The sequence below is a fragment of the Salvelinus fontinalis genome, chromosome 16 (genome assembly GCF_029448725.1).
Source record: "Salvelinus fontinalis isolate EN_2023a chromosome 16, ASM2944872v1, whole genome shotgun sequence".
NCBI classification, from domain to species: domain Eukaryota; kingdom Metazoa; phylum Chordata; class Actinopteri; order Salmoniformes; family Salmonidae; genus Salvelinus; species Salvelinus fontinalis.
In genome coordinates, this window is record NC_074680.1 from 10074645 (window position 1) to 10200411 (window position 125767).

General features: G+C 43.9%; 4 protein-coding genes, 1 long non-coding RNA gene and 1 pseudogene across 11 annotated transcripts; 3 read left to right on the forward strand and 3 right to left on the reverse strand.

The window, feature by feature from the left end:
- Positions 1-11808: 11808 nt before the first annotated feature.
- Positions 11809-16497, forward strand: LOC129812621 (uncharacterized). Of its 3 annotated transcripts, none has more exons than XR_008753036.1 (4): positions 11809-11893; positions 12108-12177; positions 12390-15112; positions 15419-16497. It is a non-coding gene; the product is annotated as an uncharacterized LOC129812621 (long non-coding RNA). The 3 variants fall into 3 exon arrangements; XR_008753035.1 differs by having other exon boundaries at positions 11844-12177; positions 15419-15590; positions 15746-16497; XR_008753034.1 differs by having other exon boundaries at positions 11844-12177.
- A 4-nt stretch (positions 16498-16501) lies between these two features.
- LOC129812620 (akirin-2-like) lies at positions 16502-23067 on the reverse strand. 2 transcript variants are annotated; one of them, XM_055864340.1, is made up of 6 exons: positions 22823-23067; positions 22384-22577; positions 17657-17791; positions 17372-17521; positions 17204-17275; positions 16502-17074 (listed from the first exon to the last, which is right to left on the reverse strand). In XM_055864340.1, the coding sequence occupies exons 2-6, from the start codon at positions 22556-22558 to the stop codon at positions 17064-17066; spliced, it is 543 nt and encodes a 180-aa protein (XP_055720315.1). In that variant the 5' UTR covers positions 22559-22577; positions 22823-23067; the 3' UTR covers positions 16502-17063. The 2 variants fall into 2 exon arrangements, with proteins under 2 accessions (XP_055720315.1, XP_055720313.1); XM_055864338.1 differs by having other exon boundaries at positions 22384-23067.
- A 1840-nt stretch (positions 23068-24907) lies between these two features.
- On the reverse strand, positions 24908-28261 carry LOC129812619 (cannabinoid receptor type 1A-like). The gene is made up of 2 exons (XM_055864337.1): positions 28035-28261; positions 24908-27176 (listed from the first exon to the last, which is right to left on the reverse strand). The coding sequence occupies exon 2, from the start codon at positions 27130-27132 to the stop codon at positions 25717-25719; it is 1416 nt and encodes a 471-aa protein (XP_055720312.1). The 5' UTR covers positions 27133-27176; positions 28035-28261; the 3' UTR covers positions 24908-25716.
- Positions 28262-58189: 29928 nt separating this feature from the next.
- LOC129812484 (xaa-Arg dipeptidase-like) lies at positions 58190-62691 on the forward strand (annotated as a pseudogene).
- LOC129812622 (gamma-aminobutyric acid receptor subunit rho-1-like) lies at positions 62626-81572 on the reverse strand. 4 transcript variants are annotated; one of them, XM_055864342.1, is made up of 10 exons: positions 78540-81572; positions 71711-71764; positions 71376-71482; positions 67270-67337; positions 66646-66869; positions 65716-65798; positions 65459-65599; positions 65086-65284; positions 64791-64888; positions 62626-64357 (listed from the first exon to the last, which is right to left on the reverse strand). In XM_055864342.1, exons 1-10 carry the CDS (start codon positions 78653-78655, stop codon positions 63921-63923), a joined length of 1527 nt encoding a protein of 508 aa, XP_055720317.1. In that variant the 5' UTR covers positions 78656-81572; the 3' UTR covers positions 62626-63920. The 4 variants fall into 4 exon arrangements, with proteins under 4 accessions (XP_055720317.1, XP_055720316.1, XP_055720319.1 ...); XM_055864341.1 differs by having other exon boundaries at positions 64692-64888; XM_055864344.1 differs by having other exon boundaries at positions 63952-64357; positions 65132-65284.
- A 7287-nt stretch (positions 81573-88859) lies between these two features.
- Positions 88860-115970, forward strand: tonsl (tonsoku-like, DNA repair protein). Its single transcript, XM_055864345.1, has 28 exons — positions 88860-89258; positions 89553-89648; positions 90683-90825; positions 91131-91314; positions 93450-93579; positions 93998-94169; positions 94509-94623; positions 94811-94959; positions 95221-95373; positions 95549-95674; positions 95888-96086; positions 96300-96346; positions 96478-96567; positions 96657-96729; positions 100320-100483; positions 100617-100740; positions 101221-101462; positions 101652-102123; positions 102346-102533; positions 102977-103071; positions 103548-103704; positions 106356-106434; positions 106747-107054; positions 109410-109581; positions 109857-110032; positions 115075-115148; positions 115288-115421; positions 115501-115970. The coding sequence occupies exons 1-28, from the start codon at positions 89234-89236 to the stop codon at positions 115698-115700; spliced, it is 4287 nt and encodes a 1428-aa protein (XP_055720320.1). The 5' UTR covers positions 88860-89233; the 3' UTR covers positions 115701-115970.
- The last annotated feature ends 9797 nt before the right edge of the window (positions 115971-125767 follow it).

The following is a 125767-nucleotide window of genomic DNA, read 5'->3' on the forward strand; positions in this document are numbered from 1 at the left end:
ATATACACTGCTCAAAAAAATAAAGGGAACACTTAAACAACACAATGTAACTCCAAGTCAATCACACTTCTGTGAAATCAAACTGTCCACTTAGGAAGCAACACTGATTGACAATAAATTTCACATGCTGTTGTGCAAATGGAATAGACAAAAGGTGGAAATTATAGGCAATTAGCAAGACACCCCCCAAAACAGGAGTGATTCTGCAGGTGGTGACCACAGACCACTTCTCAGTTCCTATGCTTCCTGGCTGATGTTTTGGTCACTTTTGAATGCTGGCGGTGTTCTCACTCTAGTGGTAGCATGAGACGGAGTCTACAACCCACACAAGTGGCTCAGGTAGTGCAGTTCATCCAGGATGGCACATCAATGCGAACTGTGGCAAAAAGGTTTGCTGTGTCTGTCAGCGTAGTGTCCAGAGCAAGCAGGCGCTACCAGGAGACAGGCCAGTACATCAGGAGACGTGGAGGAGGCCGTAGGAGGGCAACAACCCAGCAGCAGGACCGCTACCTCCGCCTTTGTGCAGGGAGGTGCACTGTCAGCGCCCTGCAAAATGACCTCCAGCAGGCCACAAATGTGCATGTGTCAGCATATGGTCTCACAAGGGGTCTGAGGATCTCATCTCGGTACCTAATGGCAGTCAGGCTACCTCTGGCGAGCACATGGAGGGCTGTGCGGCCCCACAAAGAAATGCCACCCCACACCATGACTGACCCATCGCAAAACCGGTCATGCTGAAGGATATTGCAGGCAGCAGAACGTTCTCCACGGCGTCTCCAGACTCTGTCACGTCTGTCACGTGCTCATGTGCTCAGTGTGAACCTGCTTTTATCTGTGAAGAGCACAGGGCGCCAGTTGCGAATTTGCCAATCTTGGTGTTCTCTGGCAAATGCCAAACGTCCTGCACGGTGTTGGGCTGTAAGCACAACCCCCACCTGTGGACGTCGGGCCCTCATACCACCCTCATGGAGTCTGTTTCTGACCGTTTGAGCAGACACATGCACATTTGTGGCCTGCTGGAGGTCATTTTGCAGGGCGCTGGCAGTGCACCTCCTTGCACAAAGGCGGAGGTAGCGGTCCTGCTGCTGGGTTGTTGCCCTCCTACGGCCTCCTCCACGTCTCCTGATGTACTGGCCTGTCTCCTGGTAGCGCCTGCATGCTCTGGACACTACGCTGACAGACACAGCAAAACTTTTTGCCACAGTTCGCATTGATGTGCCATCCTGGATGAACTGCACTACCTGAGCCACTTGTGTGGGTTGTAGACTCCGTCTCATGCTACCACTAGAGTGAGAACACCGCCAGCATTCAAAAGTGACCAAAACATCAGCCAGGAAGCATAGGAACTGAGAAGTGGTCTGTGGTCACCACCTGCAGAATCACTCCTGTTTTGGGGGGTGTCTTGCTAATTGCCTATAATTTCCACCTTTTGTCTATTCCATTTGCACAACAGCATGTGAAATTTATTGTCAATCAGTGTTGCTTCCTAAGTGGACAGTTTGATTTCACAGAAGTGGGATTGACTTGGAGTTACATTGTGTTGTTTAAGTGTTCCCTTTATTTTTTTGAGCAGTGTATATAAGTCCCAAAATGGTGTGACAAACTGGGCCCCAACTATCCACTGCCCAAAAGCGGAAGAATTTGGAAAGAATTCAGACCCCTCGACTTTTCCCACTTTGTTACGTTACAGCCTTATTCTAAAATGTATTAAATACATTTTGTTCCTCAATCTACACACAATACCCCATAATAACAATGCGAAAAAATGTTTTTAATGTTGTGAGACTCGAAATTGAGCTCAGGTGCATCCTGTTTCCATTGATCATCTTTGAGATGTTTCTACAACTTGATTGGAGTCCACCTGTAGTAAATTCAATTGATTGGACATGATTTGGAAAAGCACACACCTGTGTATATAAGGTCCCACAGGAGGTGACCAAGAACCCGATGGTCATTCTGACAGAGCTCCTCTGTGGAGATAGGAGAAACTTCCAGAAGGACAACCATCACTGCAGCACTCCACCAATCAGGCCTTTATGGTAGAGTGGCCAGACGGAAACCACTCCTCAGTAAAATGACAGCCCGCTTGGAGTTTGCCAAAAGGCACCTAAAGGACTCTGACCATGATAAACAAGATTTCTCTGGTCTGATGAAACCAAGATTGAACTCTTTGGCCTGAATGCCAAGCGTCACATCTGGAGGAAACCTGGCACCATCCCTACGGTGAAGCATGGTGGTTGCAGCATCATGCTGTAGGGATGTTTTTCAGCGGCAGGGAATGGGAGACTCAAGGGAAAGATGAACGGAGCAAAGTACAGAGATCCTTGATGAAAACCTGCTCCTGAGCGCTCAGGACCTCAGACTGAGGTGAAGGTTCACCTTCCAACAGGAAAACGACCCTAAGCACACAGCCAAGACAACGCAGGAGTGGCTTCGGGACAAGTCTCTGAATGTCCTTGAGTGACCCAGCCAGAGCCCGGACTTGAACCCGATCGAACATCTCTGGAGAGACCTGAAAATAGCTGTGCAGCGACGTTCCCCATCCAACGTGACAGAGCTTGAGAGGTTCTGCAAAGAAGAATGGGAGAAACTCCCCAAATACAGGTGTGCCAAGCTTGTAGTGTCATAGCCAAGAAGACTTGAGGCTGTAATCTCTGCCAAAGATGCTTCAACAAAGTACTGAGAAAAGAGTCTGAATACTTACGGAAATGTGTTTATTCCATTTTTTGGGGGGGGGGAAACTGTCATTATGGGATATTGTGTGTAGATTGAGGGGGGAAAACTATTTAGAATAAGGCAATAACATAACAAAACATGGAAGAAGTGTAGGGGTCTGAATACTTTGTGAATGCAATGTATATCTGACTAGGCAGCGGCGCTGTCCTTTCAGCACCACAGAGTTGACCAGGGTTCCCCAAATGTCATTTCCATGTTATTTGGTTGAGTTTGCTTTGTTTGTCATGCATGCGTCTTTAACTTCCTTAAATAAGTAGGCTTTCTATATTTCATTTAAATTCATCATACACCTAGATTTATTCGTCGATTTTATCTGTCATTGATTGTATTTACTGGGAATCTGTTATGTGCACCGATAGCAGCCTTGCAGTAACATGACAGCCTTTAGTGGCTTGAAGATCAATTTTCTTTCGTGAAGCTCATTAGTTATTTATGGTTTTACTTATTTATGGTTCGATATACACTGCTCAAAAAAATAAAGGGTACACTTAAACAACACAATGTAACTCCAAGTCAATCACACTTCTGTGAAATCAAACTGTCCACTTAGGAAGCAACACTGATTGACAATAAATTTCACATGCTGTTGTGCAAATGGAATAGACAAAAGGTGGAAATTATAGGCAATTAGCAAGACACCCCCAATAAAGGAGTGATTCTGCAGGTGGTGACAACAGACCACTTCTCAGTTCCTATGCTTCCTGGCTGATGTTTTGGTCACTTTTGAATGCTGGCGGTGCTCTCACTCTAGTGGTAGCATGAGACGGAGTCTACAACCCACACAAGTGGCTCAGGTAGTGCAGCTCATCCAGGATGGCACATCAATGCGAGCTGTGGCAAGAAGGTTTGCTGTGTCTGTCAGCGTAGTGTCCAGAGCATGGAGGCGCTACCAGGAGACAGGCCAGTACATCAGGAGACGTGGAGGAGGCTGTAGGAGGGCAACAACCCAGCAGCAGGACCGCTACCTCCGCCTTTGAGCAGGAGGAGCACTGCCAGAGCCCTGCAAAATGACCTCCAGCAGGCCACAAATGTGCATGTGTCAGCATATGGTCTCAAGGGCTCTGAGGATCTCATCCCGTACCTAATGGCAGTCAGGCTACTTTGAACTGCATTTACTAGTCATGTTTGTTGATAGGCTATCATTTCATTACTACTTTTGGTTATAATAGCCTACGAATTAATTGTTTGTATAGTATTGTCATTTATTATTGAGAAACTCTTTACTGCCTTTTTACTCCCTTTTCAGAACTATGGCTGACTTTATAGTTAACCTGAGTCTACTCCAGACTCTGTGGATTTGTGTAGCTCTATGAACGGCGACCTTAAGTAGACTTAAGTGAAGTCATTTCAATAACCTGAAAAGTTAGGACCTTCGCTAGCTGTCATAACTGAATGATGCATGTTTACGATGCAAATTAAAGACACCATGCGCAAACTCGGATTCATGATGCATGTACAACATGAACAGCGCCATCTGCTGGATAATTGAGATTACAAAATGAAATAGCACTGACATGACAATGGTTCAGGTCACTGGAAAGTTTATTTTGCCTTCCCCTTACCGTACTGTCAACTATTATTCTATTGCTAATTTGTAAATACAGAGCTCAACCATGCACAGAACGGAACTTTTTCCTCCCGGAACTACGCTAAATGTGCTTGCTTAGTGACATCATAATTTGATCTTCCAGTAAAACATGGCATCAGGCAAACGCCTTGATGGGTTTGATTGTTTAATTGTCAGAGGCAGAAAGGAATCATTTCTAGGACTGGAGGCTTCGGTGTTAACAGGTGCAAATGTCAATGATGGTGCGCTCTCATCCCTGCGCTATAACTATTTTGTTATGAAACCCCTAAAAGTTAGCTATCACGTAGGCCTACCTTTTCATTGATGAAGGTCTGTACGAGATCCTCATCAAACCCTCGATCTCTCAAAAAGCGCAGCAATTCCTGGCTCTGCTCCATCTCTAGCTAGCCTATACTCCGGAGGATAGAGGGTTCAGACTGGTTAGATATATATCAAAAACTAGCTAGCTACGTATGCTAGCCTGGCTATCAGCTAGTATAACGTTACAGGTGAATGTATTGTCATAGCAACAAATCAAATAGCTATCAATTGCTTAAATTGCTACACCGTGAACGAGCAAGACAGCTAACTAGCACAGCTGAGTCCGCCAGCTACATTAGAAATCAATTAGGGGTGCATACACAATGAATGGAAAAACATGCAGATTATTAAAATTGAGGGAATTAAAAAATGTAATGAGGGAACGAATACAAAATCGGAGAGAACTGCTAAAAACAAAAACACGAATTCATTTGAAAAAAATCTGTGAAAGGATTTTTTTTAAATCGGGAGAATTTATACTTGTGTAATGACCTGACTAGATCATAAATGAACAATTGTTCAGACAGAGGCTTGAGTTTGCGAATTTACGGTTTATTAAACCAACTTTACACAGGCTACTGTTTGAGCCGTAGGACACGCCAAATAAATGACAGATAACCCACAAGCCAATCGTGACCTTCTCTTGTGAAGCCCAGACGTAAGAGAGAACAAAGGCGAAACCTGGTCTTAACTTCCAATGCTCCATCCCCCTGCCCAACCCCCCTCCACGCCACTCCGCCAACCACCAGGATGCCCGGCATCAGAACATTCCAGGCATTCCCGTGATTGGCAGATAGCAGGTTGATTGACATGTCGGACCCCGCGAACACTGGGTACTGGTCAGTACAACACAACCACCTACTAGCCTAACACATAACACACAGCTGTCTGTGCGGGTCGCTACACAGCCCCCCCACCACAAAGTCCCTCGTCCCCGAGGGAACAAACAAAGTCTCTGAAGCGACCCGGAGGTCTCCTTTGCCTGCGTGGCCGTGATGGTCGCAGAGTGCTCCTCTGGGAACCAGGGGATGAAGGCAGGGATATGGGGGACAAGGAAGCGGGAACGGGTAATACAGTCCGTGGCTCTGGGGAACCACGCGGTGACACAGGGAGGGAGGCAGGGGGAGTGGGCTGTCTGGAGCCTTGTCTGCGGCACCTGGGGGTGGGTGCCTGGAGAATGGCATTGCCAGAGAGGGGAATTGTGGGGGTTCCTGGGGTTTGGGGAGAAGAGGCCCCTCTGTATGGGGCTAACCTGTCCCGGTGCAGTGCCACCTTTCTCCCCCTGGAGGAAGCTGCACCCGGTAAACAACCTCCCTTACCCTCTCCAGGACACTGCAGGGTCCCACCCAGTGACTGTCCAACTTGGGGCATCTGCCTTTTTTCCTTAGCGGGCTGTAGACCCAGACCAGCTCCCCAGCCACAAAGTGCCTTCCCCGGGTGTGCACGTCATAGTTCCTCTTCTGCCTCACACCTGCATTCACCAGCTGCTCTCTGGCGAAGGTGTGGGCTCTCCAGGCGGTCCTGGAGTCTCCGGGCATACTCCGGCCCCGGGGGAACATAAGGGCTATCCAGGGGCCAACCAAACGCCATCTCCGCAGGGGTGCGGATCTCTCTCCCCAGCATGAGGAGGGCAGGCGTGCAGGAGGTGGAGTCTTGGACAGCGGAGCGGCATGCCATGAGGACCATAGGCAGGTGCTTGTCCCAGTCACGCTGGTGTTTGGAAGAGACGATGGCCAGCTGCTGTCCAAGCGTTTTGTTGAAGCGCTCCACAAGGCCATCACTTTGAGGATGGAGAGGAGTAGTGCGGGTCTTGTGCATACCCAGCCTCTCACACATGGTGGCGAACACACGGGACTCAAAGTTTCTGCCCTGGTCGCTGTGGATGGACTCTGCAGCTCCAAACCTGCTGAACATCCCCGCTGTCAGGGCGTCGACGATGGTCTCTGCCTCCTGGTCAGGCAGAGCATAGGCCTCGGGCCATTTTGTGAAATAGTCCATGGCCGTGAGCACCCAGCGGTTTCCACTGTCTGTGGTGGGGAACGGCCCAACTACATCCACTCCCACCCTCTCCATGGGAGCCCCCACTGGGAACTGTTGGAGCTGAGCATGAGAGCGGCCTGGGGGGCCCTTTCTCGCTGTGCAGTTGTCACAGCGGCGACAAAAGTCCTCCACATCCCTCTTGTGCTGCCCCCAGTAGAAGCCCTGACGGAGACGGCGCAGTGTTTTTGTGACCCCAAAGTGTCCAGTCCCCACCCCGCCATGAGTACTCTGGAGCACAGCCTCCCGCAATGCTTTTGGGACCACCACCTGCCACCTCTCCTCTCCCGTAGCTGACTCCTTCCATGCCCGCTGTAGCACGCCATCAGCCAGCCGCAGTCTCTCAAACTTTGACCACAACCCTTTGGTCGCGAGTGAGAGCGCTGTCACCTCTTCCCATGGTGGCCTCACCTGTGCCTCTGCCCACTGTAGCACTGGCTGTAGGTCTGTGTCCTGTCCCTGCTGCTGCTGCCATTCAGCCACGTCGACAGTCTGCAGCTCACAGCAGACAGGCCCGCTCGCCCGACACACTGTGGCACAGACCCCCTCTGCACACAGCTCTCTCTCCCGCCCCTCTCTCCGTTCACAGTGGCGGCAGCCGTCTGCAGTACAGGGCCGACGGGACATGGCGTCGGCGTTGGAGTGGCGTGCCCCTGCCCTGTGCTCCACCGTGAAGTCATACGGCTGAAGCTCCTCCAACCAGCGTGCCACCTGCCCCTCTGGCTCTCTGAAAGACATGAGCCACTGGAGAGCAGAGTGGTCAGTCCTTACAGTAAAGGGCAGACCACCCAGGTAGTACTTGAAGTGTTTGACGGAAGCCACAACAGCCAAGAGCTCCCGCCGGGTGACACAGTAGCGGCGCTCATGTTTGTCAAATGTTTTACTGAAGTACGCCACCACTCTCTCCCCCTCTGGCCCCACCTGGGCCAGCACCCCACCCATGCCCACATTGCTCGCGTCTGTGTCCAGGATAAAGGGCAAGGTGAGGTCAGGGGGGGCGAGCACGGGGGCCTCGATCAGTGCACGTTTGAGGGTGTTGAACACCTCCTCGCACTCCACTGTCCAAGTGAAAGCCTTGTCCTTCGGCAGCAGGCGGTTCAGTGGAGCAGCAACGCTTGAGAAGCCCCGTACAAACCTCCTGTAGTACGAGGCCAGGCCCAGGAAGCTCTTCAGCTGACGCTGGTCGGTGGGGGTGGGCCAGTCTCTGACAGCCCCTACCTTGTCCTCCATGGTGCTGATCCCCTCCTTCCCCACTCGGTGGCCCAAGAAGGACACCTCTCTCCTCATGAAGTGGCACTTCTCGGGGTGGAGCTTCAGACCTGCGGCAGCCACCCTCTCCAGCACATGCCGTAGCGCCCCCAGGGCTGACTGGAAGGAGCTGCCATGGGCCAGGATGTCATCGAGGTATACCAGACACTGCTGTCTGGGGATGCCATCCAGCACCCTGTCCATCAAACGCTCAAAAGTAGCTGGAGCGTTGCACAGGCCAAAGCACAGGACCTTGAACTGCCAGTGTCCTCTGTTAGTGGAGAATGCAGTTTTGGCTCTGGCCTCTGGGGAGAGGGGCACCTGCCAGTAGCCACTGCGGAGGTCTAGTGAGGAGAACCAGGAGGACCCCCCTAACCAGGTCCAGCGACTCATCGATACGTGGTATGGGGTATGAGTCCTTCCTGGTTACCTCATTCAGCCGCCTGTAGTCCGCACAGAACCTCAGCTTGCCCCCCTTCTTCGGAACCATGACGACTGGCGCCGCCCAGGGGCTGTCTGAGGGCTCAATGAAGTCTGCCCGCTGCAGCTCCAACACAGCCTTGTCTGCCGCCTCCTGGCGTGCCAGCGGGATACCGCGGGGACGCATCTTGATGGGTCGAGCATCACCTGTGTCGATCTCATGCTGCACCAGATGAGTCTGACCCACCTCTTCCTCACTCAGCGCAAAGCTGTCTCTGAATTCAAACAGCAACTGCCACAACCGTTCCTGCTGCTCGGGGTCAAGACCAACACAGTTCCTCCCCCATATCTCCCTCACCGCAGACAGTGTCCTCTCCTCTCCCATCTGGGGTAGCTGGGCTGGGGGGGCGTGGTCTGGGCTCACAGAGGGCTGTGTCATGGAGGTAGCTGGGGGAATGTAACACACCGCCGTAGGTGACAGGGGGGCTGGGGAAAAGTCACACACAGCTGTGGGGGAGGGGGGGCAGCCATGAGTCTCTGCTGCTTTAACTGTTGGAGTAAAGGGTTTGTTGGGTTGAGTGAATGTGACATTAGGGGGGGGCCATGGTGACTTCCGGCCCTCCCTGGAAGCTCAGTGTGCCTCTATTTAGGTCTAACTGGCAGCCTGTGCTCCTAAGAAAGTCCAACCCTAGGATACAAGGGTCCTGCACAGCTGCCACCCACACACGATGACGCACAGTCCTGCCCCCTACTGTCAGTCATTATTCCCTTCCCTTTCATGGGTGCCAGCTCACCTGTGACTGTGCGGAGCTGCACAGTTGTAGGCTCACACTGAGTCCAACCTGGCACAATATCTGGCCTCACCAGGGTTACTGTGGACCCAGTGTCCACCAGGGCGGAGCAGGGCACCCCCCCCCACAGTGACAGGGACATGACAAAAGTCCCCAACACAGGTCCAGCCCACCACAACAACAGGCTCCATCCGCTTGCTCTCGTCTGCTTCTGGGGGAAGTGGAGCCTTGCTTCCCCGTCTGTGCCGGTGGGCTCCTCCTGAAGATGATGGTGGTTGGGATAGAAAGCCAGGGGTCCGCAGGGGTCTATGCGGACCCCGAGCCGTTTCCCTGAGCTCTGGGGGACATGGGGCAATTTCGGCGCAGATGGCCTGGCTGGCCACAACCCCAGCAGACCCTGGGACCAGGGTGTGTGTTTCGTGCCGCCTATAGCGACACAGCACGAATGAGTTCTGTCATTTCAGCCACCCATGCAGGCTTTTCCGGCTCCGGGCTGCTCTGCCCCCCAGCTCGCACAGAGGGTGTGTCTCCCTGCACCCCCACCAAAGCCCCAGCTGAAGCCCCAGCCCACACCAGCTCCCTCTCCAAAGCCATCTCCAAGGCTATCTGCAATGACTCAGGATGAGCCAGCTGGGTCTGTATGCGCAGCTCCGTAGGAGAGAGTGCCAGTATGAACTGGTCCCGTGCTAGCTCGCTCTGCACGGAGGGGGGCATGTGAGCATATGCCCGCCGAGAGAGGCTCTCAATGTCATTAGCTAGCACCCGGGCTGCCTGCGTCTATTACTCAGTTCGGAGCGCAGCAGCCCGGGCTGTACACACTGTCCATAGCGCCTCCTCAGTGCTCCCACTAAAGCACCATAATCATGTATGTCCTCGGGGCTAATCAATATCAAACAGGCCAGAGCTTCATCCGTGAGGCATAAAGCCAACTGCAGTGCCCTTTCTTCATCCGACCACCCCCTAAAATGAGCTAACAGTTCAAACTGAGCATGAAAAGCTTCCCAATCCGCCTTACCAGAATACTTCGGGGTCTTAACAGATACGGACGCAGCCGGGAACTGGGCGCCGCCATGTTTGTTTACATCCTGAGCCCCAGATTCCTCGTCCCGCCGCGTCGACGTCACCACTTCGGCCCGCCCACCAGAATCCGCGCGAAACACAGTCAACGAGGCGCTCATGCCCGCTTCAGCCGCCATCACTCTAGCGTCCTCCCTCAAGCGGCCTCTGCGCTCCGACGCCCTGGCGATCTCCTCAGCCAGAACCTCCGACGTCCATGCACACGCACCTCCTTGGCCATAATCGTCCCCTACCTCCACCTTCACTTTCGGATTCCCTCGAAGCATTTTCAACCCCCGTTCTCACCTACGGTAGCTAGCCACATAAATCAGCTAGCTAGCTGGCTAACTTTTATCAACGTTTTTACTTCTGACACCAATGTAATGACCTGACTAGATCATAAATGAACAATTGTCCAGACAGAGGCTTGAGTTTGTGAATTGACGGTTTATTAAACCAACTTTACACAGGCTACTGTTTGGGCCGTAGCACACGCCAAATAAATGACAGATAACCCACAAGCCAATCGTGACCTTCTCTTGTGAAGCCCAGACGTAAGAGAGAGAACAAAGGCGAAACCTGGTCTTAACTTCCAATGCTCCATCCCCCTGCCCAACCCCCCTCCACGCCACTCCGCCAACCGCCAGGATGCCCGGCATCAGAACATTCCAGGCATTCCCGTGATTGGCAGATAGCAGGTTGATTGACATGTTGGACCCCGCGAACACTGGGTACTGGTCAGTACAACACAACCACATAACACACAGCTGTCTGTGCGGGTCGCTACACTAGATTAGTCTGGCCGTTTTTTGTTCCCCACCACCATGACTACTAAAGTGCTCCGTATAATCTGTCAAATAATAAAACATATTTTACAGACCATAGTCTGTCTGGGACAGTCACATTTCGACAACTTCATCGGTTTCAAAGGTAGGTTAATGAGTCAATTTGTTTTATTGAGATTCCCTGTTGGGAGTGGTAAATTAATACATAATCGTGGCAAAATAACGTTACATCTTTCCCGCGTATGTCAGCTGGTTTACTAACTTTAGCTTGACAAAACGACTTTACCTATAATTTTGTTATCTAGCCACAAAACGTGTTTATTAAATTATTGCTTGTTGTCAGCCAACTGAAGTCCCAATGATCGTGTCATCATGTATATATCCCCCGCGTGTCTAGGGTTGCTTTGTGTTCAAGCCCAGTGCCAAAAAGAGAAAGAAGAGGCCAACTGTGGATGAGTGATTTTATAGATTATATGGGCTTGATCGCGCGCGTGAATGTTTTCTCCAGAGGATTATTTCGCTCATGGCAATGCGGACACAGAGAATAGCAGACATTATTGGAGAAAATGAAGGCAGACACCGAGGTGAGAGCATACTCTGTTCATTATCCTCTCAACATTGGGCATTGGCATCATTGTGCTTATGCCAATCAGCTGTGCCGTGTTTAGGAGGAAGCGATGTTCCAATATAAATATATAATATTGAACATCTATAATTGTGTCGGCTCTATTTATTACATTTCTATCTGTAACGTTGTGCACGTTTCACCTAACTGAAAAGTTACAAGCTTTTATCGGGCATGAAAATGTACATTGTTTACTCTTTACAGTTTCTGCAGGATGAGCTGAACAGGATAATCTTAGACAGCCTATTGGAGTTTATCAGAAAGAGTGCCTCCACTTTCCAGCGGGCCACGGATGACTGGGCATCAGGTATGAGAGCCAATGAGATTCCCACAGCTGCCCTAGTGCGTGGTATGTTACTCAAAAGAGAGGGTGTTTTGCATGACATGGGCTCATGCGATATGCTTAAATTAGTGTATTTTGATATGGTGTCCATGGGATAGAAATGAACTAAGTAACTGTATGTCTCTTCTCTTCTTACTGTGTTGGAGTGAATGTGCCAAATCATCAAATTACCTTTCAGAGCTCCTCTGACCAGCTGCAGCAGTAGGTGACTCCTTTTGTTGTCTTCATACAAGCCAAAGAGTGTGCAGGTCAGTCCCATGTATGTGGTACTTGAGAAATAACTCTTATTTCTATTATTAGTCAACAAGGGAATTTGTACAACTGCTATTTGAGGTTGGTAATTGGGTAGATTTAATTTATTTATACTTTGATGTAATAAGTATCTGCATGCCATTTTTATTATGACACATGGATACTACCTAACTCAAATCTTCATATTTTCATTTGGTTCTGTTCTCAGCCCTGAAGCACCTGATGCAGAGGGTTCTAGAGAGACTGATGGGTGCTTGTGTGTCAGTGGATGTTGAAGAGGAGGAAGAGCCTAAGCAACACAGTACCAATGTTAACCAGAAGAGGGTGCACTGTTCCCTTGGCACGCTCTGTGACTGGTACATTACTTTTCTTTTTCACCTTTATTTAACCAGGTAGGCCAGTTGAGAACAAGTTCTCATTTACAACTGCGACCTGGTCAAGATAAAGCAAAGCAGTGCGACACAAACAACACAGAGTTACACATGGAATACAGAAACGTACAGTCAATAACACAATAGAAAAGTCTATATACAGTGTGTGCAAATGAGGTAAGATTACGGAGGTAAGGCAATAAATAGGCCGTAGTGGTGAAGTAATTACAATTTAGCAATTAAACACTGGAGTGATAGATGTGCAGAAGATGAATGTGCAAGTAGAGATACTGGGGTGCAAAGTAGCAAATATAAATAACAGTATGGGGATGAGGTAGTTTGATGGGCTATTTACAGATGGGCTATGTACAGGTGCAATGATCTGTAAGCTGCTCTGACAGCTGATGCTTAAAGTTAGTGAGGGAGATATGAGTCTCCAGCTTCAGTGATTTTTGCAGTTCGTTCCAGTCATTGGCAGCAGAGAACTGGAAGGGAAGGCGGGTAACGGAGGAATTGGCTTTTGGGGGTGACCAGTGAAATATACCTTCTGGAGCACATGCTACGGGTGGGTGTTGCTATGGTGACCAGTGAGCTGAGACAAGGCGGGGCTTTATCTAGCAAAGACTTACAGATGACCTGGAGCCAGTGGGTTTGGCGATGGATATGTAGCGAGGGACAGCCAATGACAGCATACAGGTCGCAGTGGTGGGTAGTATATGGGGCTTTGGTGACAAAACGTATGGCACTGTGATAGACTACATCCAATTTGCTGAGTAGAGTGTTGGAGGCTATTTTGCCGAAGTCAAGGATCGGTAGGATAGTCAGTTTTACGAGGGTATGTTCGGCAGCATGAGTGAAGGATGCTTTGTTGCGAAATAGGAAGCTGGTTCTAGATGTAATTTTGGATTGGAGATGCTTAATAATGTGAGTCTGGAAGGAGAGTTTACAGTCTAACCAGTGTTAAGAGAATTATGTTCTCAATGTTCATAAACTGAACTTCAATTAACTACTCAGTCTGCAACCCAGAATTTGTAAGATACTGGTTGAAATGAAAACAGACAGAGGCCCAGCCTACAATAGTCAAATGTTTATTCACGAGAATGTTCTGAAGTCCACAATACCAAGACATCCATTTTATAGCGGCGCACATACTTCCACACAAACAGTAGATATCATACGCACATACATACACACGAACAGTAGGTATCCTACACACATACTGTATCACTACCCCGCCGACAAAGATTAGGGAGACCGTGAGAATCACTCCCTGTCCTCCCCCAAGATTAGGGAAACCGTGAGAAGTACTCCCTGCCCTCTCCCAAATTTCTCAGTGGCCCCTAGCCAAGGTCGGCACTGAATTTTGCTCAGACAGTCTGTGTTTAAGATACTATAAAGACATATTGTACAGATATATTGTTTTCCCCTAATTCTGACTAAAACTACACACATCATTTATTATAATTTTACTGACTAAAACTACACACATCATTGATAATAATTTTATGATTCTAATCAATTTCATACAATTATATGGTTTCAGGGTGGAATATTCTAATCATTCATTTAAACATATAAATTATATTAACACCAAACACCTAGGTATTTGTAGTTGTCCACATATTCTAAGAACCATCCAGAGTAGTGATGCTAGACGGGCGGGCAGGTGCAGGCAGCGATCGGTTGAAGAGCATGCATTTAGTTTTACTTGCATTTAAGAGCAGTTGGAGGCCACGGAAGGAGAGTTGTATGGCATTGAGGCTCGTCTGGAGGTTAGTTAACACAGTGTCCAAAGAAGGGCCAGATGTATACATAATGGTGTCGTCTGCGTAAAGGTGGACCAGAGAATCACCAGCAGCAAGAGCGACATAATTGATGTATACAGAGAAACGAGTCGGCCCGAGAATTGAACCCTGTGGCACCCCCATAGAGACTGCCAGAGGTACCGACAACAGGCCCTCCGATTTGACACACTGAACTCTGTCTAAGTAGTTGGTGAACCAGGCGAGGCAGTCATTTGAGAAACCAAGGCTGTTGTCTGCCAATAAGAATGTGGTGATTGACAGAGTCGAAAGCCTTGGCCAGGTTGATGAATACGACTGCACAGTATTGTCTTTTATCGATTGCGGTTATGATATCGTTTAGGACCTTGAGCGTGGCTGAGGTGCACCCATGACCAGCTCGGAAGACAGATTGCGTAGCGGAGAAGGTACGGTGGGATTGGTCGGTGATCTGTTTTGTTAACTTGGCTTTCGAAGACCTTAGCATGATCCCTGACCTCTGTCTCTGTTAGATTGATTGAATGGAGAAAATACACTTGTACTTGTGAGGGTACATCTAACATATGTTAAAAATGCTAATGCATGACATGCTGTATAATCTCCCCGTTCTTTGCAACAGTCGGTACGTGGAGCAGTTTCCTCTGATGTTTGTCTTTGGCATCACCACGTCTCCCAGCACCATTCAGCACATGCTACCCCAGTCCATATCCTTTCTGCTGTGCATTGAGCTCTTCCAGTCCCTGTCCTGCACCCAACACCTGACCACTGTCATAGACAAGGTAGGTCTGTAGCTACCATGGATCCATCCATTCACTTTGATGTAGTTGTATTGGACACAGTGATCATGCTCCTCTGTGCCCCATTCCTAAAGGTGCAGTTGAATACCAACTAGAGATCAACGTACATAACGCAGATTTTCACTCTTGATCCCCATTGATGACATGATTATTTTTTTGTTTTGTTGAACACAATGTTGACTGCTCTGTATTGTCTTTCAAAGACTAACTTTGAGATGTGGGCTGGATGTATTATTTTGGATTATTCCTGTGAATAGTTAACTTATGTTTTGCATTGCTTGTTCTCAGGTTTTTGTGTGTGTGTGTTGACCATGGGGCCCCCTTACCAGTTGGCTCTGCTGGAGCACTTCCACAGCCAGCCTCTCAGAGTGCTGTGCTGTAAGGAGGTGGCGGCCCTGGGCCTCGCCACTGAACTCAGCCAAGGCATGTAGAGAATCCAACAGCTACCATCCTTCATGAGGTGACTCTCACACATACGCACATGCAGGCCCAGAAGTCTCCAACACACACACACTTCTACCCATATCATGGTTGAGTAACATTATTTAAATGTGTGGTTCGTCTGTTTAAAAGTTGTTGTGATGCTTGGTGTTTACCTCACACCCTTTCCCCCAGGTACGTAAAGAAGCAGGCTCCCCAGGAGCAAATGGAGCTGTTGACCAGTGATGACAAATATTGAGTGCTGTTGAAAGGTTCTGAACCTTATATTGACAAGACTGAATTATGAGCTTACCGTAATGTATTGATTCTGGTCTTGGGTGATTGTTTGTCCTACCACTCTTTTTAGGAAGTGTGTCAGAAACTACTTAAAGTTCTTCGCAAATACCATAAGAAAGAACTACTACCCCATTCTGAGGTGTCTCCACGTTCTAACGTCTTCTCTACCGAAATACCTTCTGAGGAAACCGGTTTGAACATATTGTTTATCAAGGTTGCCATTGAAATTATACCTCAAGTTAGGAATGTAATTGTAGAGCATGGCACCAACTGTCTCGCCTGTTCCACATATGTCTCCATTTTCAGATAAGGGAACTGCAGATATCCTGTGTGGGTTTTTGGGTTTTCCAATTAAGACCTAGACAACCAGGTGAGGGAAGTTCCTACTAATTAGTGACCTTAATTCACCGATCAAGTACAAGGGTGGAGGAGCAAAATCCTGTTGACACTCGGCCCTCCGTGGAATGAGATTGACAAGTGCCTTTGACTTGGTAACTCCATAGTGGAGGCAGGGAGCTGTGGTGGAACACAAGCGACTGGGTTGACAGAACCTGATATCATCGGTATATCTACTTGATTACATTATTAGCTATTTACAATTGAAATATTAGATAGTACTTCAGTTAATTAAAGCATTACCCTGTTGTGACGACATGAAACTTAACATTTTATTGTTTTTTTCCCCTTCTACTAAGTACATAGGTTTGAAAGCAAAACAGTCAACGAAATAAATAACATTTTGAAAGCGGAAAAAATCTAATGAATTGAAGTTAGCCTTTGTAAAGTCCCATACAAAAAGGCTCTGGGGTATTGCAAATTATCTTCTCCAAACCGTACCTTCCACTTGCTAATAGATTGACCAGCAAACCTTTGTCTACATTCCTTTATCATATATACATGTGTAACAAAGAAATAAAACGGTGAATAAAGTCTGGAATGCCAGATGTCTTTATAAAAGTGAGTGACAACTTATCAATACAGGTACAGCAGGAGAAATGTAGGCCACTGGTAGAGGGGGTCCATATAATTACATTAGGAAGCACATAGTTGCTTACGTGAGAGAGAGATTACCACTGACAACGGCTTAGATAAACCTTTGCCCAAAGGAGAAATATGGCACAGTAAGACGTTTCATTAAACCAATCACTTGCATGGATTTCCAAAGATTTAAACTCTAACTTCCAGCAAGAGATGGTCGCCTGGCAAAGTCGGTCTCTCAGGAAACATCTGGAAATGAATAGATAAAAGCAGAAAAGAGGACATATTAACATAACCTTTAGAGTTTCTCCATTCAGGTGTCACAGTTGCCTACATGCACTGAGAATTAAATAGAAAAATCGGCAAAACAATACTCACAGCTTGCAGGTTGCTCTCCAAATCTTCGCATCAACTGGTCATGTGTAAACTTCACAAAAGTGTCATATTGTTCTGTAATAGAAATGTGGGAGGAAAGGGAGGGGTTTAATTTGCCTGTAACTAAAAACCACATGGTGCACTTTCTGAATTGTGTTTGACTGTCCACACCTGCCAACTTGGAAGTCATGGTCTCCTCATATTCCTCCCGCACTTTGTCTTCACGCTCCTTCAGTAGACGTTCACAAATCATTCCAACTTGTCTAAGAGTAAATAAGGGCTGTTCTTTCTTTGATGGAGAAGAACCTCCAGCAGATGTGCCTGCAGAGGACACAAGTAAAGCAATTAGGTCATTTGCATGTTGGGGGGGAAAAAAGGAGTAGTTCCTTTATTATTGTGGATCTCCCCCACTCACCAGGGTTTAGGCTAATAGTACACTATAAGCTCATAACAAACCTGGCATACTGGATCCACTAAGATGGGGTGGAGACTCTGGCGAGTAGCAACCCTCTGTCTGTTGGTAAACTCCATCTATGTGCTTTCTCTTCTGAATGCGTTTGTACTCCTGCTTGATGTTGTTCAGAATTTGCTCTAGAATAAGATAGTACACAGAGTCTAAATTATTCAGATAGGACGTTGGTCAAACAACTTGTCAAATCTAATGGAGGCCTCGCACTACAGTGCAATCCTTATCACTCCTTATGGCCGACAACAACATGTTAACAAAGACAGTACAGTATGAAGATATGCAGAAACTGCTTCTCCAATAGAAATCCCTGATCACTCTTGTCAGCGATGTCAAGATGATGTTCACTAGCAAAGCTCATGCGCAGAAACACGTCATCGGGTCTAACAGTCTTGTTGCGCAGGCTGTCAAATGAAAGGCACTCCTTTGATAAAAAAGTTTGTTACTTTCACAAGGTTGTAGTAATGACAGTTGCAGCTACTTCAGACATGGGCTCGAATCTAGGTTTTGGCTTTAAAATGAAAGAAAATTAACTACTAAGGATAAATTTCACTTCTCCCATTGACTTGACAAACCCCGGTCTGATCTGTATGGAGCGAGATAGCTGCCAATAGGTTGAACGTACGTATCGTTAGGACTGTAATAAAATCCATATGTAAATTGTTAGGATCATAAGAAAAGCCATTAATGAAACCTGGAGCGTAAAATTAGATCTGTAAACGTATGTTACGACTATGAATGAACATTTACACGTTTAATTCTTAATTTACGTCTCACTTTACTGGGTTAAAGATCTTTTTTGTGTACAAACTTTTGTCAGCAATGCAAAGGAATGTAGCTAGTCAATCAAGCAACTCTAGCCCAGAAGTTAGTTGCTTTGCAGCGTCTGGTTTCAATTCCAAAATAAGTCTAGAGATTTTTTTAGATCTGCATTCAATAACAATGTTATACCAGTAGATGGTGTAGTATTGGCTTGGGCATTTGACTTGTGTGAGAATGATAAAGACACAGAAGTAAATATGATTTAGGCTAGGCCTATTCCGCTATCGAAATATGCCATGCTGTTGTGTTATTTAATGGCCATATAATTGCATAATTTATTTTATAGCCACGTGGGGCTACTGTGGTGATCATGTAACCTAATGAATCACACTTTTTTCCAGTATTTCAGAGTACGGACTATAGGCCTTTATTAGGCATGATCATGTAACCTAATGAATCACACTTTTTTCCAGTATTTCAGAGTACGGACTATAGGCCTTTATTAGGCATTTTGACTGTTGTTTTTAAGAATTCCACTCTTTATGTAGGCTTGTTTTAGACATTTGCGTTGCACAACCACATCACGCAGAGGCTATATCCATGTCAATAAATGATGAAACAAAATATTGCCTAAGTCTTGGCTATTACCCGTCCTGAGCGAAAAAGCCAAGGGGTCCCAAAGACTATCTATAGACTATTCTTATTGACAGATCTGTTTAAGCTATCAGCCACTGCACGTGCTTCAACTATTTTGTTTTGAAATTATTTAGATGCTCTATTTAGAGGCCTGGGAGCTAGGGTCTCTTTTTAAAGGGGAGCCCTATAATAAACAGATATAAAACACAAATAGTTCTAAAATTATTCCGCAAGACACCAGTACCCAAAATGATAGGCCTTCAACTTTTAGGCATTGCCATTTAGGATTTTTTATTTTGATATGCCTAAATTAAACATTTAAATGTTAAAATGATAGGCTAAAGAACCTTTTGATAATTTTGAATACTTATAGATTTCAATAAATAAATGGATAAGAATGCTCTATTCTCTTTGATTTAGTTCCTATTTCAACTCAGACAAATTACTGAATGGATGGCATACTGACGGACTGAACTGAATGAAGGATGAATGCAATGTTCAAATATGTTGGAATGACGAGTTGCACACATCATGCATGCTCATCACTTTATTTGTCTAGTAGGCAAATAGGCCTACATTAGGGTATAACTATGGCTGCATGCCTCGAAGTGCATCTTCTGAGGCTGAGGGGTGCTTTTCCAAAGTCGCATGGTGCTGCATGGGGATCACAAGCTCTTCAACTGGGCAGCAGTGTCACGATGGAGAGAATAGCCTATATGGAGACTACTTAAGACCATTGCAACAGAGTTACTGTAAAGTGTGGGAATAAGCTTATGCCGGACTTAGCCTACGTTTAACCCCTCCCTTATTCCTTTCACAGTCCATATGTTCATGACCCGGTTCATATAAATCATGTCAAATTATTTTACATTCATGTTAACCCCTCGTACAGAGTATGCTTTGGCAAGATTGAGTGACCTATTATTGTTCTATGTGTCATTATTCCTGGTAGATACTACTGGTTATGATTACAGACAGAGCCCAGAGAATGGGATGGTGCAATATTGAATTAGTCTTATTTTGATAAGGTGCATGGATGGGGATGTCCACGTCACCCAGAGATATGCCCATGCTTTAGAGATACAACAGTGAAGTTTCAGTCCGCTAGGTGTAGGCATAACACAGCTAGTGCTATCTAGACTTGCGCTGGTAAACAAATCCATTACATTAAGTACCTAATGTGAAGTAAACTTAACTAAAGAGTAATAGGGAATGGAGACTTAACTTGAAAACATGCTGGATACCTCTTTCCGGTTTCCTTGACTTTCGTTTTTTTTTTTTAAATGCTGTGTTGTGCTTGTTCACAGCACTCCTCACAGGCCATTTGGTGTGCGTTTTTTGTTTGTTTGTTGGTGATATGAAACTGACAGAAAGCTCAAAAGGTATTATTGTTCGTAAAGATTGCAACAACATTCGTTCAAGCCTAAAATGTTAGTCCGTAATCGTAACATGGTGTTTATGTTCACAGATGAAATTTAACGTTTACGTTTCATGTTTCACACATGGCTTTTCTTACGATCCTAACAATTTACATATCGATTTTCTTATGATCTAACGATACGTACGTTCAACCTTTTGGCAGGTCTCTCGCTCCATAAGTCTGCTTCGCAATGCGTTCCCGTAAGTATCACAATGTTGCGCCTCTGGGTTTGAAAACACGGATATTTTTTCAAGATACAGTGCATTTGGAAAGTATTCAGACACCTTGACTTTGCCCATATTTTGTTATGTTACAGCCTCATGTTACAGCCCCCCCCCCCCCCCCTCATCAACCTACACACTATCACATTTACATAAGTTTTCAGACCCTTTACTCAGTACTTGAGTACCTTTGGCAGCGATTACAGCCTCGAGTCTTCTTGGGTATGACGCTACAAGCTTGGCACAACTGTATTTGGGGAGTTTCTCCAAAGCTCTGTCAGGTTGGATGTGGAGCGTTGCTGCACAGCTATTTTCAGGTCTCTCCAGATATGTTCGATGGGGTCAAGTCCGGGCATTCAGAGACTTGTCCCGAAGCCACTCCAGCGTTGTCTTGGCTGTGTGCTTAGGGTCGTTGTCCTGTTGGAAGGTGAACCTTCTCCCTAGTCTGAGGTCCTGAGCAGGTTTTCATCAAGGATCTCTCTGTCCTTTGCTGCGCTCATCTTTGCCTCGATCCTGAAAAGTCTTCCTGCCGCTAAAAAACATCCCCACAGCATAATGCTGCCACCACCATGCCTCATCGTAGGGATGTTGCCAGGTTTCCTCCAGATGTGACGCTTGGCATTTAGGCCAGAGTTCAATCTTGGTTTCATCAGACCAAAGAATCTTGTTTTTTCAAGGTCAGAGTCCTTTAGCCTTTTGGTAAACTCCAAGCTGGCTGTCATGTGCCTTTTATTGAGGAGTGGCTTCCATCTAGTTACTCTCCCATAAAGGCCTGATTGGAGAAGTGCTGCAGAGATGGTTGTTCTTCTGGAAGGTTCTCCCATCTCCAGTCACCTCCCTGACCAAGGCCCTTCTCCCGCGATTGCTCAGTTTGGCTGGGCGGTCAGCTCTAGGAAGAGTCTTGGTGGTTCCAAACTTCTTCCATTTAAGAATGATGGAGGCCACTGTGTTCTTGGGGACCTTCAATGCTGCAGACATTTTTTGGTACCCTTCCCCAGATCTGTGCCTCGACACAATCCTGTCTCGGAGATCTACAGACAATTCCTTCGACTTCATGGCTTGGTTTTTGCTCTGACATGCACTGTCATCTGTTGGACCTTATATAGACAGGTGTGTGCCTTTCCAAATCATGTCCAATCAATTGAATTTACCACAGGTGGACTCTAATCAATTGTCAGTATGGTGTACTTTGTGTAGATTGATGAGAAAAAACATTTAATCAATTTTAGAATAAGACTAACGTAACAAAATGTAGAAAAAGTCAAGGGGTCTGAATACTTTCCGAATGCACTGAGGCTGCTGCAATAACACAAGTAGCTATTGGCTAACATGCTAACTTAAAAAGCCCAGTGCCATTAACGTGATTTTCCTGTGTTTTATATTTCCACACTATGAGGTTGAAATAATATTGTGAAAAATGCCCTTCTAGCGTAAGAGCTGTTTTAAAAGACCACCTGAAATTTCAGCCTGTTTTGGTGGAATTGAGTTTTGGCCTGCCAGCAATTTTTCTTTTTGACTATTGTTTTAAATTAAAATCACAGTAAGGTACTTAATTACCTATAAATTGTTTGATTAAAAACAACTGCTGCATTGGTCCTTTAACTTGCAGCAAGATTGCCCACTACCTGTCTTGCAAGATGTCTGGTATGAGTTTGGGTTCATCCGGTATAGTACTTACCAGCTGATAGTCTGGATGACACTTCTCCAAATGGTGACGGCTCCATGCGAAGGTATTTCCGTGGTGATGAGGAGGATGATGGGGACACCGGAATACATCTTCTCCTTTTAGGGGACGTCGGACTCATCAATGGATCAAAATCCATGGTCCTTTTCAGGGTCGCTCCACACGCCATGATTTGAACCTAGGAAGGTCTACAAAGACCGAACGAGGAACAGTGTAGCTAATGCGAAACACAAAAGAAAATGGCTTTCTAACGTTCGTTAGCTAGCTAAGAAAGAGCTTATCCTGATGGTTTTTCAGCTAGCTGGCCAGCTTTGCAACTTCGACAAGTCCAGGAAGGAGTCTTGCGACTGTTGTTGGCTACCGTTAGCTAACTTATCACGCTAACGTTAGCTAGCTAGCGTTAACCAACCAAATTAAAACAAATTCCCTTCACCTTTCCGGGGAAAAGTTGCCCTCCTCTTATCACTCCGACGGCCGTGTAACGTTGACTTTTGTTACACTCTTCCCTATCTTATAACGTTATCTGTTTGGATGTCCTTAGCTAGCTAAGTTATACATTCAAACGAAGATATAACTTGCTGCCTAACGTTACCATCTTGAAAGGCAGCTAACGTCAGCTTTTTCTTGTTTTTGACCACCAGAGCCGTCTGTTTCTCATATTGATGACGTCAAATATTCAATTATGCGCTCATGCCGGGTGGGTTGGGCATCAATCAATCAATCAATTTTATTTTATATAGCCCTTCGTACATCAGATAATATCTCGAAGTGCTGTACAGAAACCCAGCCTAAAACCCCAAACAGCTAGAATGCAGGTGTAGAAGCACGGTGGCTAGGAAAAACTCCCTAGAAAGGCCAAAACCTAGGAAGGCATGCGCTGATGAGACTGATGATGGTGGGATTTGGACTGCGCTCCCTGCAATCTGGGATCCATAGGACGTCCCAACTCTGACATTAGCTGATTGAAGTTGAAATGTAAAATGGTCAAAGAGTTAGATAAGGGTAGGGACGTCTCAAGGCTTCCGGATAGCACTAACCTTTGTAGTGCAGACAAAAGTTGGACGTTTGTGTGGTAATGGAATTACATAATAAATTACATCATTTTGCGCTGCTACCCATATACATTAGTATATATCCAGTAGCCATATTCATACACATTCTTGTTACTTTAATCTTGAAGATTGGTGTATTTCCATTAGTCTTTGCCTATCTCTTTTGCTCTGCAAATGCATGGGCCCGTAATGTGAAATTGCTTGTTTCACTTATAGGTTTTGTGCCTTTTCTGTTAGTTTTTCATTTTATATTCATTTTTTATCTTGGGTTTAACTAACTTTTCGAGGCAGTAAAGTACCTCACAAAACATGGCACATTATCCCATGTGCCACTGCCTACACCTCTTTCTCCTCCAGACTGACAAAAACATATACAACCAAAGCCCGATAAGACTACTTACTTCTGATAAGACTATATCATGCCTGCCTTATGAGTACTGTGCACACTTGACTTTATTCAGAGGCTTGGAAACTAAACCACATAAAGGTGTTTAATCATTTTGAAAATAAATTATGATTGTAAATGAAGTATGTGCACATTTTATCCTAGTAGAGACATCTTAAAAATTCACATTCCTTTAGTTCTTCACTGACTTAGAGGGCCTCTGTAGATTTTCTTTCATTTGTCATTGTTTTGTCCGTTTCTGGATGATGATGGATTGTAAAGCTTTTGGTGTAAGTACAGCTGCAATAAAATACACAACATCAAGGCGGTGGCTCGTTCCTGTAGGTTCATGCTCTACAACATCCGCAGAGTACGACCCTGCCTCACACAGGAAGCGGCGCAGGTCCTAATCCAGGCACTTGTCATCTCCCGTCTGGATTACTGCAACTCGCTGTTGGCTGGGCTCCCTGCCTGTGCCATTAAACCCCTACAACTCATCCAGAACGCCGCAGCCCGTCTGGTGTTCAACCTTCCCAAGTTCTCTCACGTCACCCCGCTCCTCCGCTCTCTCCACTGGCTTCCAGTTGAAGCTCGCATCCGCTACAAGACCATGGTGCTTGCCTACGGAGCTGTGAGGGGAACGGCACCTCAGTACCTTCAGGCTCTGATCAGGCCCTACACCCAAACAAGGGCACTGCGTTCATCCACCTCTGGCCTGCTCGCCTCCCTACCACTGAGGAAGTACAGTTCCCGCTCAGCCCAGTCAAAACTGTTCGCTGCTCTGGCACCCCAATGGTGGAACAAACTCCCTCACGACGCCAGGACAGCGGAGTCAATCACCACCTTCCGGAGACACCTGAAACCCCACCTCTTCAAGGAATACCTAGGATAGGATAAAGCAATCCTTCTGCCCCCCCCCCCCTTAAAAGATCTAGATGCACTATTGTAAAGTGGCTGTTCCACTGGATGTCATAAGGTGAATGCACCAATTTGTAAGTCGCTCTGGATAAGAGCGTCTGCTAAATGACTTAAATGTAAATGTTATTGTGTTTCAATTGCTGTGATCAGATGAAAACATTCATATACATTGCTTATTTCTAAATTAGCTGGTTTGGAATAAGTAACTGCACATAAAAACGTTATATTTTTGCTGTCTCTGTTTCGTGAGATAACAAGGTCTATTCTTCACAGTAGTATTGCAGTGCCGTCCTCAATCTCATGAGATGCAAAAAATGCATGGTTATTATACTGTATGTGGTTCACAAGCTGCTTTCCTGAATGTTTTTGATTTGAAACAGAAATTAAAATGTGTATTCATAGAAAAACACTTATTTAATGCATATGGAGAGGGGGAAAGAACATATTCAATGCTGCACAACATTACATGTCGTTGTGGTTCTTCTTTGGGGGAAATCTGTCTCTGCATAAGATTAAATAATGTGAATCATTGAAAAGATGTACATGATCTACTTTTGTATTTCAAAACATGGCCCTCAATTATGCATCACTCAAAAAATAAGAATCAAAACAGTTTCATACAGCATGCTTTATGACAAGAACTACAAACCATCACAATGTACTAATTTACAATATAAAGAGCAGCCAATTTCACCTACAAGCACTTTATAGAGACAAACCATATAGTCAAAGGGCAGATCAGCATGCCACTAAATACACAACTGTGCAGTTTAACAATGCTTATCGCCATTATTTTCCTATGAAAATAAATGAAGTTCTTCTGAAAGATTGAAATAAAAAGCCACATCTTATCCTACAGCTACATATACTTCAAAGAACTAAATTAGAAGTTGATGTTTAGCAAACTTTCAGTGCAGTGCTAGTTGGGGTATTGACTATTCTACATAATTCCTTCAGAGTCGATTCCTTCAGTCACATGATGGCAGACGCAGTTGTCTCAGGGGAGACCAACAGGGTAACTTTGGCCAATTTCACAGTGATGTTTGCACAGCTAGCCGTGGATTTGTAGGCTGTGGCTGTGCCTTTTACGCTCCTGCTGTGGCAATCGGACTCAGCGCTGTTGTCCAGTAGTTGAGAAGTTCCCCTGCATGTCTGGCAGATTTTAAGAAAGGCCCGGCGCAGGTCCTTACTCCTCAGGGCGTAGATGATGGGGTTGATGGTGGAGTTGAGCAGGCAGAGCATGCTGCAGAAGGCAAAAACCGTCTTGATAAAGTTGTTCATCTTCCAGAAGAGGTCGTAGACCATGATGGCCAGCACAGGGCCCCAGCAGATGACGAGGGCCACCAGAATCAGCACTAAGGTCTTGGCCAGGCGGATGTCCATGCGGGCCTGCTCGGGTCGCATTGTCTGCACCTTGGTGCCATGCGCTGTGTAGACGATGATGCTCTTCTGGGAGCGGCGGCTCATCATGCGCAAGGCGTGGTGGTGGGCCTTCCACAGGATGAACATGTAGGCATAGATGATAAACAGCAGCAGCACACTGGTCATCCCTATCCAGAACATCAGGTACTTCACGTCAATGAGTGGGAAAATGTCAGAGCACACTGAGTTCAGTTGCTTACAGTTCCAGCCCAGTAGGGGGAGCACCGCGATGACGATTGAGATAGTCCACATCATGCAGAAGGCGATGACAGCCTTTGTCTTGGTGACGATCCGCTTGTAAGCCATGGGCCTGTGGATGGAGATGTAGCGGTCTATGGCTGTGAGAAAGAGACTGCCCACAGAGGCACTGAAAGAGGCGATGACCCCACCAAGCTTAAAGAGAAACACATTGGGGCTGTCTTTCCGGTGTAGCACATGGAAGTCCAAGAAACTGTACACAAATATGACACTGCCCAGAAGGTCAGCCACAGCCAGGCTTCCTATGAAGTGGTAGGAGGGCCGACAGCGCAGGGTGCTGGAGTGGAGGATCACACACAGTACGATAAGGTTCTCCAGCACTGTGAAGGTTCCCAGGGTGAGTGCCATGATCGCTACTACCAACTGCTGGCTGGGGGTCAGAATCATGAAGCACTCCATGTCCACAAAGTTCTCCCCGCATTGGATAGAATCCCCGCCGTCCACAAAGGTCCCATTGCCAACCAGATCAGAGAAGTTGGTCTGGTAAATGGAGTTGCCATTAAAGATGAGCTCCTCGTCTCTAGCTACTCCAGGGAAGTAGTTTCTAAGTGGGGCAGAGTGAACCTTCTGTAAATGGAATCCAGTCTTGGCAAAGCCAGAATCAATGGACGGGTCGCTGTAGCTCACATCGTTGGAGCCAAGATATTGCAAACTGTTAGTTATTGTTCGGAAAGTGGTGCCAGGTATTCCATCCAGAGCAGACTTCATGGCTGTCCAGTTGGAAGGTCAATTATGTAACATAAGATGAGTATCTAGAGAAAAAAGTTCCAGACAATTTAGAAATTATCCTTACTTTTTATTGTTTAGTTTAATTGTGACGTGGGGGGTGGCAAACTTGTATGTATTTAACTGTGGGTGATGTGGGTATGTTGCTGGGTGACATTATTGACATCCCTGCTGTATCAGCCAGCTGACTCTCCAGCAGATGCGTCTCAGACACTAGTGAGAGAATTAACAGTCGATGACAAATTAATGAGACCCATATCTAACCTTCTGTGCTGCCCCCAGGATAAAAAAAATCATTGCATTAAGTAGCCAATGTAGGTCAATCTTTCCTTTCAATTAAGGGGTAATCAAGGATTACGTTTCAAAATAATGATTCAATTAATTATGCAGCAAGGTAGTTATATTCTCTCAAGACAAGATTGATTTGTTGAATCAATCTATAGAATTGTACATGACCTTGTTTTGCTCTCATAGATAAACAGTACATAACCCTTACATTTGATCATTAATATAGCTGTACATTTCGTTAAAAAATACAATAACCTTCATAGGCCTATTCGACAAGTCTGTTTTTCATTAATAAAAAAGTACAGGCTATTGAGAATAATTGTGATAACATTTTCATGCAGATGTTTATAGATCAGCAAACCATTTACTGGTTTTGATATAGGCTATACAACAGTGTGACGATGCCACTTGTCCCACTCATGAACGAATAAGAAAGACCAACAATACGTAAGGTTGCAGAGCGGCTGCAGGTAAGGAATTAGACTCGCATAAGAATATACACTGTCATAAGGTCATAGCGAAATCAATGAAGTAAAACATGTTTGACTATGCATTAACGCAACATTTGATTTTATTAAAACAAAATGTGTTTTTACCTTCACATTCTTTGCACAAATAATTTGCGTCGATCCATATGCTAGATTTAATTTATTACACGAAGACAAGAGAAAATGTATCCACATATCCAATCTCAGGAATCGTAGCCTATTGATGTCAACAGTTGCTTTATCAAAGTGTATCAAAAGTCGTTTTTAATTCGAATTTTCATCATGATGAGCCTCGCATCATTGTTTAGTAAAGCCAAGAGACAGCGATGTGTCTGTCTGAGGTATGGGATTATTATTTATGAGGAAGGGGTCGCTTTGTGCGCTTCTGTGTCACGTGCTCCGAGGTGCCACAACGCCTTGGACCAGTATAGTGCGCTCGCATCGCATCCCAACATCCACGCTCACTCAATAATGAGACACTCCATCATTTTGAACACCCACCCAACCATTATCGACCAGTGTGGTTGGGGAAAACGAAAGCATGAGTACCATTATTCTAATTCATGTTAAAACACTAACATTTACTTGGTAAACCACTTTTTATTACTATTGTGTTTAGATTCTCACTTCACCTATAAGAAATGATGACATCCACTAATGGCAGAGTATGCCATTTATTGTGACTGGCAGAAAGGCATGATGTATTCTATAGCCTGGAAGGAAGGGTGGGCAAAAAAAATATCCAGCCAAGTGTGATATATTAAACCACATGTAGCAGTGTGTAGAAAAATACATAATATCAGGAGCTGCAGAGGTGTTAAAATGAGGTTGTGTGTGTGTGTAGTGGGACAACTCCAGAGAACAGGCTGGTAAGTGGGCTATTAGAGCCAGCTGCCCATCATGTGAATCCAGTCTGAGGATTACTTCGCATTGAGGAAGTTAATTATTTATTATTTATTTATTCAGGGAAAAACCAATTGAGACCAAGGTCTCATTCACAAGGGTGCCCTGATCCCAGTAACATAACAATCAAATACAATATGAAAAAAAAAACTGCGATCAATACAATGTAAAATAAAAATACAGCACAACACAATATTTTTTTGAAATGGTTACATGTCCTCAATCAAAAACTTTAAATTACCTGAGTGGCACCAGAATATTTGGCTGCCTCTGATCTAGTCTAGAAAATCGGACCATAGGCAACAGTGACTAGGGTCTGGTTTCAATCGAAAGCAATAGTAGGCTAAGGGCATCTTTTTGTACGTTTTTCTTTATACGTTTTGTTTCCCTAACTCCAACGAAAATTATCCCTGTAATTCTCCTTTTTTGTTATGACGCAACAAGCAACCTGGTCTCAATATAAGAGGTATAATACTATACCCCCTCGAAGGCATATGATACGTTACATCATCCAATTCGTATGTTATTGTACGGCCGGGTAAGATGTATGATACTATACGTCCTATAATTTCTATGATATTATACTATTCCTTTCATAATGTAACGTAACATTGCATCATGGCGCCGGAGAAGATGGCTGACGTTTTGCGTGCTCCTAACCAAATATGTTTTTTTTTTGTGTTGTTTGTAACTTATTTTTGAACTTATTCTGTACATATTGTTGCTGCTACCATCTCTTATGACCGAAAATAACATCTGGACATCAGAACAGCGATTACTCACCACGAACTGGCAGAAGCTGCTTTTTCCTTTAACGAGTCCGACGAGCCCTACGTGAAGGACATACTGCCCGATCCCCGTCATTTGCATGACGAGAAGACGGAGAAAAAGAGGACTGAGGTCAAGCTGCCTTCTGAGAATTCGTAGGCGATCGAATAAACCCCCACTGCCTTCCGTTCTACTAGCTAACATGCAATCATTGGAAAATAAAATCAAAGACCTACGAGGAAGATTAAACTACCACCGGGACTTTAAAAACTGCAATATCTTATACTTCACGGAGTAGTGGCTGAACGACGACATTATCAGCATACAGCTGGCTGGTTATACACTGTATCGGCAGGATAGAACAGCGGCGTCTGGTAAGACGAGGGTGGGCGGACTATGTATATTTGTAAACAACAGCTGGTGTACGATATCTAAGGAAGTCTCAAGGTTTTGCTCGCCTGAGGTGGAGAATCTCATAAGCTATAGACCCTATTATCTACCAAGAGAGTTTTCATCTGTATTTTTCGTAGTTGTCTACATACCACCACAGACCGATGCTGGCACTAAGACCACACTCAATGAGCTGTGTTCCGCCATAAGCAAACAGGAAAACGCTCATCCAGAGGCGGCGCTCCTTGTGGCTGGGGACTTTAATGCAGGGAAACTTAAATCCGTTTTTACCAAATTTCTATCAGCATGTTAAATGTGCAACCAGAGGGAAAAAAACTCTAGACCATCTTTAATCCACACACAGACACAAAGCTCTCCCTCACTCTCCATTTGGCCGATCGGACCATAATTATATCCTCCGGATTCCTGCTTACAAGCAAAAATCTAAGCAGGAAGCACCAGTGACCCGGTCAATAAAAAAGTGGTCAGATGAAGCAGATGCTAAGGTACAGGACTGTTTTGCTAGCACAGACTGGAATATGTTCTGGGATTCTTCCGATGGCATTGAGGAGTACACCACATCAGTCATTGGCTTCTTTAATACGTGCATCGATGACGTCGTCCCCACAGTGACCGTACGTACATAACCAGAAGCCAACCAGAAGCCATGGATTACAGGCAGCACCCGCACTGAGCTAAAGGCTAGAGCTGACGCTCTCAAGGAGCGGGACTCTAACCCGGAAGCCTATAAGAAATCCTGCTATGCACTCCGACGAACCATCAAACAGGCAAAGTGTCAATACAGGACTAAGCTCGAATTGTACTACCATGACTCCGATGCTCGTCGGATGTGGCAGGGCTTGTGAAACATTACAGGCTACAAAGGGAAGCACAGCCGAGAGCTGCCCATTGACACGAGCCTACCAGATGAGCTAAACTACTTCCATGCTCACTTCGAGGCAAATAACACTGAAACATGCATGAGAGCACCAGCTGTTTCCGGACGACTGTGTGATCACGCTCTCCGCAGCTGATGTGAGTAAAACCTTTAAACAGGTCAACATTCACAAGGCCGCAGGGTCAGACTGATTACCAGGACGTGTAATGCGAGCATGCGCTGATCAACTGGCAAGTGTCTTCACTGACATTTTCAACCACTCCCTGTCCAAGTCCGTAATACCAACATGTTTCAAGCAGACCACCATAGTCCCTGTGCCCAAGAACACTAAAGTAACCTGCCTAAATGACTACTGACCCACAGCACTCACGTCTGTAGCCATGAAATGTTTTGAAAGGCTGGTCATGGCTCACATCAACAACATTATCCCAGAAACCCTAGACCCACTCCAATTTGCATATCGCCCAATCAGATCCACAGATGATGCAATCTCTATTGCACTCCACACTTCCCTTTCCCACCTGGACAAAAGGAACACCTATGTGAGAATGCTATTCATTGTCTACAGCTCAGCGTTCAACACCATAGTACCTTCAAAGCTCAACAATAAGCTAAGGATTCTGGGACTGAACAACTCCCTCTGCAACTGGATCCTGGACTTCTTGATGGGCCGCCCCCAGGTGGTAGGGGTAGGTAACAACACATCCGCCACCAACAGAATAATATAAATTGCCCTGAGACCACATTGTTGTTGTCTAGGGTTGGGTTTTGAGACAGACTTTGAACAGACAAGTCTATGGGGGTTTATGAGGGTGACAGGGTTTGTGAGGCTGGCTATTTTTGCTAGCATTATTTGTGTGGTGTGTGTGCCCGTTACCACTTTTTTGCCCATAAATATTATGAAATAATATGTAAAGATTGAAATAGTTCCTCTCTGTGTTGCACAGCTGTAAAATGACTTCCACCGTGAACCCTGACCCCAAACACCCCCTCCACCAAATGAAAAACAACTTTTCGGGATAATAACATACTATTTTTAGATGCAGCATTTTGGAAAAGGTTCAGACACTTATCATTGTGTATGTGACCTCTACAATATAGCAAAGATGGAATTCAGCACTTACTCTTGGACTGTCACAGAAACTGTGTCCAAAAGCAACACTGTATTTAAATGCCAATGATAATGTATTCATAACACTTTATCAGGCCCATTAGGTATAATCTGTTCCATGTCTCTGCATTTGTAAGACTGTAAAATGTCAGGTGTTATTAATGTAGGACTGCATTAATTTGTTTCTGCATGTCTTTTCTGCCTCACAAATGTAGCCTATGAGACATGGGACAAAACAGAGTAATATAGCATTGATGAAAATGCTGTCTCTCCCGTCATATGAAACAATATGAAAGAAAACATTTGTCTTTCCATCCAGCTCTATTACGGCCATACATTTGAAGTGTCATTACCAAGGAAAAGCACCATAATGCAAAGGGAAATCCAGGGACAGACTGGGACCAAAATTTTGCCCTGGCATTTCAGCAACACCAGCCCACATCACCACGCGCCAGGGGTGAAAGTAGGTTTAATTTCTTACAGGTACGGGGCACCCAAGCAGGCACGCAAACTTTTTTATAACCTAGGTGTAATCAAACAATTAAATATAGAACCCAAATAAATGTAATATGATCTCTGTTGGCCTAGTAGCCTATTACCTTTTAATGTGGCATAAACACAACCAGTCATCCTGTTTTCATCTGATTGTCAAACAATCACTTCCAAAGGCGCTCCTGTAGGCTACCCGCACATGTTAGTCCACTCAAAATAATTCTAGCATTCAAACAGTGCACCGTGCACCCACAATTTGATGAATGGAAAGAGGGATCCGTTAAAAAATAATTAACATGTATTGTAATGACATGCTACGGTTGTTGTCTGCCTGCGTCTCGGTCTCGACCACTCATCTCTGCTTGGAAAAATATAAGTGTTCTCTTTGAACCACAATGCAATTTGTAGCATATACCATTTTTCATTTGGCTGATATGAGGTAATGTTAAATAATAAATAGCCTACATTTTTCTTGGCATTTTGTGTTAATTATTGTGATAGGTTCACTATTTTGCCATACCGGACCATACCGGCGTACCTGTCGCGTTCACACAGCACAAACAGTAATGACACACCCCTTGACTTTTTCCACATTTTGTTGTGCTACAGCCGGAATTAAAAATTGATGAAATTTAGATTTTTTTTGTCACTGGCCTACAGACAATACCCCATAATGTCAAAGTGTAATTATGTTTTTCAACATTCTTACAAATTAATACAAATGTAAAGCTGAAATGTCTTGGGTCAGTACGTATTCAACCTCTTTGTTGTGGCAAGCCTAAATATGGAGTAAAAATGTGCTTAATAAGTTGAGTCCAATGGTGTCTTTTAAAACAGTTAGCGTTTAATGTATTTGTATCTGTATTTATTATGGATCCCCCATTGGCTGTGATAGGAGAAAACTGAGGATGGATCAACAACATTGTAGTTACTCCACAATACTAACCTAATTAACAGAGTAAAAAGAAGGAAGCTTGTGCAGAATAAAAATATTCCAAAACATGCATCCTGTTTGCAAAAAGGCACTAAAGTTTACTGCAAAGAATGTGGCAAAGCAATTCACTTTTTGTCCTGAATATAAAGTCTCATGTTTGGGAAAAATCCAATACAAAACATCACTGGTTACCACTCTCCATATTGTCAAGCATAGTGGTGGCTGAATCATGTTATGGTTATGCTTGGCAAGTACTAGGGAGTTTTTTTTAGGATAAAAAGAAATGGATTGGAGCTAAGCACAGGCAAAATCCTAGAGGAAAACCAGACACTGGGAGATGAATGCACCTTTCAGCAGGGCAGTAACCTAAAACACAAGGCCAAATCTACACTGGAGTTGCTCACCAAGAAGACAGTGAATGTTCCTGAGTGGCCGAGTTACAGTTTAGACTTAAATCTACTTGAAAATCTATGGCAAGACCTAAAAATGGTTGTCTGTCTACCAATGATCAACAACCAATTTCACAGACCTTGAATTTTGAAATGAATAATGGGCAAATTTTGCACAATCCAGGTGTAGAAAGCTCTTAGAGGCTTACCTAGAAAAACTCACAGCTGTAATCGCTGCCAAAGGTGCTTCTACAAAGGATTGACTCAGGGGTGTGAATACTTAAATAAATGAGATATTTCTGAATTTCATTTTCATTATGGTGTATTGTGTGTAGGCGGATGAGAAAAAAAATCTATTTTGATTTCAGGCTGTAACACAACAAAATGTGTAGTAAGTCAAGGGGTATGAATACTTTCTGAAGGCACTGCAATTGTCCTCATAGTCCAAATATGAATGCCTAAGGACTTTTTCAGTCATTTTTTTAGTCCTCAAGTTTGCCTTTGACTCCCATTCTGTGTATATCATAGCTATCATATTTGTGTCTGGCTCGTATTCTTTGTACGGCAATTGGAAACAGGCAGCGTAAACAAAGATGATTGATGATTATTGTCATGAAAACGGTTGTCTTCAGCTAGTAGGCTAATAGTTCCAGTTGCAGGCTGTTTGTGGGAGGCTAGGGGACAAAAGGAAGAAATGGGGCCTATCTCTACATATACTGCATGTTGTGGTGATAAGGTCACCAGGGGACTTTGGGCTTCTATGCGCAATATAAAAAGCCCACAGCAGAAAATGTATAATTCATTTTGTGGTCTCACATTACAATAAATCTCTCTGTGCACAACAAACCGACATGATCTCCATGGGCTAAGAGGTGACAGAGACAGGTACAGTTTGTGAATGGCGATGTGTGGTCCACATTGTGAGTTATGTTTCACCTGAGGATTTTCATCTTCCCAGTCATTTTGGCCAAATGTAAGCAAATGGGTAAACGTCACAAGTTGTTGAAATTAAGGGGTTATACTTGTCATTTGGAGAAAAAAACATACTAGCAGTGTGTCTTGAATAGCATCATTCTGTGTCATTCTGCCCTGTAAAAGAAGGTCTTGAAAACACTTTGGTCATGTGACAATATCACAATGAAATACATGTTTTCAAGACTTTTATTTCAAGACCTACTTTCTATTTTTAAAAGACCTACTTCCAAGACATTTTCTTCTTTCCTGGAAAGTGCCCTATGCCCTGCCAAGACATCTCCCATGACCACAGTCTGTATGACCAGACATGACATACAGACATACATCACTCATCAGTGGTCAACCTCACATAAGGTGAAAGGCTGTTCCATATGTATACATCCTGGGAAACGGAGGTATCAGCTCTCCTTGACCACAGACTGAACCGAATGACTCTGAAGTAAAGCATGATATGCTTGGAGTCATATCACTCATGGGATGAATCCATGCCTCCCAGAGGGTACAAACCCCCTGCGACATGGCACCAGATCTTTATCCTTATCCCTTTTTCCTATACCAGCAGAATAGTACTGTTGCTGTTTAAGATAAGTAGCTAAAGGATAATTGCTTTTCCTACATAGACCAGTAGTATATTTCTCTTCTCCCATTGTAATGGAAGATCCACGTGGAGACAGACTGGGATAGGGGTGTCATGACGTTGGCCTGTGAGTAAGGTTTAGGACCCCCCCCCCCCCCCCCCCCCCCCCCCCATAAATACCTTTCTCCCCTCTCTCTCTTGACTCTACTGAAGGACTCTTGAATAGCCTTTGTTAAACATAGAGAGTCTGGGAACATCAAACGGTGGGGGGAAAGGAACCATATTTCGGTAATAGAACCAGTTGAAAATATGCGTTGGTACTTAATGAATATGATGTCAGTTCGGTTGCCATTTGAGACATTATAACTGATGACAGGACGACATAAACTGTATCTGGGAAAGTCTACACATTCTAGTTATCAGATTCACATGGAATTGTTGTGCAATTTAAATGTTTGAATATGAAACTATTTGTGAAAAGTAATTTTTTAAATGTAATTTTTATTTCCAAATGAGAGAATTGGGTTTTCATAAGGTTAGAGCTCAGTGGCCCGCCCCTGTGAAGAGACATGGGTTATAAACTATGAAACACACCCTTCTCTCCCTCCACTATATAAGCCCTCGACGAAAATGTAACCATCTGTTCCGAGGACGATAGGACGACGGTCCATGCGTTAAAAAGGACTAACATGTCAACTACAGAACTAAGCCAACCTCAGCGTGAGCTTTGGTTGTGAATGGTATGAACTTTGAACTCTTATTCACTAAAGAAGTGAGACATCCTAGCCGTTGAGTTAGCAACAGCAGCTGTAAACGTGGGCTAGGAAAGGACGGACGACGTATCCAGTCTAACACACAACGAAGATAATAAAACGTATCCAATTTACCACCAGAGACATTCTTCCGAGGACAGGAGGATCTCTGTTGGGCAACACGGCCAGCATCTACAACCAACCTACCGGAGTGCAGCTCAGAGTAAATATTTATTGCATTTTCCTTTTCCAAATGGGCGGTAATTTAGAATGCATAAGATACTGTATTTACGATAGCACAGCTTCTCCCTTTGTTCCTCAGTCTTCCCGCTCTTTCACTCAAACCCAACCCCCTCCCTTTGTGTAACCAGCCGTCATGTCGGCTCCTTCCACCAGGGACGTTTTCTGTATGACATCATTTGCATTCTGTGTTTATGTAATTCTGTGTGATTAGTTAGGTATTTAGTAAATAAATAATTAAACCCAATTTTTTATTGCTGATTCAACTTGTTAGCCAGGATTCGTGAAGATAACCAAGAACTTACAAATTCCAGATGAGACTGAAATAAGGTGACGATTAATATTGACCGCTATTGATGTAAAATATTACTAGGTCTTTCAGAGTTTATTCGGAAGATAACAGCTCTATAAACACTCTGTCGTGGTGCCCCGACTTTCTAGTTAATTACATTTACATGATTAGCTTAATCAGGTAATATTAATTACAGAGAAAGGATTTTATAGAATGGCATGTCATATCACTTAATCCGGCATAGCCAAAGACACGACAGGGGAGTACAGTCTGTTACTTCAGAGAGGTAGAGATGGCATATAGGTGGCTACATGCAAGCAGTGAAAACGTGATTCTGTTGTTAGTATCTTACTGTACAGCATTACTGCTCTCACATACCCCGCAGAACATCAGATATTTACGCATTCTTGTGTAAATCACCTCGTGTTTTCATGAGGTGTCCCCAAGCCACACCATTTTGATGTCAGGTTCTTACTGTACATCTGGGTATAGTATGTGTAACAAGTATGCAACATGTGTGCAGATGTGGCCGAAACACAATCTTTCCATCTTCATACAAAAATAAGTAAATGAATGCAACTTGACAATGTCATAATGGGTCGTTCTTGAATTGCGGGGGCATTTGCCTCCCTTGCCTTTGCAACTATCAATAACACAATGACAAATTGTTACACATCATACATGTTTTTGTTTATATTGAACTGTTGATAATTGCTAAAACATAATGCCAGTCCTTTAAACTGCAAAACGTTATGTTTATGCATTGTTTAAAGTACTTAGGGTAAGCAACTTGGCTTGTCCCAGTAGTGATGTGACATGCTTTGGGGATTTTGAGATATCTATTATTTTGAATGCCAGAAAGTGAACAAAAGCATTTCATGTATTTTATAAATCAATAAAAGCAAAGGCCATTTAAACAGTGACTATAGAAAGTCTACACCCCCTTGAACTTTTTTCACATTTTGTTGTGTCAGTGCCTCAGAGTTTCATACATTTAAATAAGGATTTTTTCCCCGCCACTCACACCATACTCCACATTTTTAAGGATGTTTTTTTTTTATTGTGAAAAAAAACTATATATTCAAAATACAAAGCTTAAATATCATTATTGTATCAGTCGCAATCCCCCTGAGTCTGTTGGGATAGGTCTCTACCAACTTTGCACACCTCGATCTGGCAATATTTGACCATTCTTCTTTACAAAATTGTCAAAGCTCTGTCAAATTCTTTGTGGAGCATTGATGGACAGCAATCTTCAAGTCATGCCACAAATCTTCGTTTGGATTTAGGTCGGGGCTCTGACTGGGCTGACGAGGACGTTTATCATTTTATTCGTTAGCCACTCCACTGTAGCTTTGGCTGTGTGCTTCAGGTGGTAGTCATGCTGAAAGGTGAACTTCCGCCCCAGTTTCAGCTTTCTTGCAGAGAGCTGCAGGTTTTCCTCAAGGACTTTTCTGTACATTGCTCCATTAATTTTGGGTGATGTGCCGTGTTGGGTTTGCGCTAAACATAACGCTTTGCATTAAGGCCCTCCAAAAATATGTTTGTATCGTCAGACCACAAAACTTTTTGCCATTTGGATACAGAATCTCTTGAATATTTTTTTTGCATACTTCAAATGGGTATCAAGGTGGGCTATCTTAAGTAATGGCTGCTTGGGGCACTGTTGTTACATGCACGCTTTGACCCAAAAAAATGCCTGTAACTCTTTCAAAGTTGCCATTGGACTGTTGGTAGCTTCTCTGATCTGTCTCCAACATGCTCAGTCATCCAATTTGGAGGGATATCTTGATCTAGGTGTGGTCTTAGTGGTGCTATACACCTTCTACTTCTTAGTCTTGACTGTGCTCCAAGGAATATTCAAGGCCTTTGAAATCTTTTTATACTCATCCCCTGATCTGTGCCTTTTCACAACTTTGTCGCATAGTTCTTTTGAAAGCTCTTTGTTGCTCATGGTTGACTGTTTGCTTTGCATTTCATTACCCAGCAGAGGGAACCTACAGGAACTGCTAAATTCATTCTGAAATCATCTGAATCAATACGTGTTAATACAGGTTTTTAATACAGGCCAATTAACTTGGGGTGTGATTTTGAAAGTGATTGGTTACACCTGAGCTAATTTAGGATTGCTATTACAAGGGGGTGGACACTTATCCAAGGAAGCTATTTCAGTTTCGTTTACTTTTAGATTTTCCAAAAAAAGGAGAAGAGCCTTGGACAGGGAGCTAAACAAGAGCCCGATGGTCACTCTGACAGAGCTCCAGAGTTCCTCTGTGGAGATGGGAGAACCTTCAGTTGTAAAAACATCTCAAGGATGATCAATGGAAATAGGATCCACCTGAACTCAATTTTGAGTCTCAAAGCAAAGGGTCTGAATACTTATTTACATAAGTTATTTCTGTTTTCGCTTTGTCATTATGGGGTATTGTGTATAGATTGATGAGGGAAATGCTTTATCAATTTTAGAATAAGGCTGTAACATAACAAAATGTGGAAAAAGTCAAGGGGTCTGAATAATTTTCGAATGCGCTGTATGTGTATTAAAGCAGTAAAAAGTTAAGTATTTGGTCCCCGTATTTATAGCACGTAATGACTACATCAAGCTTGTATCACAAATAGAAATTACTGGTAAATCATGTATTGTGTCATTTTGGAGTCTTTTTTATTGTAAATAGAATATAATATGTTAATAAACACTTCTATATTAATGTGGATGCTACCATGATGTCCCAATACTTTTGGAGCTCACTGTATGACCTTCGGTGGGCCACAAATTAGGGTGAGGCACCCCGCACTGCCTTTGTCAGATAGTGACAGACAGTGACACAGTGTGAAAGCCGGCTGTGGGGTGCTGGCCTGCTTAACGGAGCTGCATGATAACACATATATCCAAAATCCATTTTAGCAGTGTCCATTCCTTGAATCAACTTTATTGATGTGTTTTTTTCTAACGAGAGGACTCCACGTCTCTCTGTCTGGGATATTCTTCTGTCCTACACTGTGCCGACATCAATGATTTTCCCCATGACTACTCTCGCTCAGTTCAGCTCAGCGACACACTATCTTTAAGTCCCTAATACACTGGAAGTGTCTCACAGGCTACAGGAAAACAGCAGATGTCTGTGTAGCTTCGAGGTGAGAGTCCTCCTGACAGGACCTGAGTTCAGAGAGGAGAGGAAGTGTTAGGCGTATAGATTGTCTGGACATTTTGTTAGAATCCCCTCCAGAGAGGAAGCACTTTGAGCATACAGGGCAGTAAGGAGAAAAATTGACAGTAAATTTGTGTCTCTCTAGTTTCAGGTTGGAGGGGATACTCTGTGTCAAATGTAAGCAGAGAGGCACATCATACGAAATACTTACAGTACCTGTCAAAAGTTTGGACACAGCTACACATTCATGGGTTTTTCTTTATTTTTACTATTTTCTACATTGTAGAATAATAGTGAAGACATCAAAATTATGACAAGTGCTCAGCACATGTGGGAACTCCTTCAAGACGGTTGAAAAAGCATTCCAGGTGAAGCTTGTTGAGAGAGTGCCAATGTGTTTAACACTTTTTTGATTACTACCCGAATCCATGTGTTATTTCGAAGTTTTGATTGCATGCAGTTTATTAGGCTCCAGATTAAATAAATTATGATGAATTTCACAGTGTCACGCCCTGGCCTTAGTATTATTTGTTTTATTTATTATTTTAGTTAGGTCAGGGTGTGACATGGGGTATGTGTGTATTTTGGGGTATTATATGGTAGAGGGGGTGTTTGTTGTAGTTTATGGTTTTGTGTTGAGTGTATGTGTCTAGCTGTGTCTATGTTGGGTGTAGTTCTAGGAAAGTCTATGGTGGCCGGAATGGGTTCTCAATTAGAGACAGCTGATTTCGGTTGTCTCTAATTGGGAGCCATATTTAAGGCTGCCATAGGCTTTAGCTGTTTGTGGGTCATTGTTTGTGTATATGTATAGTTCGACGTAAGTAGTTTGTGTGTGCACTTACGTTTGAAGTTTTCACGATCGTTTGTTGTTTTCGTTAGTGTTGTAATAGTGTGTCGTGTTCATCTTCGTCGTTGTTATTAAAAAGAAGATGTATTCAAATCATGTTGCGCCTTGGTCCTCTCGTTCATGTCAACGCGATCGTGACAGAATGACCCACCAATACCGGATCAAGCAACATGACCAGCGGCAACAGGATCAAGGCATTAAGGATTCATGGACATGGGAGGAGATTTTAGATGGTAACGGACCTTGGGCGCAACCGGGAGAATATCGCCTCCCTCCTGAAGAGCTGGAGGCAGCGAAAGCCGAGAGGAGGCGATATGAGGAGGCAGCACGGAGACAAGGCTGGAGACCCGCGAGTACTACCCAAAAATTTCTTGGGGGAGGGGGCTAAGAGGTAGTGGGCCGAGGGCAGGTAGGAGACCTGCGCCCACTTCCCAGGCTAACCGTGGAGAGCGGGAGTACGGGCGCACACCGTGTTACGCAGTAGAGCGCACGGTGTCTCCTGTACGTGTTCATAGCCCAGTGCGGGTTATTCCACCTTCCCGCACTGGTAGGGCTAGATTGGGCATTGAGCCAGGTGCCATGATACCGGCTCAACGCGTCTGGTCTCCAGTGCGTCTCCTCGGGCCGGTATACATGGCACCAGCCTTACTCATGGTGTTCCCGGTTCGCCTACATAGCCCGGTGCGGGTTATTCCACCTTCCCGCACTGGTCGGGCGACGGGGAGTATTCAACCAGGTAGGGTTGGGCAGGCTCGGTGTTCAAGGGAACCAGTACGCCTGCACGGTCCGGTATTTCCGGCACCACCTCCCCGCCCCAGTTCAGTTCCACCAGTGCCTACACCACGTAACAGGCTTCCAGTGTGTCTCCAGAGCCCTGTTCCTCCTCCACGCACTCGTCCTATGGTGCGTGTCTCCAGTCCGGTACCACCAGTTCCGGCCCCACGCACTAGGCCTAATGTGCGTCCCCAGGGTCCAGTATGCCCTGTTCCTTCTCCTCGCACTAGCCTGAAAGTGCGTGCCTTTAGCCCGGTGCCTCCAGTTCCGGCACCACGCACCAGGCCTACAGTGCGCCTCATCCGGCCAGAGCCATCCGTCTCCCCAGCGCCGTCTGAGCCATCCGTCTCCCCAGCGCCGTCTGAGCCATCCGTCTCCCCAGCGCCGTCTGAGCCATCCGTCTCTCCAGCGCCGTCTGAGCCATCCGTCTCTCCAGCGCCATCTGAGCCATCCGTCTGCCCAGTGCCGTCTGAGCCATCCGTCTGTCCAGAGCCATTAGAGCCGCCCGTCTGTCCCGAGCCGTCAGAGCCATTAGTCAGTCAGGAGCCGCTAGAGCCATTAGTCAGTCAGGATCTGCCAGAGCCGCCAACCAGACAGGATCTGCCAGAGCCGCCAACCAGACAGGATCTGCCAGAGCCGCCAACCAGACAGGATCTGCCAGAGCCGCCAACCAGACAGGATCTGCCAGAGCCGCCAACCAGACAGGATCTGCCAGAGCCGTCTGCCAGACAGGATCTGCCAGAGCCGCCAACCAGACAGGATCTGCCAGAGCCGTCTGCCAGCCATGAGTGTCCAGATCCGTCTGCCAGCCATGAGAAGCCGGATCCGTCAGCTAGCCATGAGCAGCCAGATCTGTCAGCCAGCCATGAGCCATCCAGCCAGGATCTGCCCATTATCCTGGTGCTGCCCCTTATCCTGGTGCTGCCCCTTATCCTGGTGCTGCCCCTTATCCTGGTGCTGCCCCTTATCCTGGTGCTGCCCCTTATCCTGGTGCTGCCCCTTATCCTGGTGTTGCCCCTTATCCTGGTGTTGCCCCTTATCCTGGTGCTGCCCCTTATCCTGGTGCTGCCCCTTATCCCGGTGCTGCCCCTTATCCCGGTGCTGCCCCTTATCCCGGTGCTGCCCCTTATCCCAGTGCTGCCCCTTATCCCAGTGCTGCCCCTTATGACTATGGTGGGGTGGGGACCACGACCAGTGCCGGAGCCGCCGCCGTGGAAGGAAGCCCACCCAGACCCTCCCCTAGACTATGTGCTGGTGCGTCCGTAGTTCGCACCTTAAGGGGGGGGGGGTTATGTCACGCCCTGGCCTTAGTATTATTTGTTTTATTTATTATTTTAGTTAGGTCAGGGTGTGACATGGGGTATGTGTGTATTTTGGGGTATTATATGGTAGTTTGTTGTAGTTTATGGTTTTGTGTTGAGTGTATGTGTCTAGCTGTGTCTATGTTGGGTGTAGTTCTAGGAAAGTCTATGGTGGCCTGAATGGGTTCTCAATTAGAGACAGCTGATTTCGGTTGTCTCTAATTGGGAGCCATATTTAAGGCTGCGATAGGCTTTAGCTGTTTGTGGGTCATTGTTTGTGTATATGTATAGTTCGACGTAAGTAGTTTGTGTGTGCACTTACGTTTGAAGTTTTCACGATCGTTTGTTGTTTTCGTTAGTGTTGTAATAGTGTGTCGTGTTCATCTTCGTCTTTGTTTTTAATAAGAAGATGTAATCAAATCATGTTGCGCCTTGGTCCTCTCGTTCATGTCAACGCGATCGTGACACACAGAGTGGTGAAAGTGCATGATAATTGATGCTCCTTTGAATATCGAGGGTCTTATTCTGGTGACATCATGATCGATGCTTGGCTTCCTTTTGACAAAAAAACATCTTGCTCTTTTGTTCATAATCATCTCATCATGTTGGCAAGCCTTCCTGCACTGTCTGCCATGGCGATTTTAGCATGTAAATCTTGGTGGGGCAAACTCACTTAAAAAATATGTTGCATGCCAGCAAAGCCACTACACAACACAACACTAACCAATACATGAATTGCACTATAACGGTGACAAACGGAGCCTACAAACCGTTAGGGCCTTCATAAAGCTGTCCCAAACAGCAGAGCTTTCTTTTCAGCCCCATGAAGTGAGTCCTTACCACCGCTACACCTGACTATCAGTGGAGCCTTGTCTGGCAGTGAAACAGTTCATTCAGCCTCATTTACCGCCTTTTTAAGAAACATACCTGATATGGCTGACTTGCTTAACAAAGTGGGGGGGTTTCTACTGACAATTGAGATGTACAAACTATGGCATGAGGGAACAATGAGTGGATAAGAGGCAATCCATAATTTTGATTAAGAAATGAATGACCGAGCTAAGACGGACGTAGTAAATATAACTATTTGTTCAGCACGTTTGAAATGTACAACGACAGGATTCAGAACATGGTATTCAGTATTCTCAGTAATCTTCCTGTACACCAAGTCAGAGCCATAGGATACATAAAGGGGGCTTATAAGCAGACAAAGAAAGCTCTTACAAAGATCAATGATGACATTTCTCTAAAACAGGCTACAGGCTACATGTGCACCACCAAGTCCGAACAGTAGGCTAAGTTATGAGGGGGAAAGGGACAAAATGATCAGCTTAATACACAACATACACTTAGTATTACTTTCTTATCTGCAGTATATTACATAATTTATGCAGCATCATGCAAGACATTTTTGGACTCACCGTGTTGTGCTGTGCTCTCCTGAACAGGAAGGTGGTGCAGCGGTTCTTCTTGTGGGAAAATTTTGTTATCAAACTTCATCATCAAAGTTTTGGTATTTCTAGATTTATGGTGCTTTCAAGACAACTGAGAACTCGGAAAAAAACAAGGTCGAAACATGGCGTCAGTGATCTTCAGGTCGGAGCTCTAGAAAGAGGCCCGAACTCCCGACTTGGAATTCCGAGTTGGATGACCGTTCAAAACATATTTTCCCAGTCGGAACTAGTTTTTTTTCAGAGTTCCCAGTTGTCTTGAACTCACTGAAGTTGGAGATTTCCCAGTTCCCGAGTTACCAGTTGTTTTTAACGCGGCAGAAGTCATGCTGGATTGACAGCATGGCCAATGTATTCGGAAAGGCTCTGGAGCAACGAACCGCCCTTGCTGTCTCTGCCTGGCCGGTTCCCCTCTCTCCACTGGGATTCTCTGCCTCTAACCCTATTACAGGGGCTGAGTCACTGGCTTACTGGTGCTCTTTCATGCCGTCCCTAGGAGGGGTGCGTCCCTTGAGTGGGTTGAGTTACTGACGTGATCTTCCTGACTGGGTTGGCGCCCCCCCTTGGTTTGTGCTGTGGTGGAGATCTTTGTGGGCTATACTCGGCCTTGTTTCAGGATTGTAAGTTGGTGGTTGAAGATATCCCTCTAGTGGTGCGGGGGCTGTGCTTTGGCAAAGTGGGTGGGGTTATATCCTTCCTGTTTGGCCCTGTCCGGGGGTATCATCGGATGGGGCCACAGTGTCTCCTGACCCCTCCTGTCTCAGCCTCCAGTATTTATGCTCCAGTAGTTTATGTGTCGGGGGGCTGGGGTCAGTTGGTTATATCTGGAGTACTTCTCCTGTCTTATCCGGTGTCCTGTGTGAATTTAAGTATGCTCTCTCTAATTCTCTCCTTCTCTCTTTCTTTATCTCTCTCGGAGGACCTGAGCCCTAGGACCATGCGCCAGGACTACCGGCATGATGACTCCTTGCTGTCCCCAGTTCACCTGGCCTTGCTGCTGTTCCAGTTTCAACTGTTCTGCCTGCGGCTATGGAACCCTGACCTGTCCAACGGACGTGCTACCTGTCCCAGACCTGCTGTTTTCAACTCTCTAGAGACCGCAGGAGCGGTAGAGATACTCTTAATGATCGGCTATGAAAAGCCAACTGACATTTACTCCTGATTATTAAATGACCTGGTCATTTATGAACATTTGAACATCTTGGCCATGTTCTGTTATAATCTCCACCTGGCACAGCCAGAAGAGGACTGGCCACCCCTCATAGCCTGGTTCCTCTCTAGGTTTCTTCCTAGGTTTTGGCCTTTCTAGGGAGTCTTTCCTAGCCACCGTGCTTCTACACCTGCATTGCTTGCTGTTTGGGGTTTTAGGCTGGGTTTCTGTACAGCACTTCGAGATATTAGCTGATGTACGAAGGGCTATATAAAATAAATTTGATTTGATTTTGATTGATATTCAACTTTTTCTGGCACATGGTGTTGCATGTGAATGTTTATCCTTTTAAAAAGGAAAAGAGACCCTTAAAGCCAGAATTGTACCACTCACCCACTCTACTGAATAGCAGGCTAGTGATTGCTTTGCAACGTTTGTAGTTAGTCACTGATTCCAATGGCCGATGTTTATGTCCAATGGCCGATGAGCACCGATACCTTTTATCTTCATTTCTCTTCATATGACAAGGATTGAGAATTAAAAACAGGTTCAGCCTGTCACGTTCCTGACCTGTTTTCTTTTGTCTTGTATTTATTTAGTTGGTCAGGGCGTGAGTTGAGTGGGTTTGTCTGTGTGATTTTCTATGTTGGGATGTTTGTGTTCGGCTGGGTATGATTCTCAATCAGAGGCAGCTGTCAATCGTTGTCCCTGATTGAGAATCATACTTAGGCAGCCTGGGTTTTACGTGTGTGTTGTGGGTGTTTTGTTTCCGTGTTTGTATTCGTGCCACACGGGACTCTTGTCGGTTGTTTCATTTTGTTATTTTGTTTCGTGTTCAGTTTCAATTTAATAAATTATCATGAGCACTAGCCACTCTGCGTGTTGGTCCGATCCATGCTCCTCCTCGTCTGAGGAGGAGAACGACTATGACGACCGTTACACAGCCCCTGGTTCGACCGTGATCTTGCAGAGTTACTCCACCTCAAGAATTGCATTTGGTGAATGGCTCGACACGCGCATACTCAGGCTGACTGGCTATCGTTCAGGCAAATGAGAAATAAGTACACTCAGGCTATCCGGAAGGCCAAAGTTAGTTACTTTAAGGAGCAGTTCTCTCTCTGTGGCTCTAACCCCAAAAAGTTCTGGAAAATGGGTAAAGACCTGGAGAATAAACCCTCCTCCTCACACTTGCCCATGTCCCTTAATGTTGATGATGTGGTTGTTACTGACAAGAAGCACATGGTTGAGCTCCTTAATCACCACTTCATTAAGTCTGGATTCCTATTTGACTCAGCCATGCCTCCTTACTCGTCCAACCTTTCCTCATATCCCATCCCTTCTAATGCGACTATCCCCGATGCTTCTCCCTCTTTTTCCCCTGCCCCGCTACAAAGTTTCTCCCTGCAGGCAGTCACTGAGTCCGAGGTGCTAAAGGAGCTCCTTAAACTTGACCCTGAGGATTGAATGTACACTAGCTGTACCATTTGACCGTTTCTAGGCATAAGCGACATAAGTGGCCGTTGTATTGAATTTACCCTAAATAACACAATGTATTCAGGACAAAAAGTAGCAATGTTGATCGGTGCGGCTGGCTTCTGAGTTAAGTGGGCTTTGTGTCAAGAAGCAGTGCGGCCTGATTGGGTTGTGTTTTGGAAGACACACGGCTCTCAACCTTCACCTTTCCCGAGTCCGTACGGGAGTTGCAGACAAGTTAAGTTAAGACAAGACTGTAACTACCAATTTGGATACCACAAAATTGGGGTGAAAAGGGGGTAAAAATATCTATATACACTGCTCAAAAAAATAAAGGGAACATTTAAACAACACAATGTAACTCCAAGTCAATCACACTTCTGTGAAATCAAACTGTCCACTTAGGAAGCAACACTGATTGACAATAAATTTCACATGCTGTTGTGCAAATGGAATAGACAAAAGGTGGAAATTATAGGCAATTAGTAAGACACCCCCAAAAAAGGAATGGTTCTGCAGGTGGTGACCACACACCACTTCTCAGTTCCTATGCTTCCTGGCTGATGTTTTGGTCACTTTTGAATGTTGGCGGTGCTTTCACTCTAGTGGTAGCATGAGACGGAGTCTACAACCCACACAAGTGGCTCAGGTAGTGCAGTTCATCCAGGATGGCACATCAATGCGAGCTGTGGCAAAAAGGTTTGCTGTGTCTGTCAGCGTAGTGTCCAGAGCATGGAGGTGCAACCAGGAGACAGGCCAGTACATCAGGAGACGTGGAGGAGGCCGTAGGAGGGCAACAACCCAGCAGCAGGACCGCTACCTCCGCCTTTGTGCAAGGAGGTGCACTGCCAGAGCCCTGCAAAATGACCTCCAGCAGGCCACAAATGTGCATGTGTCAGCATATGGTCTGACAAGGGGTCTGAGGATCTCATCTCGGTACCTATTGGCAGTCAGGCTACCTCTGGCGAGCACATGGAGGGCTGTGCGGCCCCACAAAGAAATGCCACCCCACACCATGACTGACCCATCGCCAAACCGGTCATGCTGGAGGATGTTGCAGGCAGCAGAACGTTCTCCACGCCGTCTCCAGACTCTGTCACGTCTGTCACATGTGCTCATGTGCTCAGTGTGAACCTGCTTTCATCTGTGAAGAGCACAGGGCGCCAGTGGCGAATTTGCCAATCTTGGTGTTCTCTGGCAAATGCCAAACGTCCTGCACGGTGTTGGGCTGTAAGCACAACCCCCACCTGTGGACGTCGGGCCCTCATGGAGTCTGTTTCTGACCGTTTGAGCAGACACATGCACATTTGTGGCCTGCTGGAGGTCATTTTACAGGGCGCTGAGCCACTTGTGTGTGTTGTAGACTCCGTCTCATGCTACCACTAGAGTGAGAGCACCGCCAGCATTCAAAAGTGACCAAAACATCAGCCAGGAAGCATAGGAACTGAGAAGTGGTCTGTGGTCACCACCTGCAGAATCACTCCTTTTTTGGGGGTGTCTTGCTAATTGCCTATAATTTCCGCCTTTTGTCTATTCCATTTGCACAACAGCATGTGAAATTTATTGTCAATCAGTGTTGCTTCCTAAGTGGACAGTTTGATTTCACAGAAGTGTGATTGACTTGGAGTTACATTGTGTTGTTTAAGTGTTCCCTTTATTTTTTTGAGCAGTGTATATTTTTATAAACATTTTAAAACGCTATTATTGCACACAGAGTGAGTCACTGCAACTTATGTGACTTGTTAAGCACATTTTTACTCCTGAACTGTTTTATGCTTGCCATAACAAAGGGGTTGAATACTTGTTGGCTCATGACATTTCAGCTTTGCACTTTTAATTAATTTGTAAAGATGTCTAAACATAATTCCATAATTCCACTTTCACATTATGGGGTATGTGTAGGCCAGCGACACAACATCTCAATTTAATCAATCTTTAGTTCAGGCTTTAACGCAACAAAATGTAGAAACAGTCAAGGGGTGTGAATATTTTCTGAAGGCACTTTAATAAAACCTGCAATAGGGTGAATGTAAACCAGGGAAAAAACACACAATTCTAAATCAAATAGTTAAAACCATTCCATATATTAGCTTAGTAGACCCCCCCCCCCCCCCCCCAGCCCAGCACCTCTGATCAGCTCACTGCATGTAACATATTTTCATGAGAGTGATGAGGGTGAATGTGTTGACCTTACTTGCTGTTTTGAGCATGGTCAAAAGAAGACAAAAAAAAGTCAAAAGAAGTTCCAATCTTCAAATAGTCTTAACCTTTTTGTGATGATCATATCATCATCATATTATCCAATGTGTCTGTATAGCTGTCCCAGTGCTGTAGTAATTCACACATTCTTACTGTTTCTATCCCTCTGGCAATTGGCTCTGACTACTATCTATGTCCCCAATCAAATAACATCTAGACAAATGCAATTATCAATCCCCATTTGAAATTACATTTAGGGAGATTATGAGGAGAAATAATACAATTTTACCCGCATTGGAGGGCAAATCACCATAGCAACTTCACCAAAACTCTTTGACCATACTGTACCAGACACTCTGATACTCATTATGTCACATATGTAAACCTTCCCAAGAGGCATACAGTATACAGTACAGAGCTATAGCAGTCATTGGCTGAGGTAGTATTTTCATACATCCCTTGGTGTAATACAGTACCATGGTAGATGTCAAGATGAGGGCAGAGCTTCTCCAGCGAAGGCCAATGCCAAATGTCTTGTCAGGAGACTAAACTGAACCATCTCCCATTGTCTTCTATGCAGCCCATACATCTAAATGGTTTACCTTTTAACTACATTGAATCTCTCTCACTCCAACTTGTGTCCATGTCCAAGGTCAAGGGAGTTCATTGCTAGGTTTTGATTGATTAATGGCACTGTCAAACAAGGACACCTGTTCGCACAGGAAGATCAGCATATTATACTTTTCATCAAGCCCAAATGTGAAATTGATGTCCCAATATATTATTTAAATGTGGCCTCTGGAGCACATGGTCGTTATCAGCCTCCCTTCATTCTGTTTGAGGAAGCAGTGGTTTCAGAATGGGAACATTGATTATGTCATTGATGTATGAGCTTTAAATATGTCACTGATAGACAAGACTTGGTTCCGACTGGCTGGGACAAAGTCAGTGTAATGTCACAGGAGGTAGACATCGGGATCTCTATCTATAATCATAGGATATTACAGTGATTTGTCTTCTGCTGTTCATCTGATCTGTCATTGTTTTCCATTCACTGTCCCCTCTATTCTTTCAAAGAAGATAAATCCCTCTCAGTTCATCAAAGGAGACTGTTTCATTTTCATCATTTGATGCTTTAAGGATAGAAACACAATCTTCCCATGATTAGAATACGGATACAAGATGTTCTAAAGCTAACAAACATCTCTGAGTATGGGTGCAGACGCTGCAGAGTGATATACTGTTTCAATTCAGTATTGACATTTAATTTGGGATGATGCCAGGCGGAGGTAGCGGTCCTGCTGCTGGGTTGTTGCCCTCCTACGGCCTCCTCCACGTCTCCTGATGTACTGGCCTGTCTCCTGGTAGCGCCTCCATGCTCTGGACACTACGCTGACAGACACAGCAAACCTTCTTGCCACAGCTTGCATTGATGTGCCATCCTGGATGAGCTGCATTACCTGAGCCACTTGTGTGGGTTGTAGACTCCGTCTCATGCTACCACTAGAGTGAAAGCACCGCCAGCATTCAAAAGTGACCAAAACATCAGCCAGGAAGCATAGGAACTGAGAAGTGGTCTGTGGTCACCACCTGCAGAACCACTCCTTTTGGGGGTGCCTTGCTAATTGCCTATAATTTCCACCTTTTGTCTATTCCATTTGCACAACAGCATGTGAAATGTATTGTCAATCAGTGTTGCTTCCTAAGTGGACAGTTTAATTTCACAGAAGTGTGATTGACTTGGAGTTACATTGTGTTGTTTAAGTGTTCCCTTTATTTTTTTGAGCAGTGTATATTTTTAAAGGTGGCAGTGTGCAACTAACATGCTGACCAGACCGCACGCGTGCACCATCGTGCGCATGTTGATTTTGTCACCCCACACCAGACACGATCAGGACACTCAGGTTGAAATATCAAAACGAACTCTGAACCAATTATATTAATTTGGGGACAGGTCGATAAGCAAACATTTATGGAAATTTAGCTAGCTAGCTTGCTGTTGCTAGCTAATTTGTCCTTGGATATAAACACAGGGTTGTTATTTTACCTGAAATGCACAAGGTTCTCTACTCCAACAATTAATCCACAGATAAAACGGTAAACCGAGTTTGTGTCTAGTAATCTCTCCTCCTTCAGGCTTCTTCTTCTTCGGACTTTATATGGTGGTTGGCAACCAACTTTAAGGTGCATTACCCCTCCGACTGGACTGGAGTGTGGATCTCAGTTCATCTTTCAATCGCCCATGTGGGTATATGCTCCTAAAAACCAATGAGGAGATGGGAGAGGCGGGACTTGCAGCGCATCACACGTCATAAATAGAACCAAGTTCTATTTTAGCGCCTGGTTACGCGCGCAAGCAGTGTGGGTGCAAAGATTGAAAACATGTATGTGTACATTTATTTTGCAACCCGCAACAAAAACCCGCAATTTTCACCCGCGACATCGTTTTCAAAGTAGCCCAATTTTGCAGGAAAACCGTGAACATGGCAACACTGCTGGAAAGCATGCAATTTATTAGTCTACAGATTAAATAAATTATGATGAACTTCACAGCGTGGTGAAAGTGCAAGGTGATGAAATGATGCTACTTTCCAATAAATATTGAGTGTCTTATTCTGGTGACATGACCATCGATGCCTGCCTGCCGTTTGACAGTTAAGCAATAAGGCAGAGGGGTTGTGGTATATGGCCAATATACCATTGCTAAGGGCTGTTCTTATGCACGCATCACGGCTTGCCTGTACACAGCCATTAGCCATCGAATATTGGCCATATACCACAACCCCCCGAGGTGCTTTATTTATACTGGTTACCAATGTAATTAGAGCAGTAAAAATACATGTTTTGTCATACCCATGGTATAAGGTCTGATATACTACGGCTGTCAGCCAATCAGCATTCAGGGCTGGAACCACCCAGTTTATAAATGACAATAATCTGGTCGCCACTAGTTACCACAACCACAAAGTCATAAACCCATATCTATTTCTGCAACTTCTCTTCTTAAAATGTGATTTTAAACCTAACCCTAACCTTAACCCTAGCCTTTACTTAATTTCTAACCTTATGCCTAACCCTAACCTTAAATTAAGACCAAAAAACGTTGTTTTTTTTCAGTACATTTTTACGATTGGCCAATTTCTACTTTGTGGCTGTGGTAAGTAGTGGAAACCAATACATTTGTCCATAAAAATCTCATCATGTAGGCTGGCCTACCTGCACTCTATCTGCAAACTGTTGTCTAGAGCGCATGTGTCAATACCAGAGTGGGCACACTTGCTATATCACACAACATGTTTTTTCTTGTGAGAAAACCATCGGATGAGTTGAAAATGCAATGGAAACCCATTTCATTTGTATGTGTATTATGTCAACAACATGCACAGCCTTTTACAGTATCTGCAACAAATCAATTTAATGGAAACACATCTCTGGTTTGAAAATGCGCATATTGTTTTTATGTGGATTTGAACATATTTGCATGAAAATCTGTTGCCAATTGGATGGTAACATAGCTACTAATACAAAAAAAGAGTTGAATATGAAATGTAATCACACCCTACTTATTATGTAAATATTATACTGTTGAAGGGCCAAATGTGACCTAATGGGTATGATGCATTGTGTATGAAATCATCCAAAATGTATGTGCATTTTGTGATGTGAATACTGATGTTTGGCTGATCAATACAGTCAAATCCATCAAGTAATTTAATCATGACTCTGGTTCAGTTGCTATTAATAATGAGTAGCTCGTTTTAATTTCGTATTTGTGATATTATGGTATCATTCTTGTATGACTGTGTCCATGAGCAGAAGACAAACAATGTAGAGACAACATTATTCTTCATTCAGAAAAAGAATTGCGTCATCACTAGAGTTTAAAATTGAAATGATCAAGCACATGACATTCATTAAATTGAATTAGTTCTGCGGGATATTTCAGTAGTATACATAGTAATTGAATTAAAGTAAATATTTTTAGGATAGTCATACTTTTTCATACTATAGAAACGTTACTTAACAGCATTTATCACACTAACAGCCAGGGAATGCACAAAGTAAATGCATCAGTAAACACTTGCAATAAATCAAATCATACACTAACAAGTAACCATGTGGACAATGTCTCTAGTGTGTAACAACAATACATGTTCAAAATGTGTCAGGTCTTGATTTAAACACCCTCTTCTATTTTCTATGGACAACAGGTCATGATAAAACCCTTTCTTTAAAGAGCGAATATTAAGTATGTGCATTATTCAAGGAGTGTGAATCCAAGGAAGCCGTGGCCAATCACATTAGCTCATGAATACCAAGGACAAGGAAGATGCCCCAGAGTTCCCATAGGAGAGTTACCAATTACTCTAGCTCTCTGGCTGATGTGTTGGAGTGAGGGAGTGCGTGTGTGAATGCGTAAGTGCGTGCATGTATGCACGTTTGTAACTGTGAAGTTAGAGATCCAACCAAAAATGGAAGAAAGAAGTTTGAAATCCCCAGATGGTCATATTTTATTTGTTTCTTTAAACCTTCTTAGAAAACATTTTCGACATATAACTTGGACAAAAACAAAACCTAATGTTACCTCTGATAGACCCTGTTTATGACTCACATCTACTCGTATCCTCCAAGTGGCTGTGACCAGTCCACACTGAGGTAGTGGATATTACCATTTGTGACTGCAGGTGTTCCAGAGAGAGAGAGAGTTCACCTGAGGACAATGACACTCCTATCTGATCCTCACCCTTCTTTCCCCCCCCGCCCACCTCATGCCTACTAAGCTAAATCACAGTAGATCCATTTCATAGCAACAGCTTGACTTTTGAGCTACAGTTTCACCTTTTTGAATTGAACCACTGTGAGGAGGAATACATCAGCCTTCTTAGTATTCAGAGTGAGACAACGCAACATTTGTAATATCGATGTGTTTTTATACTCGACAGTGCACTCCAGTCCACAGGAGGCTGGTGAGAGGAGGACGGCTCTTAATAATGGCTGGAATGGAGTGAGTGGAACTGTAATAGCGTGTGTGTAGGTGGCAGGGAAGTCAGACGCAGGAGAATCGAACTTGGTATAAATAGAGTGGTTTAATAGACTTAACAAAACACCATAACCAAAATTACAAGATAAATAAAAGTGGGTACAAGAACCAATACATAATACACAAACATACAAACAAACAATCTCCGACAAGGACATGATGGGAAACAGAGGGTTAAATACACAACATGTAATTAATGGGATTGGAACCAGGTGTGAAGGAAGACAAGACAAAACGAATGGAAAATGAAAAATGGATCAGTGATGGCTAGAAGATCGTGACGTCGACCGCCGAACACCGCCCGAACAAGGAGAGGGACCGACTTCGGCGGAAGTCGTGACAGAAACGGTATCAAACACATGGAAACCATGTTTTTGATGTGTTTGATTCTAATCCATTAGCTCCGTTCCAGCCATTACTAAGAACCCATCCTCCCCAATTAAGGTGCCACCAGCCACCTGTGCTCAAGTCCCTCTTCACCAGACCATGTTTTATTTATACCGCTTTTCAAAGACCTATAACCCATCATCTCAACAATGAATGCACCAGGGGAAGAATCATGTGATGATGAATCTATCTGTGAGGTAAAATGAACTATCTTCCTTAGTGATAAGTCAACTGCTGTAATTCAAAGGTCATGGCAAAGAACATGTAAACTGGTGAACTAAATCAATTATGAAGATATGTGGCATCATTATGATGAAAATAGCAATGGAAGGATGCACAGATACGAGAGAAAGAGACAAATTAATCACAGACCCAAAACAAAAAGCTCATCTTCAAAATAGTAATAGATCTAAATATCTTTGTCCTCACCTTACCAAGTGGGAAATATCAAACAAAGATCTTTCCATTGGGGAATGCACTGCGATTGTAGCTTCTGTAGCTCTCATGTCTTTGTGAATACACATGCAGGGTTCAGTGTTTGAACTTTCAAGCCAGTAGAAGACATTCTAGTCGTAATAAGCTCTCACAGAGGAGGTATTGTAGGTCCTCTACCAAAATGTAAAATCTGTGAACGCTCCACCGACACTGACTTAATTAAAGATTTGTTTGCCTGCTGGATTGTTGTTGTCTGTATGTATTAGTTTACACTTTGTCGCTTAGTATTGGGGACTCTAGGTTTGATACAGACAGACACACAGACCAGTTCCAACCTTAGTTCCAATCTCATTGTTGGTACTTTTGTAGCATTGGATGCGTCTGTTTGAGAAATGTCTAATGATTCTTTTTCTCCTCAGGACCAGGATGTAGTTGTCTCTGCACTGCACTGAGACGATGACGGTACACTACAATGCCATTTTAGCCTCTCAACAGACTTAAGCACAGCATGCGGTTAACCTTTTGTGGACAGAAAAACCATGAGACTGTGCTAACCTTTGATTCTCTAGACCTCTCCACCCACCCTGCTGATAGGCTATTCTGCGTTAGGAGGAACAGCTCACTCTTTCCTGTTCAGCGAGACTCGGAACAAAGGCTGACATTATTGACACTGGCAGCAACCGTTTCTGTGGTTTCACAAAGGAACTATACGCTCCTCCAGTGGAATATTGGGGAGTAGCTGGGCAGTTGTATGGGCTCTCTGAGTGAATCTTGAGAATCACAATACACTGACTGACAGAACTGAAGTAGGCAGAAGAATAGGACCCCCTTGCATAATTTATCTAAGGAGAGAAATGCATTACAACATTGTTTTGTATTACAATGCTGGGGAGGAGCTTTTGGAGGGAATATTTGTGTTTTTAGCAAGCATTTATATACTGTATTATGTTTTACCTGATATTGTACCTGGACAATATTTTGAAACAGTTTTTGTCATTCGGTCTTCACAAAACCAGGACCATTACTGAGAGAATCCCACCTAACCTCCTCCTAGACCTACAGGAAGAAAACAATTTTTTTCGAAGGTGTTTACCACAGCAGGAGTGCTGTGATTGTGTGTGCAGTGTGACATAAATGACAAGAAGGGCTGTCAAGCAGCATGCAAACAGACACTCTCAAGAGGCCATGCGGCCTCTCCTCCAATTATCAGAGCTCTTGGCCTGAGGAGCAGTGCATGCTGGGGTGTGCTTTTTTTTCCGATAGTGGTATTGAGATCCCATCTTTCCAGAAATAATGACAGAATGACAGTTCACCTCAGTCGACTGAAACCTCATGTTTTAAAACCGTCTGATCAGTACTGTCTGAGTGTGTCTCTGAGGACATCACTGATTGTGATGAGAGTCAATGACACACACACACACACACACACAGACAAACGCACCACACACACACACATGCACGCACGCACGCACGCACGCACGCACGCACGCACGCACGCACACACACACACACACACACACACACACACACACACACACACACACACACACACACACACACACACACAACAAAGGTAGCACACAACACACACAACGCAGTAAACACAGGTGTTTGTTATCCAATCACTAATTTCATTGAAATGAGGAGCACAGTTATTCTGCCTAGCAACACACTATTCCCTAAGGAATTCCTGTTGTTGTGATGCCTGTATGTGCATATTATATCACTCTACTTTGGATTGATGCCAATTCACTGACGGATTGCACTGATCAAGTCATCACGTCAAGGGTTACTTGAAATATTGAACATAGGAAATGTCTCTATGTTGCTGCAAGAGAGAACTTTATGGATTCGGCAAGGATTTTATTTGGCCCATCATTCAGATTGGCATTCCTGGCACCTTTATTTCATATTAAGACACGAGTTGAAATGTATTCTACACTATTGAGCTAATATCGTACCGTCTGTTTTAGTAGTGCAATAACATAGATATTATATTAGAATGTTTTATCCACCACTGAGAAACGGAGAGAAAGCTGACGGAAATTGTTTGGCATGGAACAGTCTTGATCCTCTCAGGGTAGATATTAAAGGGTATGAAGCACTACTAGGTAATCAGGTGGAATTAAACAGCTGTCCACAAACTAAATCAGTGGTTAAGGAAATAGGAAAGCAAAAGGGTTATTTCCCTCATGTCAGTTAATTGACGGACAATAGAGAGTGACACCGGTGGTGTGTAAAGTAAACTGAGCGACAGGCCCTGTCAGAGAGGGGTACTGGTGACAGCATGCTCTGGACTGTCCAACAACATCTCCTCCTGTGGCTGACAAAGACCCCAATTAACCCCCCCAACTCCTACACGGCAGCCCCTCTATACACACGCGCGCATGAAGAGTGCGCACACACATACACACAGCGCATGCACACAATTGCGCTCTCTAACACACACACACACACACACACACAAACGCACACACACTTGAGTCATCTGTCGTAGCGTGACAGCCATATGGCCTTGTCTTTATTAATTTGGCACTAATTGAGCTCGTTCCGCTGGGTCAGACCTTGCTCGCAGTTGTGTAGCCCCATCCCAAGGTACTTCGTTGTTTCCTGCATGAGTGTTTTATTATTCGAGTGACCATGAAAAAAGTATTTTGACATTCAAAAAAGGAGGGGGGAATAATTTATTCCTTCTATGCTTTTATTTCACACTATTGTCAGTTTGGATTTCATTATTAATTCAAGGTGAGAGACAAATGTTGTATTCAATACAGTCTATTGTCTTTTTCACAAAATGGATTCTGAAATAATTACAACAAATTATAACAAAACCCTCATTTTGTCAAATAATAGGATTTTAAGTGCTGTAAGCATTGATATATAATACAGTAATAACAACCATGGAGCATGTTGCTTGCATCGGCACAAAAATATTACTTTGGGTCCCTCTAGTGTAGTAATAGTGAAAAAGAACCTCTGATTCTATTTATTAGTTTCATATTAATTGAAATGCAGAAGGCTGATGGACTTCACTCGATTCGCTTCTCGTTTAGCCTACATATGTGAGATTGCAAAAATGACACCATTCAAAACAGTCTCAGCCTTGCTTATGACCATCTATAGATTAAGACAAATGCTTTCCAGGCCTACTTAAAAAAAAAAAAATCTAGTTAATTTCCGAATGGTTTAAATTATAGCCCCATAATAATTAAAGCCTTCCTCAGATACCTCACATTGAATAAGTGCACATTCTTACTCCAGACAGTAGATGGCGGTGAGACACCTCTGCCCTAGTTATTATCTCAAAATCAGTATCCCACAGAAAAATGTAAAACATAAACAACTTTTACTGCGCAAGACTATTACTAGTTTGCTGGACTGCTAAACAGATTACGGCACTAGGCTCTCAATCGCGTGAAAATAGAATGCAGTTGAAACACAATATTGGATCCTGCATCCGGCACAATTCAAGACAAGCTGTTCATTCTAAACCAAGACATATGGTGGTGTCCAGAGCGTGCGTATGGGGAGAAACAGTCACGCGACAGGCTCGTTCGTTTTCTCTCTGATGATAACTTATGGGAAGTTTAAAGTCACATACTGCCTACCGCAGTTATGACGACATGGGGCCCATTAGGTGGCAATGGCGGCGACAGAGCTTTGAATGTGGGATTCCTTTGCGAGTACGACGCGTTGCCAGGTATTGGCCATGCATGTGGACACAACCTTATAGCAGAAGTCGGTGTGACTGTTGCACTAGGGCTGAGGATTAGTAAGAGAACCAACAGACTGTCTGACTCCTCTCCGTGTAAAGGTACATTTTTCCAGCAGCGAGTGCATATATTGTGGCATTAAAGGTGTGTCCATTTGTCCACTTACTAAATGATTGTGCATGGATAAAATGTCACCATCTGACACTTGAATAAAGGATCGATTGACCTACTGATTGATTAAATTGCCTCAGTAAACACAGCCATGTGTCATTGCCATAGGGGACAGTTCTTGGGACCCCAGCAGAAGAGGATTGAGGAGGGAAGGTTGACCTCATCCTGGCTGGGGCATTTGAAGACATGGATGTTGTCTTCATGGCTCACCCCGCTCAGCAGGATGTTGCCTTCCTACCCTGTGTATCCATTACAGAGTGAGATTCTGTTTCTGCCGTCTGTATCCAATTCCAGTTTACAACATTTTAACTGACTGCTTCTGCCGTCTGTATCCAATTCCAGTTTACAACATTTTAACTGACCGTTTCTGCCGTCTGTATCCAATTCCAGTTTACAACATTTTAACTGAACGTTATATGTTCCATTTTGGTTCAATCTTTGTTAATCTATTCTCAGTGGGACAGTGAAGTACCATGGGAAGGATTCTCATGCTGCAGCTTACCCCTGGGCGGGGGTCAATGCCCTGGATGCAGCAGTGCTGGCGTACAGTCAGTTCTGAGGCAGCAGCTAAAGCCAGACTGGAGACTCCATGGTAAATAATGAATGAGAGAGGCTCCTACTGTCATGTACCTGCATGCAGGGGCGCAACTTTCACTGGGGACGGGAGGTATACAGTTGAAGTCGGAAGTTTACATACACTCAAGTTGGAGTCATTAAAACTAGTTTTTTGACCACTCCACAAATTTCTTGTTAACAAACTATAGTTTTGGCAAGTCGGTTAGGGCATCTACTTTGTGCAGTAATTTTTCCAACAATTGTTTACAGACAGATTATTTCACTTATAATTCATTGTATCACAATTCCAGTGGGTCATACGTTTACATACACTAAGTTGACTGTGCCTTGAACAGCTTGGAAAATTCCAGAAAATTATGTCATGGCTTTAGAAGCTTCTGATAGGCTAATTGACATCATTTGAGTCAATTGGAGGTGTACCTGTGGATGAATTTCAAGGCATACCTTCAAACTCAGTGCCTCTTTGCTTGACATCATGGGAAAATCAAAGAAATCAGCCAAGACCTAAAAAAAGAAAATTAAAACATTGTAGACCTCCACAAGTCTGGTTCATCCTTGGGAGCAATTTAAAAACACCTGAAGGTACCACGTTCATCTGTACAAACAATAATGCGCAAGTATAAACACCATGGGACCACGCAGCCGTCATATCGCTCAGGAAGGAGACGCGTTCTGTCTCCTAGAGATGAACGTACTTAGGTGCGAAAAGTGAAAATCAATCACAGAACAACAGCAAAGGACCTTGTGAAGATGCTGGAGGAAACGGGTACAAAAGTATCTATATCCACAGTAAAACGAGTCCTATATCGACATAACCTGAAATGCCGCTCAGCAAGGAAGAAGCCACTGCTCCAAAACCGCCATAAAAATGGCAGACTACGGTTTGCAACTGCACATGGGGACAAAGATTGTACTTTGTGGAGAAATGTCCTCTGGTCTGATGAAAAAAAAATAGAACTGTTTGGCCATAATGACCATTGTTATGTTTGGAGGAAAAAGGGTGAGGCTTGCAAGCCAAAGAACACCATCCTAACCGTGAAGCACAGGGGTGGCAGCATCATGTTGTGGGGGTGCTTTGCTGCAGGAGGGACTGGTGCACTTCACAAAATAGATGGCATCATGAGGAAAGGAAAATTATGTGGATATATTGAAGCAACATCTCAAGACATCAGTCAGGAAGTTAAAGCTTGGTCGCAAATGGGTCTTCCAAATAGACAATGACCCCAAGCATACTTCCATAGTTGTGGCAAAATGGCTTAAGGACAACAAAGTCAAGGTATTGGAGTGGCCATCACAAAGCCCTGACCTCAATCCTATAGAAAATTTGTGGGCAGAACTGAAAAAGCGTGTGTGAGCAAGGAGGGCCTACAAATCTTCTCAGTTACACCAGCTCTGTCAGGAGGAATGGGCCAAAATTCACCCAACTTATTGTGGGAAGCTTGTGGAAGGCTATCCAACACGTTTGACCCAAGTTAAACAATTTAAAGGCAATGCTACCAAATACTAATTGAGTGTATGTAAACTTCTGACCCACTGGGAATGTGATGAAAGAAATAAAAGCTGAAATAAATCATTCTCTCAACTATTATTCTGACATGTCACATTCTTAAAGTAAAGTGGTGATCCTAACTGACCTAACACAGGGAATTTTAACTAAGATTAAATATCAGGAATTGTGAAAAACTGAGTTTAAATGTATTTGGCTACGGTGTATGTAAACGTCCGACTTCAACTGTATGTATATATATTATGTCCCCCCCACACTTCTAAAACCAAAGTTGCGCCCCTGCCTGCATGTGTGTGCATAACCATTGAAAGTAATGTTTTGATTTGATGTGCTTTAAAGTGATATTTTGGTATTCACCTGTTGCACCTGTGCAGTTAAGTATCAAGTTTTTGTGTACACCATTGATGGCTTCATACTGTAACAGCTGTTGAACAAACCACCATACCTGGCTGATCCACAGTCTCTGTGTACACCTCTTTCTTATCAGACATAAAGGTTCATTTGGTTTCTTCTTTGTCTTCTTCCACAGGCATCATCAACCATGGTGGAGTGAAGCCTAACATCATCCCAGCCTACACCGGGCTGGAGTACTACAGTGGAACACTCCACTGGTCACGGACATGTCTGACCTCAAAGCCAAGGCAGAGGCCTGCTTCAGGTCAGCTGCCATGGCAACTGGTTGTCAAGTAAGCATGCTCAAAATAGCATTTTTTTTCCGTTGTCCCTTGTTTACCATCAAGGTTGAGGGAAAATATGTTGGTGGGTAAGTCGTGTAAGTTTATATCCTATAGGTGGGGAGAACTTATCCAAACCACACATATTCCAACATCCTTCCCAACACCACCCTTGCACAGCTCTACGAAGAGAATGGTAGAGCCTTGGGGATTGAGTTTGTGGAAGTGCAGAACAATTTCTCAGGTAGCAAAAATGAAATAATAATAATTGTAGAGAGAGTAATATTACTGGAGATGAGCACTTGTCTTCATAGTCTTGTCTATGTCTTGGCAGGTTCCACTGACTTTGGCAACATGTCATTTGTCGTCCCTGGGATACACCTTTTCTTTTACATTGGCACCGATGCACTGAACCATACTGAGGAGTATACCGCAGCGGTGGGTAGGATTCAGTAATAAAAAGAGATGGGTACTGCTCAACTTGATTTCAGCCTATTTTAAGCTCTATAAAATAAACTGTGAATACAGAAAATGGATACAAAATGGACCCTGGTACAGACTGATTTTCTGACCGTTATGACATTATTCACATCAGTGTAGGCTGTTGAGGGGAGGACGGCTTATGAGCCATCCTCCCCTCAGCAGCCTCCACTGATTCACATGCCTATTCCATTGAATGGTCCAGGTGCAGAAAAGGCCCAGTTTTACACGCTCCGGACGGCCAAGGCCCTGGCCATGACAGCTGTGGATGTACTGTGCTGCCCTGAGCTGTTTCACAAGATGAGGGTGGAATTCTCTGAGGCCAAACTGAAGCAGGAGCAAGGACCGAAAGACAAGGACACTACTGGCTCCACACATTCATGGAAAAAACATTGATGACCTCGTGATTAACAGGAAGTATTGATTCAAACTACCTCTAGTCAGAGGCTGCTCTGCAATCAGTGCCAAGTTGCTCATGATTTTCGAAGAATGGTAATCATTGTTATCAATGAAGCAATTCTAATACACCATAAAGCAAAGATTCTAATGAGAAGCTACAACATTGCAATTACTGTAATATGTCAATTTCCATGTCTTTACTTTGCAGTAGGCTAGTTCAAAACGTGTTCTTCCATTTCAGATGCAATGACTTCCTCTTTCTCAGAAAACATCACATTTTATTAAATATGTTTAACAGTGATCACAACATAGCTTTACATAGGTGTGTTGAGTGATTCTTCTCATATTGATTATAAAAATAAGGGGTATTTGGAGACACAATCTCTCCTAGTAAGACAATAATATATCCATCCTGTAGCTACCATATGAGGTTATCTACGAGGTTATGTATTCAAACGGATTCAAAGGGGAACAAACTCTAAAACCTGAAATGACTAGTACAGTGAATCTCACATAATAATATACACGAAGAGACATTAACGTCAAAAGTATCAAAATAGTGGGAAAGAAAACAGTCTAAAGTGATTTGTACATTTGGCTTCAAAAAACCTAACCTGTTTGTTTCTTATGTATTAGTGTCACATGTAGTTGTGCTATTGATGTGAAAATGATCACAAAGTGAAATGGTTGCTTATTACCAACAAACTAGTGTTTAAGATCAGAAGCAACGATACATAACATCCAAATAGGGTGTTCATATTTTAGAACGGCAAATACGAAAATAAAAATGAAAGATATCGCCTGAAATTCAGGCTTTCGACTTTAACGGGCTAGCGCTCTCCGGGGCACTATCTAGTCATAGTCATGCTAAGTCACTAATATATACACGTCATCTCAAGGCCCTTCACCCAGTGGGCAAGCCTTAAGATCTGAAACCTATCAATGTTGTTTTTCAGTTGCTTAGTTGTCCATTGGTCACAATCAATATGACACAATCCCAAAAAGATAGAATTTAATATTAATCGTGACCATAATTAAAAAAAAAACGTCTCAATGTCAAATGTATAATCAACAAGGGGCTATACCTATGGGAAATAATTCACAACATTGTATTTCAAAATTTGACATTCCCAAAACATTGCAATCAAAAATAGTTTTTCAACCCCGATGCACCAGTTATCAATATTAATTAGTCTGATGTTTGAGAAACCATATTGTAACTGAACATTTTCAGTGGATGTTTAAATAAAAATATTGCACTCAATTTTGTAATGCTTGACCCGGTGGCTCAGTGGAAATGACGATAAACCCTTATAACTGTTTTCTTGAATGGAAAGAGTACATATTTAAATAAGTCTTTAAGAGGCTCGGTCAAGAAGGCAATGTTCCTTGCATTTTATGAGCCATATCTCTTTCTCTGTCTTGAAAAACAGACAAAAACATGTTCTCTCTGTGGCCACTATCCCTGTTAATGGAGTCCTGGGTCATATTCATTAGGGCACACTCTAAAAATCGACAAGTTCAGGTAGTCCCACTCCCTCCCTGTTTAAGTCAGTTCTCTGTCCATTTGGTGCTTAATAAATATGACCATGTTGTGCTCTAACTGCAGCATGTGAGTGTGATAGGGTAGAAGAGTCCTTCCCCATTTGTGGCACAGGTCAGGCGTTAGGAGTAGATAGACCAGTAGATGATGTTGAACAGGGCGTAGGAACCAGGGAATAGGACCCGTGAGTACTTGTCTATGGCGTGGGTGTCTATCCAAATGTTCACATAGCCTGGCCTCTTTACCTGGCCCGTGAGCTGGGGATCCCCCAGAACCACCTGGGCCAACATCCTCTCCTGCCTGCCGCCGTTCTCTGGCATCCCATAGTTCCCTGCTGTGCCATAGTTCGCTGTGCTGTTGACGTCCATGGTGGTGTAGCCGGAGATCTGGGGGTCGCACGTCATGTCGTCCGGGTTGCCAATGCCACAGGTACAGGGCAACTGCAAGAATGCGGAAGTAAAAGGTGAATTAACGGACAAGACTTAAACGACAACTGAAGTATTTGAAGTGGCTTTAAAGACACTAATATGTCTAATATGCAACTTATTTTGCATAGGGCTTCTAAAGAAGGTTGTTTGGCAAGAAAAGTTTTCGGGGACTCTGTGTTGAAATACTTCCTCCTGAGGCTACTTATGCAGTTTAAGCTCCTTATGCCACAACATTTGGCATATGGAGAGATATGAGCAATGTTGTGCACCAGATGTTGTCCTAAAAATAAATGAATACAGAAAAGCAGAAAAACATTTCATGTTAATGAAATTAAACAAAATGTACCCTTTCTCTTAGCTTCCTCTCTTTCCGTTCCTGCACGGTCGAGAGGTAGTTGACCGCTGCATACTCTATGACCGAGAGGAAGACAAACACAAAACTGACCCACAGGTAGATGTCTACTGCTTTGATGTAGGACACTCTGGGCATGGAGGCGTTGACTCCAGTGATGATGGTGGACATGGTGAGCACCGTGGTGATACCTGGACAGTCAAAACAGAGGGTTCAGCAACCTAGGAGATTTGACACCGATCTCCATTGAAATAGCTTTTTAGTCTGTCCCTTTACAGTTCATTTTAAGCCTCATTGGGGCCACCATTGAGACCAAACATCACAATCAAACACATGAGCATCAAGACTGTACTACATCTCAAATAGAAAACTGAAATATCCATTAAACCTAGAGCTAGAAACTTTCTTGTCCTTCTGGCAAGGGCCTTTCATACCCAAAGGGACCCTAGCGGGGACAGCCCTGCGGTCAATCCAGAAGGAGACCCAGGACAGCATGACCATGAGGGTGGCAGGGAAGTAGGTTTGGAGCAGGAAGAAGAAGACGTGGCGTCGTAGAGTGAAGTGGATGTACAGACGGTTGTACCAGCCTGGGAAGGAAAAAAGAACACAGCTGATATTCTACGCAGATCCTGTCCCTTTCATTTGTTTCCATTCCCACAGTGCAGAGGTCTGAAACTCACGACCCGCTGGCTAAATGCGGCCCGCAAGGCAATTTAATGTGGCCCATGGTTGTCTTAGTAAATATGTGACTTCAGGGTTACCTGTACTGCTATAAAAGGCCAGCTTTGTAGTGGTGTGGAACTTCTGGATGAGGAACTGGGATAAAGATATCCTCTCGTCCGTGTTCAGTGACTCGTTGCCTTTCTTCCAGTACAGCATGAGGTCATCGTCCGTGTACGCGTCTGATGAGAGAACGTTAAAACCCCCCCCAATGAATACCTCACATGATTGTGATAAAACTGGATCAAATGTCATCAGAGATGTGTAGGTAAATGGTGAAGTTGAGAGATGCACTCACAGCTCTCTATCTCCAGCGAGCAGGTCTGTGTGTCCAGAGGGAAGCGACTCAGGTCCATGTTGCACATGGCCGTGACTGTGATTCTGTAAGAACAAAAGTGACAGCATAGCATGACTTATGTCAATTTAACGTCTAGTTTTGATTTACATTTGGTTGAGTTTTCAACTAACGTGAATTCAATCAAAAAAATGTCACCATGTCATTGGGTGAAAAAAAGACGACAAAATGCCCCTACGTTGATTACTATTTGCAAAGCCAATCAGTTTTCCACATTGATTCAACGTCATGACATGATCTTTGGGGGGTGAAATGATGTGGAAACAGTGTTGAGTCAACCAGTTTTTGCCCAGTGGGATGTCACTGAAGGACTTATGTATAACATGGGTTACATGAGGTCTCTATTTGGCTGGGGAAGGAAAAGTGTTTAGCGTCCATTTCAGTGTTGTCCATCTGTCTCATAAAATGGAAAATTATGTCACGCACTGTATATCTTTCAATGGACATAATTTATTCAATGGACAAAATATGTGTTAAGATAACTCATTCAAGTGTTCCAGGTTGTCCAATTCAACAACCCAGGAAGGTTGCACTCACGTGACCAAACCTTTTCCCATATGGTAACATTACATGCTTACTAAGTAGCATGTTCAATAGCTTTGTTTAGCAGTCCAACAAATCGGCCTTCTTCATATACCTTGATAAATTAGTTTGAACATGAGCTCAGCGCTAAATCCAATACCCTTGAGGGTAAGTCATCAAACGAGGGTCGTGTTCAGCTAGCATGAAAACGTTCGGAAACGGGGTACTATCGGAACCTGTCCAATAAGAAACGCTTGTTTTCGTGTTCCGTTGCAAAACTTTTTCTATGGTGTGCCCTAATGGACACGGCCCAGTTCTCATCATTCTAATACAGGAGAGCTGAGCAGCTACCTTAGACTGTAGAGCACATTTCCGTCAGGGTGCACCCTCAGCATGACGTTGTCTGTGGTGGTGTCATGGATGAAGGACCTCTTGGAGTGGACGAAGAACATGTCAGGAACCCAGATCTTCTTGGCCAGCCTGCTGTCGAAGGTCATGCTCTGGTTATTGGTGCTGGGGAAGGACAGGCGCTCGTCCTTCCAGTAGTGCCTCAGGTACAGGGTCATGGTGAAGTCCTGAAACAACACAACAGGGGCTTGTTATGGCGGTGGTGGTGCCCTTTGTCGGGGGACAATCACACCTATCGATGAAGCTGCTTTTTGAATTGAATGTAGGTACAGCATGTGTTGAAGGATTCCACATATGAGATATCTGATTTGAGTGAGCTTAATTTTTTGTGCTTACGTAATATTCATGAAAGGCTTCTCTGGTTGAAACATTTTCTAGATAGTGGAATACTTTTGCAATAGTATGGGGCAAAGATTTAGCTTGGTCAAGCAGACTGACTGCTGTGCTCACGTTTCCTTTCGCTTCAAAGTGAAACAGAATGTGAGCTATCGTGCTATGAGGCTTGTTACACCAGGCTAGGAAAGATTACTCTTCACTGTGTAATAAAGAGACTCAAATCCCACTCACCATATCCACTTCAGAGATTGTGTCCAGACTTTCAACCTGAACATCTACCCCAACTGGAATAGGGGGTCCTGTAATTAAAGACAATTATATTAATAGAAAGTTCAGTGAGAGAGTAGATTTTCAGATTGAATTTACTATATTTGACCTCTTTTCAAAAAGCTATCAAAGAAATGTAATTACAAGAGCACTACAGTTTTTCCTTCATGCATTGCTGTAATGGATACTCATTGATTCTACCACAGAGAACATCATGTGTCAGGTACACCACCTGTTCACGAAAATGGTTCACTCCTACAGACAGTAGGAGTCACATGGCCGTGGCTTGCTATATAAAGCGGGCAGACAGGCATCGAGGCATTCAGTTACTTTTCGATTGAACGTTAGAATGGGCAAAACGAGTGACCTAAGCGACTTTGAGCACAGGTTCCAGTATCTCAGAAACGCCCGGCCTCCTGAGCTTTTCAAGCATGACAGTACCTAGAGTTTACAGAGAATGGTGCGACAAACAAAACACATCCAGTCAGTGGCAGTCTTGTGGACGAAAACAGCTCGTTGATGAGAGAGGTCGAAGGAGAATGGCAAGAATCGTGCAAGCTAACAGGCGGTCCACAAGCAGGCAAATAATGGCGCAGTACAACAGTGGTGTGCAGAACAGCATCTTGGAATGCACAATTCGTTGACCCTTGTCACGGATGGGCTATTGCAGCAGACGACCACCCCGGGTTCCACTCCTATCAGCTAAAAACAAGAAGAGGCCGCTCCAGTGGGCACACGATCACCAACACTGGACAATTGAGGAGTGGAAAAACATTGCCTGGTCCGACGTCATGCTGATGGCAGAGTCAGGATTTGGAGTAAGCAGCATGAATTAATGCCCCCTTCCTGCCTGGTGTCAACAATACAGGCTGGTGGTGTAGTGGTGTGGGGAATGTTTTCCTGGCACACATTAGGTCCCTTGATACCAATTGAGCAATGTTTCCATGCCCTGAAGAATTCAGGCTGTTCTGGAGGGAAAGGGGGGTCTGACTCGAAACTAGATGGGTATACCTAATAAACTGGCCACTGAGTGTATTGTGACTAGGCTGTGTGGAGTATACAGTAGTTTTATTCAAATACAGTGTAGGCCTATTAATAGGCTGGATTTGCTTGTGCCATGACTGGCTATTTTTGACCTATTTTAGCCTTTACTCACCATCATCCGCCATTGTACAGGAATACAATTAGGTCACAATGGATCAAGTTGTTGCAGCGTCAAACATCTGGAAGCTATTGAGATCTTTTTTCTCTCTCTTCCAGACAGATTTGGAGCTGGTGTGGCAAAAGGAGACATTGTTTTCCCACTTAACCCGGAAGCCTGCCGCACCAATGTGTCGGAGGAAACACCGTGCACCTGGCGACCATGTCAGAGTGCACTGCACGTCACAGGAGTCGCTAGTGTGCGATGGGACAAGGACATCCCTGCCGGCCAAACCCTCCCCGAACGTGGACGACGCTGGGACAATTGTGCGCCGCCCCATGGGTCTCCCGGTCGCAGCCGACAGAGCCTGAATCTCTAGTAGCACAGCTAGCACTGAGATGCGATGCAGTGCCTTAGACCACTGCGCCACTCGGGAGGCCCAATAGTAGACATTTTAAAGGAGGATCATTCATAGTGTGATGTATTTATCACTCAGATTACTCTTACAGTCTGTTATTGTTTATTTTTATATATTCATAAAACAAGATATATTTGGCCATTGTTCTGGTCAAAAATATGACATTCATTTTCAGCAACCCACATGTTGCTTGATCCATGGGCTTGTGTGAAACACATTTTGTCATTTGGCCTAGATCATTGATGTATCTCTGACCTGAGATGGCCGTCCTCAAGGTATTATGGATTCCAAACGTGTAAATAACTCAAAAAGAACATGTCACTTTAACATGAGAACCCATTAAGCCTCTCACTAATACAATAGATCCCACATGCAGGGCCTTTAATCCCACAACAGCAAATCCCTGTACGTTGACCATGAAACCACAAACTCTGTCAACATCCCTGTTAAAAGAAAGAGTACCAGCATGCCAATGTACAGCTTGTCATGTTGCTGGTGTCATAAGGGCTTTTGGAGGCCTGAGCTGATGAGACCATTGGATAGATTGTACGACCCCGTTTAAAGGGAAAAAATTATGCTCTAAGCAACATTGAAAAACAACAAAAAAGCAACTGCAACAACAACTAAAAGGAGCGAATAAACTATTTGTACATTTTGCCCTCAAAGTAATTTGTGCATCACTGTTGATGCACAGCACATACATTGATGAAGTGGACCTTCAAATCTTATGTGGAGCATGTTTTTCACATACAGTTGAAGTCGGAAGTTTACATACACTCAGGTTGGAGTCATTAAAACGCGTTTTTCAACCACTCCACAAATTTCTTGTTAACAAACTATAGTTTTGGCAAGTCGGTTAGGACATCTACTTTGTCCATGAAACAAGTAATTTAATTGTAAACAATTGTTTACAGACAGATTATTTCACTTATAATTCATTGTGTCACAATTCCAATTGTAAACAATTGTTTACAGACAGATTATTTCACTTATAATTCATTGTGTCACAATTCCAGTGGGTCGGAAGTTTACATACAGTAAGTTGACTGTGCCTTTAACAGCTTGGAAAATTCCAGAAAATGATGTCATGGCTTTGGAAGTTTCTGATAGGCTAATTAACATACTTTGAGTCAATTGGAGGTGTACCTGTGGATGTATTTCAAGGCCTACCTTCAAACTCAGTGCCTCTTTGCTTGATGTCATGGGAAAATCAAAGAAATCAGCCAAGACCTCAGAAAAAAAATTGTAGACCTCCACAAGTCTGGTTCATCATTGGGAGCAATTTCAAATGCCTGAAGGTACCACGTTTATCTGTACAAACAATAGTACGCACGTGTAAACACCATGGGACCACGCAGCTGTCATACCGCTCAGGAAGGAGACGCGTTCTGTCTCCTAGAGATGAACGTACTTTGGTGCAAAAAGTGAAAATCAATCCCAGAACAACAGCAAAGGATCTTGTGAAGATGCTGGAGGAAACAGGTACCAAAGTATCTATATCCACAGTAAAACGAGTCCTATATTGACATAACCTGAAAGGCCGCTCAGCAAGGAAGAAGCCACTGCTCCAAAACCGCCATAAAAAAGCCAGACTATGGTTTGCAACTGCACATGGGGAAAAATATCGTACTTTTGGAGAAATGTCCACTGGTCTGATGAAACATTAATAGAACTGTTTGGCCATAATGACCATCGTTATGTTTGGAGGAAAAAGGGGGAGGCTTGCAAGCCGAAAAACACCATCCCAACCGTGAAGCACGGGGGTGGCAGCATCATGTTGTGGAGGTGCTTTGCTGCAGGAAGGACTGGTGCACTTCACATAATAGATGGCATCGTGAGGCAGGAAAATTGTGGCTATATTGAAGCAACATCTCAAGACATCAGTCAGGAAGTTAAAGCTTGGTCGCAAATGGGTCTTACAAATGGACAATGAACCCAAGCATACTTCCAAAGTTGTGGCAAAATGGCTTAAGGACAACAAAGTCAAGGTATTGGAGTGGTCATCACAAAGCCCTGACCTCAATCCTATAGAAAATTTGTGGGCAGAACTGAAAAAGCGTGTGCGAGCAAGGAGGCCTACAAACCTGACTCAGTTACACCAGCTCTGTCAGGAGGAATGGGCCAAAATTCACCCAACTTATTGTGGGAAGCTTGTGGAAGGCTACCTGAAACGTTTGACCCAAGTTAAACAATTTAAATGCAATGCTACCTAATACTAATTGAGTGTATGTAAACTTCTGACCCACTGGGAATGTGATGAAAGAAATAAACGCTGAAATAAAGCATTCTCTCGACTATTTTTCTGACATTTCACATTCTTAAAATAAAGTGGTGATCCTAACTGGCCTAAAACAGGGAATTTTTACTCGGATTAAATGTCAGGAATTGTGAAAAACTGAGTTTAAATGTATTTGGCTAAGGTGTATGTAAACTTCCAACTTCAACTGTCCTAAACCTGATGATTTCACTAGGTAGAATTATACAAATTATATGACTCCTGTAACGTCTTACCTCCAAATGCTGGTCTCATGGTAAAATCATGGTCATCTATTCTTAGGAGCTGCTCAGATTTTGTCATGGGAGATTTTGTCATGTCTGAACTTCGCTTTAGAATTGGTCTGTAGATAGGAAAATGTGTTATTTTATAGGGTTAGGCTATGAGATTATCTATTTTTTTCAATGGGCAAAGACATGTTTTACACTGTCAAGTAGGGTATCAAATTACAATTTCAGCTTTACTGTATTTACAATATCAATAGTAGTGATAACACCTTTCATGTTATGCTATGAGTTTGCAACCCACTTTTTCAGATCAGCGTTTTTGTACAATGACAATGAACTCTAACCTTTCAGACTTGCTATGAGTTCCTCCATCCATTCTTGACGTTTGTCTCCTGGATCTGTTGATGGGAAAAATCACAAGAATTTTGCAAACAACTTCTGGTCAAAATGTCAAGATGAATTCCAGTATAGGTGGTAGAAACAGAAGTGACAAAGGAGCATAGAAGTGTAGTAACCTTGTAATGACCTATAATCTTGCTGAAGACCATTGTATGACAGTAATGTGAGGCTGAAATACAAAGGAAGTTTGGTGCAGCAACAACAACCTACAGTGAGCTACGAACGTATTGGGACAGTGACACATTTTGTGTTGTTTTGCCTCTGTACTCCAGCACTTTGGATTTGAAATGATACACTGACTATGAGGTTAAAGTGCAGACTGTCAGCTTTAATTTGAGGGCATTGTCATCCATATCGGGTAAACCGTTTAGAAGTTGTACATACAGTAGTAACCCCCATTTTAGGGGATCAAAAGTATTGGGACAAAGGTTTAGTATTTGGTTCCATATTTCTAGCACGCAATGATTACATCGACCTTGTGACTCTACAAATTATGGTAGCATCCATATTAATGTAGAAGTGTTTAGAAACATATTCTATTCTTATTTACAATAAAAGTGACTCCAAAATAACACAATACATTATTTGCCATTCATTTCTATTGGACCAAAAATATTCTGAAACACAACCAAAACAAACAGAAAATGCATCCAACATTTTTTTGTAGAGTCACAAGATTGATGCAGTCATTGTGTGCTAGGAATATGGGACCAAATACTAAACTTCGGACTACTTTAATACACCTATAAGTGAATTTGTCCCAATACTTTTGGTCCCCTAAAATGGGGGGACTACAGTAAGTACAACAAGGTCTGTAATTTATAAACGGTTCACCTGATATTGATGAAAATACCCTCAAATTAAAGCTGACAGTATGCACTTTGTATCCTTCCAAATCCAACGTGCTGAGTACAGAGCCAAAACAAACAAAAATGTCAGTCCCAATACTGTCACGTTGCTGACCTGTTTTCCTTTGTCTTGTATTTATTTAGTTGGTCAAGGCGTGAGTTGGGTGGGTTTGTCTATGTGTGATTTTCTATGTTGGGATTTTGTGTTCGGCCTGGTATGATTCTCAATCAGAGGCAGCTGTTAATCGTTGTACCTGATTGAGAATCATACTTAGGCAGCCTGGGTTTCACGTGTGTTTTGTGGGTGTTTGTCTTTCGTGTTCGTATTCGTGCCACACGGGACTGTTTTCGATTGTACTCTGTTTGGATTCTATTTGTTAATTTGTTTCATTGTAGTGTTCAGTTAATTTTATAATAAATTATGGACACTTTCCGCTCTGCGTCTTGGTCCGATCCCTACACCTCCTCTTCAGACGAAGAAGAGGAAATCTGCCGTGACAAATACTTTTCTAGCTCACTTTATATCATGTTTTCTTATACAACTAAGCAAAATTTTACTCTCAACTTGGCACAAGGAGATAGATCAGGCTGATTCATTGCCATTTTTATCCCAAAAGATATGAAGGGCATGAAGGCATTCAGAGAAACACTCTATTTCGAGAGAACACACTCATCTCTTGACAACGCTCAAAGAGATCCTACATCTGAATGAATTGTCTCTTTGATTGCATTATCCCAGTCAGGGCATAAACATTTGAAACAGAATACAAAAATAGATTTCCCCCTAAAACCCTAAACTGGATTAATGGGTAGCCTAGACGCATGAGTGCATGTGGTGACATGCCCCACAGGCGTGCATGGAGAGAGAACAGCCGACAGCGATATTATCTACCGTGACAATCAGAGAGAGAGAGCTACTGGGTGCTAACTGCTGTGGGCTGATGGGTAATGGATGCTATTCCTCTCTGTACGCCCCAGCAGCTAATCCGCTTGGCAGAATCCCCTACACGAACCAGAGACTAGAACAGTCTGTCAGTGTGTGTGTATGCATGTGTGTGTGTGTGTGTGTACGACTGAATGTGTGTGTCTGTGAGTGTGTGTGCGTGTGTGAGTCTGTCTGTCTGTCTGTCTGTCTGTCTGTCTGTCTGTCTGTCTGTCTGCAGAACACTGCCTTTGGGCTTCCTATAGTTCTGCTGCTGCTATACAGCTGCCTGCCTTTTCTGGACAGACGGAGTCAACAACATGATCGTTAATCGACTCCTGTTAAGTGCACATAAGAAGTGCAAACTCAGTTAAAAGTGCATCGCAGTTCACAGATCCCAATTGAAAATTGCTCTGTCCAGAAATAGGTTTGCTCAGGTTTTGTGATTGGATCCACAGCAAGCCAACAAGCCATTGCATTTCTCAGAATCGGATTGTACTATTGATTATTGTTGTTATTTGGTGCCATTCAAGAGGACAGAGAATGTTTTTCATGACCTTTGGAGAAAGACCTTCGGGGTGAGAAGTCAGGGTTAGTTAGTATACCATCAGTGTCTGTTAAACTTAGCTAAGCTGGTCTGATAGTGTTTTTGTTGTACTCTGTTCGCTTGTTTTTCATAGAGAGAAAATAACACATGTTCAAGTCTAAGCCATATATGTACAGTTTATAGGTCTGGTTCAAGTTATGTGTCACTAACATTTGGTATCACTCACACCAATATAGGCTACTATGTTTCAATTGCAAAAATGTGTGGCATCTATGACCATACAATTAATCATTTCCAGTCTACATGAGAGAGAAATTGGTGATCTACAACAATATTTGAAGAGTCATTTCCAAACGCTATTTATCAACTGGGTGGTTCAAGCCATGAATGCTGATTGGCTGACAGCCGTGGTATATAAGTATACCACAGGTATGATAAAACATTTATTTTTACTGATCTAATTACATTGGTAACCAGTTTATAATAGCAATAAGGCACCTCAAGCGTTTGTGGTATATCTGCTTTGCGTCGTATATACCCTTAGCCATGGTATATTGGCCATATTGCCTAAATTATCTGTACATTTACAGAAATGTAGGTAAATTAGCTTTTATTGTTTAAATAAATGATGAAAGCGATTGGTGTGTTTTTTCACAATCTAATCATGGCATGGGGTTGTTTAATGACAGACATGTATTTATTTAATATGTATCACTTGATGGTTTCATTTCAAGAAGACAAATAATCATTTTTCTTTTGCAAAATCCCTTGCAAAAGTATTCATACCCCTTGAATTTCTTCACATTTTATTATGTTACAAAGCGGGTTAAACATGTATTTGTAATTTTTTGTCAACAATGTACTCAAAATATTTTGTAATGTCAAAGTGGAAGATTAAAAAAAAAAGATGAATAAAAATGTGATTCATTAAATATAGTAATTGCATAAGTTTTCAGCCGCTTTGTTCAGGCAAGCCTAAATTAGTTCAGGAATAAAATTTGGCTTAACAAATCACATAATAAGTTACATGTAATCACTCTGTATGAAATAATGGGGGTTGACATAATTTTTGAATGACTAACCCTTCCTTGGTCCCCCATACAGTACATACAGCATCTGTAAGGTCCCTCAGTCAAGTATTGAATTTTAAGCACCGATTCAACTACAAATCCAGTGAGCTTTTCGAAAGCCTCATAAAGAAGGGTAGTGATTGGTAGATGGGTAACAATAACAAATCATACATTAAATGTATATTTAACAAGCATGGTCAAGTTAATAATTATGTATTAACCACCCAGACACATCAAAGATACAGTCGTCCTTCTGAACTGAGCTGTAAGGACAGGAATGAAACTGCTCAGTGATGTTACCATGAGGCCATTGGTGATTTTAAAACAGTTTCAGAGTTGAATGGCTGTGATGGGCGAAAACTGAGAATGGCTCAACAACATACAGTAGTAGTGATTCCACAATAAGGCACTAAAGTAATAGTGCAACAAAAAAAGCATGGCAAAGGAAAACACTGTTTGGCCTTAAATGCTAAGCTTTATGTTTGAGGCAAATCCAACAGAAAACATCACTGAGTAACTGCGTCCTTAATTTCAAGCATGGTGGTGGCTGCATCATGATATCGGTATGCTTGACATCGGAAAATACTGGGGAGTTTTTCAGGATAAAAAGAAACGGGATGGAGCTAAGCACAGGGAAAATCCGAGAGGAAACCCTGCTTCAGTCTACATTAGACCAGACACTAGGAGAGGATTTCACCTTTCAGCAGGACAATAACCTACAACAAAAGGCCAAATCTACACTGGAGTTACTTACCAAGAAGACAATGAGTGTTCCTGAGTGGCCAAGTTACTGTTTTGACTTAAATATGCTTGAAAATGTATGGCAAGACTTGAAAATTGCTGTCTAGCCATGATCTCCAAAATCTTGACAGAGCAGGCCTTGAAGAATTATGAAAACAATGATGGGCTAATATTGCACAATCCAGGTGTGTAAAGCTCTTTGAGACATACCCAAGAAGACTCACTGTCACGACTCTGACCGAAGGTGGCTCCCCTTCCCGTTCGGGTGGCGCTCGGCGGTTGTCGTCGCCGGCCTACTAGCTGCCACTGATTCTTTCCTCCCCCTCCTTGTCTGTTTATTGGTTACACCTGTTATGCGTTTGTGATGATTAGTTGGGCTTTATTAGTCAGCCGGCCCGCCTGTTTCTTTGTGCGGGATTGTTTGTTGTAACATTTGTGTATGTTGGAGACGAACGTGTTTGTTCCTGTTCGTGGGTTTTGCTGGACTGTTTTAGTCCCTGTGTTTTGGGCATTTGTTTTTTAGCACCCAGTGTTTCGTGGGGTGGCCTATGTCCGCCGTGTGTGCATTAAAGAGCACTACCTTGAACTCTCTGTTTCCTGCGCCTGACTTCACACCCACGACACCCAGATCGTTACACTCACAGCTGTAATCGCTGCCGTTTTTAATATGTAACATGTTTAATCCACCAGAAAAGACAGAACAAATATTACAACAAATGTTATGGTTAAACTCAAATACACAAAAACAAATAATTGGGGGGAGGGGACTCAGGGAGCTGAATACTTATGCAACGACTATATTTTAGTTACTTAATATCTCTTCATCTTTAATTATCTTTTATTTAACCTTCCACTTTGACATTACAGAGTATTTTGTGTAGATTGTTGACAAAGAAATGACAATTACATTCATTTGAATACCAAATTGTATGAAAAATCTGAGAACAGTGATATTTTTACACACACATGAAGGTACCCATAAGCAAACATTTCTGATGATAAAAAAAACGTGAAGAATTGGTGAATATAGCATTTTGGAAGTAAACTCTTAAATTTGTATAACTTTGAAATAAAGAACTTTACATTTACCCTGAAACATATAATTGTGATTCAATATCTTAACACAATGTTTTTTCCTTTAAATTTAAAACATGGTTGTCCTGTAAAAGTATGCGTTGCCTAATGCCTATCAGACTCTATAACAGGGATCATCAACTAGTTCAGCCACGGGATGATTTTGTTTCTTGAGCGGATGGTGCTGGAACACAATTACATATCATTTGTAGACAGGAAATTGACCGCAAGAAGTCCAAAAAGATATAACAAAAAAATTATAATTTAAAACTTTGCTTACATTTATTTGTATACAATCACATATATCTCTCTAATATGCGTGGGGTTACATTGGAACAGATTTCCAAAATTAAAATCACTTGGAGCTGATTTACTGGTGTTTTTACAGTCTTTTATGTACAACAATTAAAACATGTAAATACAAAAACTTGATATAAACCATTGATATATATTTATAAGCCATCTGTAAGATTGGTCTAATGGTGAACAGATTTCTAGTTGCTGTTTTCAGATCAGACCTAAAAATAGCTCAAAGGGCCATGATCACATGAGAGTGATACTGTCTAAAGGAGACATGGTTTGTGGGATTATGATATGAAAGGGCCTTTGGAATACATTAAGTGGGCATAAATCACGCAAAGCTGATAAAGGCACCCTGCACTTTGGATAGGAATTTTTTCATCTTTACCAGAGATTAACGGGTGCACTTGTCATTGTAATGTAGGATTCAGCTATCACGTTTAAGGAATATTTCATATTTTGCATGCTGTGGTATTTGTTATGGTATTTGCGGCTAGCAATTAATCCATCAGTCCCGCATAATTAGTTATGTTTGTTGTTAAGTGTATGCATTTCATACAAACTATTCATTGAGCCTAGCCTGGTCCCAGATCTGTTTGTGTTGTCTTGCCACCAGCTCTGGTCGTTGACATGCCAAAAATAGGTGACTAAACACCACAATACAGCACAAACAGATCTATGACTAGGCTAGGTTGAGCTAGGGCTCCATAAACATGTATCATAAACGGATCAGAATTACATACATTATATCTGCCAATAGTGCCACATCCAGCACACCATGGAGGAACAGCCAAAACATCCACCAATAGAACATAAATAGATACTGGAACATAGGTGCCCTCTCTAATCCCCTTTCTGAATAAATCTGAATTCACCTGGTGGGGTGAGGAAACAGGTGAGGAAAACAGAACAGGTGACACATTATTATCACCAAGTGGAGCTCACCCAGGCACTCAGCACCAATCAAATATGTGTCAGTTGGTAGAGCATGGCGCTTGCAAAGCAAGGATTGTGGGTTCGATTCCTGGGACCACCCATAGGTAAAAATGTGTGCACGTATGACTATACATCGCTTTGGATGAAAGCATCTGCTAAATGGCTTATTACTAATACTATTATTAAATACTATTATATTAAATGAAATCACTTTAAAAAAAATACAGATTCACATTTTAACCCATGCCCAGATCTAAAATATGAATCAAATTATACATTTCATGCCATTTTAAAATGTATTTCATGTATAGATGCCAGGATGTAAGGTGCATTTACCTGCTTTGTTTGTAGGTCTCTAGCTTTTGGCCTCTTTGATGAGCTGATCTCCCAGCAACCCCCATGAGGCAGATGCAGAACAGCACAAACACAGTATCCACTTGCATGGTGCACATACCACTGTGGACCCCTCAAATTCCAGTCAAATTCCACACCCCACTAGGGCTAAAACCTCTCTGCGTGGGTCCTGGAACATTGTCTTCAGCAGAACAGCTTCGGGCTGGGTAAGAAGCAGCAGCTCTGGCCTGACCAACAAAACATCCCACGGTGCTTAATCTCCACAGTGGAGAAAAGCAATTTTGACTAAACCTATAAATCCTTGAGCGTCAGATTGCACAGATTAGATCCCTCCAGTGGCGGATGTGGCTCACTCGCTCTGCTCTGCTGCTCTACTCTACTCTGCTCTGTACCGCCCAGACCAATTCTCATAATGATGCGGCATGCTTGTTTGGGAGGTCAATGGTGGGAGATATTGTAGCTACAGGATCTGGATCGCACAGTCAGACAGAGTCCTTGATGTGGAAGGCTGTTAAATCCCTCAGCTGCGTGTTTATGTGCTATTCAAAGTGTCTCCCGAGGCTTTTTTGCTAAGACATCTTCGAAGGCTGCAAAAGTATGCTGCTAAAATATGGCTTCAGCCTGAGTTTTGCTAACATAGTTATGTGGGATTAGCCTACATACACTCTCTAAAGAGATTGGTGTCTATTGGATGAGCCTAACCTATTTAAAGAAATCGTTCATTAATATATAAATTAATCATATTCATCAATGAGGAGTATACCAGTATAGGCTGTCATTAATTATTTTAGGAAGTCAGCTCTGTTTCTGAGTAGTTATTTTGATAATCCACATAAACTCAGCAAAAAAAGAAGCGTCCTCTCACTGTCAACTGCGTTTATTTTCAGCAAACTTAACACGTGTAAATATTTGTGTGAACATAACAAGATTCAACAACTGAGACATAAACTGAACAAGTTCCACAGACATGTGACTAACAGAAATGGAATAATGTGTCCCTGAACAAAGGTGGGGTCAAAATCAAAAGTAACAGTCAATATCTGATGTGGCCACCAGCTGCATTAAGTACTGCAGTGCATCTCCTCCTCATGGACTGCACCAGATTTGCCGGTTCTTGCTGTGAGATGTTACCCCACTCTTCCACCAAGGCACCTGCAAGTTCCCGGACATTTCTAGGGGGGAATGGCCCTAGCCCTCACCCTCCGATCCAACAGGTCCCAGACATTGGGACAATGGGATTGAGATCGGGCTCTTCACTGGCCATGGCAGAACACTGACATTCCTGTCTTGCAGGAAATCACGCACAGAACGAGCAGTATGGCTGGTGGCATTGTCATGCTGGAGGGTCATGTCAGGATGAGCCTGCAGGAAGGGAACCACATGAGGGAGGAGGATGTCTTCACTGTAACGCACAGCATTGAGATTGCCTGCAATGACAACAAGCTCAGTCCGATGATGCTGTGATACACCACCCCATACTATGACGGACCCTCCACCTCCAAATCAATCCCGCTACAGAGTACAGGCCTCGGTGTAACGCGCATTCCTTCGACGATAAACACGAATCCGACCATCACCCCTGGTGAGACAAAACCGTGACTCGTCAGTGAAGAGCACTTTTTGCCAGTCCTTTCTGGTCCAGCGATGGTGGGTTTGTGCCCATAGGCAACGTCGTTGCCGGTGATGTCTGGTGAGGACCTGCCTTACAACAGGCCTACAAGCCCTCAGTCCAGCCTCTCTCAGCCTATTGCGGACAGTCTGAGCACTGATGGAGGGATTGTGCGTTCCTGGTGTAACTCGGGCAGTTGTTGTTGCCATCCTGTACCTGTCCCGCAGGTGTGATATTCGGATGTACCAATCCTATGCAGGTGTTGTTACACGTGGTCTGCCACTGCGAGGACGATCAGCTGTCCGTCCTGTTTCCCTGTAGCGCTGTCTTAGGCGTCTTACAGTACGGACATTACAATATATTGCCCTGGCCACATCTGCAGTCCTCATGCCTCCTTGCAGCATGCCTTAGGCAAGTTCACACAGCTGAGCAGGGACCCTGGGCATCTTTCTTTTGGTGTTTTTCAGAGTCATACGACAGAGGGTGGACAATGGTTTCTCCTCAGGGAAGTGTGTTTAGTCCGGTGTCGTTCACCCTGATGATAAATGACATATTTAAGGAGGTGGGACAGGGAGTGGTTGTGGCCTTGTATGCCGATGATGGGGCTGTATGGAAGAGAGGTGGGAATGTGAAATATGTGATGAGGAAGATGCATGAAGCTGTGGGAGTTGTGGAATATTGGTCTCTTACATGGGGGTTTATGGTGTATTCTAGGAGGAAGGTTTAAGATGTTAGGCTGCAAATATATGGTCAGGATATAAGTAGGGTGTCTGAGTTTAAGTATTTAGGTATGTGGTTTAATGAGGGGCTTACGTGGAAGAGACATATTGAGCATATTGAAATTAAGTGTAGGAAGGTGCTGAACCTCATGAGGGCAGTGGCAGGATAGGATTGGGAGTCAGATAGACATACACTGTTGTATATGTACCAGGCATTGATCAGGTCATATTTGAATTATGGATGCTTTGTATATGGATCGGGAGACAAAACGATACTACAGTGCCTGAATAGGATACAGTCAAGGGCCCTGAGATTGTGTGTGGGTGCCTTCAGGAAGACACCTGTTGAGGCATTGCAGGTGGATAGTGGGGAACTACCACTGAGGATAAGGCGGGACGAACTTGCATTAGTGTACTGGGAAAGATCGAAAGGGAGTTCAGAAGGACATCCTGCAGTCACGGCAACTGGGGAATGCTGGGAGCGAGTAGTGTGTAAGCAGAGGGCGTACTGTACGGGTGGACTATCGGGCAAAAGGTGGTAGAATATGGACTGGGGAAGAGAAAGATAGGGCAGGCAATTGCATTGGGGAACATTCCTCCGTGGCTGTTTCCGAAACCAAGTGTAGATGTGGACATGATTGAGGGTAGGAGTGAATGGGGTGATGATATATGTGTGGAGAGATACAGTTGAAGGCGGAAGTTTACATACACCTTAGCCAAATAAATTTATACTCAGTTTTTCACAATTCCTGACATTTAATCCTAGTAAAAATTCCCTGTCTTAGGTCAGTTAGGATCACCACTTTATTTTAAGAATTTGAAATGTCAGAATAATAGTTGAGAGAATGATTTATTTAAGCTTTTATTTCTTTCATCACATTCTCAGTGGGTCAGAAGTTTACATACACTCAATTAGTATTTGTAGCATTGCCTTAAAGTTGTTTAACTTGGTTCAAATGTTTCGGGAAGCCTTCCACAAGCTTCCCACAATAAGTCATGTGAATTTTGGCCCATTCCTCCTGACAGAGCTGGTGTGACTGAGTCAGGTTCGTAGGCCTCCTTGCTCGCACACGCCTTTTCAGTTCTGCCCACACATTTTCTGTAGGATTGAGGTCAGGGCTTTGTGATGGCCACTCCAATACCTTCACTTTGTTGTCCTTAAGCCATTTTGCCAAAACTTTGGAAGTATGCTTGGGGTCATTGTCCATTTGGAAGACCCATTTGAGAACAAGCTTTAACTTCCTGACTGATGTCTTGAGATGTTGCTTCAATATATCCACATAATTTTCCTTTCCTCATGATGCCATCTATTTTGTGAAGTGCACCAGTCCCTCCTGCAGCAAAGCACAACCACAACATGATGCTGCCACCCCCGTGCTTCACGGTTGGGATGGTGTCATTCGGCTTGCAAGCATCCCCTTTTTCCTCCAAACATAATGATGGTCATTATGGCCAAACAGTTCTACTTTTGATTCATCAGACCAGAAGACATGTCTCCAAAAAGTACAATCTTTGTCCCCATGTGCAGTTGCAAACCGTAGTCTGGCTTTTTTTATGGCGGTTTTGGAGCAGTGGCTTCTCCCTTGCTGAGCGGCCTTTCAGGTTATGTCGATATAGGACTCGTTTTACTGTGGATATTGATACTTTGTACCTGTTTCCTCCAGCATCTTCACAAAGTCCTTTGCTGTTGTTCTGGGATTGATTTGCACTTTTCGCACCAAAGTAGGTTCATCTCTAGGAGACAGAGCGCGTCTCCTTCCTGAGCGGTATGACGGCTGCGTGTTCCCATGGTGTTTATACTTACATACTACAGATGAACGTGGTACCTTCAGGCGTTTGGAAATTGCTCCCAAGGATGAACCAGACTTGTGGAGGTCTACACATTTTTTTCTGAATTCCTGGCTGATTTCTTTGATTTTCCTATGATGTCAAGCAAAGAGGCACAGAGTTTGAAGGTAAGCCTTGAAATACATCCACAAGTTGTGTCAATTAGTGGTAGGCTTGATTACCAACAACAACGAGACGGCCTACAGGGAGGAGGTGAGGGCCCTCGGAGTGTGGTGTCAGGAAAATAACCTCACACTCAACGTCAACAAAACAAAGGAGATGATTGTGGACTTCAGGAAACAGCAGAGGGAGCACCCCCCTATCCACATCGACGGGTCAGTAGTGGAGAAGGTGGAAAGTTTTAAGTTCCTCGGTGTACACATCACGGACAAACTGAATTGGTCCACCCACACAGACAGCGTTGTGAAGAAGGCGCAGCAGCGCCTCTTCAACCTCAGGAGGCTGAAGAAATTCGGCTTGTCACCAAAAGCACTCACAAACTTCTACAGATGCACAATCGAGAGCATCCTGTCGGGCTGTATCACCGCCTGGTACGGCAACTGCTCCGCACACAACCGTAAGGCTCTCCAGAGGGTAGTGAGGTCGGCAGAACGCATCACCCGGGGCAAACTACCTGCCCTCCAGGACACCTACACCACCCGATGTCACAGGAAGGCCATAAAGATCATCAAGGACAACAACCACCCAAGCCACTGCCTGTTCACCCCGCTATCATCCAGAAGGCGAGGTCAGTACAGGTGCATCCAAGCAGGGACCGAGAGACTGAAAAACAGCTTCTATCTCAAGGCCATCAGACTGTTAAACAGCCACCACTAACATTTAGCGGCCGCTGCCAACATACTGACTCAACTCCAGCCACTTTAAAAATGGGAATTGATGGAAATTATGTAAAAATGTACCACCAGCCACTTTAAACAATGCCACCTAATATAATGTTTACATACCCTACATTACACATCTCTTATGTATATGTATATACTGTACTCTATATCATCTACATCTATATCATCACGGTTGACAACTCCATTGTGTCCTCCTCCCAGAGTGCTAAGAACCTTGGCGTGATCCTGGACAACACCCTGTCGTTCTCAACTAACATCAAGGCGGTGACCCGTTCCTGTAGGTTCATGCTCTACAACATTCGCAGAGTACGACCCTGCCTCACGCAGGAAGCGGCGCAGGTCCTAATCCAGGCACTTGTCATCTCCCGTCTGGATTACTGCAACTCGCTGTTGGCTGGGCTCCCTGCCTGTGCCATTAAACCCCTACAACTCATCCAGAACGCCGCAGCCCGTCTGGTGTTCAACTTTCCCAAGTTCTCTCACGTCACCCCGCTCCTCCGCTCTCTCCCCTGGCTTCCAGTTGAAGCTCGCATCCGCTACAAGACCATGGTGCTTGCCTACGGAGCTGTGAGGGGAACGGCACCTCCGTACCTTCAGGCTCTGATCAGGCCCTACACCCAAACAAGGGCACTGCGTTCATCCACCTCTGGCCTGCTCGCCTCCCTACCTCTGAGGAAGTACAGTTCCCGCTCAGCCCAGTCAAAACTGTTCGCTGCTCTGGCACCCCAATGGTGGAACAAACTCCCTCACGACGCCAGGTCAGCGGAGTCAATCACCACCTTCCGGAGACACCTGAAACCCCACCTCTTTAAGGAATACCTAGGATAGGATAAAGTAATCCTTCTAACCCCCCCCCCCCCTTAAAGAGTTAGATGCACTATTGTAAAGTGGTTGTTCCACTGGATATCATAAGGTGAATGCACCAATTTGTAAGTCGCTCTGGATAAGAGCGTCTGCTAAATGACTTAAATGTAATGTAAATGTAAATCTACTGCATCTTGCCATCTTATGTAATACATGGACCACTAGCCACTTTAAACTATGCCACTTTATGTTTACATACCCTACAGTACTCATCTCATAGGTATATACCGTACTCTATACCATGTACTGCACCATTGCCTATGCCGTTCTGTACCATCACTCATTCATATATCTCTATGTACATATTCTTTATCCCTTTACACTTGCGTGTATAAGGTAGTAGTTGCGGAATTGTTAGGTTAGATTACTTGTTGTTATTACTGCATTGTCGGAACTAGAAGCACAAGCATTTCGCTACACTCGCATTAACATCTGCTAACCATGTGTATGTGACTAATAAAATTTGATTTGATTTGATTTGAAAACAACCTCACACTCAATGTCAACAAAACAAAAGAGATGATTGTGAACTTCAGGAAACAGGTGGAAACAGAGGGAGCACCCCCCTATCCACATCGACGGGACAGTAGTGGAGAAGGTGGAAAGTTTTAAGTTCCTCGGCGTACACATCAGGGACAAACTGAAATGGTCCACCCACACAGACAGAGTGGTGAAGAAGGCGCAACAGCGCCTCTTCAACCTCAGGAGGCTGAAGAAATTTGGCTTGTCACAAAAAAGCTCACAAACTTTTACAGATGCACAATCGAGAGCATCCTGTTGGGCTGTATCACTGCCTGGTACGACAACCGCATTGGCTTTCCAGAGGGTAGTGAGGTCTGCACAACGCATCACCGGGGGCACTACAACTACCTGCCCTCCAAGACACCTACACTACCCGATGTCACAGGAAGGCCAAAAAGATCATCAAGGACAACATCCACCCGAGCCACTGCCTATTCACCCTGCTATCATCCAGAAGGCGAGGTCAGTACAGGTGCATCACTGCCTGTTCACCCTGCTATCATCCAGAAGGCGAGGTCAGTACAGGTGCATCAAAGCTGGGACCGAGAGACTGAAAAACAGCTTCTATCTCAAGTAGAGGTCGACCGATTAATTGGAATGGCCGATTAATTAGGGCCGATTTCAAATTTTCATAACAATCGGAAATCGGTATTTTTGGACACCAATTTGGCGATTATTATTATTATTTATTTTTTTACACCTTTATTTAACTAGGCAAGTCAGTTAAAAACACATTCTTATGTTCAATGACGGCCTAGGAACGGTGGGTTAACTGCCTTGTTCAGGGGCAGAACGACAGATTTTTACCTTGTCAGCTCGGGGATTCAATCTTGCAACTTTACGGTTAACTAGTCCAACGCTCTAACCACCTGCCTCTCATTGCACTCCACGAGGAGCCTGCCTGTTACGCGAATGCAGTAAGAAGCCAAGGTAAGTTGCTAGCTAGCATTAAACTTATCTTATAAAAAACAATCAATCAATCATAATCACTGGTTAACTACACATGGTTGATGATATTACTAGTTTATCTAGCGTGTCCTGCGTTGCATATAATCGATGCGGTGCGCATTTGCGAAAAAGGACTGTCGTTGCTCCAACGTGTACCTAACCATAAACATCAATGCCTTTCTTAAAATCAATACACAAGTATATATTTTTAAAAGCATATTTAGTTAATATTGCCTGCTAACATGAATTTCTTTGTGTCTCTTCTCTTGCAACAGAGTCAGGGTATATGCAGCAGTTTGGGCCTCCTGTATGTTTGCGAACTGTGCGAAGACTATTTCTTCCTAACAAAGACAGCCAACTTCGCCAAACGGGGGATGATTTAACAAAAGCGCATTTGCGAAAAAAGAACAATCGTTGCACGATTCTACCTAACCATAAACATCAATGCCTTTCTTAAAATCAATACACAGAAGTATATATTTTTAAACCTGCATATTTAGCTAAAAGAAATCCAGGTTAGCAGGCGATATTAACCAGGTGAAATTGTGTCACTTCTCTTGCGTTCATTGCACGCAGAGTCAGGGTATATGCAACAGTTTGGGCCACCTGGCTCATTGCGAACTAATTTGCCAGAATTTTACGTAATTATGACATAACATTGAAGGTTGTGCAATGTAACAGGAATATTTAGACTTATGGATGCCACCCGTTAGATAAAATACGGAACGGTTCCGTATTTCACTGAAATAATAAATGTTTTGTTTTCGAGATGATAGTTTCCGGATTCGACCATATTAATGCCCTAAGGCTCGTATTTCTGTGTGTTATTATGTTATAATTAAGTCTATGATTTGATAGAGCAGTCTGACTAAGCGATGGTAGGCACCAGCAGGCTCGTAAGCATTCATTCAAACAGCAATTTTGTGCGTTTTGCCAGCAGCTCTTCGCAATGCTTTAAGCATTGCGCTGTTTATGACTTCAGGCCTATCAACTCCCGAGATTAGGCTGGTGTAACCGATGTGAAATGGCTAGCTAGTTAGCGGGGTGCGCCCTAATAGCGTAACTCGCTCTGAGACTTGGAGTAGCTGTTCCCCTTGCTCTGCATGGGTAACGCTGCTTCGAGGGTGGCTGTTGTCTATGTGTTCCTGGTTCGAGTCCAGGTAGGCGCGAGGAGAGGGACGGAAGCTATACTGTTACACTGGAAATACTAAAGTGCCTATAAGAACATCCAATAGTCAAAGGTATATGAAATACAAATCGTATAGAGAGAAATAGTCCTATAATTCCTATAATAACCACAACCTAAAACTTCTTACCTGGGAATATTGAAGACTCATGTTAAAAGGAACCACCAGCTTTCATATGTTCTCATGTTCTGAGCAAGGATCTTAAACGTTTCTTTCTTACATTTCTTACATGGCACATATTGCACTTTTACTTTCTTCTCCAACACTTTGTTTTTGCATTATTTAAACCAAATTGAACATGTTTCATTATTTATTTTAAACAATGCCACTTTTTATAATGTTTACATACCCTATATTACTCACCTCATATATATATACTGTACTCTATACCATCTACTGCATCGTGCCTATGCCGTTCGGCCATCGCTCATACATATATTTATATGTACATATTCTTATTAATTCCTTACACTTGTGTGTATAAGGTAGTTGTTGTGAAATTGTTAGATGACTTGTTAGATATTACTGCATGGTCGGAACTAGAAGCACAAGCATTTCGATACACTCACATTAACATCTGCTAACCATGTGTATGGGACCAATAACATTTGATTTGATTTGAATTAGCCTATCAGGAGCATCTAAAGCCATGACATAATTTTCTCGAATTTTCCAAGCTGTTTAAAGGCACAGTCAACTTAGTGTATGTAAACTTCTGACCCACTGGAATTGTGATACAGTGAATTATAAGTGAAATAATCTGTCTGTAAACAATTGTTGTTTGTAAACAATTGTGGTTGAAAAACTAGTTTTAATGACTCCAACCTAAGTGTATGTAAACTTCCGACTTCAACTGTATACAGATGGTTCAGAGGATCCAGTCAGTGGTACAGTAGAGTGGGGGCAGGGGTGTATATCCCAGATTTCAATGTTAGAGTATGTAAGCGGTTAACTGATTATGTGTCAGTGTATGCAGCAGAGTTGATGACCATGATTATAGGTTTGAGATGGGTGGAGGAGGTGAAACCACTCAGAGTGGTGAACTGCGCTGATTCTGATGTAGTGTTGAGTAGTGTGAAGACGGGCAGGTCGGATAGGATGGTGCTGTTAATGGGATTTGAGAGAATGGGAGTGGTGGTAAGCTTTTGCTGGGCCCATGTGGGTGTGGAGGATAATGAGAAAGACAATGTTGTGGCTAAGAGTGCTGTGAGGAGAGAGGGAGTAGATATTCAGGTCCCGCTGGGCCGCAGGGAAGTCAGGTTCTTGATCCGGGCAAAAGGGCTCAATCTTTGGCAAAGGGAGTAGGATGCTAGAAGTAAGGGGAGGCAATTTTATCCTCTGCACCGGTCAGCAAAGGAAGAGGTGGGGAGTATGGGGTGTAGGAGAGAGGAAGTTGTGTGGAGTAGACTACGGTTTGGGCACACAGGTTTGAATGCCACGTTATGGATGATAGAGAGACATGAAACAAGTCTACGATTATTAGTGTTTAGTGGAGGAAACGGTGCAAGTGTGTTGATATTTTGTGAACTGTATGACGTAGATAGGGTGAGATTGGGTGAAAGGGTTGGAGAGGCTGGACGGGTTTGGGTGGTGTAGTGAGGGGAGGGAAGTGGTGTCTAGGGCTCTATTTCACTTCCTTAGAGGAACAGGAATAATGAAGAGAATTTATTAATGTAGGTAGGCCGTGACTGGCCTCACACTCCATTACAGTAGGTGGCGGTGTATGCACCTTAAACGTTGGATATGATCTGCCAACCCAATCCCGAAGAAGAATAAACATTGGCGGGATTTTATGGAAAGTTATTGAGACGACAACAAATGATTTTAGCTACAAAAACGGATTAACGTTATACATCGGATTATGTAGGAACTATGGTTCATGATCAAGAAAAATGTGAGTGTAGAAATCGTATAATGAGGTAGTCAGTAAAGTCGAACAGCAGACAGAACAATAAAAACGGTAGCTGATGTTAGTGTCTTCACAATCACTCCTAGTTAGCCAGCTAATTTAGCTAGCTATCAAGCCAGCCGTGTAACGTTAGTACCTTACTCTGTCAATGATAGCTAGCTAGCTAGCTTGCAGATCTTCGATTTATTTGGTCAGTTCTGCCTAACGTACGCTTTCAAACGGGACAAGATGAGCATTGCCCGGGAGATAAAACGTAAGTTGCTCACCTTTACTCCGATCATGTAACGATAAGTACTAGCTGGCTAACGTTAGTTGCCAAAAGCTGCATTGGCTGTTAGCTAAACTTGCCAGAACGTTTTTATATATATCATGATTGCCTGGTTGTTGTTGACATGATGTTGAAGGTGTGGCAACGCGAGACTATTGTTGACCAAACATACCTCATACCAAGGCATTCTGGCAATTGTCATTTGTGTATATTTGTGTGTGTGTGTGTGTATGTGTGTGTGATATATATTATTTTACACACACATATTTTTACCCACAGAACTAGAGAAAGCTAAGAGTAAAGCTCAGAGCAATAATAATCTGAGAGAAGAGGCCAGTCTGTGCAATCAACTGGGAGAGGTGCTGTCACGAAATGGTAATGTGGTCATCTTTTTACTGTATTGCATAGAGAAAGTGTCAATTTAGTCATATCTATTCTTTATGAAACTCGAACATAAAAAGACCATGAGTTTTGGTATTTTAACAAATCCATAGAATAGTCCTTTTGGAGGAAGGATTGTTGACATGTTTGTATTAAAATTATTTCTCAGTTATGCTATTAGGAAAGTTGGCATATTTATGACATTTTGGCCTTTTCCCAGGCCTCCTTTAAGACTCCATAGGGTTTCATCTTTAGGTGATACGAAGCAAATGTTGGTTTTATATGAAAATGTACCGCTTGCTCTGTAATATGATAGTATTTTGACTTCAATAACCTTTTTATATTAATATTGAAAAATATAAACATGAATATTGAAAATAGAACATTTTAGATTTTAATATTTGTAATATTATTGAATATAATATACTCTAAGGGAATATCAAAGTTCCAGGGTGTGATCTCTGCTACTTTTAGAGTTATGATCCAATTTGTAAGCAACACCGACAGAGTGAATGTGAAAATGGCCGCCCTCTGTTGGCGATCCCACTCTGGAACTTTGATATGCAATAGAGTATTATGTTCAACAATATTGAAACATTTGCCAAATCTAAGATTTGGGATTTCAATATTCATGTTTATATTTTTCAATATTGAAAAATTCATGTTTATTTGATTCAAATCAAAAATACTACTCCTATTACAGAGCAAGCGTTAAGTTTCATATGACCCCAATTTTTGTTTTGTGGCGTCTACAGATGAAACATGGAGTCTTAAAGAAGGCCTGGGTGAGGCCAAAATGTCATACATTTAGCAATTTTGAGTAATTATTTCTCAATCATATTTGACATTTGTATCTAACAGCATATGTCAACAATCCTTCCTCCAAAGGACTATTCTATGCTTTACATTTCGAGAAAATCCCCCAAGTCATGTTCTTTTTTTTTGTCAGGGTTTCATGAGGAATCATTTAATCATCATGTTTTTTCTTGATTCATCTCTACGATTCTGCACATTTTGTTTCCTATCAGGTGATTATGGAGCTGCCATTGAGGAACATCGTCAGGAATTGAAAATTTCCACGGCAATCCATGACGTCATTGGACGTGCAGTGGCAAATCGTAAGATCGGGGAGTGCTATGCGGAGATGGGGAACATTGCGGCGGCTTTGAAGGTGAGTGAACAGCTCAAGCTTTACTCTCTGATCCTCTACCTGCTTTTGTTTCAGATGGGCACATTACTTGGGATGCCAACTGTCCGCAGGACTGGAACTTCAGATTGGTCTTGTGCTACACATTTGGATACATTTTTGTGACTAACTATGCAGCCTGAAAGGCACAACAAGAACAGGCAAAATGTTTAATACAATCAGATTCTGTACTAACCAACAGTTTATTACAATAGTATCCCCACCATTTCACTTGTTGCCAATCATACACAAGCAGAGTATATTAATTAAGAGTGTGTATTTGGATTCAGCACCAGCGACGTCATCTTCATCTGGCTCGCGACGTCAATGATCATGCAGAGGAACAAAGGGCACTGGCCACCATTGGAAGAACCTTCCTCTTCCGCTACGAGTCTGACCAATCGAGGGAAAGCTTGAAGCATGCGGAAGATGCCTTTAAGAAGAGCCTGACTATTGTTGACAAAGAACTGGAAGGTGTGTACACATTTTACTATACTTGTGAGTACCACAAGAACAGTAAACCCAACAAAAATTCGGAGAATTGAGGACATTTTGCCGGTCCTCACACATAAAAAGGGTTTTCTTTATTTAAATTTTATTATTTGTAGAATAATATTGAAGACATCAAAATTATAAAATAACACATGGAATCATGTAGTCATCAAGTGTTAAACAAATCAAAATATATTTGAGATTCTTCGAAGTAGCCGCTCTTTGCCTTTGCTCTTTGCTCTTTGCCGTGTGGCTCAGTTGGTAGAGCATGGCGCTTGCAACGCCAGGGTTGTGGGTTCAATTCCCACGGGGGGACCAGGATGAATATGTATGAACTTTCCAATTTGTAAGTCGCTCTGGATAAGAGCGTCTGCTAAATGACTTAAATGTAAATGTAAATGTTGATGACAGCGTTGCCCGCTCTTGGCATTCTCTCAACCAGCTTCATGAGTAATGCTTTTCCAACAATCCTGAAGGAGTTCCCACATATGCTGAGCACTTGTTGGCTGCTTTTCCTTCACTATGCAGTCCAATTCATCCCAAATCATCTCAAATGGGTTGAGGTCGGGTGATTGTGGAAGCCAGGTCATCTGATGCAGCACTCCATCACTTTCCTTCTTGGTCAAATAGCCCATACACAGCCTGGAGGTGTGTTTTGGGTCATTGTCCTTTTGAAAAACAAATGATAGTCCCACTAGGCGCAAACCAGATGGGATGGAGTATTTCTGCAGAATGATGTGGTAGCCATGCTGGTTAAGTGTGCCTTGAATTCTAAAATCACACACTGTCACCAGCAAAGCACCATCACACCACCTCCTCCATGCTTCACAGTGGGAACCAAACATGTGGAGATCATCTGTTCACCTACTCTGCGTCTCACAAAGACACGGCGGTTGGAACCAAAAATCTCAAATTTGGACGCATATGACCAAAGAACAGATTTCCACCAGTCTAATGTCCATTGCTTGTGTTTCTTGGCCCAAGCAAGTCTCTTCTTATTATTGGTGTCCTTTTAGTAGTGGTTTCTTTGCAGCAATTCGACCATGAAGGCTTGATTCACGCAGTCTCCTCTGAACAGTTGATGTTGAGATGTGTCTGTTATTTGAACTCTGTGAAGCATTTATTTGGGCTGCAATCAGAGGCTGGTAACTCTAATGAACATATCCTCTGCAGCAGAAGTAACTCTGGGTCTTCCTTTCCTTTGGCGGTTCTCATGAGAGCCAGTTTCATCATAATGCTTGATGGTCTTAAAGCACAGGTGTCAAACTCATTCCACGGGGGGCCGAGTGTCTGCGAGTTTTCGCTCCTCCCTTATACTTGATTGATGAATTAACATCACTAATTAGTTAGGAACTCCCCACACCTGGTTGTCTAGGGCTTTATTGAAAGGAAAAACCAAAAACCTGCAGACACTAGGCCCTCCGTGGAATGAGTTTGACACCCCTGTCTTAAAGTAATGATGGACTGTCGTTTCTCTTTGCTTATTTGAGCTGTTCTTGCCATAATATGGACTTGGTCTTTTACCAAGTAGGGAAATCTTCTGTATACCACCCCTATCTTGTCACAACACAACTGATTGGCTCAAACACATTAAGAAGGAAAGAAATTCCAAAAATTAACTTAACAAGGCACCCCTGTTAATTGAAATGCATTCCAGGTCACTACCTCATTTAGCTGGTTGAGAGAATGCCAAGAGTGTGCAAAGCTGTCATCAAGGCAAAGGGTGGCTATTTGAAGAATCTCAAATCTAAAATATATTTTGATTTGTTTAACACTTTATTGGTTGCTACATGATTCCATATGTGTTATTTCATTGTTTTGATGTCTTCACTATTATTCTACAATGTAGAAAATAGTTTTCAAAAATAAAGATAAACCCTTGAATGAGTAGGTGTGTCCAAACTTGACTGGTACTGTGTGTTTGTGGGATGGCTTTTATATATGAATCCAAGTGAGGCAAATAAATGTGTGAACAGAAAAGTCACATTTTTGGGCATATTTGGGGCCCAGAGTTTTTCCTGAACACTTGATCTGATCAGGATAAACCCCTGGGCCTATTCATGGTTTTCCGTCTTTCTCTTCCTCCTGTACAACGCTTCATCTCCTCTCACCCTCAGGAACAGTGGGTGCTCTGGAGCTGAGTGAGATGAGGGCTCGCCTGTACCTCAACCTTGGGCTGGTGTGTGACCACCTGGGGGAGGCCAAGCAATGCAGTGAATACATCCGCCTCAGCGTCTACATTGCAGAGTAAGAGCTCACCTCAACCTGGGCCCGTATCCACGGGAGATCAGTTTGGCCTTTTACATCATCATTGATAAGATTATATGGACAGGTGGGATTCTGATCCTAGATCAGCACTCCTACTCTGAGACGCTTTGTGGATGCGGCGCTGGTCTGTCAATGGTAACACGGTTAGCACACCATGACACCAACGCTTGCTGTTCAGTGGCATCGGCTAGACTACAGATACACCTGCAATGCCACACATTTAATAGCAGACAGAACATGAAGTACAGCCCAATACAATGCCACACTGTAAATATATACCTAGGTCTAATACACTTTGAACTAGGACCTAGAGTAAGGTTCAAGCCATGGCATCCTTGTACCTTTCCTAATATCTTACCTTTAAGTGAGTTGGTGTCCCTCTGCCTTGTCTGTATAGGAAGAACCAGCTCCTGGAGGATTTGTACCGTGCCAACTTAAACCTGGGCAACATCTACTTCCGCAACGGGCACCACTCCAATGCCCTGCGCAGTCTGGAGCAGGCCAAGGAGTGTGCCCGCAAGATCAAAGACAAGTTCAGCGAGAGCGAGTGCTTCCACTCCATCGGCAAGGTAAGGAGTGGAAATTCTCTTGGCGTTCGATTTTTCATTTTAAATGAACACACTAATTCAGTCAGTAATAAAGCATTACAGTTGTATGTTAGAACTGACTTCACATTAACAGTATAAGCTAGTGTGTGTGTGTGTGTTTGTGCGCATTTGGCTGTGCATTCAAGCATGCGACAGGGTTTCGAGCCTGGGTCTGCACCTGCCCATTAAAAGCCTGGGTATTGACTCGCAATGCAACTCTTCAGATCTTAAGCAGGGTTTCTCAAGGGATCACGTGAGGGTGGTCACTCAATCACCTCTGTTACATGTGTCTCTATGTACGTTGTGTGTGTGTGTGTGTAGGTGCAGCTGTCTCTGGGGGACTTTGTGGCGGCCAGGCGTTCCCTGAAGAAGGCCTTCACTCTGGGCTCCCAGCAGGCTGTGGAGAGGGAAGCTGTGAAGAAGGCCTTCAAACAAGGTGAGAGAGAGAAGCTTGTTTCTCCATCTCTGGGGTTTTAAGAGAAACAGAGTGGGGCTGGGCCACACATGTCAACATGGACTGGGCTTTCTGTGTCTGGGGGAAAATGTCATTTTCATAGATTCAATGGTTTTTCTTACTCTTGCAGCAACTTTGAACTCTGTGTGTGTGTGTGTGGTTGCCGTAGCGATTCGGGGCAGTCAGCTGGAGGAAGCAGTGGGGGAGCTGGGTGACGAGGGGCGTTCCCAGGAGGCTGTGGGACTGGCGGAGCAGCTGGGGGACCTCTATTGTAAAGTGGGATGCTACCACAACGCCCTGGACGCCTACCGTACGCAGGTGAAAACATCACACTCACTCAGCCCCACACAGTCACCACTTCCGGTGTCCATTTTCACTTCCTGTTTATTAAAGTTGAACTATTTAAATCACTTGCCTGGATGAGTACACATCCATCCAAACGTTCCCTATCCCCACTCCCGCCGTAATGTATACCTGTCAGTCTTGTGTGTCGTGAGCTGCATGAACAATCCATGTATTTATTGTGTAACATTGACCTATCCAATGACATGACACTTGTCTGTTGCCGCTGTTCGGTAGCTATCCAGTGCAGAGGCGTTGGGGAAGCCTGCTCGGGAGCTGGCTGTCATTCACGTGTCCCTGGCTGCCACCTACACAGACATCAGGCAGCATGACAAGGCTGTGGAGCATTACAGACAGGAGCTGGCCCTCAGACAGGGCAACCCCAAAGAGGTATGACCTGCCTGGGTGTGCCTGGGACTCAGGCCTGGGGCTGGACAGAATGGGGCTGGATTTCTTAGTCTGGGCTTGTCATATAGAAAAGTTTCCTTTGGTGCATACTATCTTATCAGCATTGACTGTGCTTCTTTTAATCCATGCTCACGTCATTTTTGTTTGTGTTTGTCAGGAGTGTAACACGTGGCTGAACATCGCAGCAGCCCAGGAGGAGAGTGGGAGGACCGTGGAGGATGTGGACTGTAGCTACGACACTGCCCTGCGCTGTGCACAGAGCGCTGGCCAACCCAAACTACAGGTACTGTAGGTTGTAGTGGTCCACTGACTGGGCTCACCATAGAAATATGCTAATTGTTCCCCCCCCCAGTGAAATGAAAAGCACTAGGCCTGTATAGATCAAATATTTTTTTTCTACGGACAGCAGAAACCGCGTTTTTCTTTTCCATCTTCATTTTATTTATTTCTCTCTCTCTTTCTTGGTCTCTCGCCTTCCCGTCGCTCTCTTAATCAGAGGCGAGTCCTGAAGACGTGGCTAGCTGCCCAGAGCCGCAGGGGCTCGTCGCAGACTGATGACACGCAGGCCAGGCTAGAGGAGCTGTGTGCCACCGAGGGCTGGAGTCCTGAGGGGGGGAGCGAGGGAGAGGAGGACGAAGAGGAGATGGAGAACAGTGAACCCATGGAGGACAGCGATATCCAGCTTTCAGACTCTGGTGAGTGAGACTACGGTCTCCACAGCTATGTTTGTCCTCTGCGGGCATCTATCATATGACAGAATAAGCACATTTTACCTCAGTTTGAGCTATCCAGTCATTTAGTTTAGCATACAGGATGTTGCTGAATAAAGCAATGAAAATTGGCACTGCTTTGGCAGATTATTTACGTCTGGCTAATTGTCTGAGTGTCTTTCTCTTGTCTCTCCGTAGAGGACGATGACAAGATGGTCTGTAGCGGCAAGAGAAAGTCGGGTCGGGTAAGTGCCAGATTTGTCAATGGTGGCTTTGTTTTTGATTTGTCTGGGATAAAAAAAAAATGTTGCTTGTGTAAGCAGTCTGCATTCAAGTTACTGAAAGAAGCAGAGGCTCATGTCTGTCTCGATTTCAGTGGAACAAGAGGAATGAGAAGGGGGAGACATCTCTCCACAGAGCCTGTATAGATGGGAACCTGAAGCAGGTCCAGTACCTGGTGGAGCAGGTGATTGGAACTGGGTTTATACTCCTACTACTTCTCTGTGGCTATGGTACTGTCTATGGTAGTATTCAGCCAGTATGTCTGTGTCTCAGGGTCATCCTGTCAACCCCAGGGACTACTGTGGCTGGACTCCTCTCCACGAGGCCAGCAACCACGGACACACAGGTAACAGTTAAAAGTATGCAGAAATGAATTTTAATAAAAAATAAATCCACTGAGTAAATCTAACATCCCGATTCTCGAGCTGCAACACACAGACATGTAAGGGGTTTGTGTCAACGGACATGGAGGTTAATACATCATTATTGGACGTAGCTACCCCTTGTTTGTTGTGATGCTGAGTTTGCCGACTGTCAGCTGTACGTAAACACATGGCCAAATCCCTTTTCCACTCCGTGTGTTGTGGAAAGGTAAACACGGATTGTTTCAAGCTAACGTTAGCGAACATAAGCTGGACATTGTGGGCTCTAAAGTGCCAGCAGTTCACCTGCATTTGCTAGTGAAAGAAATGAAATGCAAATACAAGTGTGAGTGTGATATACATTTATTTCTGCATCCCATTCGTTGTATTTTCCATGTAACATTACGAGGATCACGCAACCTGATAGACTGTAACTGTAATTATGATCCACGTCACAAAAAAGCATTACAAAAGTATACGTAATCAAAATAAATATAAACATCTTGGCATTAAATGGAGTCGGGAGTTTAGAAGACGGCGCGATGAAGAATGAATGAGTGTCCTGTATTAGCTATAGAGGCAATGCTTCTAAAGTGCCTTTGCACTAGATTTGAGATTTTATCAATTTCAAAGATCTGAAATGATGCATGCGTTGCAAAGAAATCCAATAGGCACCTTTACATAGGCTGAAACACCGGACTATTCTAGCGAACAGCGTTCAGATTCCCTTTGCAGTAGACTACTGAACAGCGGTCAGATTCCCTTTGCGGTAGACTACTGAACAGCGGTCAGAATCCCTTTGCAGTAGACTACTGAACAGCGGTCAGAATCCCTTTGCTGTAGCCTACTGAACAGCGGTCAGAATCCCTTTGCTGTAGCCTACTGAACAGCGGTCAGATTCCCTTTGCTGTAGCCTACTGAACAGCGGTCAGAATCCCTTTGCTGTAGCCTACTGAACAGCGGTCAGAATCCCTTTGCGGTAGCCTACTGAACAGCGGTCAGAATCCCTTTGCTGTAGCCTACTGAACAGCGGTCAGAATCCCTTTGCGGTAGCCTACTGAACAGTGGCCAGATTCCCTTTGCGGTAGCCTACTGAACAGTGGCCAGATTCCCTTTGCGGTAGCCTACTGAACAGTGGCCAGATTCCCTTTGCGGTAGCCTACTGAACAGTGGCCAGATTCCCTTTGCGGTAGCCTACTTAAGCTTTGTGTAGCCAGTTTGCAGTCTGTGTCGATGCGATCTAGTGTTTTTTATTTTATTTATTTTTTTATAAATTTCACCTTTATTTAACCAGGTAGGCTAGTTGAGAACAAGTTCTCATTTGCAACTGCGACCTGGCCAAGGTAAAGCATAGCAGTGTGAACAGACAACAACACAGAGTTACACATGGAGTAAACAATAGACAAGTCAATAACATGGTAGAAAAAAGAGAATCTATATACAATGTGTGCAAAAGGCATGAGGTAGGCAATAAATCGAATAATTACAATTTAGCAGATTAACACTGGAGTGATAAATCATCAGATGATCATGTGCAAGAAGAGATACTGGTGTGCAAAAGTGCAGAAAAGTAAATAAATAAAAGCAGTATGGGGGTGAGGTAGGTAAATTGGGTGGGTAGTTTACAGATGGACTATGTACAGCTGCAGCGTTCGGTTAGCTGCTCCGATAGCAGATTTTTAAAGTTGTTGAGGGAGATAAAAGTCTCCAACTTCAGAGATTTTTGCAATTCGTTCCAGTCGCAGGCAGCAGAGAACTGGAAGGAAAGGCGTCCAAATGAGGTTTTGGCTTTAGGGATGATCAGTGAGATACACCTGCTGGAGCGCGTGCTACGGGTGGGTGTAGCCATCGTGACCAGTGAACTGAGATAATGCGGCACTTTGCCTAGCATAGCCTTGTAGATGACCTGGAGCCAGTGGGTCTGACGACGAACATGTAGCGAGGGCCAGCCGACTAGGGCATACAGGTCGCAGTGGTGGGTCGTATAAGGTGCTTTAGTAACAAAACGGATGGCACTGTGATAAACTTCATCCAGTTTGCTGAGTAGAGTATTGGAGGCTATTTTGTAGATGACATCGTCGAGGATCGGTAGGATAGTCAGTTTTACTAGGGTACGTTTGGCGGCGTGAGTGAAGGAGGCTTTGTTCCGGAATAGAAAGCCGACTCTAGATTTGATTTTGGATTGGAGATGTTTAATATGAGTCTGGAAGGAGAGTTTGCAGTCTAGCCAGACACCTAGGTACTTATAGATGTCCACATATTCTAGGTCGGAACCGTCCAGGGTGGTGATGCTAGTCGGGCGTGCGGGTGCAGGCATCGAACGGTTGAAAAGCATGCATTTGGTTTTACTAGCGTTTAAGAGCAGTTGGAGGCCACGGAAGTTGATTAGGAACCGTGTCTAAAAAGCCAAGACTTGTGAGCTGGCCCTGGTGATTGGTCCTGTTTTGAGAGGTGACAAGCGTTCCTCTACTATAGAGACTGAACTTGGTGTCCAAGGCAAGCTGGATCTGAAGACCAATGCAGATGTCAGAAATATATTTTCTTCTGCAGTAGACTACATGAAATTTCCATTTGGAGATGTGCTCCTCCAGCATGCAGTGGTCGCTGACATTGCCAACAGGCAGACAACCAAGTTCTCATCCCTCAACTTTTTCCATGGCACGCTTTCCCTGCGTTATTCCCGAGGGAGCCTCTGTTGATCTGGTGGAAGATGAGTTCAGACTCTATCAGGCAACAACCTTTGAGCAGAGTCTGGTCAACATGCGCACGGATCAGGCCTGGAGAGAAATCGGCACAATGAGAAGGGGGGGGGGCAGCCTGGTCTACTCCCACCTTTCGGCTGGGGATATTGGTCATATTCCATAGCAATGCGGAGTGCGAACGAATACTCAGTCTCGTTTCCAAGAACAAAACCCAGTACAGAGCCTCCCTCAGTACAGACATGCTGAGTGCCCTCGTTACCAACTAGGTTTCAACGATTGCCAGAGGAACTGTTTGCCACAGAGAAGTCTACCCTGATGCTCTGCTGCGTGAGCCTAAATCTGCTAGCTACCAGGCAAATCTGTCTCCAGAAGATTTGTTCTCACCCACTGTTTCCTATCATAGCTTTTTCATTTTTATTATGGATAACATGTTTATTTGATACTGATGCTCTGCTTCAAACATTTATCAGAGTTAAAAAAAAATTTTTTTCGTGGATAAGACGTTTGTACATTTTGTACCTAAACAAATAACTGTGTTATTTTGTTTAATAAAATAAAAAAACTTCAAGAATGAAGGCCCTTTGTGTGTTCTTTCTAATTACATCTTGTTAGTGACTTTTACCATATGTGTAAATGGAATGCTGTCAAGAAGGTACTCCAACCTTTTATAGACTTCATTTGGTACAATTGATCAGACTCACACAGTGAGCGTTCGGGGGGGGGGAGGACTTTTTGGCACTTGAGTTGAAACCCCAATTTGCCGCGCGCGTCTGGTACTCTATAAAGCTGGACAGGGTTGGCAGGTCTGGACTTAATCAACATTTTAACCCTCATCTGCTTCTCTCTCTCTCGCCCTCTGTTCTCTCTCTCAGATGTGGTGGCTCTGTTGCTAGAAAGGGGGGCTGACATTAACGACCCGGGGGGGTCACTGTGTGAGGGGGTCACCCCCCTGCACGACGCCCTCTACTGTGGACACTTCCAAGTGGCCAGATTACTGGTGGAGAGGGGGGCCTCAGTCACTGTCCGCAATGCCAAGGTCAGGACAAGATGGTGTGTGTGTGTTTTGGAGGACTGTGCGCATGTTTGTTTGGGGGGGGGGGGGGGGGGGGGGGGGCATGCACCTGTGAGTGTTTGTGCAAGTGGCTCATGTACGTCTGTGTCCCCCTCAGGGTGAGACACCCCTGGACAGCCTGCGTCTGTGGCAGAGGATGTACAGAAGAGAGCTGGACCAGGAGGCTAGACATGAGCTGTCCAGCACAGAGGAACTGCTGAGGAGGGCCCTAGCAGGGTTAGGTGAGGCCTACATACTTCCTCTGGTGGGTGTAGGCCTATGCAATACAAGAAGGCTAGAACAGTGAAGAGTGGTTTATATAATGAAACTGTGTGGTTATGAGGCCTTTATGTTTGGGGTCAATTCCATTGAAATTCCAGTCAATTCAGAAAGTAAACCAAATTCAAAATGTTCCTCAGTGAAAAGCGTCAAAGAGAATTGGAATTTCAGTGTACTTCCTGAATTGACTAGAATTAAAATGAAATTGACCCCAACCTTGTTGTATATTCAATGTGTCACATTTAGTTTGTGTTGTGTGTGTATATATACCCCGTACATGTGAATTCATCATCTTACACACACACACACTGTTTGTGAGGCCTAAAATCTGCTTAATTAATGTCCACAAAATATGGCGTCTCACACAATATACATTCCTGTTGCTGTAAGGACGTTAACTATTCTACTGTGCGCTTAACTTTTCTACACTCTCTTTACCACAGTCCCCACCGCTCCCGCGGCCCCCAAGCCATTTGATGCTCTGCAGGACAGTCAGCTGTTTGATGCTGAGAACTCAGAGCCTCTGATCCCCACCGGAGGGCGCCATTCGTCCACCAACATCCAGCCCAGAACCAGGAGCCCCAAGGAGAGCGCAATACCACCTATCCCCAAACCGAGCCACTCCAAAGGCACAGCGGGGCCCCAACAACGACACAGAGGGACAGAGGCCTCCATCCTCTTTGGGGTACTAGTTGAATTACAACATAGGAAATTAGATGTCTGTCATAGGTTTGAAACCAAATCTCAATGACCCAGCACTTTACGACTGTCATAGAATCTCAGTCAAGAGCAGCGTTCATAAAGTTAGTTGTTGTGAAGCAGATTTGCAAGTGAGACACTGTTCCTGCTGACAAATAATCTCTGTCTTCCTCAGGATGACAGCAGCTCCTCCGACCACAGTGACTTGGATGGCGCGGTTAGCCCTCTGCACCCTGTCCGACCACGCCGACGTTTCCGAGCAGCCCCAGCTCCACAGGAAGCTCCCCCCAGCCAGGAAACAAGCTCTTCTGTTCCTGAAGCGAGAGAGTCTGCGGCACCCTCTGTCTTTGGCAGGGAGGAGTACCACAGTGCCATTCGCGGCCTAGGCAGTGCCAAGACCCGCCTTCTCTCCCAGAGCCTGCCGCAGTTCAGCAGCACACCGGCGGTGTCGTCCAATAGCAGGCCAGCGCTTGTTCCCGAGGAGGAATATCTGATAGATGATTGGCTGGAGAATGACATGGGCAATGTTCAGCCAAAGAAGAAGAGGAGAGTGGGGGAGGAGCAGAATGGAAGGCGGGACTTGAATATGTCATCAGGGGCCAGGAGTCAGAACTGTCGTTCAACCACGACTGAAATGGCTAGCAGAGGTGTGTAGCAGCTGCAATGATTACACGCACACGCACACACACATGCACACGCGCACACACACACACACACACAGCCCCATCTCTATACTTCAATGTAGAAACCATATGGAATCTAACAGAGGAGCACAAGCATATTCTTGTTACTATCTATGAACTATAAGGGGCAGTAATAGCCAGTGGAATCACAACCAGTTTTTTTGTTTTTGTTTTTTCGTCCTGCAGTGTCGACCTCCCTTAGTAGGGGTCTCCCTCTGCGCGGCATGACGCGGCAGGTGAAGATGACTCAGCTCTCAGGCATGGTAATGCTAGGCCGCCGAGAGGTCAGCAGGCCACAGAGTCCCACCGTAACTGACGACGACGACGACCCTCAAGCTTCCACGCCGCCTCAGACCCGCTACAGCACTCAGCAGGTCAGAGAGATCAAGTGAGATCCTACCTGGGTTCAAATACTATTTCAAATCTTTCAAATACCTTGAGCGTTTTCATTTAGTCTGCCTGGAGTGCCAGGTGGGCGGGTTTGCCCTTTTGGACCTTTTCTATTGGTTCAATTTTAACAAGCAAGCTCCATCAAGCACAGCGCGAGAGACAGTCAAGTCACATCATTATAGTAGCAGGACATATTAGGCTGTTACCGGCACATCGTTCATCAAGATTCTGTTTTGGACTGTCAGGGACGGACTTGCAAAGATATGTCGCAGACTCAGTTCATGGGTAGTTCATGGTTTGTAACGTAGAAATATATTTTACTAGACTGGTTCACCCATCACGGATCATTGACTTGAAAGGGGATTTTGTTCTAGTAGTTCTATTTTTATTGTTTGTAAAATTGTATTTCTCTGCCTCTCAACCTCAGGTCCCAAACCAGGCAGTCGCTGCGCCAATGCTTGCACCAATCAGAATGCGGGTCAGGGTTCAAGCTAACGTGTTTCTGATACCAGTACCACATAGGTTGGTGTCTTTGTCTTCCTGCATGTATGTGTGAAAGAGAGTGAATGTCTAAAGTGGTACATTTAAATTAAAATGTTTGTCATTTAGCAGACGCTCTTATCCAGAGCGACTTACAGGGGCAATTAGGGGTAAGTGCCTTGCTCAAGGGCACGGACAGATTTTTCACCTAATCGGCTCAGTGGTTCAAACCTGTGACCTTTCGTTACTTGCCCAACAATCTTAACCGCTAGGCTACCTGCCGCACTTGGGGGGCCCTTTTGGCCTTGCTTGAGATTCAGCTTCTATAATAAAATCAAAACCAACTTTATTTGTCACATGCGCCGAATACAACAAGTGTAGACTTTACCTTGAAACGCTTACTTACAAGCCCTTAACCAACAGTGCAGTTCAAGAAGAAGAAAATATTTTGTAACTGGGGGGGGGGTGTGCGTGCGTGCTCATAACACTGTGTGTGTGTGTAACACTGTGTATTCCAGCGAGGCAGACTCATGCACGGTGTCGTGGCTATGTGAACAGGCGGCCCAGCGTTACTACCAGGCCTGTGGCCTCCTGCCACGCCTTTCGCTGCAGAAAGAGGGCGCTCTGCTCTCTCCCCAAGACCTGCTACTGGCTGTTCTCCACACCAATGAAGAGGTGAGGCCAAACACTTACGATAGTGTGGAAATACACGTAAAACACCGGAGGTTGGAATAATTGTGTGAAAATGATAATGCACTTTTAGTGTAAGAGCTGTTTGAAAAGATCGCCTGAAATTTCAGCCTGTTTTGGTAGGATGGAGTAAATTAATTGATAGACCAATAGGAAACAGTTCCAAACAAATTATATTAGTCACCTGTGCGTGGGATGTCATAAGGTGAATGCACCAATTTGTAAGTCGCTCTGGATAAGAGCGTCTGCTAAATGACTTAAATGTAAATGTAAATGTGCCGAATACAACAGGTTTAGTAGACCTTACAGTGAAATGCTTACTTACAAGCCCTTAACCGACAATGCAGTTGTAAGAAAATACCTATAAAAAATGTAAGAGAACAATAACAAATAATTTAAGGGCAGCAGTAAATAATAATAGCGGGGCTATATACAGGGGGTACCGGTACAGAGTCAGTGTGCGGGGGGCACCGGTGTCGAGGTAAATGAGGGAATATATACATGTAGGTAGAGTTATTAAAGTGACTATGCATAGATAATAACAGAGTAGCAGCAGCGTAGGAGGGAGGGAGGGGGGGGGGGGGGGGGCAATGCAAATAATCTGGGTAGCCCTTTGATTAGCTGTTCAGGAGTCTTATGGCTTGGGGGTAGAAGCTGTTAAGAAGCCTCTTGGACCTAGACTTGGCGCTCCGGTACTGCTTGCCGTGCGGTAGCAGAGAGAACAGTCTGACTAAGGTGGCTGGAGTCTTTGACAATTTTTAGGGCCTTCTTCTGACACAGCCTGGTATAGAGGTCCTGGATGGCAGGAAGCTTGGCCCCGGTGATGTACTGGGCCGTACACACTACCCTCTGTAGTGCCTTGCGGTCGGAGGCAGAGAAGTTGCCATACCAGGCAGTGATGCAACCGGTCAGGATGCTCTCAGTGGTGCAGCTGTAGAAGCTTTTGAGGATCTTAGGACCCATGCTAAATCTTTTCAGTCTCCTGAGGAGGAATAGGTTTTGTTGTGCCATCTTCACGACTGTCTTGTTGTGCTTGGACCAGTCAGGAAGTCCAGGATCCAGTTGCAGAGGGAGGTGTTTAGTCCCAGGGTCCTTAGCTTTGTGATGAGCTTTGAGGGCACTATGGTGTTGAACGCTGAGCTGTAGTCAATGAACAGCATTCTCACGTAGGTGTTCCTTTTGTCCAAGTGGAAAAGGGCAGTGTGGAGTGCAATAGAGATTGCATCATCTGTGTATCTGTTGGTGCTGTATGCACATTGAAGTGGATCTAGGGTTTCTGGGATAATGGTGTTGATGTGAGCCATGACCAGCCTTTCAAAGCATTTCATGGCTACAGAAGTGAGTACAACAGGTCGGTAGTCATTTAGGCAGGTTACCTTAGTGTTCTTGGGCACAGGGACTATGGTGGTCTGCTTGAAAGATGTTGGTATTACAGACTCAGTCATGGAGAGGTTGAAAATGTCAGTGAAGACACTTGCCAGTTGGCCAGCGCATGCTCGGAGTACACGTCCTGGTAATCCCTCTGGGTCTGCAGCCTTGTGAATGTTGACCTGTTTAAAGCTCTTACTCATATCGGCTGCGGGGAGCGTGATCACACAGTCGTCCGGAACAGCGGATGCTCTCGTGCATATTTCAGTGTTATTTGAATCGAAGCGAGCATAGAAGTAATTTAGCTCGTCTGCTAGGCTCGTGTCACTGGGCAGCTCTCGGCTCTGTTTCCCTTTGTAGTCTGTAATCGTTTGCAATCCCTGCCACATCCGACGAGCGTCGGAGCCGGTGTAGTACGACTCAATCTTAGTCCTGTATTGACGCTTTGCATGTTTGATGGTTCGTTGGTGGGCATAGTGGGATTTCTTTATAGGCTTCCGGGTTAGAGTCCTGCTCCATGATATGGCTGGTCTACCCTTTTAGCTCAGTGCGAATGCTGCCTGTAATCCATGGCTTCTTGTTGGGGTATGTACGCACAGTCACTGTGGGGACGATGTCCTCGATGCACTTATTGATAAAGCCAGTGACTAATGTCGTGTACTCCTCAATGCCATCGGAAGAATCCCGGAACATGTTCCAGTCTGCAAGCAAAACAGTCCTGTAGTTTAGCATCTACTTCATCTGACCACCTTTTTTTGAGAGTCACAGAGTCACTGGTGCTTCCTGCTTCTCTGCCAATAACAGCTCATTTTCCCCTGCCCACTCCGACATTCCTAGCAACATTTTTGTTGCTAAGAAGCTATTTTTGTTCCTTTTTGACCTTTTTAATTGTAAACATTCACACTGAGGTACCTAATTGTTACCCAGAAATGATTTGATATTGAGATAAAAACTGCTGCATTGGACCTTTTCTAACCACTGACACAGGATCTTATTTAATCCCTCAGTCTAATGGTTAACATTAAGAGTGAGGATAGGGTCATCTGATCCTAGATCTGTCGGTAGAAGAAACTCCTACCTTGAAATTGGCATAAGTAGGAATGTGACATTCTGCTACTTGTGCTGATAATCTGGAACAGCGCTGCCTCAGTTATAAATGGTGATGTGAAGGACTGCAATATTAGACGCACAAATGTGTAATCTCTGCAGTTGTTCATGTAGTGAACATAACTAAATAAGGAAAAGGCTGATGATTATGTTCACTGCAGGTCCTGGCTGAGGTGTGTTCGTGGGACCTCCCCCCTCTTCCTGAGCGCTACAAGAAGGCCTGCCACAGCCTGGCAGTGGGTGAGTATGTGAACAACTGATAACCTCCCTGGTTAATGTCCTGCCCGCGGAGATGTGCGAGTAAGGGAAGGAAAGGGGGAAACCTAGTCTGTTGCGCAATTTAATGCATTCAACCTAAATGTGTCTTCCGCATTTATCCCAACTCCTCTGAATCAGAGAGGTGCGTGGGGCTACCTTAATCGACATCCAGTTCATCGGTGAATAACAGAATTAAACGTTTTGAGAGTGTATGCCTAAATTACTGGTATTTGAATGCCTGAAGTGCATTGTTAATCCATGCCATGTTTTTCTGTGTGTGTGTTGTCTCTCTAGAGGAGAACAAGCGTGTGGCTCGTCTGTGTGAGGTGCAGGATGGCAGTCCCTCTGTGTCAGTGTGTGGCCTCAGCCTGCCCCCCTCCTCCCTCTCCCCTCTCCTCCGTGCCCTCAAACTGCAGGCCAGCCTCACCCAGCTACAGCTGTCTGGCAACCGTCTCCACGATGACCTCTTCCCTGAGTTGGTCGCCGCTGCCGTCACCATGCCTCGGCTCCGCCATCTGGATGTGTCCTCCAATCACATCACGGGGGAGGGGCTGAAGAAGGCGGCGAACGCCTTGGAAGGGCAGACTCAACCTGCTTTCCCGGTAACCACACTGAACAAAAATATAAACGCAACATGCAACAATTTTTAAAAAGATTTTAAAGTGAGTTACAGTGCATATAAGGAAATCAGTCAATTAAATAAATTCATTAGGCCCTAATCTATGGATTTCACATGACTGAGAATACAAATATGCATCTGTTGCTGACAGACACCTTAAAAAAAAGGTAGGGGTGTGGATCAGAAAACCAGTCTATCTGGTGTGAGCATTTGCCTCATGCAGCGTGTCACGTATAGAGGCTGTTGATTGTGACCTGTGGAATGTTGTTCCACTCCTCTTCAATGGCTGTGCGAACTTGCTGGATATTGTGGTGGAAAATCGTCTTACAAATACAGTGGGGCAAAAAAGTATTTAGTCAGCCACCAATTGTGCAAGTTCTCCCACTTAAAAAGATGAGAGAGGCCTGTAAATTTCATCATATGTACACTTCAATTATGACAGACAAAATGAGGAAAAAAAATCCAGAAAATCACATTGTAGGATTTTTTATGAATTTATTTGCAAATTATGGTGGAAAATATGTATTTGGTCAATAACAAAAGTTTATCTCAATACTTTGTTATATACCCTTTGTTGGAAATGACAGAGGTCAAACGGTTTCTGTAAGTCTTCACAAGGTTTTCACACACCGTTGCTGGTATTTTGGCCCATTCCTCCATGCAGATCTCCTCTAGAGCAGTGATGTTTTGGGGCTGTTGCTGGGCAACACGCATTCATCTTCCAGGAATTGTGTATAGATCTTCGCGACGTGGGGCCGTGCATTATCATGCTGAAACGAGGTGATGGCGGCGGATGAATGGCACGACAATGGGCCTCAGGATGTTGTCACGGTATCTCTGTGCATTGAAATTGCCATCGATAAAATGCAATTGTGTTCGTTGTCCGTAGCTTATGCCTGCCCATACCATAACCCCACCATGGGGCACTCTGTTCACAATGTTGACATCAGCAAACCGCTCGCCCACACAACGTCATACACGCTGTCTGCCATCTGCCCAGTACAGTTGAAACTGTGATTCATCCGTGAAGAGCACACTTCTTCAGCGTGCCAGTGGCCATTGAAGGTGAGCATTTGCCCACTGAAGTCGGTCACGACGCCAAACTGTAGTCACGTCCTGGTGAGGACGACGAGCCCGCAGATGAGCTTCCCTGAGACGGTTTCTGACAGTTTGTGCAGACATTCCTCGGTTGTACAAACCCACAGTTTCATCAGCTGTCTGGGTGGCTGATCTCAGACGATCCTGGTGGTGAGAAGCCGGATGTGGAGGTCCTGGCCTGGCGTGGCCACACGTGGTTGTGAGGCCGGATGAATGTACTGTCAAATTCTCTAAAACAAAGTTTGAGGCAGCTTATGGTAGAGAAATTAACATTAAATTCTCTGGCAATAGCTCTGGTGGACATTCCTGCAGTCAACATGAAAATTGCACAGTCCCTCAACATTGTGTTGACAAAACAGCACATTTTAGTGGCCTTTTATTTTCCCCTGCACAAGGTGCACCTGTGTAATGATCATGCTGTTTAATCTGCTTCTTTATATGCCACACCTGTCTAGTGGATGGATTATCTTGAAAATTGAGAAATGCTCACTAACAGGGATGTGAACACATTTGTGTACTAAACAGAGAAAAGCTTTTTGTGAATATGGAGAATGTCTGGGATCTTTTATTTCAGCTCATGAAACATTGGACCAACGCTTCACATGTTACGTTTTATATTTTCGTTCAGTATAAATAGGATTGATTTTGTATTTACTTAGTTTGTTTGTATTTACTTAGTGTAATTTGTAAGAATAGTTTCTTATTTTCTAGTGAAATACTCTCAGCTGGAACGCAAGTGAAGCTATGAATGTCAGAAGGCCTTTTTTGTTATCCTTGAATGTTTTAGCATCCCAGAATGTTGTTTCATAAACATATGCATCACTATGGGACTGACGTATAATACTCACCTGTAAGGCTCTCGCGGTGCCCCTATATGGACTTGTAGGGGCCCAGGATTCTGTACCCTATCTTCAGTGATGGTTTACAGGACACTGGTCTGTGTAATTTTATATTGTTCTATTCTGCACAGAGGTCATGTTATTTAAGAATAGTATATGGACTGACCAAAAGTTTGAATCAATAATGTAGTATGTATGTGTTCACTATTGTTGCTCACCTATAGGTTCAGCAACGTGTCGCAACAACGTGTCGATTATTCATATCTAAACTATAAGAACAGGATGACTATGTAAAGGATGGCGTAGTGCGGCTACATCAAGTCCGCCTTGCTACATATGGATGGATGTGTTGATGGCTAGCTAAACAAAATGGTCGTCTCTTCCCTCCCATCTCTCTCTAGTGTCTGGAGGAATTGGACCTGAGTGTGAACCCGCTGGGTGATGGTCTGTCCCAGGCCCTGTCCTGCCTGCTGTCAGCGTGCCCCCTACTGGCAAGCCTCTCCCTGCAGGCCTGCAACCTCACAGCCCGCTGCCTACAGCAACACCGTCTCCTACTGGCCAGAGCCCTGGCAGGTAAACAGGCTCATTAATATACCCTTTTCACACTGATATTCTAAATATTAGCATTAGCCACTCCAGAGTCCCGGGACCACCCATACATAGAATGTATGCATGCATGACTTTAAGTCGCTTTGGATAAAAGCATCTGCTAAATGTTATTTTATCATTTTTATTATTAAATATAATGTAAATAAATGGTGGAGACAACGCCAAATGGATGCATTGCTATCTGTTTGAGGTAATTTGAAATGTTCCAGAAGAATCAGTATCATCTCATCATCCCACAGGTACAGGGCACCTGAAGTCTGTGAATCTATCCCATAATGCTCTGGGCTCTACAGGCTTTGAGCTGGTCCTGAAGACTCTGCCTCTCCACTGTCTCACACACCTCCATCTGTCTGCCATCCGCTGTGGACCCGCTGACCACCCTGCTTTAGAACACCTGACGTCAGTCCTGTCCCAGGTACACAGCACAAGCAAACACACAAATGCGCGCGCTCACACACACACAAATTCAAATACTGCATCATTAGAATACTTGACATTAATTAAGCATTGTTTGGCTAAAGAACTGCACAAACTATCACATTCTCTAAGTAGCCTTAAGTGGGTGTAAATTTGTCCATGACGGTACACGAAAAGAAACTGATGTGCAATTACAAGAAATAAATTGATAAATGATAAAAAGCTTTTATTGGTATTTGTCCAAACAATTGGTTAGGTTTCTGGTAACTCTTGTTTCGCTGTAACCAGTAAACCCATACAGGTTACTGCCAAAATAAAGGAAACACTTGAGTAAATGAGGGATATAAAGTATATTGAAAGCAGGTGCTTCCACACAGGTGTGGTACCTGAGTTAATTAGTATAAAAATGCCCATCACTACCGTGTCCCACCATCTTGGCCTGGATGAGGACAAGGTTCTTGGCAGTCTGGCGAAGCACACTTCCAAGCAAGGGCTTTGGGATGGAGACGCAATATAGCAGTGGTCCCAACATATCTCCTTAGCCACCTGGTGGAAGGGACTTTGTGGATCTGAGGCTCTTTCCCCTGTTGCCTCGATCATCCTACAAATCCCACCACCAACAGCCACCTCAGAGCGCAAATGGTCCTTGTTTGGGAACACACACACCAAAGCACTCAACAGGCTGACCAATACAAGGGTTGAAAAATTGGTGGCCGTTCGGGCAAATGTGAGGCTTTTTGAGCCTGACAACGAGCCATCCTCAACAAGGTTGGAAGGTGACAGTGAAGATGAGGCCTCAGAGTCTGACGTTCAAGAGGTGGACATTGAGGAGGTCCAGGGAGAAGACATGGAAGCCTGAGAGGAAGACAACCAAAGCTTTAGTTTCTAGACTATAATTTTACAGATGTATGTTGAAAACATTTTTGGGAGATGCGATGGATCATTGGGGATCATTCAATAGTCCCTTTTGTTGTTCAGTGAAATCTTCCCATGTGAAGAGTCAACTCATTTAAGTTAAATTTGTAACTAAATAGTTTCTTTTTTTCTATTGGAAGGATTTAATCATTTGCAATTATGTCTACTTATGATAAGGTAAAAGGTTTCTGTCTCCATATGATATGGTAAATATATCCGTTGCAAAAAAACATCTACATTTAAGTGGTATTAATATTAATTTGCATATATTCCCATTAATTCCTATGTATTCCCTTTAATTCCCATATTCCTGTTAATTCCCACGGAAAGTTTCCACCTCTGAATGTTCCCCATAATGTGCAACCCTATACAGGATTATGAGATCTTATACATTTTCTTCTATGAGATCTCATCAGCTAACATCACTTTTTGTGAATTTTGTAAAAAGCTAACATCTGTGCTAACATGTAAAAAAAAAAAAAAAAAAAAAAAAAACTCTTTTGACGTCTAGCTAGCATGCCTTTGACGTCTAGCTAACAGACTTGGCGTACTTATTAGACGGACCCAAAGTCTCCTCGGGACAACATCGTTTGAGAAACGATAAAATGAGCACCTTCCCGCTGAAGAGATATGGTTTGCAGCCTGGAGCAAAACAATATACCATCCTTGCATTTTTGTTTGAGCTGGTAAGCAGAAGGGCTAACTAAACCAACTAGCTTTTTGGCGTAATGTAGCGTAGACTAGTTTGCGTGGTCGCTGTAGTGATGTGAAAATGTTGCGACTAATGTTGTAGTTCCATTTCTCTGACAGTTAGTGACTCGTTAGCAACTTACTTATTTTGAGCACATAAAGGCTCTCCAAGAACAAAGCGTGTAAGATATCTTTAGCCTGTGTTATGCCAAAAATAAGTTCTGAGGTTATCTCCCTATACCCCATTTATTTCCCCCATTCATTTCCCCTTTAGGAATGCCCAACGGAACGAGAGGTAGAAAATGCGAACTAATTTCCGCTTATTTAACACTTATGGGAGATTCTGGAGTGGCGCCTGAAAATTCTTCAACACAAACATGAAACACCTAATGATGGTATTTCTCATGGAAGAATGGTGTCACATCCCTCCAATATAGTTCCAGGCACTTGTAGAATCTATGCCAAGGTGCATTGAGGCTGTTCTGGCGGCTCGCAGTGGCCCAACTCCCTTTGTTGGGGTTTCCTTTATTTTGGCAGTTACCTGTACCACAGGTCTGAGGCAGGCGCAGCTGAAAGCATGTGGAAATAACATTTCACAGGTTGAAAAGGAAGCATGTCATTCACACTTATCTGCTGCACAACTTTGCCTTTGCTATTCAGGCCAAGAAACATGTGCTGATATGTTGAGGAAGACACAATGGTTGTATCTTAGTGTGTATAGCATTTGACTTAAAGGGGAGCTATGGCAAGGTTGTCTTCAATAGAGGAACAAATGTAGTGATAGTCCCCCTTGTAAGTAGGATTCATGTCGCCTAATGTTTAAGCTGGAGGCCAAGCTGAGAACTCAACATTGACATATTGGATGACATAGTACTAACTGCCTGGTATTAAGCAGATCTGGGTTCAAATACTATTTTACATTTCTCAATTACTTTCACATACTGTACACTTTGAAGTAAGTATTCAGATATTGTTTATTTGAAAAGACAAGTAGTTGAATATTTAAGCAATAAGGCCCAAGGAGGTGTGGTATATGGCCAATATACCACGGCTAAGGGCTGTTCTTAGTGCCAGGACACAGACCTTAGCCGTGGTATATTGGCCATACAGTGCATTCAGAAAATATTCAGACCCCTTGACTTGCCCACATTTTGTTACAGCCTTATTCTAAAAAGGATGAAATGAAAATTCCTCAACAATCTACATGAAATAACCCATAATGACAAAGCAATAACAGATTTTTAAAAGTTTGCACATTTGTTAAAAATAAAACATTTGTTTACGTAAGTATTCAGACCCTTTGCTTTGAGACTTGAAATTGAGGTCGGTGCATCGTGTTTAAATTGATCATCCTTGAGATGTTTCTACAACTTGATTGGAGTCCACCTGTGGTAAATTCAATTGATTGGACACGATTTGGAAATGCACACACTTGTCTATATAAAGTTCCACAGTTGACTGTATGTCAGAGCTAAAACCAAGCCATGAGGTCGAAGGAATTGTCCGTAGAGCTCCGAGACTGGATTGTGTCGAGGCACAGATCTGGGGAAGGGTGCCAAAACATTTCTGCAGCATTCAAGGTCCCCAAGAACACAGTGGCCTCCATCATTCTTAATTGAAAGACGTTTGAAACCACCAAGGCTCTTCCTAGAGCTGGCCGCCCGGCCAAACTGAGCAATCAGGGGAGAAGGGCCTTGGCCGGGGAGGTGACCACGAACCTGATGGTCCCTCTGACAGAGCTCCACCGTTCCTCTGTGGAGATGGGAGAACCTTCCAGAAGGACAACCATCTCTGCAGCACTCCACCAATCAGGCCTTTAGTGTAGAGTGGCCAGACGAAGCCACTCCTCAGTAAAAGGCGCACGACAGCCCACTTGGAGTTAGCCCAAAGGCACCTAAAGGACTCTCAGACCATGAGAAACAAGATTCTCTGGTCTGATGAAACCAAGATTGTGCAGCGACGCTCCCCTTCCAACCTGACAGAGATTGAGAGGATCTGCAGAGAAGAATGGGAGAACTTCCCAAATACAGTTGTGGCAAGCTTGTAGCGTCATACCCAAGAAGACTTGAGGCTGTAATCACTGCCAAAGGTGCTTCAACAAAGTACTGAGTAAAGGGTCTGAATACTTATGTAAATGTGATATTTATATTTTTATTTAAGTTTTTTATTTTTAATAAATGTGCAAAAATTCTAAACCTGTTTTTGCTTTGTCATAGGGTATTGGGTGTAGATTGATGAGGGGAAATAAACGATGTAATCAATTTTAGAATATGGCTGTAACGTAACAAAATGTGCAAAAAGTCAAGGGGTCTGAATACTTTCCGAATGTACTGTAGATCACTCCCCCCTGAGGTGTGTTATTGCTATTATAAAAGTAAATAACAGTTTTGTCATACCTGTGGTATACCACGGCTGTCAGCCAATCAGCATTCAGGGCTCGAACCACCCAGTTTATAATGAGCCCTGCGTGTTTATAAACTGGGTGGTTCGAGCCCTGAATGCTGATTGGCTGATAGCTGTGGTATATCAGACCGTATACCACGGGTATGACAAAACACTTATTTTTACTGCTCTAATTCCATTGGTAAACAGTTTATAATGGCAATAAGGCACCTCTGGGGTTTGTGATATATGGCCATTATACCACTGCTAAGGGTTGTGTCCAAGCGTTGGGCCTTCCTCTGACAGCGTTGTGCTTAAGAACAGCCCTTAGCCGTGGTATATTGTCCATATACCACACCCCCCCAGGCCTTTATTGCTTAATTATTTCCATACAATTGCGCAGTATAATTCAATGGCTATGAAGTTCATTCTTACATGTTCTATTTTTGAGCTGCTTTTGAAGGCAAAAGTTGAAATGAAAACATTGGCATTGTTTAATTCGATTTTCATAATAGCAAGCCCAGGATGATGGTTTGGTTACCAAGGCAACTACTGCCACTATCTAGCCAGTAAACTTGCTAGCTACTTCAGTGGATGTTGTCACATTTTCTAGCGGCAAATACGTTAAATTATAGCCATGGTATGTATAAAAGGGATAATCAACTCAGGGCTTTATGCGTTCTCTGAAAAATAATTCAACTCCGCTAACGTGTCGTGGAACACCTTCCACGTCATGCATTATTTTCCAGAAAACACATTTTTTGGAAATCCACTTGAAGTATTGGCATGTATCTGAAAAAAACAATTCATTGACTCAAATACACTTCCATCCATTTAACCAATAGAAGTAGTTGATTCGGGACACATTTATTTGAAAATACTCACACATAAAATAACTATTTGAAATATATGATCAAATACACACCCAGGTCTACTACTAATACATAGTTCTAATTGCCTGGTCAAGGGCACACCATGAGATCAGGGATTTGATTGGTCCCTTCCTGAGTCACGGAGGACATGGTTCTGACTGGTTCTTTGTGTGTTCCACAGGATGACTGCTCCCTGACCCACCTAAGCCTGGGGGGAAATGGACTGACGAACAACAGCGTGGCCACCCTCGCCAGGTGTGTGTGCATTTTGTGTTTTCTCTCTATTCATGTCACCCTTGTCCTTTTAGTTGAGCTGCCTGTGCCTTTTCCAAGTGTCCGCCCTCTGGTTTATGTGATTGTCCAGTATTGAGATCCGTATGTTCTGTGTGTCCAGATGTCTGCCTCTCTGTCCCTCCGTGGTGTCTGTGGACCTGTCAGGGAACCCGGCGGTGACCTCAGCAGGACTCTACAGCCTCCTCTCCGCCCTCCGTGATGCCCAGAGACCTTTGACCCATCTCAACCTCCAAGGTACATTAGGCCTATAGTAGTCTATTGGTTCTCAGTCTGTCTCTAAGTCCCTCTAATTTGTTCCATCTCTCTTTCTCAGGTTGTCAGGTAGCCGGCCCCTGGGACAGCTGTAGTTTGGACGGCCTGTCAGAACAGGTCCAGGACCTGCGGCTGTGCTCCCAGAGGCTCAACAAACTGGACCGCGAGGTCCTGCAGCAGACCTGGGGCCAGAGGAGTCCCGTGGGCCACTTCCTCTCCAGAGATGCCAAGTGCCTGCTCACTGCTGCCCCCTCACTGTGAGGACGCCTCATTGAGTTCTCACACCGTTAAAGATAAGTGTCACTTGGATTCCAATACATACACTTGAGATGATTTACACCCTTTGGTCCTCATATTTGAGGCATATTTTGGTGACACAGGCTGCAGAAGGATCTCAGAATGAATGATCTTGTATGCGTAATGTAGATATACTTTTCTCAGTGTGTTTGTGGGTGCGTTTATACATGTATTGTCTATGTATTTGTATGTATTCAATGGGAAACAAAAAAAATAAAGTGAACATGATTGTCATTATTTTTGGGCTGTTTATTTCCATGGTGCTTTTATCCTCCTCACAAAGTTAGCTGATTTTACGGTCAAGCTATGAAATGATTCAATCCCTCTATGCTGTCTCTTTCCTCAGCCGCTGTCTCCGACACAACTCTCAGGGTGGAGCAAACGGGGCTGTTCCCCGCCTACTTGGTGTGAGCTTCTGAAGACACAGTTGCACACTGTGGTTTCCTACCTTGTTAGTTAACCCACTGACAGGCCTTCTCACTGTTAAATAGTTCCACAGAGGAGGGTGTTGGGTGGGCTTCAAGCAGAGGTAGCAGGAGCTATAGGATGTCCGGCTCATTGTAATGTCTAGAATGGAATTAATGGAATGGTATCTAACATGGAAACCACATCTCCTCCTATAGCTCCTCTCACCAGCCTCCACTGGCTTTAAGATCATGTGGGAAAAGTGCCTACTCACACCACACACCTCAGTGTTCCACAATATGACTCATTGTCATTTCCAATTTATAAAAAATGTGTAAATGGTTTTTGATGGTGCTACTGCCACCTTGTTAACTGTTTAAGTAGACCCAAACAGAAGCCATGGATTACAGGCAACATCCGCACGGAGCTGAAGGGTAGAGCTGGCGCTTTCAAGGAGCGGAACTCTAACTCGGAAGCCTATAAGAAATCCCCCTATTCCCTCTGACGAACCATCAAACAGGCAAGCGTCAATACAGGACTAAGATTGAATCGTACTACACCGGCTCCGACGCTCGTCGGATGTGGCAGGGCTTGCAAACGATTACAGACTACAAAGGGAAGCACAGCCACGAGCTGCCCAGTGACACAAACCTACCAGATGAGCTAAATTACTAATATGCTCTCTTTGATGCAAGTAACACTGAAACATGCATGAGAGCACCAGCCGTTCCGGATGACTGTGATCACGCTCTCCGTAGCCGATATGAGTAAGACCTTTAAACAGGTCAACAGTCACAAGGCCACAGGGCCAGAGGGATTACCAGAGCATGCGCTGACCAGTTGACAAGTGTCTTCACTGACATTTTAATTTTTTATTTTATCCCATTTTCTCCCCAATTTTCGTGGTATCCAATCGCTAGTAATTACTATCTTGTCTCAACTCCCGTACGGGAGAGACGAAGGTCGAAAGCCATGCGTCCCCCGAAGCACAACCCAACCAAGCCGCACTGCTTCTTTAACACAGCGTGCCTCCAACCCGGATGCCAGCCACACCAATGTGTCGGAGGAAACACTGTGTACCTGGCCCCCTTGGTTAACGCGCACTGCGCCCGGCCCGCCACAGGAGTCGCTGGAGCGCGATGAGACAAGGATATCCCTACCGGCCAAACCCGGACGACGCTATGCCAATTGTGCGTCGCCCCACGGACCTCCCGGTCGCGGCCGGCTGCGACAGAGCCTGTGCGCGAACCCAGAGACTCTGGTGGCGCAGCTAGCACTGCGATGCAGTGCCCTAGACCACTGCCCGGGAGGCTTCACTGACATTTTCAACCTCTCCCTGACTGAGTTTGTAATACCAACATGTTTCAAGCAGACCACCATAGTCCCTGTGTCCAAGAGATGATTGTGGACTACAGGAAAAGGAGGACAAAGCACGCCCCCATTCTCATCGTTGGGGCTGTTAGTGGAACAGGTTGAGAGCTTCAAGTTCCTTGCTGTCCACATCACCAATAAACTATCATGGTCCAAACACACTAACACAGTTGTGAAGAGGGCACGACAAAGCCTATTCCCCCTCAGGAGACTGAAAAGATTTGGCATGGGTCCTCAGATCCTCAAAAGGTTCTACAGCTGCACCATCGAGAGCATCCTGACTGGTTGCATCACTGCCTGGCATAGCAACTGCTCTGCCTCTGACCGCAAGGCACTACAGAGGGTAGTGCGTACATCCCAGTACATCACAGGGCTAAGCTTCCTGCCATCCAGGACCTCTATACCAGGTGATGTCAGAGGAAGGCCCTAAAAATTGTCAAAGACTCCAGCCACCCTATTCATAGACTGTTCTCTCTGCTACCGAACGGCAAGCAGTACTGGCGCGTGAAGTTGAGGTCCAAGAGGCTTCTTAACAGCTTCTACCCCCAAGCCATAAGACTTCTGAACAGCTAATCAAAGGGCTTACAGGCCCCTCTTTTACGCTGCTGCTACTCTGTTTATAATCTATGCATAGTCACTTTAACTCTACCTACATGTACATATTACCTCAATTACCTTAACTAACTAGTGCCCCCGCACATTGACTCTCTACCGGTACCCCCTGGATATAGCCTCGCTTGTTATTTTACTGCTGCTGTTCAATTATTTGTTACTTTTGTTTTCTATTTAAAAAGTTTTCTTCACACTTTTTTTTCCCCGCTTAACTTCTTAAAGCATTGTTGTTAAGGGCCTGTAAGTAGGCATTTCACTGTAAGGTCTACACCTGTTGTATTCGGAGCATGTGACAAATACAATTTGATTTGATGTGTAAACTGTTGCCAACTGCAGTATTATGGTATAGGACAGTGTTGCAAATGTGCAGCAAGTGCATATCTGTGGTCATGTTCTCTTCCCACAGCTGCTGTGCTGACCTATGAGTGTAAGGCAAGCCAGACTAAGACATGTCAGATATGAGAAATCTCTGGTTATGGTGCAAATTCACGAAGTATGACTGACAACCAGGTATGTTTCACAATTAACAATACTTTATTTGGGAAAGGTAGGAAGTGTCTCTTAAAAACAAGGGCGGACTGGGACAAATTCCCCCCTCTCATTTTACTGTACCAGTGACCGGTGAAACATAGTCCTTTTTTTTAACCAGCTCATGTTCAATAAAAATACAACAGGTAAAAGCACCACTTGAGATACAACTCACCAGTATAACTGTGCCTCTGTTGCCTCCCTGGTGTGCAGTCTGTCTCTGTCTGCCTGTCACTGTCTGTGATTCTCCTTGTGCTCCTCTGTTGTCACTGTCACTCCTAAGTGTTAATTGCTATTACATATAGAGCCAACATATTAACTGGCATTACATCTGTGTGTCTCTCTTCTCCTATATCTACTGCACTCACTTCTGAGCTGTCCCTGCTAAAAACTAGTATCCTTTCCCACTGCACTGGTACCAGAAGAACAGGGGACCACACTGCATGTGCTGGGCCCAGCTACTTCCTACTTATGAATGAATGAACACATTTATTAGATAAAGAATAAATATTACTGAATAAATGCCTAATAGATTACCATTGGCTTAAATAATAACTTATAACAGCCAAATTACATATTTCAGATTAGTGCATTTCAAGTGTTCCCCCCTGCCCACTTTAGATAAGTGTTTAATTAAGTATTAGGCTACATATGATTCAATACAATAAAACAGAGCGAGAGAAGGAGAGCGAGACTGTAGCCAATTGCTACATTAAGGAATTGGCCGTCTCTCTCCCTCTCTGTTTTCTTCTATTGAATTCAATTTACAACCTTCCGTGTTTGTCAAAGAACAATGCCGGGACTAGTTCATGTGGATGCAGATCGATTTCCAGCGTTGTGCTTCATTTGACAGTGTGATAGGCAGGACTTTCCAGCCTCCAGAGTCACTTCTTACGACAGTTCATAACCTCACTTGCTGGGTTGAAGAGACTGAGATTCAGAAGCGAATACACATTGATAAAACAATTCAAATAAGAACAATTCTTATTTACAATGACGGCCTACCCCAGCCAAACCTTAACCCGGACGGCACTGGACCAATTGTGTGCCGCCCTATGGGACTCTCAATCACATCCTGTTGTGATACAACCCAGGATCTGTAGTGATGCCTCTAGCGCTGAGACGCAGTGCCTTAGACCGCTGCGCCACTCGGGGGCCCTGAGTGACAAGAGTGTGTAAAGCTGTCATCAAAGCGTGGTTACTTTGAAGAATCTCAAATATAAATATATTTTGATTTGTTCAACACTTTTTTACTACATGATTCCATAAGTGTTATTTCATAGTTTTGATGTATTCACTATTATTCTACAATGTAGAAAATAGTAATAAATAAAGAAAAACCCTGGAATGAGTAGGTGTTGAAACTTTTGACTGGTACTGTATATATTTAATTCAATTTCAACAAATTTTTACTCCATCTTTACAATCATTTTTATGATCTTTTGATTGAAGTTCTTCAGTTTTTGTTGGAAAGAGAATGGTTAATACTGAAGAGAAAAAAATATCCAATCATGATTTTCTTTGGTGGTCTCTGGGTAGAAAAATCGAGCTAGCTCAGTCAAAAGTGGGACAGAAGGCCCAGATAGCCTAGTTAGGTCATGCTCAGTTCGTACTGCCTCAGGGACTTTGATAAGAAGATCTATTCAGTTGATATACTGTTGAGAGATTTATCTGAACACATTTGTTCATCGGGGAGGAGTATGTTGTAACTTTAATGGGTTACAGAGTTAATGTTTACAGTTAATTCTTGAGCTGTATCTTAAAATATTTTATTTTACAGTTATTTACATATGTAAGAGTAATTGTATTAGAATTCAAGTGATGGAGATTGAGAGAACAATGTACATATTTCTGTTGTATTGGTTACTATTGGATTACGCTATTGACTGCAAGTACCAGAATGCCTTGCGAAAAGAAGGAAGAAAAAAAACGACAACACGCCAGTAATGTACAAGTGACAAGATTATCCTGGCTTTCACTAGCTACTTTCTTTTATTGTTTTGTAGAATCTAAAGTGGTAAAATGTAATTTGAACAAGTATTATTACTAAAAAGAAGCTTTCATCTCACAACCGAAGTCCCGAGTCATTACTTTGAAGGTAGTTATTCTATCGTTATCAACTTCAAGGTGGATGTTGTTGCTAATACAGAGGTAAAGACAGTTTCAAATCGGATATTCGACGGATATTCGCTCTTTCATTCAAACCTCAATAGCTTTCAAACCACTTCAGCCACAGACTCCAAATAAGTGTCATGATGTTGGAAAAATTGCGCACAAAATTGCACAGGTCTTATTTTCACGATTTGGATATTAATTAACTTTCCACCGCTAATAGACATGTGGAAATGTGAGCAGCATTTTGTATTTCTAGTTGAATTAGTTAGGGAGCGTAAACAAAGTACAAGCTTTTTTTTACATTCGAATTTCAATAGCTCCTTGGCCATGTGACCTACTTGACTCAAACAAGGTTCAGAATGTCCACTGACACTGACAATGGTTGTCAATTTTCATCTCACAAGATTTTACATTAATTAAAAAAAAAAAATGTATCATTTCAATAGCTCCTTGGTCATGTGACCTAATGACTTCAAACAAGGTTCAGAATGTCCACTCAGTGGGCCTAGACATTACACACCCGTTAGTTTGTCCATTTTCATCTCACAAGATTTTACATTCATTTTTCAAAATTTATAATTTCAATAGCTTCTTGGTCATGTGACCTACTGACCTCAAATAAGGTTCAGAATGTCCACTGACTATACCTTCATATCGCACACTCTGATGTTTGTCTACTTTCATCTCATGCCATTAGACTTAAATCTGCAAGCTTTGAAGGCCTTCATTTTACATGGGTGTTAAAAACTATTTTTTGAAGTTAACAAATGTTCCATCCTCGCAATATCTATCTTTCACATGGACACTGAAAAGATCCGCAAATGGCTGTATGTGGTATTGATCAAGGACAAGAGAGGTGCTTAAAGGAGGGCGCACAGGTAGGCCTCATGAAAAACAATGTTTCATATGCACTTTTTAATCACAGTAATAGGCAGTGGTTTGTCAGTCAGAGTGAGCTTGATAACGTGAAAGAATCCTTTTCATAGCATCACTTTCATATACTGTACATTAAGACAAATCCTTCTACGTTGAGTATTAGAACACAGTTTACATAACCTGATAAGGACTTGATATTTGAGTGCATTCAAAACAAGCCACCTGCAGACAACTTACAAAATGCAATAGTGCATTTGAGGGTTTTGTTTTTCTGATGAAAATAGTTATTTGATGCATGGCCTACTATTTCTCACTGGAAAAATAAATTCCTATGTCTTTTGTGAGTAAAATCCTTTTTCCAAAATGTATTTAGGGACATTTTTGTGAAGAGGTATGAGGGTTGTGATATGGGTCATTTAATAGTAAAATCATTTAAGGGATCAATACATTTCTATATTGCTTCACCAGTATCTGCATGAACCATCAGGCCAAGTGTTTTTGGTTGACCCTGCTGGACAGAAAGAGAAGGAGGAATCGGAACACGCTGCATTCAAATTCAGGTCTTAGGGAAAACTACAGGCGAATATCCATCAAATTTCCAACCTGAAACTGTCTTTACCTCGGTTTTGCTAATTTGTTTGCCTCACCGTTATGGTCTCGGGTCTTTCAGCAACCACCAGCCTGTCACCTTTGATGTGGCATGGTTGTTGTTGCTATTGTTGATAGTGTGACAGTGTTGTTAGGGTACCATAGGTTGTGTAAACAGTGTTTTTGTTTTGCTAGTCACATTATTTAATGTGTCACATGTTGTGTCCATGCCGGTTCTGTCTTTGTGAATGCGGCAGCCCGAAGCGCTGCTAGGCCTGTTTGATTCATTCATAATGTCATCAAAAAGCATTGCTCTTCCTTCACTAAAACTAGAATGGTCCGACTATAGAAAATATCATGTCTGGCGCATTAAGGGATTTTTGAGTTTGATACAGAAGGCATGGGGTCCCAACGGTCCGCCAACTTTCCATGTGATCTCCTGCGGAAACAATGAAAAAGTCCTCCAGGAGGACCCCATCATGGTGCTGCACCCACTGATCCACCTGTCTTGGGACATGTGACTCCCAAGGACGCATTTAATGGGCAACCGTGCATGTCTGCAAACCATTAGAAAGTGTGGAGTGTACCCAGTCCTGCTGTGGACCGTATTGTTGTAGGCTTGAAGGATAACTGGTAGCTGTTCTTCCCAATGTGCCTGCACTTCTTCGCTCAGTGTGTTTAGCAGAGTCAACAGTGTCTGGTTCATTCTCACAAGTATCCCCATACAATTCACACAGCTGTTTGACCACTGTGGACTCAAGTTGTCGCTCGGTTGCTGTGAACACGCTTGGGGTAACCAAAGGTTTTGAAGAGGTGTTTCCATAGCTCTCAAGCTGTGTTGTGGTCCGTCTGGTCCTTTGTGGGCCCAGCCCATGCGTACCTCATCAACCATCACCAGTAAGTGGGGACATGTAGATAAGAACTCTCTTGGTAGATAGTGTGGTCTACAGCTTATCATGAAGTATTCTACCTCCTTCCTCTGGAAGCCTAGAGAGGACATCAGCATTTATACTATGGGCTCCTGCATGGTACTTGATGTCCAACTGGTAGTTTGCCAACTGTGCGGCTCAGAGCTGCTCGACTGCCCTGAGGTTGGCTTTATGCAGATAGCCAAGCGGATTATTGTCAGTGTAAACAGTGAAAGTGGAGGTAAGGTTTACATTTCTCTGTTACCACTCATTTCAGTCCCAGCAGTTACAGCTTGACGGAGCTGTGGTTTTGATTGTTTCGATCAGACTCCGGCTGCCGTAAGCGATGACCCTTTCCAACCCATTCTGCACTTGAGACAACAGCCCCCAGCCCTCGGAAGCTTGCATCTACTTAGAGCAGGAAGGGGGAGAGAAAAGTCAGCATTTGCCAAAAGGTTAGTTTTCAAGGTATCAAAAGCAGTTTGACACACTAGAGACCACTGTGCTGGGACACTTTTTATTTTGTGAGCTGAACACCTCTGGCTGTCCAATAGCTCATTGAGAGGTACGGCAATCATGGAGAACTTGGAGGTCAATCACATATAATACCCCACACAGCCCAGGATCGATTTTACCTGACTCACTGTGGTAGGGGTAACCCATTCCTTTACTGCTTCGACCTTACCAGGGTCCGGTGTGGCCCCCTGGGTGCCCACCACATGCCCAAGGTAAGTGACCTGCCTCTGGAACAGGTGACACTTCAGGGGTTACATCGTCAAGGTAGATAACCAATGATTATCCTACCTGGTTCCGCAGACACCATTGCATCAGGGGCTGGCAGGTAACACAACCCGAACGGCATCTGTTTAAACTCGAACAGCCCAGCGGGGTGATGAAGGCATTCTACTCCCGGTCTCGGGGGTCCGCCTCCACTTGCCAGTAGCCACTGGCGAGGTCAAGAGTGGAGTACCAGGCATCCTTTTTCAGGTTAAGGAATACTCGATCCTGGGATGTGGATTACTGAGTTGTGCTTTCTGTAATCAACACAGAAACGCCATGTACCATTCTTCTTCTTGACCAGGACAATAGGTGCAGCCCAAGGGCTAGCACTCTCACGTACCACTCCTCTGTCCAGCATCTGTTTCAAAAGGCTGTGAATTTCCTGGTAGAGTGATGGGGGATTGAACGGAACTGTTCTCGGCTGGGTGGGGTGGTCCCTGTGGGGATGTGGTGGAGCACTGAATCTGTGTGGCCAAAGTCTTCTTCGTAGAGTACAAATTAGTGATGCGTGGGTTGAAATATTGTGTGGATGAAGGACGGGTGTGTGGTGGGTTGAATGAAGAGAAAACAATGCATTCAAATCCATGAATGTGTCATTCTTGTTCATTCTATAGGCTTCCACTGAGGATTTTCATTCAGAATTTTTGTCTGTCGTTAGAACTGTACGCCCTCCAAATACACTGAGTGTACAAAACATTAAGAACACCTGCTCTTTCCATGACATAGACTGACCAGGTTAATCCAGGTGAAAGTTATGATCCCTTATTGATGTCACATGTTAAATCCACTTCAATCCGTGTAGATGAAGGGGAGGAGACAGGTTAAAGAATGCATTTTTTTTTAAGCCTTGACACAATTGAGACATGGATTGTGTATGTGTGCCGTTCAGAGGGTGAATGGGCAAGACAAAATATTTCAGTGCCTTTGAACGGGTATGGTAGTAGGTGCCAGGTGCACCGGGTTTGTGTCAAGAGCTGTTGGGTTTTTCACGCTCAACAGTTTGTGTATCAGGAATGGTCCACCACCCAAAGGACATCCAGCGCAACTCAATACTAGGAAGGTGATCCTAATGTTTGGTATCCTCAGTGTACATGCCAATTACCAGTAGCCTAATGTTTGGTATCCTCAGTGTACATGCCAATTACCAGTAGCCTAATGTTTGGTATCCTCAGTGTACATGCCAATTACCAGTAGCCTAATGTTTGGTATCCTCAGTGTACATGCCAATTACCAGTAGCCTAATGTTTGGTATCCTCAGTGTACATGCCAATTACCAGTAGCCTAATGTTTGGTATCCTCAGTGTACATGCCAATTACCAGTAGCCTAATGTTTGGTATCCTCAGTGTACATGCCAATTACCAGTAGCCTAATGTTTGGTATCCTCAGTGTACATGCCAATTACCAGTAGCCTAATGTTTGGTATCCTCAGTGTACATGCCAATTACCAGTAGCCTAATGTTTGGTATCCTCAGTGTACATGCCAATTACCAGTAGCCTAATGTTTGGTATCCTCAGTGTACATGCCAATTACCAGTAGCCTAATGTTTGGTATCCTCAGTGTACATGCCAATTACCAGTAGCCTAATGTTTGGTATCCTCAGTGTACATGCCAATTACCAGTAGCCTAATGTTTGGTATCTTCAGTGTACATGCCAATTACCAGTAGCCTAATGTTTGGTATCCTCAGTGTACATGCCAATTACCAGTAGCCTAATGTTTGGTATCCTCAGTGTACATGCCAATTACCAGTAGCCTAATGTTTGGTATCCTCCGTGTACATGCCAATTACCAGTAGCCTAATGTTTGGTATCCTCAGTGTACATGCCAATTACCAGTAGCCTAATGTT

Excerpts from the sequence above, each read along its gene's own strand:
- LOC129812619 (XM_055864337.1), bottom strand. The coding sequence starts at position 27,132 with ATGAAGTCTGCTCTGGATGGAATACCTGGCACCACTTTCCGAACAATA.
- LOC129812620 (XM_055864340.1), bottom strand. The coding sequence starts at position 22,558 with ATGGCGTGTGGAGCGACCCTGAAAAGGACCATGGATTTTGATCCATTG. Across the intron at positions 17,792-22,383 it reads GTCATCCAGACTATCAGCTG|AGCAAATTCTGAACAACATC; the intron begins GTAAGTACTATA and ends ATCTTATTCTAG. Across the intron at positions 17,522-17,656 it reads TAGTGGATCCAGTATGCCAG|GCACATCTGCTGGAGGTTCT; the intron begins GTTTGTTATGAG and ends TGTCCTCTGCAG.
- LOC129812622 (XM_055864341.1), bottom strand. The coding sequence starts at position 78,655 with ATGTGCACCATGCAAGTGGATACTGTGTTTGTGCTGTTCTGCATCTGC. Across the intron at positions 66,870-67,269 it reads CAATCTCTGAAGTGGATATG|GACTTCACCATGACCCTGTA; the intron begins GTGAGTGGGATT and ends GTGTTGTTTCAG. Across the intron at positions 64,358-64,691 it reads AGAGGAAGCTAAGAGAAAGG|TTGCCCTGTACCTGTGGCAT; the intron begins GTACATTTTGTT and ends GCATTCTTGCAG.
- tonsl (XM_055864345.1), top strand. The coding sequence starts at position 89,234 with ATGAGCATTGCCCGGGAGATAAAAC. Across the intron at positions 100,484-100,616 it reads TCACTGTCCGCAATGCCAAG|GGTGAGACACCCCTGGACAG; the intron begins GTCAGGACAAGA and ends TGTCCCCCTCAG. Across the intron at positions 115,422-115,500 it reads GACCCATCTCAACCTCCAAG|GTTGTCAGGTAGCCGGCCCC; the intron begins GTACATTAGGCC and ends TCTCTTTCTCAG.